The sequence below is a fragment of the Pygocentrus nattereri genome, chromosome 17 (genome assembly GCF_015220715.1).
Source record: "Pygocentrus nattereri isolate fPygNat1 chromosome 17, fPygNat1.pri, whole genome shotgun sequence".
NCBI classification, from domain to species: Eukaryota; Metazoa; Chordata; class Actinopteri; order Characiformes; family Serrasalmidae; genus Pygocentrus; species Pygocentrus nattereri.
Genome location: NC_051227.1, coordinates 31,220,584 through 31,364,762, shown reverse-complemented (window position 1 = coordinate 31,364,762; position 144,179 = coordinate 31,220,584). Strand labels below are relative to the sequence as shown.

Genomic DNA, 144,179 nt, shown 5'->3' with positions numbered 1-144,179 from the left:
GCCACTTATTTCTTCATGGGAACCGCCTGTGGAGCCTGCACCAGAACACCTTTAGAGGTCTGCGGGCTCTGGACCGGCTACTGCTGCACCACAACCAGTTGCAGTGGGTGGACCGTCTGGCCTTCCATGACCTAAAGCGCCTCACCACCCTTTATCTGTTTAACAACTCTCTAACAGAACTAGCTGGAGAGTGCTTGGCTCTGCTGGGTGCACTGGAGTACCTGCGTCTCAATGACAACCCCTGGGAGTGTGACTGCAAGGCCTTGTCTCTGTGGGACTGGCTCAAGAGGTTCCGTGGCTCCACATCATCAGTTGGCTGCGTGGCTCCAGTTGAGCTGGCAGGAAAGGACCTGAAGCAGCTGAGGAAAGAGGACTTCCCCAATTGCTCTGGATCTGAGTCTCTGCACCAGAGCAAGACCAAGTCATGGGCTGGAACGGACAAGGTCTCATTGAAGCAAGAGCCCCAACCTGCTCAACCTGCCCAGCCTCCCCAAACACACCCACATCAGCCCCACCTTACTGAACAATTCCCCTCCTCACCTTCACCTCTGCCCCAACCACCCCCTGCTATTAACGGGGTGCAGGCAGGCCCAGGAGGTTCCTCAGGTGTGGTGACTCCTCAGAGACCTGGTCGCTCCCGAAACTGTACGCGCCAGCGAAACAGGGACAGCAAAGGAAAAGGGCCCAACGAGGTGCACACCTCAAAGGAGATGGCAGACAAGGAATACTCCTCACCAGATTTCACTGGGAAATATGACCACACTTCCCCCGATAGTTCCACCACACGGAGAAAGCACAAATGTACCCCCCGGACCTCTGTGCGTCCCCCCAGTGGGGTCCAGCAAGCCACCAACAGAGGGAACGCCTATTGGCCCCTCTCCTTTTTCTCCAGTACTGTGGGACTTCTTGTGCTGCTAAGCACTGGATTCATCCTACGCTGAACTTGATGCTGATGCATTATAGCTATACAAAAACAATGCAGTCCTCAGATCCACTCTAGCTCCAGCCTTGCAAGGCCTCTTAACATGTGTCTCTGTGTGTGTGCAAGTGTGTGTGCGGGAGTGCAAGTCATTGTGTGTATGTCTGTAAAATACTATGTAAGGAGCTTTGCCATTTAGACTCTGAAATAGACACACATGGTTGAACATCATATTGCTAAAGACTCACAAATTGGGGTGAGCCGAAGGGTGGAAGATTTGAAAGAGAAGAATTAGGGCAAACTAAACATGCTTGCACTGCCACAGTTGCCATGACATTTTCATTTACATCTGGCTGAGTCTCTATCAGCTACATATTTGTGAAAGCTCACCAAATGACTTGTAATAGGGAATATGACATGAAACTAAAATCCAGGGCTGGAAAGGTCACTCCATTACAGATTAAAAGTTACCCGATTAAAAATATTTTAGTAATGTAATCTAAATTTAAATGATTAAACAAGCTTATTTATATATTCTCATGATTTCCTTTACATTTAAATTCTTGTATAATTAACTGACCATATATTGGGAAAAAAAACTGTTTATCCAAACTGTTTATGCTTGTATATCCAGACAATGAAGCTTTCCTGCCAGTGATCATGCTTCTCGTAGGTGTGCCCTGTCTTACATTTTGCCATTCTTTTTTTCATTTTCTTATGTTTGCATTGTATCTAGAGTTTGAAGAAAAAAATATTGCTTGAAATTTCTGTCCATCACAACATCTGAATGTAATTCTGCAAATAATCACCTCATTTTTAGAAAGCATCAAAACTTTCATTACTGTCTGTCCTTTGAAACTTACTCTCATTTCTCCATTCATTTGTCTGTAATGGTTTACAGGTTTTCCACCTTTAGGTTTTTATATTATATGCACTCTGCGACTCCCCAAACCCAGCGAGACATTCTGGAGATAACCCGGTAAAGGTCAGGTTGAGCAAAATGCCATTTATGCCACCCTATTTTATTACTTTTAGTAAAGATTGTGACATCAAGAGGTCAAATTGGGCATAGCAAACAGAAACAAATAGTTGTACTTTAAAATGTCATCTGCCAAATATATCTGTCTGAATAGTTGCTGCCATCAAAACCATGCCAGATGACAAATTATGTATGTACTATTATCTTTCACCAGGGAGGACCTTCTAATCAGGCTAGAACCTTTTTCAATGTTTTACAAGCAAACTGTTGAATACAGTGCACTCCTCCTGACTAGCCTCTCTAAAAGCACACTGGTTATCTTACCTCAAACTGTTGCCTAAACTCCGTACATTTTTAAAAGAGATGTTTTATACATCTTCATTCCATTTTCTTTTCTTACTACATAAAAAGCCTTTTTGTTGATTTCTATGTAAAATCAAGTTCACATCCTCAACAGGGAGCAAACTTAAATACGGCGTTTTTCAGCAAATTTAAGTGCGCATTTATGACACAGTTCTGTTCATTTTGTGTAACATACCGAAAAAAATGTGCCATAACGTCTGCATTTAGCATTTTTGTCCTAATATGTTGCAGTCAGTAAATAATAGACCTACAGTAACTGTGCATTAAAATATGCAGAAGTGTGTTTTCTGTAGAGGCTGTGTACTTAATGTCATGTAGAAAATCAACAAAACATGTCATTTGAAACTTTTGCATACAACTGTATCATTTGCCACTCGCCCTTCTATGTCTGGATTAGTGACAATACATTATGAAGCCTAACAATAACAAGCTGCTATTATTGTTTAAAGAAGCAAATGCTTCGAAAATTCTATGTGACCGTGTGTGTGTCTGTGTGTGAGGGAGAGAGCCCATGGGTGAGTGCATGTGCGTGTGTGTACATCTGTCCAAGATAAAAAGAAATGAAAAGTTGTGCGTGTTTCTTGTCTGTTGTGTTTGTTTGATTTGGCTGAGCTGGAAACTGGAGATGACCTGCTAACAGGGGCATAGAAATGGGAAGTGCCCCGGGGGACCCAGGTCAAACTGGGGTGAACTCCATTTTTGCTAACAGCCCTCTGTCTGAACCCTCCATCAAAAACACGGACACCCTTCTCTCTTAGCAGGCTGGGGAAACCACTGTTCAATGATAACCAGAGAAGATAAGGAAAAAAAAAACAATGTTCCTTCAACTGTCTTGTGATGAAGTATAACAGTGATTTTCAATTCACCTTGGCCAAAAATGACCTTTTGGAGCCATAGGACTGCTCGTTGGACATTTAATGACTGCTGTTTTCAAACAAGGCAAACTGGGGTCCTGGAGAAAGACAATCCCGTCTGTTTCAGACAGAGGCAGCACTGTGGACAGGGCATTGGGTCATCAGCAAGTGCTGAAGAACTGCTGGAGAATTGTGCCTCCTTTATTGAGATCGTCTTTGTATAAAAAATAACGAACTGTGAACTGAACTGTCAGGAGTAGATGGACTTGTAAGGGAGATATTAATCAGAATATGGCAAAAACCATGACTGAATGACATTTCTGATGACAACAGGGTTTCTGACTTCTCAAGCAGAGGGGTACCTTTCTGCCGTTTTTTTTTCCTTTCGATTTTCTTTTCATTTAGGTTTTTTTTTCTTACATGCTTTAGGCACCATTTTCAAAGAAAGTGCACAATCCAGTCCCCTTACTCTTCCACCGTGCCCTCTATTCTCCTGCGTCTCGCCAACCCAGTTATTTGATGGTTTGACAAGTTGTTCTCAGACGACTATACAAAAAATGTTTATAAAGATATTAAAATCTATATCTTCTTATGTTACACATGTTTGGAAGCATTTCTTTTGCAGTATGATGGCACTGATGAAGTGAGGAAAAAGGGGGAAGAGCAAGCCCCTCTCCCTCCATCTTATTATTTTAGAGTAAGAATACACTCTGTCAGCAAGTTTGTCTTATTCCTTTCTGGTTTTCTCCTCAGCCTATGCTCTACTTTACAATCTCTCCAGATCAGTCACTGGCAGCTATAGCAGAGCCTCTCCACAAATGGAATCACCCTGGTATCTGTGTAGCCCAAGGATTCACTCTTTTACACACACACACACACAGAAAAGTCTTAAGTACACAGTGGTTGATAGCGCTACCACCCACAAAACCTGGCAAATGCTATTAATTTAGCAGATTACAGCAATTTCACTTCATGGGAGATACTCAGCTATGTGTGTGTGTTCAGTCTCATACATAAACATACATAAAACTCACACATAGTGCTGTCATACATCATCACCGAATTGCCAGCGCTATTTATAAGCATGTCATTGAATACCTGTGGATATTCAATTTTATCATTACGATTATTAATGGAGCTTTACAGTATAAATTCAGTTTCCTCCTCTCCTCTCCTTTCCCACTGTGATGGGAATTGATCCCAGCGTTGATGTATACATTTTTCCAGTAAAATACGGGAAAGGCTGGTTTTCCGCATGGCGAAGGATGGAAACAGCAGTACCCATGAGTTGAGGCTGCAGTTGAAGGACCAGGGATAGGGAATCTAGGCACCACACTGTTTAATTCCAATTTGATTTCCGATTTCTATAGCCTGTTTTATCATTTTTCCCATATGTGCCCATTTTCACAAGTAGCAGCAGCTTAGCTAAAATCGAACTGAAGCCTGTACATGGCACACTTGTTACATTGATAGGCCTACATTTTTATGTTTCACCATCTAATAGGTTTAAACCGGGGCTGTAACTACAGGGGCTCAAGCCAGCCCACCTGATTTCTCACCATAAAAAGAATTGTCCACCAATACTGCAAAATGTAAGGTCATCATAGAAGTCATAAGGAGCTCAGGTCTTGCATCCACATAACTTTTCTCCACCATAAATAAATAGATAAAAGATACTGATAAAGCTCTCCTCAGATAACACAGATTTGATCACAGATGCTATCAGCATGACAACATATACATAGCTGCATGAAACCATCAGTTGCACAATACGATTTGGAAATATGTTTTGTTTTATGCAAACATGTAATCACAACATTAACTTCCACTGTTTCTCCTGATGCTGAGAACTTCCTGTAGGCTACTTACCTAGCTAGCCTTCCAAAAAAGCAAGAAGCAAGTACTACTAATTGAAGAAGTAGCAGTAGAAATAGAAGAAAACAAAGTTCAGCATTGTGAAAAAGTGACAAGAACATTGCTATCTTCAAGCATTGACCCCAAACATCTGTGCTTACTGCTGTAAAAGGTAGGTTAATTAGGCTTTACCCACTGTGGTACACTGTCAGCTGTTATAGTAACTAACATTAGGTAGTAAAATGTGAGGTAAACAATCGTGTTGTTTTTAAACCTGTTTTTTTCTCTATTGTTTTGGTAACGGTAGGGTAATTTTGTAATGATTTAGCTGTAATCCTCACTGTAGGGCCTTAATGCTTGGTGGCTCCCTCATCCTGTAACCAGGCCGCAAATAAAATTCTGGTTATGCTACTAGTTCAAACTAAACTAAAAGAATAGGTAAACATTGGTCTCATTGCAAGTTTGATGCCTGCTGATGCCACAGCCATCTGTGCCTGAGAGTCCAAGACAGCATAATCCCTAACCCCCCCCCCACATAACTCAGTGATGCTAGCCTTTGTGGGCATCAAGATAATGGCAATTAGTATTCTCCTCCAAGTGTGTTGAGCTGTCCGATGCCTCCCATGTCTCAGAGAAAATATATAAGCTGTCAGCTTTCAAGCTTTTCAGGTCATCAATTATCACTTTTTTGCACACCAGTACAGAATCTTTTAGGAGAGAATAACAATGCAATTATACTTTATTTGTATAGTCCACTTTAGATGCTTTGTAGATACTCAATTTTCTTTCAAGTTATATTCAATTAAATATATACTAGATTGACCCTAATTTTATTTAACCCTGGCTCTAATCCTAACCCTAACTTTAATGTCAACCTAAAACCTAAATCCAATCCTCACACTGGTCCTAGCTTTAACCCTGGACCAAATCCTAACCCTAACCCCACCACTGTTTAGAATCCGTTTCAACACATAGTTTGTTAACAATTTGAACATTTGTAGATAATCTATAGGGGACTACAGTGGACTATCCAAACAAAGTGAGACTCAATTAAGAATCATTTAATTCTCCCAGAGGGAATTTGAGGGTTTTTTGGAAGGGGAAGTGGGGCTCAAACATTTTCTTTGCACAAGATCTCGCCTTTTTCATGTGTTCAAATGCAAAGGACGTCAAACTGGCTTTGACTGCAGGAATTGAACTCGTTTTAAGTATTATCCATCATTTCAGAGGAAATTAAGCATGGTGTCTTGATGAGATGTGGGGGCTTTTCTAATAATACTGACAAAGCATCGCACAAATACTAAACGCACATTTGCTGTCTTGCTAAACAGATGGAGGGGAGCGAGAACAATATGATTTGTCAACTTGTATGAAAACATTCAGAGTGCTTACTGCTGAGACGTGAGTGGCACACGCTGCTAATGCTGCTAAAGCTGTGGGCTAAACCGCAATTGTGTCAGTGTTGTCATCTCCAGACTAAAAAAAATGAGCTCTGAAGGGGCTTTGCTTCTACCTCCGTGTATTAGCAGAATTTCTTTGTAAGGAAGGAGTTGCATCATCATTGCTAAAAATACCGTCTGCTAAACAGGGCCCTGTTCCACTTAACACATGTAAATGAAGAATTAGGAGGTGTGCGAGAATGAGAGGGCATGAAGAGGATGAGAGCGGTGGGCGAGAGAGGTAGAGATAGAGTTGGGACTCGGGGAGAAAGGGAGACTACAAGAGCAGACAGAGAACAGATGGTAGGTCAAGGGGAGGAGAGGGGGGAGGCCACAGGGGGCGCTGTAGTGCCTGGATAGTAACAGAATGTAAAAGCACCATGCTCCAGTAGACTTTTCTCTTTTGATTTGTGTTTATTTGTCATGCTGACTTTTTACAGTTTGTTTTTGGTTCATTTATATTTTTGCATTTTTTTTATTACTGCATTTAGTTCTGTTTTAAGTTTTCAGGCCATACCAAAATTGGAATTTGAAAAGTAAGTTAACAGAGCAAGAATCTGTGTTTTGTACCTTGTCAGTTTATTATTTGTTTATTCATTTTAAGGCAGTTCAAACACTAATCTTAAAACCCATTTTTGCACAAAATAATGTATGCTTAATAATAATAATAATAATAATAATTGTATAGCACCTGTAATACATATCATTTGAAGTTTAAAAATCAAAAAGAGATCAACATACGATCATAAAAGCAAAATAAGAGTTATGTAAAATGCATTATTATTGTTCTTGTTGTTTTGTTGTTATTATTATTATTACATGACAACAACAATAATAATAATACATTATTTTATTATTATTAGTAGTAGTAGTAGTAGTAGTAATTAATAATTAATTGCTAATAAGTGGTCATTTCTTTTTAGTTCAGTTTTAAGAAGGCTGACCGCATAATTTTTTACAGTGCAGAGGGGCAGAGGGACAGAGAGAGAGAGACAGAGAGAAAGAGACATAAAAAATCACATAGAGAGAGACAGAAAAACAGACAGAGAGAAAGAAAGAGAATGAGAGGAAGAGAGAGAGATAGTGAGTGAGAGACAGAGAGAGAGAGAAAAAAAGAGAATGAGAGGAAGAGAGAGAGAGATAGTGAGTGAGAGACAGAGAGAGAGTGAAAGAAAGAGAATGAGAGGAAGAGAGAGAGAAAGATAGTGAGTGAGAGACAGAGAGAGAGTGAAAGAAAGAGAATGAGAGGAAGAAAGAGAGAGAAAGATAGTGAGTGAGAGACAGAGAGAGAGAGAAAGAAAGAGAATGAGAGGAAGAGATGGAGAGAAAGATAGTGAGTGAGAGACAGAGAGAGAAAGAAAGAGAATGAGAGGAAGAGATGGAGAGAAAGATAGTGAGTGAGAGACAGAGAGAGAAAGAAAGAGAATGAGAGGAAGAGAGGGAGAGAAAGATAGTGAGTGAGAGACAGAGACAGAGACAGAGAGAGAGAGAGAGAGAGAGAGAGAGAGAGAGAGAGACAGACAGACAGAGAGAGAGAGAGAGAGACAGACAGACAGACAGACAGACAGACAGACAAACGTATGGTATACATGCATGCATATCTTGCCCACGGGGTCATTCTGGCTTCCATGAAAAGCAGCACTGAGCAGTAAATGCAAATGTGTTTAAAGTAAACACTGCTGCACTATGAGGCAGCAGAACGCTCTTAAAAATCCAGCAGGCACAGTGTGAGAAAGCTTATAAAGAAGGCTGAGGGTGTTGGGCATAATTTACTTCCTTTCACTGTTGTGTGAGTTTGATGTTTAATTAAAAGCAAGCATTTAGAAAATTAAAAAAGCAAGCAAGCAAGTGTGAAATAGCAAGAGAGACAGAGATAGACAGACAGACAGAGAGAGAGAGAGAGAAAGCACACAAGAGACAGAGAGAGGAGGAAGACAGAGAAGTGTGGGAGTGTGGGTGTAAGTGAGATTTGGGGAGAGAGAGATGTGCGTATGTGAGACAGAGAGAGAGAGAGAGAGAGAGGGAGATACAGAAGGAGTGTGTGAGAGAGAAAGAAGGGAGGATAGAGGAAGAAAGAAAAAGGAAGAGAGAAGGTGTGTGTGTGTGTGTGTGTGTGTTTGAGAGAGAGAGAGAGAGAGAGAGAGAGAGAGCGAGAAAGAGAGAGAGCGAGAAAGAGAGAGAGCCAAACGAGGCGAACATGATAATTAACAGCATTAAGAATAAATGACAAATGCCATAGCACCTGGCTCTTATGCAAGCTTCCCCTCCCTCCTTCTCTCACTCTCTTGCTCCTTCCCTAGGTCCCTCGTTCCCCAATCAATCACAAACTAATATCACCTCCCTATATAGAAGCCCTTCCCTCTCTCTGCAGTGCTTTTTATTCTGTTTATTTATTTAGGCTTGAAAATCCCATCAGACCTATCTGAACACCCTGCTCCCCTCAGCTAAAGCGGCTGCATATAAAACAGTGGGGGCCAGGCTCTATCTCCCCAACCCACCGCACCGCTTGACCAAAGGAGCCTGTAAAACTTTAGCTGCAGAAGTAAAACACTGAATAATGGCGGTGCAACGCAGAGTAAAAATAGAATCCTTCCTCCAAACTCCTTGACTTTTATTTGACGTAGTTTATTAGCGGCCAGGCCGTATCTTTTTCAGAGTTATGACCGAGGCCTCCTCTGCTTAAGTGAAAGCCCAGCTGTGTTAAAGTGGACTGTGATGTTTCCATCGGCCATGCTGAGATTTCTTGAGGAAGTTTATTATGGCTCCGTAAAGGTAGCGGCCTCTGGAAAGGCAACAGGCTTCTGTCAGGCCCATAGCTGATCAATGGCGGCAATTAACACAGCAGATCAATTCTGGTCAAGAGCAGGCCTCGAGCAGCCTGGCCCGTTGCCCCATCAGTCCTGCACAAATCCCACGCTGAGACAAGCCCCCGAGCAGTGCACCTAATGACACACACACACACACCACTTTCCCTGCTCCGATTAATCACACACACCCCAATTCTGACACAATACACACTCCAAAAACTCCACAGCACTTCCTCTTTTTATTTCTGCTCAGTAGAAAACCTGTGGCCATCTGCAGCCTCCGACACTTTCTCTGCTTCACACTCTCACACTTGCCTTTCCCCCACTTTTTCTGTCTCTCACATACGCGCTTTTTCACACACACAGGCAGAAACACACCTAAACTCACACACATTTTATACTTTGTCAAACGTGTATCTCATATGAATTCTATAGAGAATTTATGTATGTACTACCAACATATATGTACAGTACTGTTCATAGAGGTCCCTGACATTTATTTAACTTCCATTCAAAACAGCCATTAAGTACAAGTTCTTCTTTTCTCAGAGTAAGAAAAAAATCAGTAACCATATAATTACACAAATGCCTCCAGCACTAAGTGCAATATCAAATGTGTCCATTTTTAATTTGTCCACTTTCTACTTTTTGTGCTCTACTGTCACTTTAATATTAGGTTCCCTTTCAAAGAGACACTAACATTCATACAAGCTACTGTTCCTTGCAAACTTCTAAATCTATAATGGCTAAAGGAGATATTTCAGAAGAGATTTGATTTAAAACAATTCACTTACTTTAGGAAGGGAAAAATCCAAAAGAGAATATGTGAAGAAACAAGAGTTTTCAAAATATTTTAAAGATATATTTAAAAGAATATATACAGTTAATGGGACTCCTGACAAATGTGCAAGACCTGGTAAATACATAAATAAATAAATATTATTATAAATAAATATATTATTACATTGCCCTGCGATGGACTGGCGACCTGTCCAGGGTGTATCCTGCCTTTCGCCCGAAGACTGCTGGGATAGGCTCCAGCATCCCCCCGCGACCCTGACGGAGAAGCGGCTTAGAAAATGGATGGATGGATGGATATTTTTGTTTATAGAGCGCCTTTCATTTCAAATGGCACCTCAGAGTGCTTTACAGGCAGGGGATAAATCTCACCAGTAATAGAAGAAACTCTGAGTAATAATTTAAAATCATATAAGGCAATGTCAAATCAAATTAAAAAGATAAACACCAAAGATACATAAAACAATTAAATGCTAAGTTATAGATATACATTTATTTATAAGTTATAGATATACAAATGTTTCTTTAAAGTGTGCACTGAGCTTGACTGTCTAATAAAAGATGAACTGAGTTTGACAGTTTAGAAGCGTAATAACAGAAAGAGGCCTCTCTATGTTTTCTGTATTCACAATTATAGGTATTTCTTATATCTACGATTACATGTTGGAACATAGACAGACATTCTGTGATGTAAACAGGGGCTAGATAATTTAGAGCCTTAAAAAGTGCAGTTCTTTCAACACAGGACTGATATTATGAGGTCTTCTTTGTTTTTGTTAGGCTCTGTGCTGCTTTGTATGAGTTGTACCTACCTTCGTGACTGTGTTAACATGTGGGATAAAACAGCTCAGAATCTAAGACTGCATTCAAGTTTTGGATTTCAGGTTTGGAATACAAAGATAAAGAACCAAACTTGTCATGAAGCAGTTTATTACTTAGAATCAGTTTTTTCTTGATTCTGTTGTAGAAACTTTTGTGATGTCCACTGACAAATATATGAAAAATGAAATACCTATAATTGTGTTAGTATAATTGAAAATGTATATCGTTTCCTGATAACATCACCTAGAGGGAGCATATAGAAAGAGAAAAGCAAAGGCCCTAAAACTGAACCTTGTGGGACTCCACAAGAAATGTTACTTTTTTTGATGAATGATCTCCTGATGAAACCAAGAACTAAGATTTAAACCATTCTAAAACTGTCCTTGTGAGGCCTGCCCAGTATTCTAGATAGTTGATTACAATGTTGTGGTCAATGGTATCAAAAGCTGCACTACAATCCAACAAGATCAAAATAGAAGGATTTTGCGTATCAACCACCAAAGCTGTCCCCATCAGATAAACAGCACTTAAAGATTTCATCTTTGAGATTAGAAAAAATACACAGATGTTTCTGTCCATCCTTCCTTATTTCCGGTGCTATGGGTCTGAAAGGAAGTTTAGCTGTCAAAAAGCTGTTACTTAGAACAGGAAAAGGACAAAAGGAAGACAATTTGCACTAAAACACCAAAACTGGACATCTGTGGAATAAAAGGTGTTAGCCACTGTTTTAGTTTAGATGTTTAGTTTTCCATGTTTTGTTTACATAGTAGCATTTTCAATAGTGTGTTTTCACTAAATTTTGGGTTCTGATGTACTCGAGTGTGTATTTGTGGTCTTCAAATAAAACCTTTTATCAACATTTGGGTTATTCCACTGCTGTAACCAATGGCAAAAGTTGGGGAAATTTAACTTGAAAGAAGGTTCTGCTTACTACTTCTGCAACATTAACCTAACCCTAACCTGAATCTCAGCAAATAAAAAGAAACTGCTTTCCTCTTTCAGTCAACAAAAATAAAAAAGCCATTTTGCAAAGTTAAGACCCTTTTGCTGTTCCTGAAATGCTAGACTAACCCTGTTTTCTCTTTTCATTCTGAAAATGTATAAAAACAAACACCTACACATACAAAGTCCCAGATGGTGGGGGCTACTACACACCTCAAGAAAAACAAGTCTTATCTTTACTAAAATTAACAGCAGATTGCAGATTTAACATCCTCTTCTACTGGCACATCATAATTAACTCAATACCACAGTTACTGTGCATTAGCTCAGAATCTATGCCATTACGCCAGTAATAGTATCAGAGAAATGACATTACATCATAAACCTGTAATAGCAGTAGTCCACTCAATTTAGAACAGCTAAATCTGATACAGAATCCTCAGTCTTCCATGTCTCCCGGCTGAGTAACCAAACTCTACAATGAAGAGCCAATTAAACTGGAGCTGGAGGACATGCTGGGGATCACAGTGAGGCTAAGGCATGCAGGTGCTGGATGAGGGCCCTCTATTTCTGCTGATTACTGATGACTACAGCAGACAGTGAGGCAGATGCAGTAGGATAATCATAAAGATGTATCTTCTTACTTTACAAAATACAGTATATTCCAGTATGATCAAGACAGTGTGTTTTCTCATGACTCTATGCAGAATCCCAGCATGACCAACAACATGAATGAATATTTGTGCCTGTATATCATAAGTGTAGACCACCACATAAATGTAGTGTTGTAGTCAAGATCGTAAGAGCCAATTCGGAGACCTGGACACATCGAGGGCCAGTCAAGACCAAGAGGTGTCTACATACCATTGAACATCAGCAAACAAATAATACTCAGTTTAGCCATCATACAAAGATCAACTAGACATTGAACATTGAACAGATTAGATAGAATCTAGCCAGTCATCAGAGATTTCTGACCACATAGCCACTACTGGCTGGATAGTGTTCAACCAATTAATGACACTGATGCATGTAAAAGCAAGGGATGGGCATGATGAATCCACAAAACAAATATGCATTACAAAATGCTACTCAACACAAACATTTTTTACCATACCTGAGAAAAAAGTACAGGAGTTACAACTGAACCCATGGTGTGGAATTGTTGCCAGGCTACCTCATACCACCTGTGAGTCTGGTGGGTTTCATTATTCAACGTTGGCATGTGTACCAAGAAAGGGTCATTTGACTGGCAGGCAAAACGGCCGACAAGAAACTTTTTTTTACCTTTTATATAAAAGCTGGCGATTTGTTGTCTAAGAATTTACAGAATGCATAAGTCAGATATCTAGATATGAGATGTTTTTGCATTTTTAAAAAATGTGTTATCAATCAATGAACAATACAAAATGTCATAATTTAAAACAAAATCTAGGCTTTTATCAATTTATGTCTTAATTACTTCACTTTTTTAAGCAATGATAAAATGCCACATGGCAGTAAAATGGAAATGTGAAAATGACAAATATCCACAATCACAATGTGATTGTATTACATGATGACAGTTTGTGAATCACTTCTTACTAGTTAATAGCTGGCATTTTAAATGATACAGCAGGATTTTGTTTTTGTGCTTGACCACAAAATTACTCAAAACGTAAATTACTAGTAAAACCTCCAGCAATGCTACTACATCTAATACACTCTTATCAGTGTCTCATACACACTGTATCTAGCACATCGGTGATACTGCTGGTTGAAACTGGTTCCCCACTCAAATAATATCTACCACAAACTGGAAATGTACACCTTTAAAGTGCTAGAACCTCATTAAGTGGCCAGTGGGTAGAAGTTTAAGGTGAGTATGTGTAGATTCTCTAATGAGAAAACTGTAGTAATACAGTAAGAAACTGTTAGCGAGATGGGACCACACATTCAGCAGAAGGTTGTAGCATGACTAGAGATTATGATGGTAGAAGGGGAGAGAGAGCTCTGAGAACTTGTGCTAAAGTTCTGGATGGTTTCTGCTTTAAGCAGGAGGTCGGTGTAGGGTCCTCATTCCACTGTACTATTCTAAGAAGACCCTCTGGTGAATCTTGCACCAATTTGTTGTTTAACAGTTTAAACAGAATGCATTATTCTCAAGTCATATTATTTATAGTCTTTGCATTTTTTCAAAATAAAAAACATGTTATTAATCACATCAACACAAAAACGTATTATAAATTAAATTTAGGCCTCTAGCACTGTATTAATTATTCCACTTTGAATAAGCCATTTTAATAAGCAATGACAGAATGGCAAATAGTAAAATGGAAGTTAGAAATATACAAACCACGTAGTATGTAAAGATATTATGTAAATGAAGTAAATGTGGTTATTATTGCTATCATTATTAACATTATTAACAATAATATCAATAACAACTTAAACAACTTTCGTCCCCCTCTCTCTAAAACAAATATTAATCTTGCCACAACCCTCAGAATATATGTTTACCTACTTTCTACAACTTAATATAAATGCATAAACCATTAATGACCATTGACAAAACAAGTTTACAAGGGAATAAATCCCAAGGACGCATATATAAATAGCCATATAGCCATACAGAGAATAGCCGCTGGTGACACTTTATTTTGAGTGGTCCTTTTTGAATGACACAAACACTCAGTGGACTCTCAGTAACATGTCAAAAACATATGTAGGTTAGGGTTAGGTTTTGGGTTGGGGTTAAGTTTAGGGTTAGGTTTTGCGTAATGGAAGTAATATTTTAACAGTACATCTACTTCATGTAATGTATCAACAGAACATTTTCAAGATTTTTACTTCAGCGTATTGAGATGCTGCACTACTGATATGTTGTTAATGTGTTACTGATAAGAGTTTATTAATCAGTGACAAAGGACCACTCCAAATTAAGTGTTACGTAAGCATTCAGTAAGTGTGTTAAAATTATGAACCCATTATTAGATCGGGAAGGACAATAAGGGGGTTGGACATCTTACCCTGGGGGGAGTTTTCCTCCCAAGTTACCCTGTCCTGCAGCAAAGCTCAGCACTTGCCCCAAGAGTCTTAGAGGAATGCTATAGAAATCCTTGTAGCATAACTTTGGTTTCATAAGGGTCGTAAGTGCAAATGGATGGTGTGTGTACTGGTGTTCATAATAGTTTTGAGACTTAACCACAGCACCAGCAGTTTTCTGTCTCTGGAGCTTGTTGCATCACTTATCACTCATTGCTCCCTGTTCCAAAACACCACAGGAAGCACACTGGGAATACAGCAGTGTTTTTATTAGCATATAGCCCGACCCATCTCGCCTCAAACTCTGTGCTAGGCTGCACACAGTGTCATCCGCTCCCTGTGGAGAGGGATGCTACCTCTACCCCCCCGCAGCTCTTCCTAGATTGCAGCGCTGCATAAAGTTTTCTCTTGTATAACAAAAGAGGTGCACGCATGAAGAGCCCCTCTTTCTTTCTTTCTCTTTCTCTCTCTCTCTCCACCTCCTCACTCTCCCTCGCTGTGGGTAACTGCAGCACTTCTGAGGTAAAGTTCAGCCCCTCCTTTTCCATTTCTCTCCTTTACTCTCACTCCTTCTCTTCCCCCCCAATTTCTGCCTGCAGCAGCAGCCTCTCCATAAATAAACCCACACTGGCACAACAGACTGAACATCTCTCTCCACACATAAACACAATCGTACACACTGTCCGCCAGGCATTCTTTATGATTCGTTTTATTGTGTTATACAATAGGACTTCTCATTATAAATTAGGAGGTGAAATATGCTTTTGGCCACACAAACGAAAGCCATAGCCTGCGTGTTTGTGCGTTTAACAGTAATCACCCACTCAGTCACACTTTCCATGAGGGAAAAGCAGAAGACTGGACAATAAACATGCACAATAAATGTGAAAACACAAACTGGCTAGATAAACTTGGCTAAATAAAAGCAAACATAAACCAAACACAATAAGATAATAATGTATAAATAGATGTGATTACCATATGAGTATGTCCTCTAACAGGCCGTTTTTATGTAACAGTTAGCTCTGACAGCACAATCTTTTGAGAAGCCTGTGCTATCCACTTAGTACTAGTTCAGCAAACAAGATGAGCTGTAAAAAGATTTACAGTTGGGTTTCAACAAAATGACATTCAGGTTAATCCAGCAAGAATTGAAAAGGGCAGACAAACCCAATATTGCAATGCACCTGACACTCCAATGCTTTTTTAGCTCTATTCATAATGCAAGACTACTACTACTTTTTTGCACATTTGGTATAATGTTTTGGGTTTATTTGCTTTACTTTTCCTTTACTTTGCAGAACTGTAAAGAAGCTTCAGAGTGCTTGAGGATCATACCTTTATAGAAACAAGGAAATATATCGCTGTGTGCTGTAAGATCTTTTTTTATTTTTACATCATTTGAAAATACCAATTCCCCTAATGTTCTATCATCATTTCATGATGAACCAGCAGAAGAAGTATCCCAAATTACCTGGGAAAAGATATTCCACTAACTTTAACATTAAAATGTAAGAACCTTTTTCTCCCAATAAGTGACTGTTTTGAACAGAGATATGAGATTTGCCCAGACAGCCTGTAGGTTTGTAGGTTTACAGTTACTGAGTGTAGCCCATCTGTTGCCACACAATCTTTCAGCCGCCCACGACCCTGTACATCAGCAGAAAGGGACTACCACAGGACGACTGCTGACCAGATATTATCAGACTTCTCTGTTAAACTCCTGCTCATTCTCTGCCTGCTCTCTCCCCACACACTTACTTAATCATGTAGTTATTCTATTTTAATAATTTCACAAGCATGTATGTGAAATAATTTATTTGAGAGAGAAAGGACTACATGCCATTTGTGCGCTTTTGTTTCTGCGCCACAAGCTTATGCTAGCTAGATAATACAAGCTTACAATGTGAGCAATTATTAACTTCAGCCTCAGCTCAGCTTGCATTTTTATTAATATCATCAAATAAATATTTTAACTGAGGATCCTCAAAGTAGACTGAATTGACATTTTATAGCTCTGTGAAAAATGGTCAAAATGAAATATTCTCTGTGAATTAAATTTAATTGTACTACAACAGTTACTATCTCAAAGCTGCACTATGTAAGATTTGAGGATTTGGAGACCGCTGTTGGTGGACCTCTCTTCTGAGCAGATGAAAGTGATGTTCACAAGTATGTTGAAAGCATGTTCTAAGAGAGATCAGTCAAAACTTGGTGAAATACGTGTCTGCTGAGAATTTTTCACTGTTGCCATCATATCTTCCTCAGTATAATGTTTATTTTGCATTTGAGACCTAAATATCGAGCCAGATCTTTTATCTTTGTTCTGAGTCTGTGAGTGTGATATTATAATGTAAAGATATATGATCTGTAAAATGTAAGATGTAAGGCCTGGAACCTCTGACTATTACATTATTATATCAGGCTTTGGTGACTGGCAGCAGCACATGCGCATCATATTTAGCATGTTTTTTTTCCTGCTCACTCATCAATGCTACTTTTTAAAATTTTAATAAATAAATCTTACATAGTACAGTTTTTAAAAAATGGCTTTCATTTAGCCTTTAGCAGCCTAATATGCATTTTTTGGTACATGTAAAGCAACAAGTGGTTAACCTTAAGATAAACAGTAGCATTACTTTATCAGCATTGCTTATATCATATACAGGCATATACACTTTCTTGGTTTAGTTGGTTGGTTTAAAGTATGAGTTTTGTCATGCCCCTTGTTTTCTTGATTCCACCCCTGATTTGTTATACCTGTTTCCCACCTGTGTCGTGTTTTCTGTCATCATCCCTGTTTGTATTTGAGCCCTGTGTTTTCTCTAGTCTAGTGCTGGTCTTTGTTTGATGTTTGATTTGTTTGACGTGTATGTATTGTTTGATCCTGTGTTTCTTACGTTATGTCTGTTCCCCATTCTCTACGTGTTGGATCTATGACCCTGGACTGTCTCGACCCTGATTCTGGATTTGCCCTCAATAAATCTTGCTTTTCCCAGCACGTGTGTCCACCTCCTCATCGCTCCGCATTACATTTACATGTAAGTGAAAGTAAGTACACACCACAGAGAGAACATACTTCTAAACATTTTAATGCATAATTGCTACTTTTATTATTATTTTTCAGTTCATTTACTGAAATGGAAGCTTTGGCAAAAGTTCTGCCAGGAAGACTCTAATGCTATGACATTCATTCATTCATTAGTCTTGACCAATCATGGGCCTATACCTGCTTTTAAAATGATTCAACTTACATGCCTATTCTGCTGTTTTCAGGTGCCTATGTTTTGGCATCCCCTCCTTCCTCCCTACCATCACCAGTTGGGTCCTTGTCTGATTGTCTGGGGGGTGTTCCACCCCTGATGTTTCTAATTTCATTTTACTGGACATATTCAAACTTTCATATATGACGGTAGACATACAGTATAAATATTAGTTTTGATATGCTGTAAATACTTAGGTATGCCCATGCTCAGTACTGAGAACAGTTGGCATATTGTAGGAATTTGTTTTGTGCAGATAAAAGCAAATAGATTATAATAGAAAAATAAATGGCTTTTACCTCAGTACCTCAGGTAAATTATGCCTAGTGACAGCCCTGGTCAGCAGTGGTCCTATGGTGGTCTTTTTTCATTAAAGGGCAGAGGAGATAAGGGGCTGATAAATACATTTTGTAGGCCTAAACCTACACCTAACCTTAACCTCGGTAATTTAGGAGAAGCAGTTTTATCCTTCAGATTTGAATAAAACCTGTAGCTTTTCAAAAGCATTTTAGTCTGTTTGGTCCAGCAAAATAGTCCCAATAAGGAAGGTTTTTCCTACACTGAAAATGTACGAAAGCAAGCACACACACACACATCTTTTCACACATAAGCCTAAGCACAGTACGGTGTCTGATATATCCAAACAGTGCCTGAACCCCATGTACCAACAGGCCAAGCACAATCCGACAGTGTTTACAGAAAGCAAACCCAGGTGAATAACCCAATAGAGCATGTCTATCTGGTCCTGCTTCCACCCAGCCTCTCACAGCAGCTGACAGCTCTGCTCCAACACAAAGCAAATGTCAATCAGAAAAATTAGAGCTCTTCAAATAATAGGTGGTGGATAAATCACTTCTAATAGCTGAATTCATCTGGGGAGAATAAAGCAGGCGCCTATACTGTCAATAGCAATGTGCTTTATTTTCACAGCAGACCGACCACTCACATGAAACAAATGTCCTCAGCCTACTCAAAATCGCACCATGTCAAAAGAGAAGCAGAACAAGCAGGAGTTATAGGAGGCTGTATGCACAACATGGTGATAGAGGCTTTGTCTCCCTTTTTTACCTTTCTGCTCCTGCTGTCTATTATTTCTCAGGATAAAAATTAATCTGGAAAATAAACATGATACAAATGACATAGCGTGTCATTTAAACCATTTCCTATCACTTGGATCAGCTCACCGCAAGCAAACGGCAAACACTCAGCGCTGCGTTAACCCTAGCAATCAGGATGTCAACAATGTATCTTGAGTGTTTAAAGAGAAAAAAACTGTCACATACTACGACACGCCTCTGATAGCTTGAGTGTATTGTATAAATTCCAAAGATATTAATAGTCGTTGTCATAACATGGGTGTAATGTAATGATATTCCACAGTAGAAATGCCACTGCAGATTTCTATCAAGAGGTTTTCAGACAAAACAGAATGCATTATATAGTTTCTGTTAACTTGTACGAATCGCAATGTTTATTAACAAGGTGTCACTAAAAATGGACAATGCTACTTAAACAGTCGATGTGGGCAATGAGAAAAAAAGTGCTTATGACTGACTGAAATGTAAAAATAGCCAAGTATAGACATGGTGTTTGGAAGGCAGAGCAAGTTAACCTCGTCATCTATCATTCCGTGTTCAAGCTGTTGGACAAGCGTTTCAAGCACATGGTGCAGTGCAGGCTCAGGTGAGTCGCTTAGGCTCCATTACTGGACTGATGGAGGAGAAAGTGCTGTTTCTCCACTCTCTCAATGGGCCATCCCGAGGGGGCTTGGCTGCTGCTGCTGCTGCATTAACGCTCAGATCTGCATCGACTGTATGCCAGCATGGAACATGTGGCTCACACGGTGTGCAGAATGTAGGCCTGGAGTAACCAAATCTGTCCTTATACCACACATTCAGGACCACTTTCTACACTCTTAGGAAGAAGTGTTCTGTATACATTGTATATCTAAATGTTGCTCATCCAACTATAAATCATGCTAGGTTTCCTCATGCTTCATTGAACACACTGACATACACTATATGGCCAAAATGTGTGGACACCTGACCATTACACCTGTATTAGCTTGTTGGACGTCCCTTTCCAAAACCAAAAGTTGGCCCTCCCTTTGCAGCTATAACAGCCTCACCTTTTTGGGAAGGCTTTATACACAAGATTTTGGTTTGTGTCTCTGGGTATTTGTGCTCATTCTGTGAAGAGAGTACTTGTGAGGTCAGGCACTGATGTTGGATGGAAAGGCTTGGCTTGCATTTGACATTATAATTTATCCCAAAGGTGTTCATTGGGGCTGAAGTCAGAGCTCTGTGCAGGCTAGTGAAGCTCCTCCACACCAAACTAGTGAAACTCTTTATGGAACTCGCTTTGTATACAAAAGACAGTCATTTTAGGGCAGGAAAGGGTCTTCCTCAAACTGTTTCCACAAAGTTGGACTCATATAATTGTCTAAAATGTCTTTGTATGCTGCAGCATTAACATTCCCCTTTAATAGAACTGAGGGGCCTAACCTCTTCTTCTTCTTTCGGCTGCTCCCTTTAGGGGTCGCCACAGCGGATCATCTGCCTCCATCTTGCCCTATCCATTGCCTCCTCTACTTTCACACCAACCATCTCCATGTCCACCTTCACTACATCCATAAACCTTCTCTGAGGTCTACCTCTTCTCCTTCTACCCGGCAGCTCCATCTCCAACATTCTTTGACCAATATATCCACTATTCCTCCTCAACACATATCCAAACCATCTCAACCTGGCCTCTCTGGCTTTATCTCCAAACTGCTCCACCTTCACTGTCCCTCTGATCTGCTCATTTCTAATCTTGTCCAGCCTTGTCACTCCCAACAAAAATCTCAGCATCTTCATCTCCGCCACCTCCAGCTCAGCCTCCTGTCTTTTAGACAGAGCCACAGTCTCCAAACCATACATCATAGCAGGACGCACTGCTGTCTTGTTAACCTTCCCTTTCACTCTTGCTGCTATCCTTCTGTCACACATCAGCCCTGACACCCGACTCCACCCACTCCATCCTGCCTGCACCCTCTTCCTCACCTCTTTTCTACACTGTCCATTGCTCTGGATGGTTGACCCAAGATATTTGAAGTCATCCACCTTTACGACCTCTACTCCTTGTATCTTCACCTTTCCACCTGCCTCCCTCTCATTCACACACATGTAGTCCGTCTTATCTCTACTGACCTTCATTCCTCTTCTCTCCAGTGCAAACCTCCACCTCTCCAGATTCACTTCTACCTGCTCTCTACTCTCACAACAGATTACAATGTCATCTGCAAACATCATGGTCCATGGAGCCTCCTGCCTGACCTCATCTGTCAACCTGTCCATCACCATTGCAAACAAGAAGGGGCTCAAAGCTGATCCCTGATGTAACCCTGCTGATCCCTCATGTAACTGAGGGACCTAACCCAAACCCTGAAAAACAGCCCCAGACCATTAACCCTCCTCCATCAAACATAGCACTATGAATTCTTGTCGGTAGCGTATTCCTCGCATCCACCAAGCTCAGATTTTTACAACAGAATGCCAGATAATGAAGCATCATTCATCACTCCAGAGAGCATATTTCCACTGTTCCAGATTTCAGTGGTGCTGTGCCTCACATCATTCCAGCCAGTGCATGGCATTGCATATAGTGACCTTAAGTTCAGGTGCACTCACTTGGCCATGGAAACCCTTTTCATGAAGCTCTCAACACACAGTTCTTGTCCTTATGTTGCTTTCAGAGGCAGTTTGTAATTCTGTAGTGAGTGATGCAACAGAAGATGGGACATTTTTACACGGCATGCGCATTAGCACTTTGTGGCCCTGGGTATTTGTGTGGTTTACTGCTTCGGGGCTGAGCTGCTGTTGCTCCAAGACACAAAACATTCTATGACAGTGCCATGTTTAAAGTCACTAAGCTCTTTAGTAAGTCATTCTACTGTCAAGATTTATCTATGGAGACTACTGTAACCAACCATGGTTACCTGTGCAGTTTACCTGTGTATCCTCTAAGCAGAGTGTTACACTACATAGCTATGTGCTTAAATCAATACACATGTTAGCAATGGAAGTGACTGAACACTTATACTCTAACACTTATAACCTAACACTTATACGCAATAATTAGGAGGGATGTTCACATACTTTTAGCCAAATAGTGTAAAAAAATGAAATTACTACTTGTTGTATTTATGGTACTATTATGTATTTATGTATTTTTATGAGTGAATAAATGCCATACAACAATAATATTAAATTAGATTAATATAAATATAAAGTGAAATAAATGTATACATTATATATATATATATATATATATATATATATATATATATAAAAGAATCAATCATAATCAAATCCCAGTCAAATGTTACATAATGAGAATGGACATTACACATACAAAGGACCTTTTTCTGGACTGCAAAGAGCAATTTAAGTGTAGTATACATAGCAATTGTCTTTATTAAGGACCCTCTGAAAAACCTAATTTTTAAGAACGTATTCTTTTTTCAAATATGACCCAGTCAATATCCAAACAACAGGTCTTGGTATAGCTATAATTTTTCCTTTGCTTTTCCATCTCAGTATATCTGCATACTGCAGTCAGTAGCGTTGAAGGAGAAGACTGATCAGTGTTTCAGTGAGATCAAAACATGGCAAATTCAATACATATTTAAGCACAGGCGGTTTGTTTATGCAGAGCAAAAATAAATACTGCATAATTCTTGTCCTCCACTCATGTATCTAGTTTCAATTAGTGAAATATTTTTACGGCACCTCCTAACCCTTAATTTCTTCCAGTCAGCAATCTTTGATGAATAAAACTCACAGTAGTGTGCTGTGCACACACATATTTGTCTCTGTGCATTCAATAAAAACCTTCTCACTCAAATGACTTGAAACAAACCGTTTATGGAAAATGATTACTTTGACTTGTATTATCTACTAAGCTGTGCTACTTACTTACCTACATATGTTAGTTTTTTTTACTACAAACTGACAGATGAATCAAGAAAGAAACCTAAAAAAATTTTTTTGAATAAACTCAGAGATTATGTTTTATGGTCAGGCATGGTTGCATTGTTCTTTTGGCCTTAAATACACGATATGTCCAAAAATCTCCTTACTTTAAGGTGCACCCGTTGCTGACCAGGAATGATTTAATGAAGCCTAGGCCTCTTTTTTTAATGAGGTCTATTTATTTTCAAGATTATCAACAGGAATTAAGGGAGGAAGAATATTTATTAAGCTGACTAGGATAATGAAATATGGTTTTTCTGTAAGCCCTGTCACTGAATTATGGCCAATCATTTTATGCTGTCCACCAAGCCCCGCCTTCTTTCTCAGAACCATTGCTATTCACCATTGCCTCAAGCTCAGTTTGTTATCAGCACATCAATGTTTGAATATGCAGCTCCAGTTTCAGTTAAAAGATAAAACTGAGGATGGTTAAATGTCCCCTAGAACATGTAGTTTTCTACCATCATCGTTGACAGATTTCTGTGAATTTGGTCCTTACAATGCATATGTACTACAAAGGCTAAACTGGGCTTTGTGAAAGCGAACATCTCTTAAAGGTAAGACATCAATAAAAAATATATGCTTAGGTTTTTAAGTTTTATCTCAGTCATATCATCTTCTTTGGGTCTACGCATTTGGAAATTGCGTCTACCAAGTTATCCTACCCAAGTATTTATTTCTGCCTATGCCACTGAATCAAATGATAGACAAGCTTGTCATGGACCATGATGCTAAAGACAGCTTCTTGTTCAAATTGTCTAGTTCCACCTTAAATGTAATGTAACAGAGTTAGAATTTCGAACAAGAAGCTGGCAAATAAGATGCTCACTTCAGCCTTGTTGGTGAACCTTGGCTGTTTTATGATGTTGATGGTTTTACCAAGTTAACTGTACCTCACACTGGTAGAAAAATGTGGCGTGATAGATTGGACGGAGACAGCTAGCTAACTTGAAATGACCTCAAGTTGAATTCATTTCAAGTTCAGTGTAAATTTCAAGCCTTGAGCAACTTTTAATGATTTGGCTTTGGATTTAAGTTTGGTTAAAAGGCTTCCCATTTGCTAGCTTCTTATTCTAAATTCTTTCCAACTGGTGCAGCAGTCACAGGCGCCAGAATGCAACTGCAGCACCTTATAAGGTGGAATGGAAAATTTGAAAAATAATCTAGCAGAAGCTAACTCCAGCTTTGTTTAGGTATGTGCAGTTATGATTCTGAATGTCAGTACTGGAAGTCTCAAGTTATATTGTATCTAGACCCATAGGGCCCACGACCACTTGAAGCCCCAGGGCCCTCAAGCAGGTTAAAGCGTCTCTGTTGCTGACACAGTGCAGCTGGAACAAAGCAGATGGAGCAGCTGCATGAGTCCAAGGTCACCATGCCCAGTACCAAGCTGAATGCAATCAAATCTGTTCCGATATCTAGTGTAAAGCTTACAGAGTAGATGTTATTACTGTTGCAAAGAGAGAACAAACTCCCTATTAAGACCCCTGATTTCAGAAGAAATATTGGATGAGAGGGTATCTAGAACTCTTTCCGTTGTACATTTAAGGAAGAATGGACCAGTAGAAATGCTCCAAAATGATTTGGATTAATTGAGCGTATTACATTAATTTTTCAAGTGAAGAATGTTTTTCCTTCTCCTATTAAGCTACCATTTAATGACAGGGGCAGTGATGTGCAATAAGGAGATCACTGTTAGTTTTCTTCTTACCTTTGCTATTTATTTAAGTCTTTCAATAATAAATGTTGCCACTGGTATTGGCCAGCATACTCTGACGCAAGATAGGTGCTGTTAGATGATCAGAATCTTTTGGAGAAGGTTAACTAAGGTGCCTTTTGATGCCCTCATCCATCCTCTCCTCACTGCTGTAGAAAGTGTGAGCAGCTGGGAAAATGGGGCCTCTGAGTGCTCTCTACTGTCCATTACACTACATGTTAGAGCACAGAGAGAGGGAGATAGAGAGATGTTTATGTTGTACTCCAGTACCATCCACTACACCAGAATGCATGTATGTCTCAACACCAAGACACAATGTACACAACGTTGCTGTCATATCAAATCCTTGTAACTCAAGGCTTTTAAGTTTTTTTTGTCCACTATTTGACATTCCAGCTGCCTTTTTCATTGCTTAAACATTTCATGATGAAAGAGCTAAAAGAAAGCATTCAAACTTACTTTGAAAAATAAATCTTGTTACATTAATGTACATTACTTCAAATGTTTTTTCTCCTTTTTCTACAAAGTTTCCAATTTGGTGATACAAGGTTTTGTTATGACAGCAATGATGTTGTCTGTTCCAATGCTTTCACGATACAGATGTATATATTGTCACATCAGTAAAACATTGAACTGAGCTGACAGAGAAAGAGAAAGCCATATTAGATTCTAATGCAACACCTATGCACTCCACCAAAGAGAGAATGAGACAAATGGCATAGGCTCCTATACTTGTCTTTTTTCCTCCTTGTCTTTTTGTCCTCCACTTGTGCTGTTAGTCTCCATTTATTCACCAAAAACAGCCATGGTTCATTTTTACATGTCATTTTCCAACCTCTTTTCAGCCCTTACAATTAAATAGGCTGTTGCTACCGTGCCTTTAAGACTGATATCTGTAAATTACCTCTGTTCCGACCAGCTACTCCTTATTGTTCCTCATTCAAAAAGTCCAGGTAGCAACACTCCTTATAACTATAATGTGAATGAGTGACCTTATCATCTGTAGGCTGAATGGACAGATACAGTATTGTGTGAAAGTCTTAGGCACCCAAGACACATTTTAAAAATCTATTTATTTGTGTATGTAACGCCATGGAGTGAAGAGGTGGACGCATGTGTGGAGACAAGTGAGATTTATTATGGGCAAATCCATAATCAGGGTCAAGACAGTCCAGGTTCAAGTGACCAATACGTAGAGCAGGAAGGACAGACATAATGTAAATAAACAGGTACACAAACAACAGGGCCGGAAGGAAAACAACATACATCAAACAACAAACAACAGGGGATCAAAACAAAAAGCACATGGACCAGACCAAAACACAACATGAACACATGGACAAGACTGGGAGGGGCCAATCGTGACAGTGTAGTATTTGTCTATTTGCTGAGAAAACTGTTAATATTTGAATAAACAAAATGTATAGAATATTAATTAATAATGATTATATATATATCAGTGCTTCAGTAAATTGAGCTCATGATGTAACTGATCATATTAACGAGTCTCTGTGGCGGCTGTGAAGGTGTCAAGGAAAAATATGGACCCAAGAAATTCTTGTTACTTTTTCTTGTTTTTATGTTTATTTGAATTATGAATATGACTTTATTCTAATGTATATTGTGATAAACTAACTGCTGAGGTAAACTGTTTAAAAACTGTTTGCTTACATGCCTTAAAATTTTTACACAGTACTGTATATGTAAAAGCATTGAGTTTATGGCATCAAAAAAAATGATAAAATTCAAAAAAGGCTGTTTTTGGCAGCTTCATTTCCATATCGCAAACCTTGTATCTCCAAAATGGTAAATTTACAGGAGAAGGAAAAAACATTGACTCTTAACGTAAGTCAATGGAACCAGGCTTTTGTCCAAGTAATTTTGGGTCCATTCATCAGGAAACGTAGCCACAATGTAAAGTGCAACAGGCATTTTCAAATTATGTAAAAAAAAAAAGGAAAATGACAAAAATGATGATATGAGATATGAGGTTTTGTGCCAACAGCAGCGATATATGGACTGTATGAACTGTGAGTGAGGGTTATATTTTCAAACTTAATTTTTACATACTACATATTTGGGTTTTCTCTGGCTTCTAACTTAGCTGACCCAACTTATCAGCTCATTCACAATCCCCTCCAGACTTCCAGAGGGTGTGTTAGAGCATGAAAAATAGTAAAATGTGCAGAACAGAGGGCCCTCCAGGGTTGAACCTGTGAACGAGACCACTGGTCCTCCAGAAAGTCAGTCACAGTTGTTCCTTTTTAGAGTCCCTTTTCGCAAAGCTCCTGATGAGAATCACAGATAAAAAAAAATGTAGTTATAGAACTAAAGCTTGACAGGTGATGAGACATGAGTGACGAAATAAAAAAAGTAAAAGAAAAAGAGCCCATGCAGAAAATTGTGAGGAAGAAAGGTGCTAAGCAATGGGCTACTAGACAATGAAGTATGGCAGATATGAGGGATGGGGAGATTAAATGGAAAGATGGGAGAGGAAAAAGGAGAGAGGAATGCAAGAGAAGTCTTCGAAGGCTTATTTTTAATCTGGGAATAAAATGGTTTCAGCGCAGCTCCCATCTGCTGTAATGACTTGGAGAAAGGTTCGGAAAGGAAATGTAAAAATAAGTCTGAAGGCATGTCGCTCGTGCTCTCTCTCTCCCGGGCCGCTCCCCAGCGGCACACAAGGCTCCATGTCACAACCCCACAGCACTGACAGCCTGCAGGAACATAAGCCTGCGAGTGCCATTCTCTCACTGGAGAGCATACAGCACAGTTACACAAACACACACACACACACACACACACACTGTACCGGACAGCTAAAAATACAGCAGCCAGGAGTGGCAGAATCTATGCTCACTTCAGCTCCCACAGATTAGGGGCTCGGGGGGATGAACCCCATTCGCTGTGGTTTGTGTCTCTTCCACATGACGTACAAAAAAACCAAGAGTAAAAAGAAGTGTTTCAGAGAAAAGTGCACAAGCACAATAGTAATACAGACCATGTTTGTAAATTTGTACTACTGGTGTCAGGGCACTGAGGAGCTGTCCATGCTGTTGTCCATATCATTGACTGTGTTTACATGCACATAATAATGAGATCATAATCAGATTTCTATAAATATCTGATTATTCAAATGGTCATGTAAACAGCATACTCTGATTTCTTAGATCAAAGTAAAGTCTAGAAATCTGTTTCAGAATTCCAATAAGGAGAGCTGGATTTTAGCTCAGTCATCACATGTGTACTCTTACTCAGTTTGTGCATGTGTGAAAACAGACAGCAGTACCGGAAACAAGCAAGCAGCATTACCACGAGATGACAGCAAAACTTTTGGAGCAATGCTGAAACCAACTGCCTGCTTCATGTGTACTTGGAGTTTCCCCATTATCTGATTACTCAAACGTACATAAACACGATGATCTGATTACTGACAAAATCTGATTTTCTGCAGTTATCAGATTGTTAAGTGCATGTTGTTAACACACTCATTGTTTGGGCTGGTCTTGTGGTGTTTTGATGTTCAATGTGTAGCATTAACTACCTAATGACTACATCTAATTCAGTACACTGAAAAAAGGATGCATTAAATTTACTGTATTCAAATGTGTTCTTTAATTGTACATGAATACAATATACAAAAACAAAAAGTGCTAAAAGTAAGAAATATGAAATTGCTTTAATGTCATATTTTATATCTTTTATATGTAGAAATGATGGACACATCTGAGTGCAATTTTTAACTGCATGAAATATGTCTCATTTTAAATAAATATCTCTGTTATATTAGTCAAGACTACTTAAAACACAAACCTCAAGTCAAAAAAGCTAGGACAGTATGTGAAATGAAAATATTAATAGAAAGTTGTGATTTATAAATCCACTTTGACTTGTATTAAATGAAAACAGTACAAAGACAAGATATTTAGTGGTGTACCTTCTTGGCTTCATTATGTTTTGTAAATATACATTCACTCTGAAAGTAGCATGATCCAAAAAAGTTGGGACGGGGTCAGTTTAAGGTTAGGAACACTGTGAAATATTTAGAAAGATTTTAAACAGGTGATGCAGTCATTCTTGGGTATGAAGGAGGATCTAGGAGAATCCTTGTCCTGTACAGCGCTTTATATTATCAGAAGACCGAATCAGAAGCGAATCAGAAAAAGGACAAAAAGCCAAACACCACTCACTACCGATTACTGGGGCCTTTAATTCCTCAAATGGCACTGCTTTAAAAACCACCATGCTTGTGTAAAGCATATCACCACATGGGCTCAGGAACACTTTTACAAACCATTGTCCATAAACATTGTTCATTGCTGCAGCTACAAAATGAAGTTATGACTCTACTATGCCTTCTATCAGCAGCATCCAGAAATTCTGCTAACTTCTCTGAGCCCAAGTCATTTGAAATAGACTGAATCACAATGGAAACATGTATTATGGTCTGATAATTAACACTGAATATACACAAAGGCCTTTTCAGTTGGCAAGCTGCAGACTTGTGTAATGATATCTAACTTATGGAATAATGGCAAAAAAGTCAGCTTTCAAACTGGATCAGTTGCTTTCTTCATTTCCAAAATGATTATTAAGAGTTAGATTGTTTCTCAGCCCTGTTCATTGAGGCCACTGCCCTGCACATTTTAGTGCTTTTCCTGCCACGTTAACTCAATAATTTGCTGTTAATGAGCGGATTAACTGGATCAAGTGTTTTGGAGCAGAGAAAACATCAAAAAGTGCAGGGCAGTGGGCCTCCAGGAACAGGGCTGAGAAACACTGATTTAACAGGGGGTTTACATGCTCATCTCATTTTTTTGGAATGTTTTGCAGATATCACATTTGTAATGAGCGCATTTATTTACAAAGTAAATAAGCACATAACAATCAAATATAATACAGGTCATAGGCCAAAAATTAATACTTATCACTACTTTCTGTTTTACTAGCATTTCACATGCTGCTGGGACAATATGTGAAATGCGAATCAAAACAGAAAGCAGTGATTTATAAATGAGAAAAAGTGTAAAACTATAAATTTGTTTGTATTATCAATTATTTTGTTTCATATTTTATTTTGTACAGCCTTCTGCATTAAAAAGCATTTATTTATGTTTTAAAACCCCTTTATTTTAAATAAATGCCACAGCATGCTTACATGAATTTTGCACAAAAATGTCACATATACTATTTTTCATTGCAAGGGCTTGAGCAAAAAACGCACAAGGACAAAATATTAAAAAGTAACTCCATTGGTTCTTTGGGGTTTTTTTTGTTGCTATTTTTGTAAACATATGCTCATTTTGACTTTTTTGCCTGAAAAAAGTGGGGCTGGGGCAATTTAAGCCTCAGAGGAACATGCATGATGAAAGAGAGAGAACTGTGAAATGTTCAAAAACATCTGAAACAGGTGATGTTTGGGTATAAAAGGAGTATCCAGGTAAAGCTCAGTCCTTTATGAGCAAGGATAGGTTGAGGCTCACCACTCTGCTAAAAACGCATCAGCAAAAAATCCAGCAGTTTAGGAATAATCAGATATAATAATAAAATCAGATGAACCTCTGTGCGTAATGGGCAAGGCTGAAAACCACAACTGAATGATCATCACCTAAAATCCTCCAGATGGCACATTAAAAACTGAACTGCTTCTTTGATGTTTAACACCACATGACTTAAGGCATAGTTTGATAGACCACTATCAGTAAAAACCAATAGACGCTGCAACCAAAAATGCAACAGATGCTGACTTCTAGATGATGTCCTTTTCAGGAATGTCCATGCTTATTTCAACAAGACAACATTTTACATGTATTAAAATAGCATGGCTGCTAATCAGAGAGTGAGGGTGTCCCATCATGTCCAATCAGAGAGTCTCCCACTGAAAATGAGTGCAAAATACATGAATGAACGACAGGTACGGTTGCACAAGTGAAGACTTAATAAAAGAATGACAAATAATTCCACTTTCAAAACGGAATCAGTTTGTGTCTTCAGCTCCCCTTTAAGCGCTGTTAACTGAAAAGATGAAGTAACGCAGTTGTGAACATGCTCCTATCTCAACATTTTTGAGATTATTTGCAAGTATCAAATTTGGAATGAGCTGATATTTACAAAAAAACAAGTTTATAGTTTAAAAAATCTAATATTGTGTTTTGTACTATCCTGCTTTTCGCCCAGTGACAGCTGGGAAAGGCTCCAGCACTGCCTGCCTTCTTTCTGTTTTTCTCAATATTTCACATACTGTCCCAAAAGTTTTGTAACTGGGCCAGTATATAAGTAAGAGAAGTGTGAAACAGTAAGCTGTGTCTAGTGAAAATGTATATATTTTCTCTTGTAAGAACTGTATAGTACTACATGGATCTGGGCTCTAGATGGTAAAGAAATGCATAGAAATAAGCAAAAATCTGAAATGTTTATATTACATTAAAGGCCACATTAGCATCTAAACCATAGTGGCTAAGAGGGACAGACTGCTTTTACATCCAGATCATGTGAATTAGTTCAAACACTAGGTTTCAAATGCACATTACATTAACTGGCTATAAATGGGCTCTGGATTAAATAAATGATTGATGGAAGTAGGCTCTAACATCTAACCTTACACTGCTACTTTAGCACCTACATACCTTTGTGGTTTTAGGGTGACATGCCACTTTTTAAATATTATTTTTCAAAAAAGAATTCAATGTAAATAACAATATACAAACCCCTTCAATCTTACCCTTATTATTCAGTTATTAATGTTAGCAGTAACTGCTATAAATTACCCATTAACTATGATGAAACTAATATGTGTGGGCCCATCATAAAGGCCCTTAGGGTTTAGGGGCTTAATCTACTATAAATCATATTGAAATTGATGGAAGCAAGTCATCTAACATTTTTCTGCTACATTAGCACCTAAATAAATCCTTTGAGGCTCTGAGAGACATGCTGTTCTTGTATCCAGCTGGCCACGGAGAGGGCGAATGGGGCGAGGAGAAGCAGAAGGCGAGCTGCAGCCCTCCAGTGTTTCACCCGTGTCCTTCTCCCTCCGTCTGCATCTGCCCTCCTCAGCCCCAGCCCAGTCAATTAAATTCAGGCTTGTCAGATCAAACAGACTTCCATTTACTTTTGCACATATAACAACCCCCAGAAGAATGCAGAGAGGGTGGGGGCAGCATGTTGACTTTTATACTTGGCGAGGAGCGGATCAGGAGAAAAAAGCTGACATTTGAGGACAGGCCTAGAGATCCAGTGACGCATGCGCTGCCCAGTCCAGCCCTCGCAGCCGCTCCTGTTCAATTAGGAGAGTGCTCGCTGAAGGTGTTTGATGTGCTTTTAGAGCCAGAGAATAGGCCAGCACTCCATCTCCACTTAAGAGAAACACAGGCACGTACAGTTACACACCCACATACACGCACATTGCTAGCTGTGAAGGCTATTCCTGCTTGAATACTTGATTTATGTTTCGCAATTCTCTTGCTTGTTCATGCTCTTTCTCTCTTGTCTCTGGACATTGCAGGGTTGTCCTTGGCACTGCCCACATCATTGTTGGTGCTGATTATCGGTGCATACTGTTCTGTATGTGTGGAAAACACACACACGCATTTTAGCTAACTTCACATCCAATAGATGAAAAAATAACAGGATGCAATTGTAAGTGACCATTTGAATAAATCTCTTTTAAATCTCCGACTATCAGTTGCACCAGCTATTTAACACTCCAGAAACATAACGCCACTGTCATTTCAAAAGTTCATAACTCCATTTCCACCCACTGTCCCTGATGTTTTCACACCATTGGAAAACACCAGATGCACTTTTTACGACAAATGAATCAATAGTAATGATCCAAAATGACTTTCTCGATTCATTAAAGCAGCATTCTGGCCTAAGACTAGTGTTTATCGGTCATGTTATGTAATGTTTTTCAACACAAAATTGCAGCCTTCAGCCTCATCAGTAAGATAGAATTCACAGTTCCACTCCCTTTATGCATTTTCATCAGTCACTGTTCTCTCACTACAACACCCAGCATGCACTGCACAAATATGACATGCAACCACTCGGAATCTTCCTCACAACCTAAAGAAGCTATGAAATACAGCTGGGCTTCTTAGCATTAACATTTCAAACAGTCTGCCCTCTTGTATCCGCCCCAAAGTGCCTGTACTTTTTCAAACATTCCTCCTACCTTTGAGATACATCATCTGAAGGGGGGTTCTTCTAGTCTTTAAAGTAGAAAATCTCACCATTGAGACCATTCTGCTAGTGCTGTAGGAGGTGAGTAGGCATGTTATAAGAGATCTAGTGATGGATATATTTTATTTATCCTATAAAGAGGTTGTGTTACAGCAGTGGAAATGAGTGCAAGAAGCAAATGGTTATAAGTTTATCTACATGAGAGTTTACATCTTAAATGCTTTATTGCACAAAGCTTGCTTTGGTTTTGTATGGAATTTGTATAGAAAGGTATTTGGCCAATAATAACTGTGAATTGAATTTCTGTGGTAAAAGCTTCTAAAAATGTCTGTTTTCCATATCATATATCCTGGAATACTTGAAATAAGAGGCTCTGATATAAAGTAACAAGTTCTTAGACAAAGGTTCTTAGCTCTGGCTGAGTGACAAGGTGAAACCAATCCTTACAGCACTTTACTGAATTACTGCCTAATGCTTGGGAAAGGCAGAAAATGAGAAAGCATGCTGGAGGAGATTGTGCAAAAATCAACAATTCCCACTTGATAGAAACAATTCAAACACCCTTTGTGTTGTAATATCCAGCTGAGGGCAGGACAGCTAGTCAAGAGAGAGAGCGAGAGAGAGAGAGAGGAGTTGGGGGGGAGCCAGGGAGCCAGAGAGAGAGGGAGGGGCGCAATCAGCTTCAACAGAAGATGTCCTTAAAGCTAGTTTAAGACTAAGAAAGAGGTTGTGATTTGTTCGCCTTTGTGATATTCAAATGAAAGTCGTCATCGCTGCACTTCTCTTCTCCGCACAGAGATTTGAAATTCTTCATGCGGCTCTCCGACTGCAGCTGCAAGCCCCCCCCCCCCCCCCCCCCCCCCCTCAGTTAATCAAGTTAAGTCTGCACAATCCAATAATATTTAAGCTCTCACAAATTCTAACAGAATGAAAACAATGGGCGGATTCTGTAGGAATTCACCATGACAAAGCGCTGACAAAGCTCTGCTTCAAGTCTTAGTCTGTACTGCTCGAGTCAGTTTGCCTTTGACTGTTATGTTTGTCACTTCCTGGGACTTGGAGCTGCACATCACTAAGCCAACCCAATTTGAACAAGGCTATGAAGGCTATGTTTCCATCATCTGCAATCATTCAAGGTTCTCCCCAGAAATTATACCTCTAAAATTGTGGTAAAAGCATTGAAATTGATGGCAGCTCTCCACGCGCAAGATGATCACACAAAAGACTTCTTCCATTACAGAGGCTTTTGTTAAACCGCACGCCATATCAAAATCTAATTAGGAACTTCATAACTTTGAGATCTGAAATTATACTAATACTGTGGCAGCATTTATTATACAATATCCTAATTAGCATCAAAAGTGATAAAGGCGCACATAATGACTCCCATTACACAGATGAGAAGGGGGAATTTAGGTTCCTTTCAATTGCTCATTGTAATGAGAACGATGCAGCCATGATGACGACTAAAGATGAGGCTGGTCCAATTAACTCAGGATAACATGCAGAAATGCACCAAAACAGACACTGGTCACATTTGTGTTGGAGAAAAAAAACAAAGAATGCACATTATCTGCATTCCTATTTTGAGAATCAAAAGCAGCACGAGCAAAGGGACAGAAAGCTGGAGGAAGACCCTGAATAAATAAGAGGCGTCTCCATGCACAGGGTATGTGAGGGTCCAGTTTGCTGAGATGTCCTGCGTCTTCTTTGACCCCATCATGCAGAAGGCTGACGAGCATGCCAACACCAGGGGATGTCTCATTTCAGGGAAATGATCATCAAAACGCTGACAGGGATCAGGTCAAGCGTCTCCCTTGCGCTCACACTTTCTACTCTGCGTAGCATTCTGTCAGCATGTCAGAGCAACACGCATTAAGCGTGTCAGAGGGGCCGACGTTTACACAGGACCCCCGACCACAAAGGTGAAAGGTTGCTCTGATGTCACTGACAATCTCGTCTTATTCACTGAAATGGCGCATCAGTGCAGACATAGGCAGGTCACGCAGGTCTGTGATGTGCTTAAGACGGGACATAATCGGATGACATGCCATGGCCAATGACTCTCGCCCACCTCACCAGGGTGAGACACACCAGGTTCTAACAGGGGGTGTCAGAGAGTAACACTTCTGACATTGAAAAGCACTAAGAGCATTACCATCAGCACCCTGACAAAGAAGCAAGAGCAATTTCAAGATAATAAATGAGAGTGGATTTAATGTGACTCTGACAGAGTGTAGAACAGCCACCAGCTGTCAGACTTTGGAGAGGCTCTGTGAACTCAAGAAGACAAAACGAGGTTGTGTGTTAGGTTAAAGTGACTATCCCTCAGTTGACCTTTGGAGTTTCTCCAGCAGGATGATGGCAGAGTGGGAAGTACTGCTTCTCCCCTTTTTAAAGGAGCTAGTATCTCCTGAACTCCACCAGGAGGATGGTGTTGGCATGAGAAGAAGTGCTATTTATTGCTTCTCCTAGTGTTAAAGACATTAACATCTCCTTGAACCTTGTGAGCTCCTCCAGCATTACATTGTTGGCATTAGAAGAAATGCTGTTCACTGGTTTATCCTTGTTTTTTAGTCACACATCTTGGACCTTGTCAGCTCCTCCAGCAGGTTGATGTCAGAGTGGGAAGAACTGTTTCTCCACACTTTTAAGGGGAAAGCACTTTTGAGCTCCGGCAGGAGGATGATGTTGGCATGTTGGCAGAAGAAGTGATATTCGTCTTTATTTCAAGGTGCTAGCATCTTGTGGATCTTCTGCACCTCTGAGCTGGCGCCACCTCTTTTGTTCGAATAAATTGTCAAATAAATTTTATCCAACTTTCAAAGGAGCTTTTTGATTCTGTTGCACATCTGATCTCTTTCTAATCGTTCCCCTCTTCGCTCAGCTCAAGCTGCGAATCTGTGATGCACCCAGACATCTCAGCAGCAACAACAAAGGCATCTGGAATTGAGACTCCTCAGTGCTCAATGGCTCTTCCCATTCTTACTTCTCTTATTTCATGCGCTTCTGACTTCATGAGCACAGGGATTAAGTTCGGTGTGCCAAGGGGCTGAGGGATTATTGAGAATAAATAAACACACACGACGATTGACTTTCTGTTCTAATATAATACCAACAATGAGGAGATAATAACCACATGTCGGAAAGTCTATGCTGATCCATTAATCACGGATTTAACACTCGATGACTCTTAGATAAGAAAGAGAAAAATGCAAGGACATGAAATGTAAACATAACTTGGAATGCCTGCAAGATGCCCTTTGGCTTTATTGTGGCAGCCCCTTGATAGTATTGTATAATCAGTGCTCTTTCTGTTCTTTTCTCTCCGTTACCTCTGTTGCTTCATTGAGCCCACAACCAGAAAAAATGGCAGGAATACATGTACACTCATACCCTCAATTGCACTGCCGCTTATAGGAAAATCAGCCAGTCAATACAGGCAGTAAACAGGCACACTAGAGCTCTGACAGGCCATTTCTAATGCAGGCCATAAATGCCTACAGTTAATGAGGGGGCATTTACAACTACGGCCCAAACACAGAACAGCGCTAGTGACAAGCTGCTGCCAATAGACACAACCCGAGCCACATTAACACATTGATCAGCCTGAGTGGCTGAGGTGATGCACATGCTCCATAACGGCTCTGGCACTGGGTTAAATATACATCAGCTCACTGAAATGTGGGCCAGAGTGGAGGTGGAGTTGAATGAGTATGATTGCTATCTGGTATCACTGCTGGGAAGCAAACAGGTAGAGTGAAGAAAAGAGACTATTGTAGCAGACAGTTATGGGCCATTTAAGAAACGGATTCTCTGAAAACAAGAGGTTGCGGTGTTAGGAGATTAATTTGATGTCATGTCAGATTGTGTGCGTGGATCCTCTGACCTAGCAGCAGAACCTCAGAGCAAACACTGCTATGTGATTATCTGCAAACAGCCCATTACTCTCGCTATCTGACCCCATCCTTGCTCACCTTCACAATTCTTTTATCTATCCCACACCATCTCCTGCTCCTATATCTGCCCAACAGAGCTTTCGGTCTCCATCGTCTCCCAATCATACTGTCTTTACTTAGGCCACAGTCCATTGAAAAGCCATCTAAAGCCATAATCAATTACAGCTGAATCAATAACACTCGGCTGGGGAGAGCAAGGGCTGACAGAGTGCTCATTGAGTTGTCAATCAGGCACTTACTCTTATCACCCGGTCCATTCTGTCCTGCTGTTAGACGCCTTAGATCCTTTTTCCAGGGCGGGGCTAAGATGAGCCTCATATTTATGAATAGGAAAGTACAAAATAAATAACATTGAAGATTCCAAATCAAAACATAAAATAAGAGTTAAATGCCATGTTTTTTTTTATGATTCTGAGTAACTTTATGTGTACATGCTTATGAGGGGAGAGCCAGAACACTTGACCAGTCATGAAAGTTTAAAAAAATAAAATAATAAATTTTAAACACACATTTTCTAAAACACTAATCCTTCTGGGTCATGGTGGGGTGCTGGACCCTATCCCACGCTCTGGACAAGTTTCTGGTGCTCTGCAGGGCAGACACACAGACATATTTCATTCACACACATTTAAATTTTATGGCTTGTCGTTACACATTCTCAAGATATACAAGACCCATGAGATGTCTAAACTCTATACTTCAACAGAGGGAAGTGAAGAGCCTACAACTTATGTTTTGGTCAGTTGCTTATCTACTTACTCCAAAGAAAGAAGAAAAGTCTATTAAAGCCAGCTAAAGGCCACTGTACACCGAATGAGAACCTCTGCTCCGAACAATCAAAGGTTCTCTAGCACCAGGCAGCAGACAGTACAAAGCATATAGACTTAACGGAATAAAACTTTCAATATCATTTTGTGAATTTATCACATTTGGCAATAGCGAACTTGCTTTTTACAAACTCTGTGTTTTCAGGTTAAAAGACATTAGGTGAAATATGATGTGGCTTAAAAATTAGAATTTGACAAAGTCAACTAGAAAGCCCATCACTAATGTATATGATGAATTGTCTGTTCAGTTTTTACCATTTAATAGGAACAGTGTAAGCTCATACTGTACCTGTACAAAAAGGTGAAGTCAGAACGCTAAGAAATATTATAGCCTTAACAGGGACAGATCTCTATCTCAGATCACCTACGCCAGCCTGATAACAAAGATGTCGGACTCATCCGCCAGTGCACTCCATCAAACACACAGTAATTGAAGACTGCTCCATCGGAATGTAGGATTTATTGCTGTGTGTATGTTTACGAAGCTGGGCTTCAGAGAAATGACAAATGATGAGAGGGTAAAAAGTGATTTATGGCCCTAAGCACAAGCTCAGAAAGAGATTTCAGCACACACTAATATAATTGCCCACTGTCTTTCAGGTGCCTGTGTGGCAGGCAGCACTCTGTGTGATAATACAGTCAGCTAGAGAAGCGTTTGGAAAATGGCATTTTCTTTGTTGTTTTAGCTCAGTGTTGCAGCGCTAACTGTCAGCTTTTATTTAGGGACTTTTTATCCATACCAGATGAACCACTTACACACTGTAGCACATCCCATGACATCTGCATGACACTCAGAAACAACGCATTCAGATTCAGAGTGCTACAGATTGGTACAAAATTAGTTCTTTGTAAGAGTTAGTTGACTAGGTAAGTATTTAACAAAGGAGGATTCTTCAGTCAGTCAGTTAATTTATGCCCAAAGTCAAAACTGACCAATAGGAAGAGAAGTAAGAGATGTATGTTCCTACTGAACAGTCCCAAGAACCCTGGCTGGCACCTGTATTTTTTTGTGAACTCTTTTAAATTTGTGTTGTACAGATCAGACAAGGAAAAATAATGAATGATGCCTCAGCATTGCCCTCAGACTAATAAATCCTCTCTCTATATCTGAGGGACTCAGGATGGCCCTATCAGACCTGCAGCCCACAGCTGCATGAGTATCTGAAGAGCTGGAAAAGGAGCCAGCCCTGGGAGGCATGAAAGGCACAAGTTTTAGAATGCCACTCACCCGCCGTTATGAGCATCTTTGAAGCCATGAGTTGGGCCTGCCGTCACACTGCCCACAGCACCGCTCACCACCTACGCTCAACATATCAAAAGGGACATATGTCCAGCATGTTGAAGCAGCCCTGTCACATCCCAAAGAGGCTGATGGCAGCCTGATGGCTGGACAGGCTGAGCTGATGACCCTAAAAATGTGCATTAATGACATCAAAATCCCACCAGAAGATGCTGCAGGTCACCAACTGTCCAATATAGGACAGATCTGAGGTGTTAACTTGGGCTACTACACACCACTGCACAGCATGGAGCCTGTAGCTCTAGAGGATAGGCCTTGCCTACTCATTGTCTTATCTACTTCTTTGCAGACCTCTTTGAATTGCTCAAAGCTCCTCTAAAGGATACTTAAGGCACCAATTGCCTTTCTGGTAATTATATGTTTTGTTAGTTGTGCCACGGCGCCACCTTCATTTTTCCTCTTCAATGCTCGTCACAAAGGCACCCTCCTGCTTTTCTTACAATGCTGCAGTCTGTTGGCTCATTTCGCAAACATTACCCATGGTGCTCTGTAAATAACACTCCACATCAAGCAAAATATCAATGCCAAAATTAACACCATTTGTTTGAATACATTTACATTGCTAATTAAAAAGGTATCTGGAAGAATGGAGTTGCCTCCTGGCTTTCTGTAGAGAAAAAGACTATCATTTGGAAATGCCTAATGGGCCACAAATGCCCTCAAAGCATGAAGGAAGATCCAAGATCTTTGCTGAGATAAAAGCAATGTTTGAGCCTTCGCAGAAGAAAGGACCGCTGAGGATTCTTTCATTGAACCCTCGTACCTTCACTTATCACCTGTCTGCCTTTTCTCTGCCCACCATTCGCTCATGAGTGGCTTCAGACATTCTCTAGGGTGTGATTGGGCTTCGAAGGCCTACACTGGAGTGTCAGAATCTCTAGAGTTATTCTGCTGTACACCAGAATGTGACTTCTATCAGGTAGTCTATCTTGTCTATAACTGGAAACACGTTTCTCCCTCCATTGCAGGCAGACCTCAGCTAACTAAATGATTCAGCTGCTCTTAAAGAGAATGTGGGGGTGGCCAAGACTGTGTGGGACAGAGACTGCAGAAAGTGGAAACATTCCTTCAGGGAAAACTATCAATTTCAGCACTGGGAAAATCAATGCCGGACAACCATCCATGGAGTCCGTGAGTCTGGTTTGGACTAGTCTTCGTCAGAGTCTGGCAGGTTTTGTCACTCAATGTGGCCACCTACTTTGATAGAAAGAGGCCATTTGATTGACATGCAAAATTACCAACTACAACAAAAACAGACCCACACGAAACAAAGTTGTATGGTCATCAGCCAAAATGCGAGGACACAAACTTGCTACCAACTTTTTATTTCAAATAAAACTTTGAATACATTTTAAATATCAGTGTCTATATCTTCTGCGATGGACTGGCGACCTGTCCAGGGTGTATCCTGCCTTTCGCCCAATGACAGCTGGGATAGGCTCCAGCACCCCCATGACCCAGAAGGAGAAGCAACTTAGAAGATGTGTGTGTGTGTGCGTGTGTGTGTGTGTGTGCCTATATCTTGCCCTGAAAGGCTCACTATTGACACAGCAGGTAGAGCAGGCTGCTTGCTGCTGATGACAAACTAGTATTCAGCTTGATAAATGTGTGAATATCCGATCAGATTGTAACAGGCACAATTCAGATAGCAATGACTAAAAAAAATAGGAAGATGCTTCCAGATACTGCATGATACAATTAAGCAATTGACATACCACCATACTCTGTGGCATGTATAAAACTGCTAAGCTATTAATCTCAATTTTGGATCAAGAGGGAAAGAGGAAAAAGCGATTTTGTAAGAGGGTTCATTATTAAGGGCATGGATGAATGAATTTAGTATACATATACAACCCCAATTCCAATGAAGTTGGGACATTAGGTAAAACATAAATAAAAACAGAATACGATGATTTGCAAATCCTTTTCAACCTATATTCAACTGAATACACTACAAAGACAAGATATTTAATGTTCAAACAAATAAACTTTATTGTTTTTTTTTGCAAAAATTCACTCATTTTGAATTTGATGCCTGCAACACATTCCAAAGAAGTTGGGACAGGGGCAACAAAAGACTGGGAAAGTTGAGAAATGCTTGAAAAACACTTGTTTGGAACATTCAACAGGTGAACAGGTTAATTGGAAACAGGTGAGTGTCATGATTGGGTATAAGGGAGCATCCCTCAAAGGCTCAGACGTTCACAAGCAAGGATGGACTGCATTAAAAACCGACATCATTCTGTAACGGATATTACCACATGGGCTCAGGAGCATTTCAGAAAACCATTGTCAGTGAACACAGTTCGTCGCTCCATGTGCAAGTTAAAACTCTGTCAGGCAAAGTGAAAGCTTCTCTGGGCCCGAGCTCATCTGAGATGGACTGACGCAAAGTGGAAAAGTGTCCTGTGGTCTGATGAGTCGACATTTCAAACTGTTTTTGGAAATCATGAACGTCGTGTCCTCCGGGCCAAAGAGGAAAAGGCCTGTCTGGACTGTTATCAGAGCAAAGTTCAAAAGCCAGCATCTCTGATGGGGGGGGTGTGTTAGTGCCCACTGGATGGGTAACTTGTACATCTGTGAAGGCACCATTAATGCTGAAAGGTACATACAGGTTTTGGAGCAACATATGCTGCCATCCAAGCAACGTCTTTTTCAGGGACGTCCCTGCTTATTTCAGCAAGACGATGCCAAGCCACATTCTGCATGTGTTACAACAGCGTGGCTTCATAGTAAAAGAGTGTAGGTACTAGACTGGCCTGCCTGCAGTCCAGACCTGTCTCCCATTGAAAATGTGTGGCGCATTATGAAGCACAAAATATGACAACGGAGACCCCGGACTGCTGAGCAACTGAAGTTGTACATCAAGCAAGAATGAAAAAGAATTCCACCTCCAAAGCTTCAACAATTAGTGTCCTCAGTTCCCAAACGCTTATTGAGTGTTGTTAAAAGGAAAGGTGATGTAACACAGTGGTAATCATGCCCCTGTCCCAACTTCTTTGGAACGTGTTGCAGGCATCAAATTCAAAATGAGTGAATATTTGCAAAAAACAAAGTTTATCTGTTTGAACATTAAATATCTTGTCTTTGTAGTGTAGTCAATTGAATATAGGTTAAAAAGGATTTGCAAATCATCATATTCTGTTTTTATTTATGTTTTACACAACATCCCAATTTCATTGGAATTGGGGTTGTATATAATTATACACATACTCAGGATGCACCTACCAGCCCACAGCTGCATGGTGGAACAGTATCTTCCAAAAGATATTCCTCCAATACTTCCAAGAGGTATATCTCTTAGGATATACAGCAATTTTATCAGTCTAAGTCTGAGGGTAGGACTGTTTGAAACAGAAAAAGAATTTGCACAGGACAAAGCCATGGACAGAGCATGCAACACAGACATTACTGTGCCAGACTTATGCAAATCAAAAAACAAGACAGAGTCTCATACCAAAATTCCAAATGAGCACTCGCCGCATGTTTGCGCTTGCTACTCTCTCTACTCTCTCTCTCTGGCTCTAAAGCATACATTGAACACAGGCTCGCTGATCGTCTTCGATCTCCCAGGACCAGTTCAGACCTCTTATCAAGAACAACATTGGAAAAAGCTTTGAAAAAGAAAGAAAAAGAAAAAAGCCTGGGTGCTCAAAGGAAAAGTGCAGTGTGAGAGGGGTGTAAGTTGCAAAAGCGGACACTGCACTGATCTAAAGTGAGGCTTTCCCTGCTCAGCAGTTGCTGCAGCTCATCCCCCCCAAAGGCCTCAAGGCCCAGGCCTAGGCCTTCTCCGCCAGACAATTAAACTGCAGCATAGTGCGGACAAAGGGGGAGCGAGAGAGGGGGGCAGCAGCAGCATCAGCACGAGAGCAGCGCACAGTTACGTAACCAAACAGCCTGTGGAGAGAGCTGGCCAGAGAGACCTGTTAAAAAGCACTGTTTATAGAAGGCGAGAAGACAGAGATGGTGCAATCTCTGCAGCAGACAGACTGAGAGACCAGGACGAAGCCAGGAAAGAGAAAAATGAGGCTGAAAATAGACTCCTCCCACAGACTTGCACCACCAAGGGTTTCAATTAAACCTGATAAAAGCGGAGGTCGCTATCACACACATGCAAAAGGTGCAGCCTTTTTTGGGTGCTAATTTGATCTTCCCCCATACTGTAAGCACAGAAGCTCAATGGAGCTGGAAGACTGAAGCAGAGTGGTGGGTGTGTGGCTTCTGTTTCTGTGTTCAACGACTTTGATACTGTGCTACTGACAGTTACACTGTTGATACTTTAGTAAATTCTGGATCTCACCTTTTGTAAGTCATTTAAGGGGAAAAGAAATCCTTCCATTAAACAATTCCAGCTGTCCAATTAAAGCAACACGCAGACAAGGTCAACTGCTCCTGCAAAATACAAAGAAACACCACAAATTCTCAACGGACATCTACGGAGATTCTCAAAAGGGGAGCATGCAACTTCAAAGTTTTGTTTTAAAGAGAATGTTATCAGAGGTAGTATTGTCAGTGATGTGACAGACCTTTGATGTTCTTCCTTTGTATTATGTTCCTTTTATGATGTACAGTGCATCATCCAGAAAATCCCAAACCCTTCACTTGTTCCTTTTTGCTATCTTCTTCTCTCCATCTCCTTCACGTGCACATACCTGGAAGAAAATTAATTTTATTCAATTTAGTCTCATTGTTGCCAAGAATAATAAGGAAACACGCTTTTCCATATAAATAGGCCTCTCGTTTGTGCACTCTTTATCCAGCAAGCCTCTGCCTAGAACCTTTTAGGAGAAGCTCAGATACACCTGATTAAACTAAATAAGGCTCTCTTGCCAATGAACACCACCGAATTTTTTTTTTTTTGCATTTAATAGCTGAAATAATGTGGTAAAAATGTGCATCATCACTGTGGGTGAAAGTCCAACGTTACCTGATAGCACATGCTGAATGAAGGCCTTATTAATTTAAATTGGCTTCAAGAAACAGATACAAGCTGTGTAAAAAGATATTCTTCTGCTCTGGGAAACGAAAATGAATACTTTCGCTTGACAGATATAGAAGCAGCACATGAAATAACAAGACACACTCCCATTGCTGCTGGGATGTTTTATTTATTGGCATGAAGGAAGACATCTCTGTAATCCACTCTGTGACAATAACAAACAAATAAACCATCTACAATCTAATCCAATTACAGAGTCGAATAGGAGAGGAGTCACAAACTCATTTGTACCTACAAATTCAATTTCAGCCACTTTTCAGCAAATACAAAGCCCCATTTCTTCTTTATCATAACACTTATGAATACCTGAAGTTTCGCACCCGCCAACCACGATTGTCACAGCAATTTCCCAGTTCTAATTTGAGGGGCTGGGCCACAGGGGCTGAGCTACTGACATTCTTCCAGACTCAATAGAAGGAGAATAAGAAGGTAGAAGCAGGTAGTGCCTGCACAGGCAGTGTGCGGCTCTGATTAGAGCTTATTGATGCCCTGCAGAGAGATCCGGTGAGAGTGAACTATAGAGAGAGGCTCATAATCTCTCTCACTCCACCTCAGGTGTCCATGTCTACTACCAAGCCTGTGAATTTTTAAGAGAGATACATGTACCGTGCTTCCTTCCATCCATTACAATTACAGCCACACTCCTGAGGGCTTTTGGGCCCATCTGTCTCCATAGCATTGACAACGCCAGGGCACCACATAAGTCATCATCAGGTGTGCATGAAAAACCTCCAAAAGCAACATTGCCACAAACACAACCTACGAACTTGTTTCACATGACAAAAGGCCTTCTCGGGGGCCATTCAGTCCGGTGACGTGTCCATGAATTGCGGTGTTGCTTAAGGCTTTGCAATTCCACTGCAGGAATTATTGTAGTAACTGAGCATTTTTTGTTTTTGAATTATTCAGGAGGCCTGCAAAAGACCCAACACACTAAAACACATCCTTAAGCAATGGCTTGATCTTGCCAGCAAATGCACATTTATCATCATGACCCCAACAGGGACACAAATGCATCTTCCAAATGTGAACAAATTTTTTATCCAAACAACTTCTGTTCTACAGTGTTTGCACTGTGCAACTCCATCCATACACTTTGCCTGGAGAGCTAGGGGCACTTTACATGCCATCCTCTTCTCAGCGAATGTCACAGTGAGCAGAAGTGCACATGCCTGCGAGAAAATTCTGAGCTGCTCCCCAGAGCCAAATCACCGTCAGAGGACTTAATCAGGTTAGAAGGCCAAGCTATGGGGAAGCAAGCAGGCAACCAGCAGCATCATTACTGCACAGAGTCGCCTTTATTGGCAGCTCTGAAAGCTGCCAAGAGGCTCTGCGTTGAGCAGCTAATAGAAGAGGGAGCAACTCTCTCTGAGGCAAGCGTCTGAAATAATCCTTCCTCTTCTCTGCAATCTCTTCCCTGTTTATTTCTGAGTTCTTATCACGGCAGGGATTCGTTACACACATTTCACTGGGTTTAGATATCGTTAACTCCATTTGACAACTCTTTATCAGGGAGTGTCCATCAAGGAAAAAAGGCCTTATATAAAGGGCCACAAGTGCCACATCACAGCCAGTTTTCAGTTAAAAACAAAAAAAAGTTAATGCACAAAATCCCATGTGTATGTAGTCATAATTTCCATGGACTTCCCAATGTATGATAATCGTATGCACTGAGCAATGAGGCACTGATTAATTTCCATTTGAGAGAGCATGTTGTGACAGCAATAAAACCAACACCATCTCCACTCTTTCAGGATGTGTGAAAATCCCCCAAGGGTTTCTACTGGACTGGATCTTCAATCCGCAAATCAAACATAAATGCAAGGAGGCACATACTAAATGCCAATATTTGTATGACTAGATCACATATGCTCAACCAATAAGGAAACCCTCAGATTTTACTGGTGCTCCAGATACCCAGAGGCAGAAAACTACAGGCATAGTCCAGAGCCAAGTGGGCCATCCTCCATCTCATAGCCTGACATGCCCTCGGTCTTAAACAAATACAGATCACTCATTATGTCCCCTCGGCTTCAAAGAAAAAGGGGAATATTACCAACAACATGCAAAAGAATGGCAGTCAACATCAGAATCTGAATATTAGGGTCTTCGTCAGGCTCCACAATACCCCTTACAGAAGTTTCAGGCCATTCCCATGACACGTGACTGATGAGAACCACAGGAACATCAATGAAAAATTTCCATTTGAGGGGGAAAAAAAACATGAAGGGCAATGAAAAAGACTTCATATCCAAGAGTGGTCCTCAGACATACTGACGGACAGAGAAATATTACAAAAGGTGTTTGTCATTGGCAGAGGGAATTAAAGGGTATTATTGGGAGCTACTGAGGGAAAAGGATTTACATTTCTGAGACAGCTTAGAAGATGAGAGATGTGCAGCTCCGAACAGGCTTTTTTGCAGGGGGTGTTACATCTGGCTTTAGTGATGTTCTCTAAATGCAGTATAAAGAGAGAAATAGAAAGCAGACTGGCATATTTGGAAACAGCGCCCCAAGACAAACACATCACCTTTTAGCTTAAGGTACAGAAGCAATCTGTTAAAAGTAGCAAAAAAGGTCAGCAACATGTTAGTGCATGAAGTGTTAATGAAGAAAAACACTCATCAGGTCTTTCAAAATCTTTATTTCTCGTTTTGTCAAAATGTATTTGTCCAGAAAAGAAAAGAAAATATCTACATAAATAGAGTGCCTCTGTCTCTGGGAAGTCCAATTGACTAAGTGTGTGCATGATGGTGTGGGTGTGTGTGTGTGTGTACACAAAAGCTTATCAGTGCTGCGCAGGTCCATGCCAGGCATGCTCTGAGACAGAAGCCTAGTGACTGGGCTGCTGCACCAAAATGCTAGCAAAGGGCAGCCAATTCCCTCCTACCACCAGCCAACTTAAAGCATGCGTGCACAAACTGACCTGTACATCTTCCCCACTCTCCTCATCCTACCCACTTTCATCTTAAAAAAAAAAATCCTTCGCTCAAACCCTCTTATCCACTACCAAAATGTCAGCAGCGCTCCTTGTAATCTACTAACACATAAGGACAACTGCAGGTCCTGAACCCCACTGCTGCTGCACTCTTGAGTACAACATAAGCATCTGTGAGTGCTTCAAAAACAACAAAAAGAGAGATCCATTTGTTTGGTAAATCAGTATTGGCAGATCACAAGACAAAGTAAAACAAAACAAACTAAATAATACAAAGACAAGAATTACTGAAGAGCACACTTATACGTCAGGACACAAAATGAAAAGCTGATCCGAGTGCTGGACAGCATTCTTGGTGTAGGCGGCAGTGCTCTACTGTGCTGCAGTCTTCCTGATGTTCATGATGAGCCTCTTGCTGTATTCTTTATGATCCACAGGTTTAGCCTCTACCACGGTCACCTTAATGCGGGATTCATCCTAGAGAGAAAAGAAAACGCATCATTCCAAAATTTCAGGAACAGGAATCATCCAAAACTACCAGTACCACTTCTCCAAGTTCAACTGCTGCTGTGTTAGTAACATGTGCTTGAAACGGGACGCTGAATCTCAGCTCCAAAGCAACATAGCACAATCAGCAAAATGGCGCAAAAGCCCTGGTTCTCAATGACTGAAAACTGGCGTGCAGACTGCAGGTCATATAGCACCGCAGTCTGACCAAGCTAGCAGCTAATGAAAAGGCAAAGAGAAAGATTTAAGACGGACATCTGGAGATGAATGGACATTTATAAGCAGCGCAGTTGGTTTCCTGGAATGTTAAACCTTCAATGAGACTGTCAATTACTAAAAAGTTGCGAAGATGAAGTCAACTGCTCATTCGAATTCTCCCATTCCAAGTTCTGCCTTTTGCATTCCGTTAACATTACATTATAAAATAAAATTCAGAAAACTGATTTACATTTGTGAATCGATTCAGAATCGTCCACATCTGCATCGTGATGGATCGAAGAATCTATTTACTAATTAACTGGGCAACAATGGTGACAATCTAGAAAAGTTGTGCCCCCCCGCCCCCCCACTACACATCACTGTCCTCTTTCTTAGTACTTTTCTTCCTGTAAAATCAGCCCCCTTCAAAACTTAACTGCTTACACCTGAAAATGTCCCTTTAAAAATGACTTGAAATCAATATAGGCTACCAACGTTTCAATAAGCAGGCTATGAATGTTTGATATACCATTTTCACAGAGCTCAGTTTAGTCACCTTCAAATTTGATGAGAAAGGTTTGTGGCCCGATTCCATTATATCATGTAATTTAACAATCCTTCTCCAACTACTCTATGGCAGGAATGTGCCACTAAAGAAGAGTGCAAATTTCCCTCAAGGATAATATAAACCTTATTAGACAGAGCCTGTCTGCTGCCTTGCCTTACAGCTAAACTGATAAAAGATTAAACAAACAAAACTAAGCTTTTCCTTATCTTTCACTCAGAGGCAGGATACCATTTTGACTTGTAATAATACCTTTTACAGAGGTAGAACCACAGTGATAGCTGAAGTTGCAGCTATCCACCTCTCTCTTCTAAAGACACAGAATATGTGCTCAAGAAAGACATCCGGATGGGACATGTGCTCAGTTTAAACTCCTCAGAGTCCTCTTTGGAACACAGGGTTAACAGCATCCTTTTAGTCTCCACAGCCTTCACAATGCAGCAATTCAAACTAATCTGCCCCCAAACGCCAAACTAATGCCCCTGCAATTCAAACTAATCTGCCCTATTCACACAGCTTCAAGTGAATGAGCCTGTGTTGAGAGTGAGCAAGTTACTTCCACAGCACCATCTGTGCAAACCTAGGCATGGATGCAGAAATAGTTACAGAGCAATGGAGGCAATTTTTGTATTTTTCTGCGGCACAATAAACAGTGCACAACAGACTAGTACTGGTTTTGTTCAGTTCTGAGCCAAAAATGATGCCTTCTTCAACTCCGTCTTTTGGGCTTGAATTAAGTGACAAATAAGACAGGGCTGCACACAATGGGGCAGAGGCTTTGTGGAAGTTGCAACTTCATGTCTCTGATTAAGCGATATGCACCAAAAAAAAAAAAAGACCCTATTAAGGCTGTGCTTACGTTGTAGGTCTCCAACTTCACTCGATTGCGGAAGACGAAAGTGTTGAAGTTGGCATGCTGGAAGATCTCGTCAAATGCAGCCTCATTCTGTTCAAGAATATAAAAGAAGACAAAATAGAAAAATGAGCTAGTCAGTGCTGAAGCTAAACTAATACAGATAGTCAACCTGGCAAACACACCTGGTTTATGTCTCAACACCACAGACACAATCAAAATTCAGTGACAATGTGCTGCTCCATGAGGCTTTCAACTGCACTGGCCATTCCCTGAGGCCACACTTTCATGTACCAGAAAAAGAGAAAGAAACAGAAACAGAGGGGAAAAGAAACTCACAGAGTCCTTGAGTTGGCCAATATAATCTGCTTTCTGGCCCAAGAGGGTTTCAGCACTGTCTTGAAAGCATGTCACCCATTGGTTGTCGCTAAAATCTGCAATATTTGCCTGGAAAGTGAGAGAGCATGATAAGTTTAGTAAGCAAAGACAGCAACAAAAAAATTCAATCCAAATTTCAATGTTCTGATGAACCATTTTTGTGACACCTCCTCTAAATATAGGTACTGTTGAAAAAGATTTGGCAGAGAGGCTCATGCAAAGTAAACAGTGCCAACACACATTTATGTCGTGCTTGGTGTAAACATATGCTTTTACTACAATGTTATGGAGAACCTCGATGTGCTGACCAGCAAGGGACGCAAAACAAAAAGGAAAATTGGCTTATTTCGCATGTCTGGCTGCAAGAGCTGGGCCTCCTGACTAAATGAGTTTTAATATTTTAATGCTCCTATTTTTAAAATCATTTTGCAGACTAGCAGTAGAGAATGGGGGGGGATTGACATAAGGATTTTCAATAGGCCAATTTTTAAGTACAAAAAAATAAGTAAATAATAAATCAATTGCAATTGTTCAAACACTGAGAATGTTGTGAACCCATAAATTCATATTTAAATTTCAGACTTATTTTTGCATTTTTTTCATCTAGATGAAATGGCTGTGGCCTTTAAAAAAAAAAAAAAAAAAAAAAAAAAAGTCATGTGGTGCGACTATGGTTTCTCAAAGTTACCAGCACAGAATTGGCCACCAAAAGAAAATAAGATAGCTTTCCACAAAAGGTAACTATGAAATTAATAAATCAAAATATATATTTGTAGAAATAATTTCATATTCATTATTTTTAGGTAAAATAAAAATGAACAGATTTAGAGTAATTTCAAAACAGCAGAAAGTTTTCAAAACAACAGGTGATCGCACCACATGATATTTTGACCCTTGAAGTAACAGGAAAATTACAATTAACTAATCATTTTTAAAAGTTAAAGTGAGTAGATATGTGGGAGAAGTACTATATATATATATATATATATATATATATATATATATATATATATATATATATATATATATATATATATATATATATATATATATATATATAGTACCTTTTTATGCATTTAACCCTTTTTTAAACTGAAAAAAAATGGTCTGACAAACTTCAGGAGTCACGTCGCTGACCCACATATCTGCAAAATAAGCAGTAGCATCGAGGAAAAAGAGCAATTAACCAAAAACAATATAAACAGAACAAGAATAAAAAGTAAAAGAATACTACACTATTTTTGAAATGACTATTTTAGGGGCAAAAAGGGATAACTGAGGCAATGCCAGAACAGAAGGATCAAGCTGAGATCGGGGAGAAAGGAGCTGAGAAAAGGAAAGGAGGGATAAAAGTACACAACAGAGCATGACCAAGAAAAGAGTGCCACTCCATTCTAAGGAAGCTTTAGGAGAAGGGGAGACAAGGACAACTGAAATCTGCTGTTTAAGAAAGGGCAACAGAAATAGATGGGTGAGAGGGAGAGCGAGAGAAAAAGACTCACAGAGAGCATGAGACGATATTTGAAGTCAGGAAACTCTTTGTCGCACTTCTCACAGCGGTACATGCCATTCTGCTGGTCCACCACCTTCTTGTTGCAGTCTTTGCTAGAACAGGCCTGGTACAGACAGTTCTCCTTCCTCATATATACAATGGTGCCAACGCAAGTGAAGTAATCAGCCTAAAGGGAGAAGACTTACATCAATGAACAGGGAACACATCAAATAATGCACAAGCCTAACAGTTTTAATCATAGTGGAAGACATCCTATTTTCTGTAACATCAAAAACACTGCATTTTTATTTGTATTGTGTCAAACTTACTTCATTAGTCATCTAAAAAAAAAAAAAAAAAAAAAAAAAAAAAAAAAAAAAAAAAAAAAAAGTAGTATCCATAGCAAAAATAAATAAATTTTGGTAAGCACCATAAATCTACTTAAAGAATGGTATTTAAAGAGCAGAGCATGCATGAACAAACATCTTTGGAATTAGACTGGAGGCAAGGTGGAACGCAGAGAGGAACGCAAGGTGGAAGCACCTGGCGGATGCTTTTTGGGGGCTCAGAGATAAACGTATACAAAAGAACTCTGGCACATGACAAGGAAAAAACATCAAAAGGGCTGCAGATGACAACCGTAATGCGAAATTAATGCTGCTTGTTCAGTGTTCTAACTAGAAGTGACTCTGGAATAAATGAAGACAGGGATGGAGGGGGGGGGGGGGGGTGGGGGGTGGGGGGGGGGGGGTGTGGAGACAGAACGACTAAACCCAGGAGCAACAAAGGCCATGGAGGAGGAGAGTCAGCCAAGGACATCATGCTGTTTTAAACTGCACATGTAACAGCTTGCTCACTCAGCAAGTCTCAGAAGAGGAGAGCCTTTTCTATAGTGAGAGAGGTGGGCGACTAGGCCAGAACAACTCAGCAATGACCACTGCTCTTTAAAAGAGAAAAATAAGCAGCTCAGTACTCTAAAGAAGAGCAAACAAAAACAAAGCCCATACACACTCCAGCTGAATTTGGATTCACCCCAGGGATACATGGTAGACTGCACATGGTATTTTGCTCCTCAAAAGGATTATAAAGCCCTCTTTCATAATCAGAAAGTCTTGACTCATATTTATAGTGTAAAATTGATTCTCTAATAAAAGCCAGGGAGGAAGAGTACATTTTGCCTTTCAGAACACTGCATTCTTCATGCCAACGGGACTTTCATCCCTGTTTAGACCACAATCTACATAGAGGCCTCTGGCAAAGTCTTAACCCTGCGTTTTCTAAGGAAATGAGCAAAGAAAACAAAAACAAAAGCGACTATAATTGATTTCTCTCATAACAGGTTTACTGCTGACCATTCTGTTGCTACGCTTAGGGAATTTGACCCCAATTAACTTCTAGAAGGGGTGGAATTGATATTCTGTGTCACTTCAAATAAATGTAAAGCCTCCAGGGAGTGGCGAGTGACAATGGCAGAAATCAAGAGGGGAAAACGCTTGCTACTCAATAAACAGAACCTCCCTGTAAATTACTGTCATTTCATTTGGAAAAAAAAAAATCTGCCTAAACATTTTAGCCTCTCCAAAAAAGCAGTAATTAATCAAGTGAACCCCAGTATAATTATCTTTTCATTCACTTTACTGCAAAATGAGGCCAGAGGATGGAAAGCCGTTGACTGTTATAATGGCTGCCCTTTCATGGCAAACCAGCACCATCCACAGCTACATTTATCTTAACTTATGATGGTTATGAGTACAGGTGGGCAGAAGTAGAGCAGCATTAAAAGGTAAACCTTACCCAGTGCTGAGTGTCAGTAGACCAATATGGACTTGTTGGAATGGGAGACCAGTATAAAGACTGTGACAAAAACAATTAATTACAGCAGCGCAGTTGAGCATTTTGGGTGGCTTGACTATTTGTCATAACTGAGCACAACAGCGCAAAAGGTATGCTAAGATCTTTGTTTGAGAGAGTGATGGTGTGTTACTGAGAGAATAAGAGAGGAAGGGAAAAAAAAGGAGTCAAAAAGGGTTTCTAAGTCAGCTTGGACCACAAATCATAACTGGGTTCTCTCCACCTCCAGCATCCCCATCTCAACAGGAGCTGAATGAGTTGACTACGGACTGCTATGACAGGACCATAAATTAATTTAGGGGCAAACAGGCCTGCGATACAAACAGCAAAAGCTCCCAAACCTGCAGAAAACACTTACAGAGGAGAGAGAAAACAGACTTGTAGCATCTCCCTTATGCACAATCAGCTTTGTGTGCCACAAATGCTACAAAAATTGTTTGCACTGAAAACCTATACAAGTGTTTTCTTCTCTATAAATGCTCCAGTATACAAACGGAGGATGCTTAAACAGCCTATATGTTAGTCACAGCAAAATGTCACAAACGAACACTACAAAGCAGTGTGTGAAGTGTTTTATAAGGAGATCATGATGCAAAATTTCTAACTCCTTATTTTGAAATTTGTGATGACCAGGATAAAATAAATAAATAAAAAGCAGGAGGCTTAAGTAGTATAAAGCCCAATCCCATTTCAAGCCTTGCCCCTAACACTACTCCTCTGTTTTGCACGTTCATGTCTAGGGGTAGAGCTGTCCCGATTGTTGTTGAGATGGAGAGGTAGGGTGAAATGTTAGGTTACATGGCCCTTCAATTGGAGATTTTTCAGAGGCACACTCCAAATGGAGTGTTATGAGAAAATTCCCAGAATGCCCTGCAAATCATCAGCAAGGTAGCTGCACAAGTGACCTAAGAGACACATAAATGTAAGTATTTACTCTGTAAACAGCTGCTGTATTGTAATAGAACCAATGCAATAGCGTTTTATGGTCATTTCCTTCATAACACGCATAAAAATCGTTAGTAATACACTAATGTCTCAGTCACTACCTAGCGAATTTTCCCATTCCACCTTATATGGTGCAGCAGTTACGTTCTGGTACCTGAGGTTGATGCACCATTTAAGGTGGAATGGGAAAATTTGATCATGAAGCTGGCAACTAAAAAAAAAGCTAAGTTCAGCTTCTTAGAAGAATTCTTGGTGGCGATAATAAATAATTGCCCCCTCTTTGAAGGCGCATGATGCTCTAAAATGTATTTAAGCAGTGAGGAGCTGAACTTTCCCCTCCCTCTGCTGTCACTGGAGACTGACAGGGTTGCCTACAGTTTTTTTTTTTGTTTGTGCCTTTTTTTTATTATTCGGTGACTCATTTGATTGATTGATGCGTAAAAATGAAGTTGTGAATGAATCGCGAGTGCCCTGCTTTTCAGTCTCCTTCGTATAAATGGAAAATGTCAGTGTGATATACCATTATTGCTATAGCATGGAGACACAGCAGGAAAACACGTCCTGATTATTTTTTCCAGGCTATTTTAAATGTTTCACCTGTCTTGACATGTGACACACAAGTGAGATCACCACAGCTGGAGGCGACATATTGGAAATGGCCGGAAAACTGTTTACTGTTTAAGTCGCTGACGACAACTGATGATGTTTCCGGTTCGTGAAGGGTTGCCCCATTTCATAGGGGGAAGATTTGAGGGTTACACTCAAAAACAAGGGGTAAGGGTAAAAGTAAGAAATGGCATTGGCCCAAATCTCAATTCAGAGCAGATAGTAGTTTATAAATATACACTCAACAACCACAACCACAAACGGTATGTAGAATCCTCATCCTCAGTGATGACTATTTACGACCAGGTCCGAAATCACAATAATGACAAAGCACATAACATTTGGTAGAAACCACCACAAATGTAATGAGAGACTGTGTGGTGCAGCCAAGGTAAACTTGAGCAGAGCTTTCCCTCTAAAATCTTTATGAGTGAGGGTGGCAGGAGGGAGTCTACAAGGTAACTTGCACGACCACTACTAGCACTACTCTAGCATACACAACCTATGTGTGTATTGCTGCTGCAATAGGACCATAAACTGAAATAGGCCATAGCTGCTTTGATCGTGTCTACAATGCACAATGTAGCATGGAAATCAGCATCTTATGTTTCTACTTAGAAACTACTGGAATGCTGCTAGCATACATCAAGGAGCAAAAAAATAAATATACTAGAAGAGCAGAACTGTGCTTTGTGCTAGACTTCACGCTTTGGCTAGAACATACATTAACACTTGAGTATGGCAACAGCAGAGGTTCTGACTGACCTGGCAGTGAGTGATTATAGAAAGCCAGAATAAAAGCGGTTTCACAGTAAACAAGCAAACACCAATCAGTTTCTTGATGTAGTGCTTGCAAAGTCTATTCTGTTGGTTGTGGAATAGAAAAATTGGACTACTGGATAATTACTTTCTACGGTAAAGGAGAGACTGGTGGATAATGATAATGCTGGATCTCTAGTATGGCTAGGGAATATATCTTGAGATGCTCACATATTGAGATGAAAACAGGAGGCAGAAGTTCTAATCAAGCAATAACTAGTTAACCCCTTGTAAGAGCAGTTGGATAAAGCAGCAAAATGGTTTTCCTTCTGATGTAACAAAAAAAAACCTAACAAGGTGAAGGGCAGAGTCTCCATTCTTACCCTGTCGCTGGTGCAATACAGTGAAATATCCATAGTTGGAGAGTATTTAAAAAAAAAATACGGAAAAATTGTATGTGTAACATAATCAAGGGGTTCTTCGCCTTTTTTTAGCAACCCTTTTTTGGGGTAAAAATATTTCACTACCACTGCTTTGCAAACCTGATGACATCCAGGGTAAATAATACGTACAATGGAATCTGGAAATGTTGTGATGCTATTGTTACCAGCCTGCCATGTAAAACGTGTAAAAAGTAATGAAAGAGGAACTTCACAAAGACAAAGAACAATCTAAAGTCCAATCATCCGGACTGCTATTTTAATTTGGAAGAATAAGCAAATTCAAAAATAAATCAGTTGCAAACAAATTTGGTATCTGCTGCCATGGTTTTGTGTACTCATTGCCATGACTACAAATCCAGTAGACGAGCAGATTTATTACGCAGCTTATCTGAAGCATAATCTCTTAATTATCAAGCTCAATAAATTGAGTCCCACTAATCTGTCCTCTTCATCTCAGCGATAAATGTGAGTAATTCTTAAGTGTATACCTTGGGAAGGCCAGGTGGGAAGGGCATTACTGTCTGATTAATGAGCAGAAATAGATCAGACTGCAGCTCAGTGCCAACTCACTTTTAACAAAATTCCTAGTTTAGCAAAATTTCACATTTTACTACCAGTCAACATAAGATTTCCTCCAGGATTATAACTAGTTCGATAAGACAAGCATAAATGGCTATAAAAAAAAAAATTTTAAAAAAGTCTTCCGGAACTTTTCAGTGGTAATCCATAACTTCCTGTTTCACTGGTGTATAAGGGTATAAATCTGGGGGCACAACAGCAGCCAAGCATCCTTAACCATCCATTAACATGGAACTAATCATAGAATACATAGAATACAATAAATGAATACAAAAAGCAGGCTGTTGCATTCTAGTCATGCAGAGAAGGGCATAACGCTCATTGTGAAGTAAGGTTCTGGGAATCTTGGCTGCCTATAACACTATGTCAAAGCCTGGTATTCCTGAAGGACACTGACCTATAGTGTACTCTGAAATAATGGATCACTGACCATATAATCAGGCTTTCAAAGTGTCCATTCCAGTTTCCAGAATCAAACTAAGACCTAAAAATGTTTTCACAATTTGCATTGATTTTTGCCAATAATTCTGAATGACAAGCAGTTAATGCTACAGAATTTGCTTTTACATTAGATTTCTTTTGAATTTTCAGTGCAGCATCAAAGTGCCAGACACAAACCTTTCTGTTTTTTGCTTTTTTTTTTTCACTGATTTTTGCTGGAGGTCCTACAGAATTTGCATTTACAAGGGTTGGAACATTGTTTTAACATTGTTTTAACCTTCAAAATACTATGTCCAAACTTTCAAATAAGATTTAAAGAAAGGGCCATGTTAACTCATTTTAATTAATTATCTTAAGAGTATAACACAGTGGGAAGCCTTAATGAGAATCACTGCAGCACACAAGTTGTCCTTCTCTTATGCATGTTCAGATAATTCCGTTTAAAACAGTTAATTTATACACATTAAGGCCCAATCCCATTTCACCCCTTGCCCCTACCACTTAGTCCTTAGTCCTCCTTTTTGTGTATTTCACACCTAGGAGCAGGGTGTCCTGATTTTGTTGAGAAAAAGGGGTAGGGCGAAGTGTCAGGGCTGCATGGCCCTCCAAATGGAGGTTAAAAATAATGATAATCATCAAATTGTTCAATGTTGTTTTAATGTATGTCATTTTCTTGATAAACCATTAATAAATAAATAAAAATCGCTAACTATATGCTAATGTCTCAGTAGCTAGCTAGCTGAACTTGCATCTTAAATAGATCAGCAGTACTGACACTTGGTGTGCCAGAATGTAAATATTGCAGCACTTAAGGTTTAACGAGAAAACCTGAAATGGGATTGGGCCTAAAATCAATGAATAGTCAAATTATTTTGTATCTGCTGCAAATTTATACTAAAGCTTCTTGAATAGAATAAAACTATTCAGAAATCTGTTTACCTTGTCTCCATGGCCCAGGTGTTCATTTTTGACATCTGCCAGGGTCTTCCAGTTGGTGGGACCGCTGCCTCCACCCCCCCTCATCTCAGTCATGGACTGTCCATCAAGGGCATGGCCCTCTTTATCATACCTGTCATCACAGAAAAAGAAACATTCCAGACTGTGGTCAGAAATGCCATAATTTGAATCCTAAAAAATAATAATAAAAAATTCTTAAAAGGTACTGGCTTATCCAATCATTCAGCTGAATTAATTGCATCTTAACTCTGCAACTAGGGAGATAACAAAAAAGCTGAACTACAGCTGTAGGTGGGAAGAAGACTAAAAACAGCAGCAGCAACACTATGTGTGAAATGAATCAACAGCACAGGGACAGTTGAGTGAGAGGGGGTCAGGGTTGTGATGGTGAAATCAGAAACCCATTTTCACTGAGCACTTGGGGTGCTCCAGAGTGGCTATGAGGAGGGATGGGAGGGAGATTGTGAGGGAGAAACAAAGCCCATTCAGGTTGGAACGGAGTGTGAGAGATCAATACAGCATTCTAATCTATAAGCTGGAGGGCTGGGGTGCTACGGGTGAGGCGAGATGGTAAATACAGGGGTTCAGGGCTTGTTATGGGAGGCATGACTAATTGAAAATATCCCCATTAACGAGGAAGCGTGTGGCCCTGGCATCCAGGGTCCTGCCAATTTTAGCTCCCTCTGAAAAATGGGTTTAATTCTCCAGCATGGCACATGGTCTTGCAGCTCTACTCTTTCTTCTGTTTTGTTATACAGCTTTGCCTGTGTATGAGTAATGAACTAAATATAGTGCCCATAATGAAATGAAAATTAATCAGAAGTAGGTTGATTAAAAGAGCACTATTTGTCATTTCCATTAAAGAAAAGCAACAAAAAAACAGGAAATGATGGTTAAGAATGCTTTCAGGAGAAGTTATTTGGATTACAATTACAAAGACCACCGAGGGAAAGCCATAAAGCAGGACCCAAATGGCAGACAGGAAATAGCTGACTGAGCTGTATACGTAGAAGAACAAGCATGGCCATAGGACAAAGGAGGGAGGATGGCAAGAGGATAGTTCAGGGACAAATTGGAGCTGGCGTGCACTTTCGAGGGCTGAACTGACAGGGAAGGACTCAGTGCAGCATGTCTGAAGAGAACTGAACAGACTGTAGAAGAAAAGAGGGAGAGAGAGATTGGGTGAGGAACCGACTGTTGTATGTCAAAGGGAAACACACAAAAAAGGACAGAAATACTGTTATGACAGAGCACATGACAGAACCAACACTAGAAGGAGGGGAAACACACAGCACATCCATGATAGCAAAGCATTAAAAAAGTAGGGCAAATGACACACCCACACTATGTATGAGAGGCATCTTATCACTGGGATTCAGTGGGATCCCAATTGTAAAAGGTTGTAGGCATATGTATGGTTATGATGCAGGGCTGAGTGATTAGCATTTAAAGAATGTGAGGAGAACCTCAACTATGCTTATTTGCAAAAAGACTGTGGCAGACTTTACACTTGAAAGCAGTTATCATTCAGAAATGGCTGCAGTGCTGACATGCACCAGACAGACACTATAGTGGAGGTGGGGTGGGGGTGTGGGTGCATAAAGGTTTATTGATGTCATTACAGCTTCTCTTCTGAAAATGGCAACTCATTGAGCTGCTCTAAAATTCAGACCACAAACTAAGAGTACAGTGAAAAAAACATTTACAGTACAGTACAATATGACTATCATTTGAATTCGGTAGTTTAAATACTTACTAACCCACACATGCTTATGTACACAGCAGAGACAGGGACAGACTGATGAATGGACAGAGCAACTGAGGCACGACGATGGAGAACAGAAGCCATGACTGACACTGCCAAGAGAGTAGGACACAAGTCCACCAAACCTATAATGCCATCTAATGGACAACCATGGTCTCACAATAGCACCATGTTATTCAACACTTCATTTTCAGGATAATCATTAATTCTAAGCTATAATACTAGCTGACCAATCAAACTGAAAATTCCCCACCTGCAAGACAGAATATTGATGTACTGAGATCAACCCTATGTATTTATCACATCTGAGCAACATTTTTTGATATTGTTTGATATCTCAGTATGCAAGCAGAAAACTGCAGGCTCTGAAAGATACTGCAAATAGAGTAATAGATGCAGCATAAGGCAAATCTTTTCCTCCCTTGGATAAGGGAGTTAATTAATGAGCACTGACAAAGGCTGGAGCAACTATAAAACATTAAACACATAAAGAATATTTTAATCAATCAATCTCACAAAATGAATCACTGTTTTTAATTATTAAATACTTGGTTAAAGCACAGATATTACAGTTGCACCACAGAGCTCATATTTAATGCTCAGAGCAAAGTCAAATTTTATGCAAATCCTCTTTCATTTAAAGAGCTTGAAACAGTATTCCATGTGTTCACAGTGCTACATCAGAGTGAGACTGAGAATTTTACAGTAAGAATATCTAAGGGGCATAAATCTGTACACTAAACTGTTAAAAAAAACAAATGTCATCTATATGATTAATGACAGTGATTAAAGGAAAATTTTGCCTTTCAGATCAGCAAAGAGAAAGAGTGCTACAGCCTATCCTTACTGTGTGGACTTAAAAGGGAGTTTGTTGTTGAATAAATCCCGCAGGTCTCCTGATTATCTGATCAAAGCATTCACTTTCATTAAAAAGCATATTCTTATACAGGTGAATGGAATACACACTTACTGCTGATGCACAAATTTGAGAATAGCATAAACTGGGAAGCTGGACATTGTGATTATCTACAAGAAAAGTTTCAGCTTTGGACAACAAGGCAATGCACCGAATATAGAAATCAAAAGATGAGCTATTGATCAGCAGCAGGCCTCAGTAAAGTTTCTAGCTGCTGAGGTTAACACTCCATCCATTACTCCTGCACTGCTAATTGATGGGGGTCTAAAGTAGGCCTCTGAGCCTTCAGGAGACAGGCCAGCCAGCCATGTGCTGTGCAACTGGCCAACATTTAATAGCTCATTATCCCTGCCCCCCCATGTGAAGCGAGGACAGTAGAAAGGACAACACTTCTTCCTCTCTACCACAGGATGAACGCCTAACCCCTTCACTTAAGCACCAAAATTGTAATTAAAAACACTGACCATTCATTGTAGCTCTTGGTGTAAAATGGCCACACCTTTGGAAAGCTTTGTAAGAAGACTACAGAGCTACCGAGGAGTGCTTTTTCAGCTCACTTATGTTAGGTTGCCTCCCAATTTCAATCTGATGAGTCACATTTCACTGCCCTTATTACACAAATGAAATTGTCAGATCCCCCTAAAAATAATTACCCAGAAAATATAGCCACAGGCAGCAATCTGTAGGGCCCAAGTAGCAATCAGCTCAATGAAGTCTAATGTCAGACTGGGGTCTTTTCTAGAGGATGAATGATAAGTCAGACTTCAGCAAAAGGCCTTCATATGTTATGATTCTTGATCAAATTTAGTATAGGAATACCTTTTCAATATTGGTATTCTAAGCTACAGACTTCGAACAAATAAGTAAAAATGCTAGACAAGCATTTCAATTTCTGACAGAATTTACAATTGTAAAGATGTTCAGCTCATAAAACTGAATCACTGGAGCACTTATTTTTCTGTAGGAAAAGGAAAATATTAGCAATAGCGACTTTTAATTATTTTATTCCTCAGTGTGCACCGAGACAAGCCTTGAACGCCAGTCTGGGTCAAATTTTAACCTGTCTCAATTGAATCTCAATTCATAGATTTTGAGATGAGACTAACAATTTCAAGTTTTAGTAATTCAATTCAGAAGTGCCAAGGACGCAATGACCGTGGGGGGCAAAAATGTCAACATTTTTTTTCCCTGTACCATTTACCTACAGATGCCAGAGCTTATCTTAAGACCCATTTTGAAATGATCAGACTAAATATCTTAAGATTAGTTGAAATGGGTTGTTTTAAATGATTTCTAACAGATAAAACACAATACATTACTTGTAATAGCAAAGTTATTAGGCTCACTAAACTGCATTATTTGAATCCATTTTCATGTCCTGAAGTGAAATGATGCATGAGGTATACTTAAATAGACTGTTCGACGACGACGACGACGACGACGACGACGACAACAACAAAATATTACGCCTGTCAAATGCCTGCTGAAAGCTGACAGTTGCCAAGATCAAAAGGTGCAGCATGCAAAATCTTAGCTTGGAAGGATGCAAAAAAATGGCTACTTAGCTTTTAGAACTCCCCACTAAAGACTTACAATCGCCAAAATTGAGGTCAAGTTAACAAAATGTAATTATATTATATAAGTAGAAAAGTGCACATCCTGAAGGAAACGCAGAATGGTTGCACAGCAGTTACTATGGTAATCTATAGGAGGAATGAGGGATGAAAAAAACGACACAGAGGGGTGCAGGTCAGTGTGGCTGTGGATTAGAGCTTAGGGATCTACCCTGAATGAGTACTTGAATTTTGGTGGCTGTTGGAAAAAAGAAAAAAAGGGCTACAGTCTGGACGAAAATAAATGGGAGTCTATGGGAGTAACGAGGGATTTATTAAAAAAAAAAAAAAAAAAAAAAAAACACATGACAGAGGAGTGTGGACTAATATGGCTGTGGATTAGATCTTAAGAACCTGTTCAGAAAGAGTACATGCATTTTGGTGTTTGTTGCACAATGGAATAAACGGTTATGGTTTGGCCGGAAATAAATGGGACTCTGTAGGAGCATCGAGGGATGAAAAACAAGAAACAGAGGAGTGCGGGTCAGTATGGCTATGGATTAGAGCTTGGGGGTGTGCCCTGAGTGAGTAGATGCATTTCACCGGCTGTCGGGCAAAGAAGTAGAGTTTGAGTGGTGGCGAAAATGAATGAGACTCCATGTTAGAAACAAGGGATGGAATAAAATGAGTGCGTGTCAGAAGAACAGTGAATTCGCGCTTGGGGGCCTGCCCTGAGATAGTGTATGTGAAACGGTGTTGTTCTGAAGTAGATTGGCATACATTTTTTATCCTATTCATTTTCTATGGGAAATTTTTTTGCAAAATTCCATTGCTATACGGAATCTGCACATCCGATCCAAAAGCTATATACAAGCACGCCTCACACAATCAGTCCGGACAATATGGAATTGGAACGGTGTTGATCTCGAAAACTGCGGGACGAGTTACATGGCAAAGAAACGGCATCTCACAGAATTATATCTAATACCATACCATTCTAATTAAAAGCATATTACAATGGTAATATACTGTGTGTGTGTGTGTGTGTGTGTGTGTGTGTGTGTGTGTGTGTGTGTGTGTGTGTGTGTGTGTGTGTGTGTAGAGAGAAGGCTATAGGCTGGCACACATTTTGACCAGTTTAAAGTAATATGCATGAATAATGAACGCCTTGATCAAGAAAATACCTTCAGAAACTCAACGGAATCACCTGAAGTGTATATATATATATATTAGTTCACATAAAAACCCTCATGGCACGCACACACACACACACACACAACAAAATGAGAGTAATTTATAAGAGGGTATATTTTGTATTGCAGCCATTCACAATAAACTCCAAAGACCAACATCATGGTTATGATTATGAAAGAATATATTGTGCAGTCCTGGCAAACACAAAATGCTGACATCTTAAATCTTTGCCTCTCCCAGAGGTGGGGTTTTAGAGCAAGTGATTTATTTTAATTATTAAATGTTTAAACACTAAATGGTTATAACCCCTACTTTCAGCTGCTTACATCATCTATATAGCAAATAAGCTCTCTCACAGCTTTGTGAGAAGACTAGACACCTCCATAAGATGAAATACCAAGCATTCACACCCCACACATACAAGCTGTTTATTTCTGGATATGGTAAACACTATGTACCATAATTTGAGTAATAAATAACTGAATTGGCAGGAGAAAGCATGGGGGGGATGAAACATGAGTTACAATTACTTTCCAATTCCTTCTTAGAAACAGCCAATAAAGAGGAATAAGAAGGCCCCTGTACCCATATGACAGAGGCAGCCTTGAGCATGTGGCTCAGCCCAGTTCTGCTCCCTGTTTATGTTACACAGATACGCTCATATTTTCTCCCCATTACACTTTCACTTGCTGCCTGATCGAGCTCTACTGCTTCAAATCTACAATAAAGAGTACATTGCTGTCCTTGAGAGACAAGTGCTATTTACATGCAAGTCACAAGGGAAACAGCAAATCTTAGTGTGGGATTAATGATGATTTGCTTTCTTCTATCAGCACTGATTGAGGAGCCCAGCGCATCCTCTCAGACGAAGCTAATCTTGGTATCAAAGTCATGAGCATGATCCCCTTTGCCGTTTTCTGGAACATGCATTTTAGTGCCTTATCTTTGCATGTCCCAATTCTCACAAGTAGTACAATACAAAATGGGCCTCTAGCATATGTTCTTTGAGGAATGTGTGGATCTCTATCTTGTTAATTGTGGTGGTATAAGAGATCCACTGCAAAGTTAGATGGTGCAAAATCTAGTATCAGGGTGCTAAATAAAAAATATATAAAATATTATAAAAATAAACAATAAAAAAAATTTAGCTGTCATTATCATAATAAGAGTAGCACACTACTACAGAATATAATAGTCAAAAGCGCTGACTGAATAGGAAAAATAGGAAAAGCACTTCTTGCTGCCCCCTGTACTATCAGAAAGCTACATCTCCTCCATATTACAAACTTTTTTCCGGTTGGGTTGAATAATGATATCAGCACCAATTAAGGCTCAGAAGCTTCACTCACCAGCCTCGCAGCTTGTATGCCTCCGGCATGTCAGGGTTAATCATCAGTGTACTGCTGTAGAGTGTAGAGAGAGATCGTCCTCCAAAGTCAGAAAGCCTGGCACCCTTTATGGCCAAGATGGGTTGCCCAGTGCCATCAAATGTCTCTGCCTAGATAGACAGACAGGTTAAAAAAGATCAGCGCTTGCAATGATAGCTCTGCATCAGAAATAGTTTCTAAAACACAGTACTGTGCAAAACTGGTAATTAAGAACAAACTATTTTTTTTTTTACTCCAGAACAAGGCAGAAACTATTTTTAATAGAAATGTACAAAGAATCCTCAACAACTAAATATAGTATCTAATTTTTCAGTCTTTACTGTGCGATACTATGCATCGCATTTATTCCTACTGTAACTGTTGTTTATGCGGCAGAACATCTAGCTTTCCACAGAAAATCCCTATAGACAAAGACTATCTGCTGGGCAAACAAAAAGCCAGTGCCATGCTGCCCAATATCAGAGGTTAAGTTAACCTCAGTGTGTTTTGTTATGTGACACTACACAACAAACTAGATAGAAAGCTTTATCACACATTTAAGCAGGGGAGAGGACCATAGGACAGACGCTCTACACCCTACCACCTATATACAGGGTTTTATACTAAAGAAATAATGCTTATCTATTTTCAGGATGCATTACATGAGGAACATGTATGTATTTAAAAGGACAAAGTAAGACTTGGGAAACAAGTAAGTGTCAAAGTAACAAAGTACTGAAGGGCAGTATCTGTTAGCAGATCAATGCAACTCGTCTTCAGTGACAGTGCACAACTGTGTTTGCCAATTACTAAACCAGAGTCAAGAGTGAATTTATTCGAGGCCTAATTTACCTGTGTAGAAACCCATTTCCAAAAAGGTTGGGACAGTACATGAAACACTAATAATAAAGCAGTTATTAGAAAATGCTGTTTGACCTGTATCAAATTGAAAATTGGTAAAACAATATCTGATATTTTACATTTTTTTGGTAAATATACACCAATTTAAAATCTGATGACTGCAACACATTCCAAAAAGCTGGAAAGAGAGCATGTTTACCACTTTGTTACATCACTTTCTTTTAACACTTAATTTGGAGACTAAAAAGCACCAACTGAAAATGTATGTTTTTGCCATTCTTCTGTTATACAAGTCTTCAGCTGTGCAACCATATAGTGCCTTTGTTGTCATATTTTCAGCTTAATAAAACATTTTCATGTAGGAGTCAGTTTAGCATGCACAACCATGTTTTCTAACATGAGCAGAATTTGGATTGGTGTTTTCATGTTCACATAACATGAGTGTCACTGAAAAAGACTAAATGTTGACATATGTTGCTTCAAAATGTCTTCAGCGTTAATGGTGCTTTCACAGATGTGCAGGTTTCTCATAAACCCCTCCTCACCCCAACAAAAGTTTTCTAAGTATTCTTCAGCCCATCGATGATACCTATAAAAAGATGCCAGTTTTTAATAATTAATTTGTGGTTTTGAGCCTTTTCCTTTATGCACAGACATTTCTCTGGCTTCCCTGAATCTTTTGGTATTAGGCACAAAAACCAAACAACAATGAATGAACAAATCTGAAAAGGTAAAATTAAGGAAAAGTACATCAATATCTTGTCTTGTACTCTTTGTTCAAATACAGGTGAAAGTAAAACTTATAAATCACTGCTTTCTGTTTTATTTGCATTTTACCTACTGTTCCAACTTTTTTGAAAGATTTGCAGATCTTACCTCTTTTCCCCACATGGTGACCTGGATAGTTTTGCCAGACATGTCCATCAGCTGGATGTTCCGCTTGGACACCTCACGACTGTTCTTAGTTGTGATACGAGTCACATCCTCCACACTCTTACAAACACCAATCACATCTGAAGATATTAAAAACAAATTGTTTACCCAGACATGCTTCATATTAGTTTCCTATTTGGCATGCTGGCTGGCAGTGCTTGTTACCCGTTTGTCTACTTGCCACTTCAGTAATCCCTCACATACTTCAGATGACTTTGACACATCTACCTGTGTCTATCAGCATGATATTGGCCACTGTCATTCATTCTGAGTGTAATCCAATAACATGTCACAGCTTCATTACAGCGAGCTCCCACACTCCTCAGAGCTGCCATCATAATCCGCTTATCTAACGCCGTTGAGTCATCGGAGCACCATTAAGAATATTTCACAAATCACTGCCAACACCTGACTCAAAGCCTGCAAGAGAAACATTCCTGCTGCACCTTACCATGCTCCCGCTGCCATTACCCTAATTACTACTGTGCTTATTACTTCCTTATTCAAACAGCGACAGCATCGTCTCCCTCTGCTCTCCAAAAGGGACACAAAGTCAATCTGCGCCACAGGCTATTACTGTCACCAGTATTATTAATATTGCGTTTATCAACATTATTATAATTACCGCAGCCTCCTGGGCCAGTGACGCATCCATCTCAGGGAGCCACAGACTTGCTCTGTCCGCTCCGCTGCAGCTAATTATCAAAATGTCTGTTATTAATGATGGCTATCGCACAACCAGCAAACTCACCCACGATGGCATCCTTGTCCCGAGCCTCCAGGTCAGCAATGAAGACAAAGTCACACTGCACCATGGGAACGTCCTGGCTGTCGTCACAGGGGATGATGCTGGAGTCACCGTTCAGGGTCATCTCGTAGTCATTCTTCAAGGATGTAAACTGTTTGTTAGCAATCTTCAGGCTGCCCTTGGAGATGTAATATACCTGCCGAGCAGAGAAAAATACAAACCTGAGACTGAGCAAGCATAAGAACAGCATGTAAGACGATTTAGACTCCGATAAACAACACAACACATATACTATGCAATACTTCCTGCAAGTGAATATTTGGGTGAGAACTCCATGGATTTCATAAGAGCCACATTTGTAGAACTAAAATACAATCCCAATTCCAATGAAGTTAGGATGTTGTGTAAAACAAATAAAAACAGAATACGATGATTTGCAAATCCTTTTCAACCTACTGAAAAGACTACAAAGATCACTGTGTTACATCACCTTTCCTTTTAACAACACTCAATAAGCGTTTGTGAACTGAGGACACCCATTGTGGAAGCTTTGTAGGTGGAATTCTTTCCCATTCTTGCTTGATGTACAACTTCAGTTGCTCAACAGTCCGAGCTCTACATTGTCACATTTTGTGCTTCATAATGCGCCACACATTTTCAATGGGAGACAGGTCTGGACTGCAGGCAGGCCAGTCTAGTACCCGCACTCTTACTACGAAGCCATGCTGTTGTAACGTGCAGAATGTGGCTTGGCGTTGTCTTGCTGAAATAAGCAGGGACGTCCCTGAAAAAGATGCTGCTTGGATGGCAGCATATGTTGCTCCAAAACCTGTATGTACCTTTCAGCATTAATGATGCCTTCACAGATGTGCAAGTTACCCAACCATCAGAGATGCTGGCTTTTGAACTTTGCGCTGATAACAATCTGGACAGTCCTTTTCCTCTTTGGCCCGGAGGACACGACGTCCATGATTTCCAAAAACAATTTGAAATGTTGACTCATCAGACCACAGGACACTTTTTCACTTTGCATCAATCCATCTCAGACGAGCTCAGGCCCAGAGAAGGCAGCGGCGTTTCTGGGTGTTGTTGATATATGGCTTTTGCTTTGCATGGCAGAGTTTTAACTTGCACTTGTAGATGGAGCAACGAACTGTGTTCACTGAGAGTGGTTTTCTGAAGTGTTCCTAAGCCCATGTGGTAATATCCATTACAGAATTATGTCAGTTTTTAATGCAGTGCCGCCTGAGGGTTCGAAGGTCACGGGCATTCAATGTTGGTTTTCTGCCTTGCCACTTATTTGCAGAGCTTTATCTAGATTCTCTGAATCTTTTGATGATATTATGGACTGTAGATGATGAAATCCCTAAACTCCTAGCAATTGCATGTTGAGAAACAGTGTTCTTAAACTGTTGGACGCAGTTATGCAAAGTGGTGAACCTCGCCCCATCCTTGCTTGTGAACGACTGAGCCTTTCAGGGATGGTCCCTTTAAACCCAATCATGACACTCACCTGTTTCCAGTTAACCTGCTCACCTGTGGAATGTTTCAAACAGCTGTTTTTTGAGCATTCCTCAACTTTCCCAGTCTTTTGTTGCCCCTGTCCCAACTTCTTTAGAACGTGTTGCAGGCATCAAATTCAAAATGAGTGAATATTTGCAAAAAAACAAAGTTTATGTTTGAACATTAAATATCTTGTCTTTGTAGTGTATTCAGTTGAATATAAGTTGAAAAGCATTTGCAAATCATCGTATTCTGTTTTTATTTATGTTTTACACAATGTACCAACTTCACTGGAATTGGGGTTGTAAAGTCAGCTAATTTAAAAAGAAATGTCAATAAAGATGAATGCTGGTTAGTGAATATTTAAGACCTATTTAGATCTAGTAACAATGAGAAGTCTGAAACTGAAGCCTGAACTTGCAAACCTGAAGCCTGACCTGATCAGGCTCGAATGATACTGCCAAGTTTGAGGCAAGTCATACACTTGCAACTTTTTCAGCCCCAGTATTACATGCTAGGCCTGAGTAAACAGCACAATGTAATCTGATATCATTGATGATGGATAATTAACTCACTGGCAATGTGTAAAAGGCAATAATCTGCATTTTGGGAAAAGAAAAGCAAATTAGAGAGGTCTAATGTACTGTTAAACAGCTTAAATACATTGAAACGTTGTGTGGCCATGAGCCCCCAATAGTCATCTTTAGTAATCATGATTTTTTTATATGAAAATTTATATGAAACTCAAAAATTTGATGTAACAGCATTTATTATTGCTGCTCGTACCTGGCAGAAAACAGGGCCCACTCTTCACTTGTACATTACAAGCTTCTCAACTTACTGCTGCTGCTGCTTTAATACTCAAAAACTCAGAGCTAAAGCAATTCTAAATGCACAAATGGCACTGTGAGGTATGCATGTGCAAGAGAGACTGCAGAAGTGAAAAGGGGGGAGTGCAAAAAATGACCAGTGTGAACAGAATGTTACCTTACCTTCCCCTGTTCGATGAGGGAGTAGAATTTGTCCACCTCTTGATTAAATCCAGTAACCCTAATCTCTCCCTGCAAGTAACAAAAAACTAGTGAGCAGACAAATGTTAAAAATGATGCTTAGAAACTGCTAAGATATTTGATACTTACGCTCTCATCTACAATCTCCATGGAAAAAAGCTTTCCATCTCCGCGAGAATTGCTCCAAGTGCGAATGGCACTCTTGTTGGTTACACGTGCTCGAACTGTCCATCTAAGGATAAAAGTCTCAATTAACGAACAGCACTACACATTTGTATGGGAGCAGAAGCTACAAAGTAAAACAGTTCATCCAGATAGATATTCAAACTAACTTTGACTGGTAGGGGTTAAGGCTGGCAATGGGCACAACTTTTGAGGTGCCTGATGGTGTGTTGGGCGCACTCATGGGCTTCTTCCCAAAGTCACGACTGGGGCCTCTGTTCATAGGGCCTAATGAGAACAGAGCCAAAAGAAAAACCACTGAAGTGTGCAAAGAGCTAAACCTGAATGAGACAGCTAGAGTTAATTAACTATCCACTACACTGTACAGAGTTCAAACTGTAAAAACAACCCCAATGTAACTGGCTAAAGAAAAAGATTTACTTATAATGCACTCTTTGATGAGATACTGTCAGAAGAAAAATACAATGGCTGGTATCTCTTACATCTTCATACAGTATTTTATCATGATGTTTTAACATTATAGGATGTCACACTTAATTGTGCGCTGTTAAATATCCGTTCCGTTGCCAACATACCAGAAGGAAAATTAGACTGCATTCCATACACCTGAAGATAATGAGCTCTCAAAAGCTAGAAAAATGTGTCAAACTGTCAAATTAAAAAAATCCACTGCACCCCTTTAAAAGCTATGCCCAATTAAAATGTTTTGAACACAACTAACAAATGCATTATACCAGCCGCGGCATTTTGTATTCTAAACTCTGTGTAAAGCATTCTGCCACCTGCTGGAAAATTATGGGACGGCACAAGGTGACCTACATTACACAACCACACTACATATTGGTATTGCCTTGAAATATGCACCCAAAAACTATACAACAAAAAAAGAAGACTGCATTACTATTACGCTTTACCATAAGCAATCAACAGGTGTAACATGTGAATAACTCATGTAAATAACCATCTAAGATTTCAAGCAAGTGCTCTTTACCATCACCTCCATTCTGAGGCTGCAGTGGACGTGCAGCAGAAGGAGCAGGTGCTGCAGGCTGTGGAGCCTTAGATTGACCTGCATGAACAGACAATGCAATGCTCAGTAATGTTAAACATTAGGAGGCTTGATGTAGCTCTTTGAAGGAGCAAATATTAATGCATCAAATCTGTCAGAAGCAAACATACAGCCAAATAATCCCTTTTGCAGTACAGTACAGTACTTGCTCACCTTCCACATAAGGAGTTGGATCTCCTATTTTTCCTCCCACCTGATCAGCAGGCTTGACCACCTCCATGTCCAGTATAATTACCACAGGCCTGTCTCACACAAACAATTACAACATAAATTTTGAGTATAATTTAATTTTGGAATTATACAGATTTCTGCATGAATGCCTTCCTTTTGATAGGAGTCCGACTGATATTCAACTAATACAGAATAATTTATAATGCTATGAATATTTTTCTTAAACAATGAAGATCATTGATGTAGTATGGTCTCAGATGTTGATGCTCACAGACTAGAAATGGTGACAAGAATTTCTAAAGAGACTCTGTGAGCTCCTAGTCAGACCGATAAAAAAAAATTCAGCATGACTGCTACATCAGGAGTGGGTGTCCAGATCAATGCAAGGGCTTGCCATACAATCAAAACAAAAGGGGGCAACGGCGCAGTGTTCATGAGTGCTATTCATGGGAGGGTACAAGAGAGGAAACCAGTACCCTTGAAAAACACACATCATATATTCCACATTTTAGAGCAGTCAAGTCAGAGTTCCAATCTTAATCTGAGACATGAATAAGAATGACTCAGGTTTTGCATAGAAGGATAGGTCTAAATCACTTCAAAAGACTACACAGGACTGGTCAGCTTCAGACTCATTATAATGTTAATGTTGACACTAATATCATTCCAAAAGATTGTTTATGGTAATAGCCTGTAAATGTTAGAACACTAGTTTCAAAGGAAAGGATGAGCCCTTACCTTCCATCCTTAAGGACGTTTGTGACACTACGCTTCACCAAACACACACAGTTTGGAGCTACCTCATTTTGTTCAGCCAGGTAGTTTAGCTGTGTGGAGAGCATGAAGGCTGCACACAGGAGAAAGAAATCAGACAAGCAACTTAAAAACATAACACACAAGCATAAACACCTAAACACAGCCATTTCTGTATGCAAGTATGAAAACTAGTAACACTTTTAGCTCATATCTACAACCTGGTAATGCCTGTGAGAACAGGTTATTAGAATTCACCACAACAGTGCTTCTTAATGTGCAATGAAATTGCCCTATAACTTATTCATGAGCTTGCATGTCATCAACACTTTTATATTCCACTAAATTAAAAGAGGGAAGGGGTGCATTCATGGCCCCCACCCACCCTGCTCTTTGATCACTTTAAACTCAATCCCTCCAGTCCCCCATCTACATCCTATTGCTTTGCTCTTATCACCTCGGTGCACAAAACATGTCAGTGTGCTTAATTATGTCTATTTCTCTTCCTTTTGTTTACTCCATATACTCCTATATATTTGTGGAGAAAGGTATCTTAAGCTCACTGTTACTGTCCAAGTAAAGGAAGGAAAGATATTCACGGTAAAGCAATTCTCCACAAAAAGGATAAGGGACACACATTTTACATAAATAAATCACAGCAGATAATAAGCAAGGCAGATTTCTTTTTATTTACCATTTTCCACTTTATTTTAACTTATTTTACTTATAAGATACACATTGCTCCCTTAACACATACTCATATGATGGAACTCCCTATACAAAAACAAAGAGTAAGCAAACAAAAGGTATTCGAGACACAAATTACACAACTTACAGGACATGGTATGAAGGCCGTCGCTCATCATGAGTCGAAAACGCACCGGTCCACTACCTCCATCAATCTTCCGAATATTCTACAGACGACAGGCAAATTTATCATACACTTCAGAAGAATGCAAAAAAATAATATCTTCTGATCTCTGATCCATTCAGTGCAATCATGCCTAGCTAATCATTATTATTATTATTTTTAATAAAGATTTTTAAACACTTTAATCAGTCAAAACACAGACATCCAGACATAAACTGGAGGATAAACATTAAATATTGTAACAAACCAAACAGAACAGGGGTGGGACAATTAAGAAAAAACTTAATAATAAAATTATCAATAAATATCTACTTCATCATTTAAACCCTCATATTTCAGTTACATATTCAGTTTCCATTAGTGCCAGAGGGGGCGCAATAAGGCGTTTTCACTAACCAAGAAACATGTTAATAACATGGATCCAGGACACAATTTAAATAGCCAATGACCAACCTAGATTTTGGAACAAGCACACTCATAGGCTCACAGATGCAAATAAGACTACATTGGTATCAAAATGTGGTGCTAAATGCCATTTTGAACACTATACTCAGTAGGATCAAAGGAATTCAGTCATAAAAGTATTGAATTTTGATACCCAGCCCTTTATAGGAGTCCAATGCGCTCAATGATCAGACATGGGGTCGTATGCCCAACTGAGTCTGGCTGCAGACTCAACCATATGCACTCTCAGCCCCAGAAATGTCATGTGCACATGCGCACTCTGCCACAATGGCAAAAGCAGCCCAATGGAATGGTCATTTTTGGCGGCTGCTGCTTGGCGATATTGTTACTTAATCCATTTTTCATCCATAACTTGACTCTGACAAGATCTAATAATACAATAAGATTATAAATAGATCCATAAATAGATTTGTTTTTTTTAACTTGGCTTAACCAACACCAATTACAGAATTCACACAAAGGTTACCTTTACACTGCAATGACACTATGATATACGTCATAATGTATGTACATTATGTACTTGTTCAGAGTCCAAATATAAAAAAACTAATCACTTATTGATTATAATTTCTTAATAAGTTATTTAACATCAATAACACCTTCTTTGAGTTCATTATAAAATTTTACAGCCTTTTCTGACATTTAAGGAATCACCTACAGCACTGTTCAGAATTTTAGACAGACCTAACATTGTTCCCCCAAATTTTAACATGAATTAGCTGAAAATTGTATAAACTAAAAGTAGTGGCATCATCACATAATAATTTAACATGTGTATGTATATTTTGTGATTGTGATATTAAACTCTGAACTTTAACGCAAGCACTGAGTGACTTATAAAAACGGCAGTGGAACTTCTACCACAAGGCGAAGGGGATACTTACAATCAACTGAAGAATCGGGTTTGAAACATTGCTACCTTTGGTCAGGGCCTGAAACGAAAGAACACATCTGTAGTACATATCTGTGAAGTAAAAACGAGACAATAACAAATGAAGGACATGCATGCCTACACAAAAACTGGTGCATCATCTTTCTGACACAGGCCTCCTATTGATGTGAGCAACAAACTTGTGAGGGAGACCTGGACTGCTCTGAATTCATAAGACTCTAGTATGGTTTTATGGTTACCAAACATCATATTTTAACCCGGTGTTGCTGAACTCTATTGACACAGTCGGGCGACTCCCCTGAGCAAAAACCTGCTAAGATAGCTTAATTAACAAGAGTAAATTCGTGTGTTCAAGGAGGGAAAACTACGGCGCACTTCAGTACAAGAGACACCCTCACTCTTCTAACTCGACCAACACCAGCTTACAGAAGCAAACATACTTTCACACAACTGTAACGTTATGCTCTCTGGACAAAATTAAATTCTAGCATGAATAACTGTCGTTAATATATAGCTTAGCTACACCAAATGTTCAAAAACCGCCCATATTAACAGCAACTAAACAAACGGCTAACTTGTATAACGTTAGCTAACCTAGCAAGTTCATAACACGCTGAGAGAGGAGACCTAAAAGCTCATACCGTAGGACACGTCTTAACTGTACATACAGTTGCATTCTGACAGCAGTTTATATTTATTGAGTCACGTATTTCTCTCATGTGCTACAGGTAATCCGGGTAGCATTCTAGCTAACCAGCTAAGCTAACACTGCTGAGCTGCTCTGCCCGGCTCAGCTGTTCGGCCTCGAGTCAAACAACCCACACTCTTCACTTATATCCATTTTATGCACCCCATTAAAGCCACGAACCTCAATCGCGCCCTCTGACAGCTTAACGCTCATGTCTGTTCAGACTGTGCGCTTGTTTGAGAGAAGCTCTTTCTTTAATGTGAAGTCACGGCTCGTCCTGCAGCTCCACTCCGAATCCGCGCTGTTGTCAACAGTCGTGGCGCCAACTTTCAGTGGAAGCGCGCGCTCCTGTCTCTTACATCACTTCCGGTAAGTAATAAAAGTCGTCCCGCCGGCGCGGACACGGCAGCGCGTTAATGTCCGCGTTTCCATTCTACTCTGCAATGTTAACGTGTTCCTTATTTATTTACAGGATTCATTCATGTCCACAATAACTCCGCCACTTTTATTTTGTAGTATTTAAAGAAGTCCGAGGATAGTAACGTGAAACTTCCTGCTTTAATTAAATTTATTCGCGTTTATTTGGTTATTTGCTTAGCGTTTTAAGCCTCCATCTCACGTTTCCTTACGTTAATAAATAAATACAAATAGGTTTATAAATAATAAATCAATAAATAAATAATTTATAAATAAATAAATACAATTAAGGTTTCTGCTCACATCATTTTGAAGATTTGTTTTAATATATAAATGCTAAAAAGGGAGACACATTGGTTAAGGGTTTTTGTTCAAGGTTTCTATCCTCTGTGTCTCTTTGGAATGTTTTCTCTCATTATGGCAAGTGGACCTCTGAAGTGCAAAGCTGAACTGCATTCCATTTCTTGATCTACAGTTGAAATACAAAGGTTTTCACACCCTGGTCAAATGAAGTATTTTGGTAATATTCTGAGTGAAAGTAAGTACACATCCTGTACAGAAAACACACTTTTTAATGCACACTTGGCTTACTTCTTGCTGAATTTAACATATCTGGGGGGAAAAAATCTAATGAAATGTGGCAGAAGTGATAGCACATTTAATATTTTATTTTTCATACTGTTTCCAACATGTTAAACCCAGCAAATAAATAGAAATGCACCAAAATGCCAAATTTAAGTTTCTTCCCTGTAGAGGATGTGTTAACTTAATTTTAAGTTAGAAACATGTCATTTGACTGGGGGTATTCAAACATTTGCATAAGCTTGTATATAATGTCATAAAGTTATTTGTTCAATGTAAAGTTTGCAAGTTTGCTACTTTTCACAGGTAGTCTCATGACCTTTTAACAGAGGTCATCATAACAGATTTCACAACTGATATGTCAAAATTACAAGAGTTACTTCTTTTCAGTGTGTGATCAGCAATATTACCAGTCATATTGTTGCGTCATATCAGCCAATGAATGACCAATGCTATATGTACATGAATTAAATTGTAATCAGCCCAGTAACTCACAACTGTGTTGTAAACAGCAGCACTGTTTTTTTTTTCATGAACAGTGCTGCACTTTCAAGCAATGTCATGTAAACTTAAACTGGCTTGAAGCAAATTACTAGCTCAGTGTACCTAATAGAGATGAGTAGAGTTGCTTGACCATACTCAAGAAAACATATTTTTACAGTGGTGACTAAAACAACCCCAAATTTAAATGAAAAAGGCATCAGGTCAAAAGATTACCTAAATACTGAGTTCCCTGTAGAATCACTGTGTAATGTCTTAGAACATCTAGCATATATTAGAAAAGGACTTTCTTTTTGGGAGGCACACAATTGCACCAAAAATAGGAAACAATTACACCCAGTTTTCTTTAGGCTATAAACTATTCAACTGCCAAATAGAGTATCATATTAGCCTTGCAACCTTGAAAGAAATACACTAAGAACACACTTCATTTTTTTAAATATAATTTTAATCATTAACTATCATGCTTTGAAAACAGCACTGACACGTAGTATTCAAAGTCGACTGCTGCCAATATGAGCTTGATCTTAAACTGAACAATAATTTGTCCAGACAGTGAAAAGAATCATTTAAATTGATCAAATTTATAAAAATTTCACTCCTTATTTGATGCATGTCCATTAAACATGTTTTACACAATAGAATTGCTGTGCCTGGATTTGTTGCAGGTCTTCATTTGCCTCTGTGTGGCAGCCCTGTGCAGCTCAACATCAGTTGTAGCCTCCTTTTGCTGAAAAACCTTCATTTGGGTGAAAGGGCAAAAGACGGTACATCATCCTTGTCAGAAATGAACCCTGTCTTATCTGAATCGCTTATGTCAGATATCATGGCAGATCCATTAGGGTTAGGGTTGGAAATAACCCCCAGAAAAAGTGGTGTTTGAGAGGAATCATCCATGAGGGCCAAGAAAAAAGGCTGGTTAACTGTAAAGGAGGGGTTGGAGCGGGAGATCACTACACTGGTCGCAGCAGCAGCTTCTGCACCCTCTTCATTTATCTCCATGCTGGATTTGTGCTGCACACTGGAGACCTGCAGGGGGCCGTCTGAGATACCAGCCAGGTTGGGACTTGTAAACAGCTCCCCTAGACCTGCATAGAAGGAAAATCCAATAGTCATTAAAGTGGAATTACACTGATTATTTCTGCATAAGTTCTGCATACTTCAAATGTAAACAAAAGTCTTGATGTGAAATGGTTCATCATAAAGACATTTCTAGACTTTCTTTACATGGTGGTGATAGGAACCATTGCATGTCCAAAATGCAAAAATAGGCATTTTGTTTACTATCCAAAATGGTCAATGAACCTGCACATGCCTTCTGAGTTTTTGTATGTAATGTTAATAATGGTAAAACAGTGGTTAATGTGAAAAAAATGACTTGTGCACTGTTTTGCCATCCAGAGCTCTACATGTACCTCTGCACAATAAATGCATTTAAAAATATGTTTCAGGCCAAAGATTTATCTCAAAGCTATCGTAAAACAATGTCTCAGGCATTAGACAGCCTAGTCTATTCATAACCATTTCATGTAGTAGCTTTCTGTGATGTTGCTTTCAGAGACATTAAATGCTTCAGATGTCTAGTACCAATCACCACCACTGTGAATTCTGACTTGGTAAAATTCTTTATAACAGATAATTACACATCAGCTCACTCTGAATGACTTTGTTTACACCTAACCATTTAATTACGCAGAACATCTGGCAAATTTGTGGAATTCCCCTTTAATAGATTGAGTGGTAATCACATTTACACAATTTTCCCTTTACCATAAATGTAGTCAATCAGCCGAGATATGTTTGGTGTCTTAAGTCTTGCACTGAGGCTATGAGGCTAATATAACAGAAGTCTGTATCACCTAGAAAGACTATAGACTTCCATTACTTTTTAGCCACAGTAGCCTCAAAATTCTAGTGCAAAACCAAAGCAAACTTCAGACACTGAAAATTTGCACAGGGAAAGTTGTCTAAATTGGATTTTCCATTAATTATCACATTGGGATTTGACTATCACCTTTGATATTCTCCAATGGGACAGGAAATGTAGTATTTATTGTTTAGTTTTTTTTTTAATATGTGCTGTTTGAACAAAATCCAGTGTGCTTTCTTACCCATGCTCGTTAGGGCTTCATTAAGTTCCTGAGAGAAATCTAATTTAAACTTGGGGAGTTTGACCTGCATGTTTCTCTCTCGTGGGAAGCGGCTATAAAGGTTTGAGATATTGAGATTGGCCGCAATCGCTGTCACATTGACATTCCCAGTCATAGGCATTACAATTACCAGGCTCATATTCCCTTTGAATGGAAAACGTGCAACCTGTGGAACAGAAAGAAGGAAAAGTCAAGCAACAAAATAGATCAAGTGGTCTTTTTTGATTCTATTAGGGGGATTCTATTTCTGGTTACTCACGTTTGTGAGTGTCAGTGTTTATCACTGAGAATATAGCACATATTGCAACCAAAAGGTCAACAAAAATGAGAAAAGAACATGAAATGATGTACCTGAGCATCAAGTTCATTGTGAGTGAAAACGCTGAGCGGGTATTTCGGGCCCAGCATCATGTCAACATTTACCATCAGGTTTTCATCAATGTAGAAGGGTTCAGTGGCAGTAAAGCGAGGGTCAAAGCGGGTGAGCCATTCCCCTAAAGGAAAGGAAAGGGAATATAAAATCATTCCAAGAGATAAGATGCATATTTATTAAGAGGGTATGTTCCCTCAAAAAGGATTGTGCTTTGGAATATGTTTCCTTGTCAATAAAGGTAGACTAGCTCTCACAATACTGCTTCCCAGTGGAGTCCAGTGTCCTTATCATATGTCCTAGCTGTGATTTTTGAAACAGGGGATTAGTGCTGCTTTACCACATAAAAAACAACATATATCTCTGCCAAAAGTGTTGATACCCCTGGTGTATATGATCAAAGAAAGTAAAAATAGTTGATTAGCAGCTTAATCTATGTCATTAAGAGTAAAATATTACAATATCTTCTCATATGTACAGTTGTGTGAAACAGTTTGAACACTGTCGGTCATGTTATGTATTTTGTATATTTTCTAAGTGAAAACAAGTGAGCACATCATCCACATGGAATAAAGTTAAATATGGCACTTTCCTGCAAATGTCAGTGCACAATGTACATTTATTTCAGTTCAAAATTCTAGAAATCAAATAAAACAAAATACAGAATGTGCCATAACTTTTAAATAGGCCACATTTTGTGCTTTATTTTGTCTCCAGTATGTTAAATTCTGGACAGGAATCTTGGAAGGCTTGCTAGAAGGAAACCCCAACTCCTATTAAGCCACTATAATGTAAGCACAGAGTTTGCTAAACATCATTAGTGTTTGGATCCAGACTCTCTGGTGAAATGAGACCAAAATAAAGATTTTTGACCATGAGGTTGTCAAATAATGAAGTAGCATTCTGTTTTTTTTCCTTATTTAGATACATGGCATTACAAACTCTATCAAAGCCCATGATATTTAGGGCAAAATGTGATTACATCAGTATTGGATATTACAGCAGTGTAATGAGCCAAAGTGTATTTCCAGATGAATACAGAAATAACTCACAGATCACAATATCAAGCTGAGGATATTGACACAAAGCCTGAAATTCGAGCAAACAAGTAAATATGACACGGAGCCAGTAACTATTAATCCCAATTATCAGTTCTCGTTCATTTTTCCTCCTTTGTACTGATGCAGTGTCGATGGGCAGCTTCTAGTCGGGGTAACACAAATGCTGGTATGAGCTTGAGGAAAGGGGATTCCATAGGATATCTCTATTTACGTTTCACACTATCAAATGAATCAGATGACATGTCTTCTTACAGAAAAAGCTGCTGTAGTGCATTACCTTTATAGTGCACAGCATTGATGAGCATCATGACAAGGTTAGGAGGAAGACTGCTCAGGAAGTCTGTGACATAACCATTTGTGGACTTCTCGACCCACTCGTTGACCTCCTCCAGATCCGTCAAAATCACAGGCTCTGAATCATATATCTTCATAGACTCTTGAATAAACTCCTGTTTTGGCTGAAATCCTTAGGAAGAAAATGCATCAATTTTGTCAACAGATTTATCAAATGTTGCCTTCAAAGTCTAACACTGGAAATAAAGAGTAGTACGGCTATTCTTCACTTAGACAAGAAGTTTTAGGCAATTGGACAGCCTACACTCATGTACTCATGTCCATGGCACAATACATATACACCAGACAAAATGATATTTCATACAACTACACACACACACACACACACATTTTCTAAGCCACTTATCCTTCTGGATTGTGGGGTCTTATGCAACTGAATAAAATAAAACAAATTGAACGACTGGCAGGTGAAAACATCTCTGATCTGGTCACTGTATCTACTATTTCTCATTGTAAGATGGTTGTAAGAATATTATACTACTGGCAGACAGAGGGTCAAGAAATAATGCCTTAAACAGAACAGCTAATTTTAATAAATATAATGACTTACAAAAACTATTCTTATAAGAAATTCACAATGAGATATAGCATATGACCAAGAGTATGTGGGCACCTGATCAATCTATATGAGCTTATTGGGCATCCTGTTCCAAAACCATGGGCATTAATATGGAGTCAGCCTGCACTTTGCAGCTATAACAGCCCCTATTCTTTTGGGCAGGTTTTCCACAAAATTTTTAAAATGTGTCTGTCAGAATTTCTGCCCATTCATTCAAAAAAGCATTGGTGATGTCAGGCACTAATACTGGACGAGAAGGCCTGGCTCACAATCGCTCTACAATTCATCGCATTAACGTGAAAGGGCTTTCCCCAAAGTGTTGCCACAAATTTGGAAGCATATAATTGTTTACAATGTATGCTGTAGCATTAAAATTTCCATTCACTGGAACTAAGGGACCTAACCCAAACCCTGAAAAACTGCACCAGACCATTATCCCTCCTCCACCAAACTTTGCTGTATGCACTATGCATTCTGGTAGGTATGTTCTCCTGGCATCCTCCAAACTAGATTAGTCCATCAGACGGCCAGATAGTGAAGTGTGATTCATTACTTTAGAGAACACGTTTCTACTGTTCCAGAGTCCAGGGGTAGCATGCTTTATACCACAGCACTGCGCATAGTGATCTTCGGCCTGTGTGCAGTTGTTACTCACCAATTTCCAGAATGAAAGTAAATGCTATATTATTGCTGTACAAAAATATATCAGTATGTCGAAAATAGTAACTTTAAAAAGAGATGGCAAAATGGTTCTTAACTTATAGTGTAAGTCAATATAAAGAGATTTAATTCTTTTTAAATTTTTAACTTAATTAATTTTGGAACATTCACACAATATAAAGGGCAGCTGCTGTGCCCAAATGATATAGAAAAAGAAAAAAATGCACTACAGCTTTGAAAAAAACAACAAATGCCAAAGGGCCTAACACCAATTTCCTTTGACAAGTATTTGTATCAGTACATGTCAGATTCCTCCTTGCTTAGTAATTTCTTCATGAAAAAAATTGGACATGAAAACCCATTTCATGAAGCTCCTGACACACAGCTCCTGTGCTGATGTTAGACAGTTTTAACTCTGTAGCGAGAGATGCAATAAGTCATTTTTTTACATAATATGCAATTTAGCATTTAGTGGCCCACTCTGCGAGTTTGCACAGTCTACCACTCCAGGGCTGAGCTGTTATTGGTCCTACATGCTTCTATTTCACAATCACTTACAGTTGACTGAAGCAGACCTAGCAGGGCAGAAATTTCACAAACTGACTTGTGGGAAAGGCGGCATCCTATGACAGTGCCATGTTTAAAGCCACTGAGCTCTTCAGTACAATCTATTCTACAGCCAGTGTTGTCTCTTGAAATTGCAGGGCTGCATACTTTTTTCTGTGTATTTTTTACACATTTACAGTGAGTGTGACTGTAACACTTGAACACAATAATTAGGAGGAGTGTCCACATGCATTTGAAGATATAGTGTGCACAGACTAGATTTAAAATGATTTCACTTTCCAAGATATATTTTGTGCAGTACGTCTAATGTCGTGTGATTGCCTTTTCCTCACTCACCAGAGCCAAGGTAGATGCGGCTGGCAATTTGCAGGGCCTTCCTGCGGACACGGTGGAGGAGGCTTTTCACTGCTTTGTAGTAGCATGGCACCACATCAGCATGCAGGCGTTGAACAAGGACCTCCTCTGTTTCGTTCCTTGCACCTGATATTCAGATACAGCAATCTTTATTATCTTCATTATCATGATACTATTATCTTTCTTCACACTCTTAGAAAAAAAGGTACTGAACTGTCACTGGGGTGGTACCTTCAAAGGTAAGGCTTCAGTTCCTTTAGTTATGGAACATAATTGTACCATAATGTACTGAAGATGTGTTTTTCGAGTTCTATTGACTCCACACACTCTGACTCATCTTCAGCTGTTTTAATGTATCGTTCTGTTTTAAAGCATTAGGTTATGAAAAGGTAGAAATATGTATTTTTCCTTTGGGAAAATTTTATTTAAGGTACACAAATCACCCTTAAAATTACTGTTTTACCTTTGAGGGTACATTTACATTGTACCTTGATGAATGCAAAATGTAGTGTGAAGCACAGTCTACTATAGCAGTTTTGCAAGGATATTTGATTTTGCATTAAGTTACTCAATATAGTGTTAAGAACAGATGAACACAAGCAGGCCACCCTGCTATCAGTTGCTCAGAAAACCTCACCACTGAGCTACATGCAACAAAGTATCATCCTATAAAGCATCACATGCCAGGGACATACCCAGAGCCAGCTGAGAGAGAGCTAAGGACACACTGAGGGGCGAGATAATGACGTTAGGCTGTTCTGAGTTTGCCTTCAGGTTCTCCAACAGCTGTAGACCGAACTTCATAATACCACTGCCAATGGCCTGCCTAATCTCTGGGGAACTCAAATGCTTTCCACAGAGCCCATCCAGTTCTTCCTCTGATGAGTTCTCGCCATTCTCAGCAGTAGGGCTAGAGGTCGCTCCATGAGAAATGTCTAAATCCTGTAAGAAATACAAAGAGTGAAGTCTCAAGAATCAGATTGCAGGCCTTTGGAGATTATATCAGTGAACAAGGTGAGTTCTTACTGATTTTGGTTTGCTGGGTATCAAAGGTTCGAGGGGAATCACAGGAGCCTCGCTGTCCTCTGTGACTGCTACATCTTCCTGCTGAAAAGTGCAAGGCAACACATTTAGCTTCATCGTGGAAAATGGGTTAGATAAGTAAGGTGAGAAGAGCAATAATAGACTAATAGCTTTACCATCCAGCTTTGTTTGCAGCAACAGAGGATGAGGAGTGCAAATAATCTTAAATCCATGTTCTTCAAGCCAATCTAGAGTTTAAAAAAGACAGTTGTTATTCACCAATGTCCAGAACGAAAGTGAATGCTACATCATTGCTGTACAAAAATATATCAGTATGTCCAAAATAGTAACTTAAAAAAGATGGGAAAATGGTACTTAACTTTTAATGCAAGTCAATGTAAAAAGATTTTAATTCTAAGTAATTTTAGAACATTTCCATTGGTCCATTCACTGTGAAATTTTCACACAATATAAAGGGCAGCTGCTGTGCCCAAATGATGTAGAAAAAGAAAAAAAAATGCACTATGTGCTACAGCTGGGTATAAAGCTTTGAAAAAATAGCAATTGCCAAAGGGCCTAACACCAATTTCCTTTGACAAGTAATTGTAACAGTACATGTCAGATTCCCCCTTGCTTAATCATTTTTTTTCCCCACAGATTGAAGTCCCTCTTTTAAAGATAACATGAAATGATGAAAGCACAGTGCAGAACACTGCCATACAAGATGAAAAGAAGAGTGTATGTAGGATCTCTTACCTTAGAGCAGTTATTCTGACAAATTCAGGTGATGTTAGCTCAAAAGATGTGAAGATAATTGTTGCTGTACTCTCTCTCTTATCTTGCAATTCCTTGATCCAGCTAGCAGTATCTAAAGAGTATGTAACAGTTTCCTAAATGAATAATCCAGTGCTCACTACAGTACATTGCTCTGGAAAACTTCAATTGTCTTCCATTGTGTATGTGTCACATTATGTTCAGTAGGCTGTTTGTTAAGGCTGAATGATCAATGAAGGGTCAAAAAGCCTGAGGTCTTGTAACTATCGATCAATTTCAGTGGAAGAAGAGAACACAAGTTTGAGTTACGAATGAAAAGTAGGCCAAATTATATGAGAGATAAAACATTTTTATCCGTGCAAATATGGAAAAATGAACAGCATAGGTCATTTTATTTTTCTCCGCACAGCACTGCACAGTTACTCTCAGCAATCTAGACTTTTGACCACCTTTAGCACTTATTAGTAGACACTAAACCTTCTTATTTATTAAGCTTCTTGATCAAGTTGTGCATAAATGTTCGACAAACTAAACAGGCTCAACCTATTTTATTAAGCCTTTTATACAACACATAATCTAGCCAAACTATTAGAAGTCGTGGACTGTAATAGTTTGGACAGATGTACAAAACATTATGTGAAAATGGACAAAAAAATAAGAGGAACCTACCTTAATTTTTTTTTTTTTTTTGAGATGACCCTGCTATTCAGTCCCAAATTGAGAGAAAGACACAGCAAATGGGCAATAGAAAAAGCGTCCTCTGTTAAAGTTTGGCAGCCACTGAGCAGGCGGTTACAGTTCAACTTTCATTGATCTGTGCCGCATATAACTCACTACCTGTTAATATATGTAAATATTGAGACAGATCTTGAGGACACAAACACGAAGCGTAAGAGGTATTGAGAGCATAGGAATATGCAAATCTGTGATTATGTCAAACTGAATGGACAAAGAGCTTTTAATAAGGGGTTGTGAGTAAGGCAAACATAGTTACTGGAAGCACTGTGTGCAGTTAGTGGACGAGAATCAAAGTCATTTACGAGAAGCACTTCGGTCAGCTGACCGAAGCTGGGAGATGAAACCAAAGAGCTGCTGTGTCTATTTGAAGATGGACGTTATTTGAATGAATGCTGCTGGAAATGAATATGATCCATTATCCAGCACTGGCCTGCAGAAGCAGCCACAAAGGCCTGTAACCTTATGCTGAGAAGCATTAAATGGCAAACACTCGAACAGGACTTTGCCCTATTGGTCCAGTAACGGCTGGCAGAGTTCTACCTTGTGAACTTCCAAAGGAACAAGCACATAAACTGATTATCTCCCTCTTATTCACATGGGTATGCTAATGCTTCATTCGCATTGTAGCTAATCCCTTACTCTTCCCCATTTAATACAACAAATCTTGGTATAAACAAGTTTAAAATGTACAAATATTGCAACAACTAACATTTGTGATCAGTTCATTTTACTTCAAATCACTGAAAATGTCCACTTTTGACAATTTGAGCATACAGGGAGAAAAAAAAATGACAAAGTTTGAAAATAAAAAAAGAAATAAATTGCAAGAGAGCAATGACATTGACTGAGCTAAACAATTCAGTGCAGCTGCTATTCCAGACATATGTTTGTAGATTTAGAATGAACATGGTAATACATGGTAATGCGCACAAAGTGAATTAATACAATTAGGAGGAGAGGCAGAATTAGCTTATTTCTACTTGTCTAAATATCTCTGACCCTATGGGCTTCTTGAGTAGGCCAACTTGCAGTTGTATAAGCAAAATATATTGTGATCAAATAAATGTAGTTTCTGTCTACACAAATGATGGATCTGAAATTAGAAACTGTATTCTTTGTGTCAACTTCAAAGCACAATTATAGCCGATACGTTAATCAAAAGTAACTCCAGGAGAGTTTCTTTCATCTCTTCTATTATCTCATTACAACCCATGGGCGATTTTACTGGTCTTATACTTAGTAATATTTATTCAGTCTTGGTGAAGCTGTTACACTATCTATATGTATCAAATGGTGCAAACTTGGAGGGTTACATGTAAATCAAATTACTGTTTTACTAGAAAGTCCAGTGTGTATATAGATGGCATTCCAATAATTTATAACAATTTAAATGGGTTAGTTTGTAGGTTATATAAGGATATAATCACAAATATAAAAGTATTACTACAGGTATACATAAGAGGTTAAATTATTATAATTACAAGGATAGAATAGCTTTGGAAACAAGTTAACATAATGCTTCAATTCACTGTTTCAATAAAATGTAAATCCCATCAGGGTTGGGATAACTGACCTATTATTTAAACCCTGCTCATAGACAATCTATGAGTGGGCAATTTCACATAGCGCTCACATTTGGTAGCAACACCTTTAACCAACGTGCAGTGACAGATCAAGTCATCCTGGAACCAAACATACATAGCACTTCAGATCATTAAGGTCCACTTACATGATCACGAGTAGAGTTACTCATGACTTACAAAGTTTTGACAATGTACGATAAAAAAATAAGGGCTTATGGAAAACATATAATAATAAAATGAACATCCATGAATACTGCATAGTAATTGAGTGCATCTTGTATGGTGACATGATAGCATTGAGAAGCTCTGATCTGTGATCCTCACAGTGTTGTTCTTTTGTTGTGTTTTTTTTTTTTAGGTGATTTTGTACATCTATTTTCCAAAGTGTAAACACTTCACCAGAACCATGCTTGGCTCAACATTCCTGAGCAGTTCTTCTTATCCTCTCACCTAAAGAAACCAATCATTTGTCCAGGATAAGAATTTACATCCTTGATTTTTCTATACATAAACATCAGCTAGTGCAGTCATGAGTTCCATACATAAATTGTAAAAACTGTAAAAATTATAAACTGTTCTGTGAAGCTGATCATTTCATTCTAATTTCTGATTGAGTGAGAATTATTTGCAATATGTTGTTAAAGTTTACTAAAGATTGAGGCACTAAGTCCTCCATAAATTACTTGGAGTCACATCAGCTTCCCCCAAACAACTAGAAAGGACATATAAACCTTTTTTTTTTTTTTGCCTTGATCAGAGGCAAAATTTGTTTCATTTTGAGGAGGAGGAGGAAGAGGAGCCAGAAGTGGCACAGAGAACAAACATATCTGTAAGAGACACTCAGTATCAGAACTGTTTGTGCTGGTATTGATCATTTTCTTAAGCCAGTAGCCTGATGGCACCATTCTCAGAGCCCAGGAGAAGGAGCCTCTTGGTGGGCAACACAGCCAGGCTGGTGAGTGTTCCCCGGAAGTTCTCAGAGCTGAGCTTGGTGCTGCTCACTGGGCTGGCAGAAATGTCCAACATAGAGTATACCCCAATCTTGTTAGCTACAGTGCCTGCCACAATCTCAGCACCACAGAGGTCAAAGGCATGGATGGGGTCGGAAGGAGTTCTGTACTGGTGAAGAGGCTTGTGCTCCAGATCTTTCCACACCGTCAAAGTGTGATCAGTGGATGAGCTAATCAGCAAATTCCCTTCTGCTGCCTGTAAGACAGACAAACGCACACATAAACAGTTTAAGAAACAATGAAACATGCAAAAGTCAGAGAGCCTTTTGTTTTTCAAAGTTCAGTGTCTGAAATATACATTTAAATTATACTCAGTATAATATCAAATCTATCAGTATTTTATTTGTCCACTCTTTACTTTTGTGCACTCTACTGCCACTTTAACTCTCCCATCCTTCCAATCTTAAAAGCAAAGTATATATATGTGAAATCAAACTGTCCACTTAGGAAGCAACACTGATTGACAATCAATTTCACAGCTGTTGTGCAAATGAAATAGACAACAGGTGGAAATTATTGGCAATTAGCAAGACACACTCAATAAAGGAGTGGTTCTGCAGGTGGGGACCACAGACCACTTTCTCAGTACCTATGGTTTCTGACTGATGTTTTGGTCACTTTTGAATGTTGGTGGTGCTTTCACACTCGTGGTAGCATGAGACGGACTCTACAACCCACGCAAGTGGCTCAGGTAGTGCAGCTCAGCGTAGTGTCCAGAGGCTGGAGGCGCTACCAGGAGACAGGCCAGTACACCAGGAGACGTGGAGGAGGCCGTAGGAGGGCAACAACCCAGCAGCAGGACAGCTACCTCCGCCTTTGTGCAAGGAGGAACAGGAGGAGCACAGCTAGAGTCCTGCAAAATGACCTCCAGCAGGCCACAAATGTGCATGTGTCTGCACAAACGGTTAGAAACCGACTCCATGAGGATGGTATGAGGGCCCGACGTCCACAGATGGGGGTTGTGCTCACAGCCCAACACCGTGCAGGACGCTTGGCATTTGCCAGAGAACACCAGGATCGGCAAATTCGCCACTGGCGCCCTGTGCTCTTCACAGATGAAAGCAGGTTCACACTGAGCACATGTGACAGACGTTACAGAGTCTGGAGACGCCGTGGAGAGCGATCTGCTGCCTGCAACATCCTTCAGCCTGACCGGTTTGGCAGTGGGTCAGTAATGGTGTGGGGTGGCATTTCTTTGGGGGGCCGCACAGCCCTCCATGTGCTCGCCAGAGGTAGCCTGACTGCCATTAGGTACCGAGATGAGATCCTCAGACCCCTTGTGAGACCATATGCTGGTGCGGTTGGCCCTGGGTTCCTCCTAATGCAGGACAATGCTAGACCTCATGTGGCTAGAGTGTTTCAGCAGTTCCTGCAAGATGAAGGCATTGAAGCTATGGACTGGCCCGCCCGTTCCCCAGACCTGAATCCGACTGAGCACATCTGGGACATCATGTCTCACTCCATCCACCAACGCCCGTTGCATCCACCACCTCATCAGGAGCATGCCCAGGTGTTGTAGGGAGGTCATACAGACACATGGAGGCCACACACAATACTGAGCCTCATTTTGACTTGTTTTAAGGACATTACATCAAAGTTGGATCAGCCTGTCGTGTGTTTTTCCACTTTAATCCAGACTACAAACTCCAAATCCAGGCCTCCATTGGTTAATAAATTAGATTTTTGTATGACTTTGTTGTCAGCACATTCAACTTTGTACAGAACAAAGTATTCAATGAGAATATTTCATTCATTCAGATCTAGGATGTGTTATTTGAGTGTTCCCTTTATTTTTTTGAGCAGTGTATATTTAACAACACATGCAATTGGTTATTTGTTTTTGAAAGCATCACAAATGCCAATAAGCACAATCAAATCCTAATAAATAATGCAACACACTCTGGAAAAAATCTGATTGGGGAAAAAAAATGTTCAACAGCAGGATAATGACCCAAAGCATACTGCTGAGAGTTACTCATTAAACAAAGAAGCTGCTGGTGTGATCAGAACAATGGACTGGCCACCACAGAGCCTAGACTTCAACATCAATTAATACATCTGGGATTATCTGGACTGTGAGAAGCAGAAAATATGACCAACTTCAAAGACTGAACTTTGGAGCTGTTTACAAGAAGCCTGACTGAAAGCATGTCTTCCAAAAGAAACAGAGGCTATAATAAAGTCAAAGAGCGGACAAACCGTTTTTATGCTTTTTTTTCCTGAAAATGAAAATTAAACAACCTCTATTTCTTGGCCATTTTGAATGAAAATTAAATAAATGAAAGTACTGTACAAAGCTGTATATACTGTATCGGATTCCAGAACAACATGAAACATGTTAAGCTAGCATTAAATTACAACTTCAAAATAATAATGCAATATGGCTAGTGTACAATGATCAGAATGGTTCACAAAAGTGTTCCTAATGAGTAACCCATGTCCATATTTGCCCAAATGCGGGGCTGCAAAATCAAAGACAGAATCCTTGACCCCGATAATCAAGGTTAAATAAAGTTTGTTTTGCTGTAGCCTTGTTGGCTTGTTGACTGCTTCTGAACAAATCAACAGGGTACAGCACCCTGTAGAAAGCTCAGCACTAAGCCACGAATTCATGAACTGAACAGAGTAATGAAGGAGGGACTTATTTATTAACTTTCAGCTTTCTGAGGTCCTCCCACCAAAAAAAAAAAAAACAAAACATGAAAGAACTAACAATGAGTGACAAAGAATCATTCCCAACTTGAAATGGTTTGTTTACATTAGCTTTATCTGTACATCATGGTATAAATCCTTCTACTCAGCCGCTTCTGGAGCAGAATAGTTCCAGTTAGTAAACAAAGCATTTAAAGCAGTTTGATGTTGCATAATCTGTAGAACTTGTAAACAACTCAGATTGTCAAATGTCTCACTAGGGTTTCAAAAGACACAACTTCTGGTAAATACTGAGCAACATGCCTGTCCTTGACTTCCTCTTACTCACTTCTATTAAGACAACCAACTTCTGTTAAGACATTAAATCTACAGACCACTATTACTCATGGGAAGTCACAGAAGACAGATACAGGTGTATTTGACTCACCATGACTGTACATGGCATGATGTTCTGAACTGACTCGTGATCTGTGTTGACCTCATTAGGTAATGCGTAAATGCTCAGATCAGTGCTTTCCAACCCTGCCCCCTGTAGTTCCTCTGTTCTGCACATTTTAGTGCTTTCCTTGCTCCAGTACACACATTTCAACTCAGAAAGAGGTTGTTCAAGACCTGATTAGTTGGATCAGGTGTAGGGATGCACCAATACCATTTTTTCCTTTCTGATACTGATACCGGACCCTTAAGTATCAGTTGAACCTAAGCACCAATACTGGTACTAACTTTATGTAACCTATCAAGCTAATAAATCCTGACATTTGTAGCATAATTATTATTATATACTAATATAATAAGTATGTACAACAATATGATCAATAATATGGTAAACAATATGATTAGTAATATTCGTAAACATACTCAACAGAGCTAAATTGAAAATATTTGTATTGCACAGAATAGTTAAAAGCAGAACTGAACAGCAAAGACAAACTAAACTGGTAAACCTGTAGTAAGCAAATTCTCTGGCTCCACAAAACAGTGTTGATTCTGCACTTGTTTCACATCCGAATTTCTCAAGTCATTTGTCTCATATGTGCATCCCACACACTCGCACCTACGAGCATCAGACTCTGTTGGAGTTCAGTAAATATTAGTCATTCATGCTATCAACAGCAGCAAGTGATCCATGGAGTTCTTGGCTTGACTGAAGCAAAAAGCCACAATGCTGCAATACTGCTGTATGATGCAGCTGACAATGATGCCCTGCACCTAGCGGACTGCTTTGCTAAAGGCTAAAACAAGGCCAAAGTCTTAACTTAGGTTAAGAGAATAGTAGGTCCTTCCATATATTTCTCTAATGTTGGCTCCCTCAATAACAACGTGGATTAACATTAACTAAGACTGGAAGTGGCAACAAAGCAGGACATGATAGATAGATTAATGAAAGATGCCACACTCAGCCATTCATGTCAGGGGCTCAGATCAGCGTATTTTACACTGTATGCAAGTTGTGTTGTCTTGTGCATTCGTACTAGTGACCTGAATATCTTAGAAAGAATTCCAACTGGTGTATCACCTACTACTATTGCGTTCCCACAAAATACTGCTGCTCCAGATTTTGCCATGGGCATTTTTACTGCTGCTCATTAACCCACACTGCTGATGCGCATACACATCACTCAGTATACATGTACAATCAGAAACTGATTAGTAGCATTGGTAGCCCCATCATCAATAACAGCAGTATTGGCAAAGATGTGGATACAGTAACGGTGTCGGTGCAACATTAATTAAGTGTGTTGGGTGCAGGGAAAACACTAAAATGTGCAGAGCTGTGGGCTCCAGGGGCCTTTCTCACAAAGCATGATTTCTTGCTTAGCCAGCTAACTTTGAATGAAACAATGGAAATGTTTAGCTGAACAAAAACAATGTTTTATGACAGTTAAAATCCCCAAAAACACTTCTCCATATTTTACAGTGTAATAACACAGAGCTCATGAACCGGCAGCATGGCACACTACATTCCATATTCAAATCTCAAACCTAAAAAAATGGATGTGCTGATCATCTTGGGAAAAAAGAAAGGCCTTTAGCTTAAAGAAAAAATGAACTCGCAACATTGGTAAATATTTCCCAAACCATTATGTCCTAAGCGACAGTGTTGCTTTTTTCATTTATCTAAATGCTTTAATTACTACAAACTTGCATAGCAGGTTCTTTTCTCTTTTTTGAAAAATAAGCCAGTCAACTCTTCTACACGTATCCCGTGATTGGCTGCTCATCATAATAAACACCATACTTTCAAATGCACTTGCATAAGGATTAATCACAGCTTGAGTAAACCTGGTTTGATGGGGAAAGTTGACAAGCTGCTAAACTGTAAAAAGTGTTAACCGTAACTGTATTTTTTAGGCTGTTTTGTGAGGGTGAAACTTAGTCTACAATCCTAGCTAAGCTGAATGTTCTCCAGGTCCAGAGTGGGGAAACACTGGCTTAGATAAACATAGAACATATACAAACCTTTCACTGATATGCATCAGAAGGTGTACACTAAAAAACATTCCAGTTAGTGGTCCCTTATGTCAATACTCACATTTATTTGAGTCATGTCTTCACATTAACAAAGTACAAAGGATATTCATACTCACCTTCATTTGCAGTATATCACCCTCATGAGCAGGCCAGCCTCGCAGAATAAGTCCAGTCCGTGCATCCAGCAGGACTATGAAGCCAGAGGAGAAGCCGGCTGCCACTGTTCGTCCCCCAGGACTTACGGCCAGGCAGCGAATCAGGCCTGCACTCATGTTGTTATAGGCCAGACGGAATTCATGCTAGAAGCAGAAGAACAGTACAGTATAGCTCAATGATAACCATCAGTATTATAGACCAAAGCACTGCACAGTCTGCCCACTCTGCTGCATTATTAAATCAAACTCAATCAATAATCTCTGTTCAGCTACTCTGAGTAAGAGAATATTGACCTCAGCTTACTGAGACAGGGATGGTCAGTTAGTCATGATAAGTATACCTGTAAGCCTGGCTTGCGTGGGTCTATAAAACGAAGGACGGAGTCAGCGCTGGCAAATACTACACTGCAGTGAGGGGCTGGCATGGCGGTGACAGCAGTGATGGGATTTTTCCCATCCAGAGCTTCATAAGAACGAATCTGCTTGCCTTGATGCAAAGAGAAGAGGAAAGATAACGCAATGTTCTGTACTGCGCTTAAGTGATAATGTCAAATATACTGGTTAATCAAAATGTATTGTTTGTTGTTTCTAATGCTATTATGTACACTGCGATTGTTTAATAACGATGTACTTTTAGGTTTGTTCTTTTTCTAGATGTAGAAACAGTGCAAGATAACTGCTGGAACCTCAACAAGGTCCCTCAGTTAGTTCACTGAATTATAGGGGACATCCATCGATTTCTCTAAATGTCTGCCTTTGAAGATTGTTAAAATGTAAATGAAGTCAGCCAGAGTGGTTTAATGTGAAATGCCCCATTTCAGTGAAACTTATTGAGCCAGAATTATTCACGATAGAGGCGACAGGAACCAGATGTATGAATGTTTAACACCTCTGAAAGCTACCTCTCAGAAAATTATTACAACAAATGGCTATGGGGTTATATTATGTTAATGCCCAAGACAATGTTTTACAATAAATTATGTTTTGCCTTAAAATATATATTTAAAAAAAAACCTATCAATCAGAGTTGGTAAGTTCCTCTACAAATAACCATTTTACATCAAACCACTTTGAATGACTTTGTTTACATCTCAAGGGTCTAATTATGAAATAAATTTGAACACTCTGAGTCTCTCACCAGTAAACTGGTCCCAGAGGTGCACAGTGCCATCACAGCTCACCACATTCTGTAAGGCCTCTAGCTGTGCAACCGAAAACACAGATTTACGGTGGTCTGAGTATGTCAGCCGGGGCTCCACGTCTCGAGTTCCATCCCCATGATTATACAGTGGCCACAGTTTGACCGTTTTGTCTTTGCTCCCAGACAGAAAGTAGTCCTCGCCTGCTAGAGGTGCCAGACACTTAGCTGTGCCCGAGTGACCAATGAAGCTCTGCAGGCGGATCTGGTGGAAATGGAAATGTGAGTCCTGCTGGTTAAGGCCGATCTCATATTGCCAGTAAGCGAGCCAGTTCCCCTGCAGAGAGCGGCTAGTGCGTGGAAGCTCCTGCTTCAGTGCACTGTCCTCTGGGGTGTGGCCCAACACCCAAGAGGACGAAGAGAGAGAGAAAATGGGGCCTGCTGTTGTAGTGGTAGCTTGTGGAGTGTAGCTGAGATGAGGTCGTCCCCAAGTATCCAGAGATGACAGATTTGGGCTCCCCCCTGGCTCAGTGTCCCGTGCTACTTGGATCCGGTTTCCCACTAAGTGGCTGCCAAAGGTTCCAGACTCAGGCAGAGCATCTCCTGTGAGAGGAGTGGAGGTAGAAGAGGGGGCAGGGAAGGGACTCCGTCCTATCTGGTGGCTCAGGCTTGGAGAGAGGCCCATGGAAGAAGCAGAAAGCTCTGCTCTTTGACCACTAGCTAGGTCAGACTCTGGGCTTCCTGGACTTGCTCTAACATGGTAGGACTGAGCCAGACCCCAAACTAATTCATGGTTTGGAACCAGTCTCCGAATAGCTGTGTCACCTAAAAATGATACAAAAAACAAGAGACAAAGTTAATAAAATAAATCAATGAAGTAATTAAACAAGTAATTTTTTAAACAAGAGCTTGTAGTAGCGTTTCTGACTCTTTTAGCAAGGCGGCTCATTCTGACCTATTGGAAAAAAGCATATCCTCCCTCTCACACACACTGGATAAAAGACGCGCTGTATTTCATGAAACTAGAAAAAATGAACTACACCCTTAAAGGATCTATAGGTAATTACTACAAAGCATGGGGACCCTTCTTAACACATATAGATGATGTGGAGCTCTGGGATCATCAAGATTCCAATCAGTTAGATTCAAAAAGTGACTGCCTCCAATTTTGTCTTGGGCCATTGCCTCCTGCCTCCTTTTGTGTCTCTGTTTGTATGATTAAGATGCTATCAACCGCTGATTTGTGGTGTTCAAATATTTCACTTTTAATGCAACTCTGTTTTTTGCCTATTTAGTTTTTTTCATTATTATTTTTTGTTTTATTATTTGTTTCTTTGTCTGTGTAGGTGTGCAAGTGTATGTTTTTGATGCATATCTTAAACCAACAAATAAAACAATGATAAAAAAAAACAAGAGCTTGTAGACAGCCTTACCAACAAAGAGCATTTTCAACGTTTTTGCTATTCAAATTAGGGACAAAAAATAAATAAAGAAATAAAGAAAGAAATGGACCAAAATTAGCACAGAACTGTAGCCATACTTTTTAGCGTACTGTTCACAGCACTCTTCTGTGTAGAGTAATGGAGGCTAACTAGCAAGCCTAGTTTAAAACATGTGCTGGAGCTGACTGTACTGCCTTCTCTGTCCTTAAAGGGCAATTCTACTCATTTCTGAAAATTTCTGTGTAATTTCATCTTTGAGATGTTGAAGTCATTCAGAGGGAGTCTGACGTGAAATGACATATTCCCCCCCAAAAAAACAAAAAACAGATCAGGTCAGTTTTGCTTTACAATCGTCGATAATGTTGATGATGGTAAACTTGTAGCAAATCTGAAAAATAACCATTTCACCTAATTCTTCAGGTTACTTTCTGTGGCATTAGACACTTCAGATATCTGGTTCCTATTACCACTATTGTGAAGAACTCTGACTTTGTATGTTTTGATAAAACAGAACATTTCACATCAAATTATTCTGAATGGCTTTATTTACTGACTGAATTATGCAGATGTTTTAAAAAACTGGTGGAATACCCCTTTATCCAAGTTACCCTGGTAGTGCACTCGAGTTCAGGCACTTTGTGGTAGCAAAGTGACACATACACAAATATGACTAGAACTGTCACATTTTGAAGTCCTGTTTAAACATAAAATCACTTGTTTGCCTGTACATTTCGTCTGTCCTCCTGTGATGAAACACAATGAATGCCCAAACAGTGATTCCAGTATTCAAATACTGCCACCGCAGTTAGTCGAATACTCGAATACCCATTCACATATCGATATATTTAAACAAATAGTATTTAATACATCACACCAATCAATTGTGTTACTTCAAAACACTCAAGAACTTACTTACAATTACAAGATAATGCAGGATTTATTCCTTTTTATAAACATAACTATACATCCTTACTTGGATACCCGATTATGTAAACAAATGTAATTTAATAACTGTACCTATTTCTACATACCAATGAGACAGTAGAAAGGGATGTAGGATGCATATGCCATCTCAGGGTTAAAGACAGCCTGTAGTTCTTCCAGAACCCCAAGTTCACATGTGACCTCTGATCCTTCTGGAGTGCAGACATCAAGGTATGTGTACTCTCCAACCTCTCTTCGTGGAGCACTCTCCATCTACACAGAAGAAAGAAATCAATAATCATTAAACTAGCAACACAGTAAATTATTAAAACAAAGCTAACATAGAAGATATCAAAGAAGCACAGAACTAATTGAACCATATCGACTCAGTATACTAGACAGTCATCAGCTACATTGTTTTAAATGTGCCAACTTTCTAATACCTGGTTCTGCAAACTGTGCAGCAAGGAGAAAACCTGGAAGAACTGGCAGAGAGTGTCTGCCATGTGCTGCTGCACCATCTCCCTCCCTATGCGCAGACAGATCAGTGCCATGAGGCTCAGCGTCTTCAGACACAGCGCGGAACGTGTTTGCACTCCGCTGGGAAAGCTGTGCACAGAGAACAGCCAAATCAACAGAGATAATAAAATAATATTTTAAGCTTATTGCACAGAAAGGTTGTTGGCCTGTATTTGATACAAGTCACATGAAAACAAGAAAAGTTTTATAAGAACAGCTCTATTGTGTGAGACTTTACCCCATTTTGGGAGAGGTGAGCAGTTCAAGCAGGGGCAGTAGCACATCCTGATTTATCTTCATCAGCATGTCCATTAGAGTTGTGTCTGACAGGAATACTATAATCTTCTGAGTCAGCACTACTGCACCAAGAAGGCCTGCCTCCTTACGAGTGTTCAGGCGGCAGGAGGATGGGGGAGAGACCTGGAGAGGGGTTAAAAAAAATGTTCTTGTCAAAGGTTGCAAACTGAGATATTAAATTATGGTTGGCTAACTCCACAAGAAAATAGTGCCAGGGCTACAAATATGCTCAAGTAATAACACAAGGACAACACATATACATGTGTGATCATAGCAGCAACCATTATTGTCTACACAATCAAGAATCATGGTCATGCCTGTCTACAAAGGTAGAGACATTGGTTCTCTAACAGAATACCCATTCTCTAACAGAACCAATGTTGTTTTTGCATGGCACATGCTTACAAAACACACAGCAATCACAGAGAACAGGACATTTGCGAGCTAGCAGTCATACAGTCAACAATTAAAAGCCATATGAAGTATTTTAAAATCAGTTATAGTTCTGTTGATAGCAAAACAATCACACAGTAAGCCAAAGAATAACTAATCACTGCACTTAAGATGAATTTGGTCTACTAGATAGCTATTAGCTATATGTTTAATAAACTCTAACCTGCCTCTCTGTATTAGAGTGTAGGTCTACTGACAGAGTTGACAAAATTCAATTGAAAGGAAATATATTTAAAAATAAATTCTAGCCTCATTATCTCTGAATGTGTTCACCTGCATGTAAACCACTGAATTATGCTGAATTAAAAATCAGTAAACCCCCCCTTTAACATATTAGGCTGATAACTTTATCAGTATTTATCATATGATTTAAATAAATGGGTGCTGACAGAAATCTTACCAGGTAGCCAATGTAAGGCAAGTACTGATAGGTCAGAACAGGTTCTCCATATAAATGGGCTATGTAAATGAGACAATCAAGAACTGGCTTCGCTGTCTTGTCACCAACAACTGGTTTCTTCTCATACACGCTTCCTACGCTGTCAAGACTACTCTCCTCATTTGCAGATGGCACAAACTGATGTTTGTCAGGGCCTTCAGGAAAAAAAAAAAAATTAATTCACTTATGGAAAAAAATGTTATATACATATGCAATCTGCATAAAAGGACCAGAAATGGTGACTGAAATAAAGTCAGGTTTTACCTATATAGCAAGAAGTAAGCAGCCGTAGCAGATTTCGAGCCACATATCGAGAGGTTACTGTGGGCCCCAATTTAGCAACCAGCCACCTTACAGTCTTACAAACAGTATCTGATTGAGAGAAGTGCAAAAAATTACCTGCATCATGCTAACCTTGTATGTCCAGTAACAATATTTCTGAATGATCTTTGTTTAATTTTGCACTTTTATCAAATACTTTTATCAAGTATTTTTCCCAAATACTTTTTCCACTTACCCAACAATATCTTGTGTTCTTTTTCCTCTGAATCCTCTAAGGGGTCATGCTCCTCTTCCTCCTCCACTATGCTTTTCTCTGCTTCTGCTTGTATCATCCCATTCATGAAATCACCCTCTTGAGTACCCACTGTAACTTCAGAATCCTCTGTGCAGCCAGACAGTGTCAGTTCAAGACTGGGAACCTTCTGTACTGTGCCCTCTTTGTCCTCCACTGTCTCATCGTCATCCTCCAGTTCTCCGCCATCTTCTCCATCACTGGGCTGCTTCAGGTCCTGACTGCTGTCAGCAGACTTTAAACTTACATGATCCTTGGTCGAGTCTCCATCTCCAATAGACACCTCACTTGCACTGCTCTTGTCACTTAGTTTCCCCACACTGAGAGATTCTTGGTCTTGGTCCTTGTTTGTGGAGTTCTGGCTTTGCTGTTTTGTAGAAACTCCAGCTGCTGGTACAGACGAGCCATTATTGACATAAAAGCCATTCTGGAAGTCCTCACCCTCAGCAAGGAATACCTGGTCATTAAGACTGATCCCTGAAGAGTAGTCTACAAGACCTGGTTCTCCAACACCACCCACTCCTCCACCACCTCCACCGCCTCCTCCCACTTTGCCAGCTGAAGCAGCTGATGATGGCCTGCCATCTTCACACTCATAGTCTTCCTCTTCTTCTCCCAAGCCACCCACAGCACCCCTTAAGACTTTTAGTCTATCCCATTCATTCCCACCACCTGTGGTGCAGCTTTCAAATCCAGTGATAACTTGCAGGACATGAGGTAGGAGGTTGGAGAGGAAAGCCTGTAAGCCAATGCGCACAATAAGCTGTAGCACAAAACAGTCGTTGTAGAGGTAGAAACGACCACGAAGGCAGCAGGGGTTCTCATAAACACTTATCAGTGGCTTTATTAAGTACTTTGAGGCATTGCGAGGCCCAAGGACCCTGGAGACTGGTTCAAATAAGTACCAGGCAGCATACACAGCTGTAGATTCCTCAGTCATTAAAGCAAGCACAAAAGGTAAGAGGATCTCCAGTCCCTCTGCAGTGATATCACCTTGTAGAAGAGTCTGCAGCTGCTGCCATAAGTTGAACACAATGTCCCGGCCCTGAATGCTGTTGATGGATTCCATCTTGGAATGGTAAGAAAAAATGAATTGATGCAGTGCTGGGAAATATTTTGGAAAAGGTAATGGAGAGAGCACTGGACTAAGCAGCTGCCAAGGGTTCGGAGGTGGAAGACCCTCATATATTGGGTCATACTTGAAAAGAAATGGGGGGCCTGTAGAGTGCAAGTTCAATAAAGTCTCAGACAAGTGCTGGCGAATTTGCAGAAGGCTCTCAAGTGCATGATGAAGTGGGAGTGGAACATCTCGAAGACTTGCAGAGCAAAGCTTCATTACTGCCTGGTAACGTCCAGCCAGCAGTGTGCCTGGCTTTACACTGCGCAGTTTTGAAGTACAAAATATTTCTGCAATGAAGACACCTAAGGCTTGCATGTCTCTGTGAAAGAGGTCTGTAAAAGACAGGGGAGCTTTTGATACAGTGCTTGATTCTATTCTGTCCACATTGAATGCATTCTGGACTTGTGAATGCAACCCTTTAACCAGGAAGATACTGAGCTTCTCTAACTCTTCTAAAGGCTGTAAAGGTTTGAATCCTTCAGGCAAAGTTATTTTGAAATCATCTGCATTAGTAGCAGTCAGTCCTTCCTGTTTCTTCACTGTAGCATTTCCTCTCTGAAGAATGGTACTTCTGATGGTAGATCCCACAGTATTTGTGGCATTGCTTGATGTTTCCCCTGGAAAGGAACTATGAGAGGGCGACACTGCCAAAGCTGTGTGCTCTCCAGTCATCTTTCCTCCAGCAGAACTCCCTGCAGGCACTGGTATAGTGGAGGTGCCAGGGACGGAAGCACTTAAAGAATCAAGTGCCTCTGTTCCTTGTTCAAGATCTTCATCCCTATCAACCATCGTCCAACCACTAGATTCACATCCTGTTGCCTCTGGGACCATTCCATCTACACCATCCATTGTGGCCTCGAGGGGTGGGATTTGCCAAGCTGACGCACTGACAGGGCCGAAATGGGGAGGTTCTGCTGGTGAATACTGGTAAGGTGCAAGACGGGGTGGGTGAGGCTGGTCAAACAACTGAACAACTCCATAGCTAGTCAGATGGGTGTGGTTGTCCACTAAATGTAAGCATACATTCTTAGCTTTTACAGCTTCTTTGCCTGACAGCTTGTAGCCAAATGTCAGGTCAATCCAATGGTGTAGCTGCTGAGATACTTCACGGCTCTCCAAGAGGCGCCTGTGCACTGCAATAAATTCCTCATAGGAATTGCACCATGGGGGTACATCGAGGTCTGGCATATCTGGATGAATAGAACGGAATATGGAAGGATCTGTGTAGAATTCCGGTATGCATTCATCTGGAGTCCAACTCTGAATACGTTCCATGCTAGCTGGGTATTCATTGGGCTCCCACTGAGAACGAACATGGCTACAAAGTACAGATTTGGGCGTTCGCCTAGCTTTGTAGACGTAGTAGGTGATATCTGATAGAACATCTGAGATATGATGGGGTACATGGAGATGGTCTGACTGCCCTGAACCACTAGGACCTACTGATGCAAAATCAGCATGAAAAACACTTCCACCACCACCGTTAGCTACTGCCGCTGCAAGGGCCTCTTTGGTCATTTCATAGGTGAAATCCAGTTGTTTGTCACCTTTATTTAGACGAAATTTTGACCTCCTGAGATCACGAAATCTTCCATATGGCACAGTGAAGTCTACCACCCAGGGTAAAACTGGGTGATAGTTGGGGTCACCTTCCCGCCTTCCAGCTAGCCGGTTCAGTTCCATCAAATAGGAGAAGTTGCTGACTCTACCATGAACCCAGTCTAAAACCAAAGACTTAAGCTCATCCAGGCAGTCTTGGCAGTGCTGTTCATTGATGTCACTTCTTACACTCACAGTGCCTATTCCTTTTATATTTCTTGGCACCCGTGTTCCTGCTGCATACTCAAGCGTATCCCTGTCCTCTCCCAATTCTTCATAATGTGCTAGAGAGATCTTGAGGCGACTGCACAGTTGCTCATCGATGGCTATGTCCTGCAAGGAGAGCTCTCCGCACGACAGTCCTGATGCATGACATTCACGCATCGCTATGAGAACTTGGTACAAAATAAACAGCACTTTAGCATTGCTGTTGGCAAGCTTGGCTGGGCTGTAGGTCACAATGTCATGAAGGGAGTATTGTGTATATGGAAAAATGATGTACAACACCTCTGCAGACTCAAGCAAGCATTCAGCTTGGAGCACATTTGGACACAAAGTGTCAGTATTTTGCTTGGGAACTGCAGAGTTGGATGATGAAGGATACTCCTTCTCTTTCTCTCTAGCTGGAGAGAGGGATGGTGACACTCGGTCAGTGGAGAGAAAAGAACAGCCAAACAGTTTCTGCAAAGCTTGGTGAACTGCATCAACAGCCAGCACTTGTGTTTGCTCTGTATATCCTGCATATGGTTGCACATAGTTCATGTATGCCTCCCGCCACAGATTTCTATAAACAGATATAGTGAAGTTCAGCACAAACAATTTTTACTGTCATATCTGCAGATGTTCAAAAATATAAGCCACATCAGTTATAGAAAAATTACACAAGGCAACATTACACATTTACATTATAACCATTAAATGTTCTGTTTATGTAAATTAATTCTGAGGCTGCGCTGATGTGGATTTCTCTTATCTTTTAACACTACAAGAACAAAGTTTAGGCCAAATCTGGGCTCCATTTGACATAATGGTCATTCAATGACCATAAGACAAAAACACATGCTGTGCAAGCAGGACAGAACAGAACAGCGCAATATTTATTTTAGCCAACAATACCTGATGTTGCACTGTGATACTTCTTGCATCTGTCGCATGAAAGACTCTTGGGAAAGCCCCTCCCACTGGTAGCCTGGCTCCTTAGCAAGTTTGTATCCCAACCTGCTTTTTCTTAGGCCTTGTACGCAAACACGAGTCCAGCCAGGCGGGAGCTTCACTTGCGAGCGCTGGAGAAGAGTGCGGATATCTCCATCACCCACACACTCATAACGAGCACAGCGAGTGACTCGTCTTTCTCTCAGTCCCATCACCCAGCGGGTCGGAACAAGGGCCACCAATTCATGGGGTCGGGGCCCAGGTCCAATCTGCCGCTGGTCAACTCCCAGGTCCCTCTCAAAAGCTGAAGCCAGCCACTCCATGACAGCCTAAGTTTTAACCAGAGAAAAATGCAATCTTGCTGTCTATCTTTTACTCTGCTCCTCTAGAAGAGGAACATTCAGACCCTCCTCCTATTCCCCATGTGAAGCTTAGAAATAGATGGACCAGTTGCTTCAGTGAATGATTAATTTCTGCAGAGTGAAAACACAAAAGGTACATATAACAAGAGATATATGACTATCAAGCATTACTTAACAGTGTACATCACAAAAATATTAAAAATACCTAGTAATAAACCTTAATCTTAAATAAAGCTTATTCTCTTACTGCTTAAACGCCAGACTGGGGAATGACTACAGGCTTCATCAGGACGAAGATAGAAGGAAAAAAAACGTAATGCATTAGTTACATTACGAACTCAAGGAAGTTACGAATCCAACTATGAGACCAACATTACAGGAATAACTTAGACAGCGTACTAACACATAACTTTGGATTTAAGTGTTTAACAGGAAAGTGATCTAATCTGATGTGCTCGGTTTCAGCTAAAACGACAGCACAGCTCCTAGCTAGTCTCCTAGTCTCAAATTGTTTACTTGTTTAACTAAATGATAAACTAATTAACAGCAACATTTGGCATGTTAGCATTTTCCGACACAATGACTCGTTAAAACAAACCGCCCCAAACGTACAACTAGTCGTTAAATAAAGTAAGCGACCTCACCTGCAACACAACTAGACACTGAAAACAGCCTGTTATTTACTTGAGCTACCTGGCTAGCTAACTGAGCTAGCCAGCAGCCCCCTTACCTCTGCACTGTAGTCAGCTGCTCAGAAACTGTAATGTGTGACAGTTGCTGTCATGATATCAGGTCCCATGTTTTTTTTGGCGTGCAAATGTATCTTAAACATTCCAGAGAGGCCTGTTTTGAGACCCAGCGAAACTCTTTGACAGACGACTTTAGTTCCTGGCCAGTCGACAATATTTTGTTCCTTCTGTAATGATAGAAGCCATGATGTTGATGTCGGAGAAACACGTGACTCTCTGCGCCAGCAGCGCGGCTCTATTCGATCTTAAGCTCATGTGGGTTTACTGCCCTGAGTGGCTACAACAGCTTACCCAACGCGATGATCTGTAGATTTATGCATTAGTAACCGGCGCAAGCTCCCCAAATCCACTCATGTGACTGTCTGTCTACTGGTGTTGAACATTTTCCGTTGCTATTTTCACGAAGCTTCAACCACAAATTCGGAGAAGTAGTGGACAAGTTTAAGCCAGAGACATTGACCAATATCCTGATTTGAAAACCACTTATTAGACAGATTTATGTGCACTTTTTAACGCAGGTTTTGGTATATAAACTCACTCTACATTTAAAATGACACACCTTCAAATTATATTACAGTATACTGAACATGTCTTAAATATCTTTGTACATATATATTTTTAACGTTCCTTTCAAAGGATATGCTTACTCGCTCTGTGCTTTACACTCCCTCTACGACCACAAGCAACATGTTCATCAGCACATCATTCGGTTCAAATGTTTCCATCGACGATTAAACACAACCACCCATATACTGCCTATTTCTGTCTTGCAGTACCGCAAACTGCACAGATGCTTGTGTGACGGCTGCCCATTGCAGCCATCGCTGCAAATGAAAGGGAACTTATGGCAGAGCGATGGCATTGCTATTCCGCAAAGGGGCGCTGTAAGGTAACCCAAATTAAAAACTCAACCTACTGGCCCGAGACATTAGTAAACCTGTTACTACAAGTAAATTGGTAGCTCTTAGCGTGTGAAAAGTAAAGCAATAATTCGACATAACGTACATTTTATTTTTAAAGGTTTAAGTACACGACATGCCCATTTACAGGTAAATAGTTGTTTGGAAAGTGTTCACGTGCTTTCATCTATGACCATTCTCTCTCTCTCTCTCTCTCTCTCTCTCTCTCTCTCTCTCTCTCTCTCTCTCTCTCTCTCTCTCTCTCTCTCTCTCTGCCTGCCTGTCTTCAAGTTTAAAAGAGAGGGTCCGTGTACAACTTCACTGTATTGGATCCCTCTTCAGTTTTGGAGATGTCACCTTTACTGAAGTCCGTCTGGACCAACAAGAATGGCTTGATACTTTTCTTTACTCCTTTGATCCTTCTTCCTCTTCCACTTGTTGTCGGTACAAGGGTATGTTATCTTGTTTTAACTGGTTTGATTTGCTCTTGTTTTGTGCAGTGACACTTCTTGGGCTCCACTACTCGTCTCACGTGTGGACTGCATCACTTAGTGCACATCCAGTGCAGCACCATAACCTTTCTGCCTTTTATGTTTCGATTCACCTGTTTGCTGCCTGTGTGTCCTGAGATAACCATGATAACCTCACACATATTTCAACCATGTGGACTTTTGGGTCCCCAAGCTTAGGACGTCTAGACGCTTTGTCCTCCTAATATTTCTTCACAATGCTTCATAATGAGTGAAGAGTTCAGGCTGTTGACCATCCAGTATTAGTCCTCTATTAAGTTTGAAACAGCTTTTTTTTGTGGACACATTGAATGTGTATAACACTTTTCTGATGTCTGCATCAAGAACTATTGCATATGCCTGTTATCACTATGAACTGTTACAGTTTCTATGTAGTGCATGTCTGAGATGCTCTGAGATGTGGTGCTGAAAGGGTATATGTATGCTCCAGGAGGCCAGCTGTGCCTTTGTGATCCTGATGATGGCGGTCTACTGGTGCACCGAGGCTCTCCCGCTGGCCGTCACCGCTCTGCTTCCTGCTCTCCTCTTCCCGTTGTTTGGCATCATGCAATCCAAACAGGTAGACAGTGCTCAGCTCAGCCTTCTAAACTTTATCCTACTGTCTGAGAAAACATTTGTCAACACTTTGGAATTATGGCTTTTCTGCATTTCTACATTGATGGCTCCTAAAATGTGATCTGGTCTTTGTAGTAATACACAGACACAATCTTATATAACAAACAGCACATAAAGCATTTTACACTGTGTCTTTATGAATCCTCTGCTGTGAAATTAACAGTAATCTCCATTGTAAAGCTTATTATTCAGTAATTACACCTCAATGTGCCAAGAAGCATTCTTTAGATGGACATCATGCTTGGTTCCTTGGGTTTCAGTTTGCTTTGATTGGGCTTTGATCCATTTTTTTTATAGAACAGAACCCCTTTTGATTCCCTAGAGAACCTTTTCATAGATGATTCTTAGAGGAAGTATATTTGTAAATGATGTGAATGTAAAGAACCTCTGTAAAGTTTAAAGAACAACCTATAACCTTTACATTATGTGAGTATAGAACCAATATGTTATAATGTTCTTTAAACATGTTAAAGGTTATTCACACTCACAAATGTTTTTTTCGAATATGGCCCTTTAGAATATGCCTTTTAAGAGCAAAGATGAAGATCAATTGGTCACATTTTTGGAGCCATTTATGCAGAAATTGTATCCTAAGCAGTTTAAGAAAGGTTTTTATATAATATAATAACCTGAAGAGGTTGTATTCACTTGGATTAAGAGAAAGTGCACTAAATATAAGTGGTCAACGTAATTGCAATGTTTATTCTGGTGTCATTCTCCAGGTGTGCATGCAGTATCTAAAGGACACTAATATGTTATTTGTGGGTGGCCTGATGGTGGCAGTGGCTGTGGAGCACTGGAACCTGCACAAGCGCATTGCTCTGCGAGTGCTGCTGATAGTAGGAGTGCGTCCAGCACTGTGAGTGACTTCTGATACAGCATAAACACAGTTACAGTTTGGGCTGCATGATATGGGCAATATGTCACATTGCAATTACATTTGCCTTGAATTATAGCATGTATGTAAAGCACATTAATCAATCCTTGAAGGGGTTAAAGGAGTTCTTCAGTTTTTTTCAACTTTTTCTCTGTGTGCCTCATCTCTATCATATGTTGAGTGCAATGGACAATCATTTCCACAAATTGGCCCAAAACCACTGTAAGGTTGGCCCAAATAATCTGAATGCTCACATATTTGTTTATTATGTTGGTATTAATTTCTTTATTTAGTACACAGTTAATCTCAACACAGTTAATCACCAAAGGTTGTAGATAGACAATTATTATTAATATATGGAAATTGTTCAAAATAAATAAATGATAGTTAATTTAGTTTATGCCAGACATCCACTTCACCTTGCCTCAGAGCACAACAAACTGCTCCACTCTACATGTGACAGTTATTAAGTATACATATACAGGTAATACAAGTAAGAATAGAAAAGAGGTTATGTTGTAAATGGGACAATGCCAGTAAGTGCATGGTGTGTATGCATGTGTGTACTTGGAAGGTAGCTAAGCCTTGAGTTTGTCTTTAAGGGCCATTAATGTAGTGAAAAAATCTTTCCCATTCCAAGTGATACCATTCTAATCTGGCCAGCAGAGATAAGGATACCCGTTCATATGCTGCCACCCTGGCAAACAGATTATGGCAGTCCATGATTGATGAGACTGCTTTCCAGTGTTGGATGAGAGGTCTCCTTCCCAGCATTATAGCGGTCTGAACCCATTTAGTATCGATAGATAAATTGTGTCTTTTAGGATGGACGGTTCCCCCCTGCAGAAATAGATGAATGCAGAAGGGTGTTTGGCCAACAGTTCTCTGAATATAATCATGGGCAGATGTCCCATACTTTGGGACAGCACCATAGGATGTGAGTTTACTTGCCCTCACCAGGGCACTTCCAACACCCAGGATCGCTTTCGAGGTTAACCTTATACAGTCTGCAGGGCAACCAGTAGGTTGTGTTAATAATCTTAAATTTAATTATCCTTATGTCACATGACCTGCTCTTTGAATTATGTCAAATGTTGACTCGTTCTTTTTCTGTAAACATGATTCCAAAATCTGTTTGCCACACAGTTTTAGGGAACTTATAGTGCTGTATTTCTGTAAAACCAATGAGTAAAGTGATCTTTCATGTCCCCTACCATTGCTTGAGATAATAAAAGAGGGGGTCTCTGCATTATGGGAAGCCACAGGGGTTTTAAATGTTGATTTCAGCAAACTATGAATTTGCATATGCTACCAGTATTGCTGTTTGTTTGACCTGAATTCAGCTTGTAAATCATTGAAGGATTTGAGGACTGGCTTTATGTAAAGGTCACCAAGCCCCTCTACACCTATTCTTTCCAATAAAAAGAGGACTTTCCAATATGGAGGACTGTACCTGTTACTAAAGATTGTGTTCAGCAAAGGGATCGAAATTAAGGATCTTTGCCATTTTCTTCCAAACTACCTTAAGCCATAACAGTAATGGATAAGACTGAGCACTGGGGGGGAAAGAGGCGGAAAGACAGGCACCAAGGGAAGAGGAGGACAAGCATTTGCTTCAGCAGTGAACCACGGAGGTGCCCACTTTGGACCAGAAACCACTGTGCCAAGTGCCATAGGCAAAAGGCACAATGGTAGAGAAGTAGGTTCACTATCCCTAATCCTCCCTGATCTACCCTATTTTGCATCTTTTTAAGGAGCACCATAACTCATTTACCATTCCCAAGGAAAAGTCTACACAGCTGATTAAACCTGTGGAAAGACTTTGCCGAGATTGTAGCCAGAACAGGCTACAAAATGTGGTTAAACTTAGTGACTATATTCATCTTTAATACATTAGTCTTTGTCCACAGAGAGATGGAGAGGTGCCCATGTTCTATATTTACCTTGATGATGTCAGGCAGGTTGGGTGTCAGACAGGTTGGATGGGACCTGCTTCAACCATCTAGTTGTCTGGTTGGAATATGTAGCATATTGTGCAGCCCTAGCTATAGTATATACAGTATATTGCCAAATGTGTTCATTCACCCATCCAAATCATTGAATTCAGGCAAGGTGAATTCAACACAGGTGTATAAAACCAAGCACCTAGGCATGCAGACTGCTATACACAAACATTTATGAAAGAATGGGTCGCTCTCAGGAGCTCTGTGAATTCCAGTCCAGTCGTGAAATTTCCTCGCTAATAAATATTCCACAGTCCACTGTCAGTAGTATTATAACAAAGTGGAAGCGATTGGGAACAACAGCAACTCGGCCATGTAAAATGACAGAGCAGGGTCAGCGGATGCTGACCTACATCATGTGGCCTTCAGATTAGCTCAAGAACAGCATAGAGAGCTTCATGGAAGGGGTTTCCATGGCTGAGCAGCTGCATCCAAGCCTTACATCACTAAGCGCAATGCAAAGCCTCGAATGCAGAGGTGTAAAGCGCCACTCAACTATAGAGCAGCGGAGACGTGTTCTCTAAAGTGACGAATGACACTTCTCCATCTGGCAATCCGATGGACGAGTCTGGGTCTGGGTTTGGCGGTTGCCAGGAGAACGGGACTTGTCTGACTGCATTGTACCAAGTGTAAAGTTTGGTGGAGGATGATTATGGTGTGGTGTTGTTTTTCAGAAGTTGGGCTTGGCCCCTTAGTTCCAGTGAAAGGAACTCTTAATGCTTCAGCAGACCAAGAGATTTTGGACAACTTCATTCTCCCAACTTTGTGGGAACAGTTTGGGGATGGCCCCTTCCTGTTCCAGTATGACTGCGCACCAGTCCACAAAGCAAGGTCTGTAAAGATATGGTTGAGCAAGTTTGGTGTGGAAGAACTTGACTGCCCTGCACAGAGTCCTGACTTCAACCTGTCAAAGAACACCTTTGGGATGAATTAGAGCAGAGACTGTGAGCCAGGCCTTCTCGTCCAACATCAGTGTCTGACCTCACAAATGTGCTTGTGGAAGAATGGTCAAAAATTCCCACAAACACAATCCTGAACCTTGTGGAAACCCATGCCAGAAGAGTTGAAGCTGTTATAGGATGGGCCAACATCATATTAAACCCTATGAATTAAGAATGGGATGTCACTCAAGTTCATATGTGTGTGAAAGCAGACAAACGAATACCTTTGGCAATATAGTGTACTTCCAACTGATGTCTTAGGACGTTACCAACTTTCATTTAATTTGTTGTTTAAACAGAGTGTCTCTCGCTCTCACCCTCTCTCTTGCTTTCTCTCTCATCTTAGGCTGATGCTGGGCTTCATGGGTGTGACGTCCTTTCTCTCCATGTGGATCAGTAACACAGCCACCACAGCCATGATGGTGCCCATAGTGCAGGCTGTGCTGGAACAACTGAATATCCAGGAGAGCGAGCCAGCACAGATCACCTGCAGTGAAGAGGAAAGCCTGGCTCCAGATGCACAGTGCAGCAAACCAGCCAAGTTCAAAGGTGGACAAGGTCAGACTGTTTGTCATATTTATGAACACCTGAATACTCTCAGCTGAACAAATGAATCCCATGGCACTTATTATGTATCATAAAGAGTTCTACTTTATTACATTGATTCCAAATTGTTCACCAGTACATGTTGAGATATGAGATACATTTTAGTGTGCTTTATTGTATTTGTTTTCCAGCAGTTGTAGTGAGCGGTCTGGAAGTGTCAGCGGAGGCCGGAAGGTTCCAGGAGTCAGCAGAGAGAAGAAGGATATGTAAAGGCATGACACTGTGTGTGTGCTATGCTGCCAGCATCGGGGGAACAGCCACCCTCACAGGCACAGGCCCCAACCTCGTGCTCAAGGGTCAAATGAACCAGTGGGCATTACATCCAGTTACTAGTTTTTTAAAGCATGCTTCTCTGAACTTATTGAGTTGGAGGGCTTCCCTTCTGCCCCTTAATTCTGCTTACTGTTGCTTATTTTCTCTCTCCATCTAAGACAAATGAAGTGACTTGTCACTTTCTTTCACCTCAGGTTGTTTCCTCAGAATGGTGACGTTATCAATTTTGCTTCCTGGTTCGGCTTTGCTTTTCCGAACATGATCCTCATGCTGACTTTAGCCTGGCTGTGGCTGCAGTTTCTTTTCATGGGGTTCAAGTAAGTGTCATTTAGTTGTAATCATCTTTTAAAGGGATATTGCCATAAAAAACAATTCCGATTTTCCCAAGACAAGCTTGTTGTTCAAAGTCTGGTTTTTTAGGTTTGCACTGCAGCTAGGAGGTTAATGTAGCTATAAAGTAATAGAAGCTTATACTTTGACAATTAGTGCTGTGCCAACCACAGTCCTAAATCATCAAAGATTTGCCTTAAACCACATTGAGTTAATTGCTTATCATTACTGCAATTTTTGTAACTCCTTTCCTTTTCTTTATATTTTTTAGAATAGTTGAAAATGACAGCTGCTCAAGATGAATGACCTGGTAGAAAAACTTGGAATATAACTTTGCTAAAGTAAATGTAAACCAGGTTAAGGAAGGGTATTTTTGTTGGCCTACCTATATTTTTTCATTTCCAGAAAGAATGAATAAATAAATACATACATACATACAAACATACATACTTACAGTAATTTCTTGATGAGTCCTAACACTGAGTCCTGGTACACTGGTCCTGAACACTGTAATATTGTGGTCCAGTAAAAGTTGTGACTGTAATTTTAACACATTGTAAAGGGCAGCAGGCATTTTTTTAAATTATGAGATACTGTAAGATTTTGTTCTGACTGTGACAATACTGTCATCATATTTTGGCCACAAAACTGTAATTAATCCTGTAAGAAAGAAGGGAATTGTAATTATCATACCATCTGTGACCACTGAGCCTGATGTTCAGTTGTACGAGAGCTGAGACAAGACAGTGTTTTATCTAATGTCTGTAACCTGATGCTGTGGTCTTAGAAGGTCCTAAAACTTCCATCACTACCACAGGTCAATAACCACATTTTTAGAACAACCTCACCTGTGTTAGGTATAATAAAGTTGGCAGTGATATAGGACTATATCACTTAGCCTGTTTTCGTGTATACTGACTGACAGGTGGTAATCGTAGTGTCTTGCAATGGTTTGCATATAAAATATAATAAGTTAACTTTTTTAATAGACAGTAAATGCATTTTTACTGTCATTAAGGGCTGTTACCATGGTAACTTGGTTAACCTCCACAGGCACAGGCCTAGCATACATCAAAATTGAGGACATTTTGAAGTTTGGATGTTCTGATACAACAATCTCATTATTTGTTTTCTGACACTCATGTCCAGACATGTCTTGGCTGAGCCATTTCATTGGGATTAGGATTGAAATTGCACAAAATTCGGATTCTGCCACACATCCCTTTAATCAATACAATGATCCTTAATTTTCATTCAATGTCCTTCTCTGCCCAGCTTTAGGAAGACATGGGGCTGCGGGGCGGTGAAGACGGAGAAGGAGATTGCCGCATACAACGTGATCCGAGAGGAGCACCGGCAGCTGGGGCCCATGACGTATGGAGAGTTCAACGTGCTGGCTCTTTTCTGCCTGCTCGTAGTGCTGTGGTTCACCAGGGATCCTGGCTTTGTGGCTGGCTGGGCCACACACATATTCAATTCAGACGCAGAGTATGGGTTACTCCTTACAGCTTCCAGTAGCAAAGCTCTCATTCACGTTTTCTCTAAATAATAACTGTGGCATGTGGACATAATATATGTTAATTGCAGTACTCAGAAAAGAACACAGTTAAAGTAAACTTGGATGAGTGGACAATGTCACTGTTTAAACTTTCAGGTACGTGACCGATGCCACAGTGGCAGTGCTCATCGCTGTGCTTCTTTTCATTTTGCCGTCAAAGCCACCACAGTTCTGTTACAGGCAACCTGCTGGATCCAGCCAAGGTAGGAGACACTTTCTATATAAATAGAGTGAAACCATGAGTAACAACTCTTTTACCTCTGTCAACACTCTATATTTTTAATCGTTTTAATATTTACATAGTAGGCCTACTGTATGTCACTGCTTTATACTCACATGAAATGGTGCTCATTACATGTCAAGTGCTTGCACTTGAATAAAATGTGTTACATCAACACAATTCTTGCCAGAAAACTTGCCAAAAACTGACAGACAGTGAGTGCGTTCATATATTTTAATTCATGTGTAATTGATTGTCACATTTGATTAATGTAAATTTAAACCACAGGTTTTTCAATTATGTCTAGCATTGCACTGTATGTACTGCTTTACCCTCTCCAGTACATCAGAAATATAGCACAGCACTGAGTTGTAGCTTTTTAGTGACTTGTGTTTTCTTCCACAGCACAGTCCACTGCCTCCCCTACACCACCTCTGCTCACATGGAAGGTAGCCCAGAAGAAGCTGCCCTGGAATATAGTGCTCCTTCTGGGGGGTGGGTTTGCACTGGCCAAAGGGAGCGAGGTAATGCCTAGTCATATACCTTCTATGTACCTCCTGTCTAAATGTGTACATTTGCATGCTGTTAATTTACATAGAAGGTAGGGTTCTCCTGATGCTAAAAACTTATCAAAATCACACACTCCATTGAATGCTACATTCTAGAGAAACATACTGAGTCTTTATTGTACACAGCAATGGTGATTTGGAACCAGACATGTAAAGCAAATTATTACATGGAATAGTCACAAATACATTTCCTGGGACATTGACATTGTACTATAGGTTTGGAATAAGGTTTTGGCCTGAAATATGTGGATAAAATGCATTCATAGTTGAGACATTGTAAGGAATATAGTATCCCAGGATGTTTTTTCACATTTACCACTTTTTTTACTATTATCAACATTACATATGCAAGTGCAGAAGACATGTGTAGGTTCACTGGTGGTTATGGATAGCAAATAAAATGGCCATGTTTCAGCTGTAGATAGTGCAACCCCTGGTTCCTATCACTGCCACTGAAAATACAGTGTCCCCTTTAACTGTGAGGCGAGGATGTTCAGTGTAGCCTAGCATTCATCCCACTGTTTAAACAAGTTCAAAATGGATAATACTTCATGTTGATTGCTTCCAGGATCATGAGGTTTCATTAACTGAATAAAACTCTTCATCAGTATATGCTCATAGACCCACCTTTACCCATTTGATCAAAGCTAGCATGTGCAGTTTGATGTGCCTGTAGGTACAGCACAGCAGAAACATAGAGTTGTCCTATTGACATATTCTTGCTGTCACATATTGCCTTTAACATGTAGCTTATTGTTTGTTTTGGGTCTATACCCTGTGTTTCTGTTGCTATAGGATTCAGGCCTGTCCAGGTGGATGGGTAATCAGTTAACCCCCCTGCACAATATCCCACCATGGGCTATTGTCATTGTTCTGTGCCTCCTGATTGCCACTTTCACTGAGTGCACCAGCAATGTGGCAACAGCTACCCTCTTCCTTCCTGTTTTGGCATCTATGGTAAGAATTAAAGGGAAAACTAAGTAACAAAGAAGTTCACCTGAAGTAAATTATTGATGTAAGAGTGTATGCCATGTGAGTAAGTGCCAAAGGAAGATAGGCACTAAAGCACCACGCTGGCCTAGATTCTCACGCTCTATTGTCCTTTCAAACACACTGAATTACTTCAACCCCTTTTAGTGGCCCCACTAGCAGCCAGCCAAGTTCTCAAACAGCCCATTTTTGCTGCTGCTCGTGAGTACATCCTCTACCCTCTCGAACTGGACCCCATTCAGAATTTTACACACATTTGTTTTGGTTGTTTTGGATAATATTGAGGTCACTATAACATGCAATTTTATAATCTTAAAAAAACTTCCCTCTGTTTTAGGGCACTAACCTAACATAAGCATACCCATAGTAGTGCGAGAAGTACTGAAAGTTGTTGTGAAATGGATTACGGGAAAACTTACTTCCCACATGAACTTTGATATTTCCTAGAGGTTTGCACTGCTCTGGTCAAATTGACCTCACATATAAAGGTTTGTGGGTTAATTGGAAGATAACCTGAGGGTTAAACAAAGAGAGAAGGACAAACAGCAGTGAAAGGGGTTAGAAAAGTAGGACAAGGCAGGGCTTGATTTGAAGGGGGTGCAAGTCAAGCCCATGCCCTGATTTGAAAAAAAAGAAAAGAAGAATGCTAGTAAAATTGCCATCCAATCATTTCCATTTCATTTTGTATACAATTCAAAAGTCTGTATTACACAAAACTACAAGAATTACAAAAAGCCTTTATGTTGTATAGAAACACTACACATCCACTTTGTCTTGATAAAAGTACAAAGACAGGGTATTTAATGTTTTACTTTATCAACTTCATTGTATTTTGTAAGCTCATTCTAAAACTGATGCTGGCATCAGCAAGGAGATGTTGGAATGGGGGACATTTAAGACAAGGACCAGAGTGAAATGTTCAAAAACATCTAAACAGATGACGCAACCATGTGTAGTTATATAAGGAACATCCAGAGAAGCCTAGGCCTAAACTGTTATTTATTTATTTTAATTTTTTGATTTTCATGGGCCAACATTCCTTGGCCACCCCCCCCCCCCTTTCCAGGGGACTTTTTTTTTCTTTGAGACAACTTTTAAGAACAATATTACTCAACAAGCAATTCCAAAGATTTTAGGTGTTTTACCCTCTGCGGTGCTTAATATCATCAAAAGATCCAGGGAAACCAGAGAAACCTCTGCACGTTAGGGGCAGGGCCAAAAAAGCATAACTGATGTAACACAATGCTAACATGCTCCTGACACAATTTTCTGGCAACATGTTATAAACATCAAAATTGGAATAAGTGCATATTTACTTTAAAAAAAAAGTTAATAAGCTTTCTGTTTTTATTAGCATTTTGTTTATTTTGGAATTGAGGTCAGTATGAAAAAGGTTTTGTCCTGCACAAAAGAAAAAAATAATTATAGCTACAGTTCATGACCCCCAAAATGAAATTTGAGTGCTGGGACTAAGTGTAGTGTTTTTCTGCATCCATATTTGTTTATAGCTTTTTCTGTATCCATATTCTTTATGGTAAGAGCGTTTAAGGAAAGACTGGTTCTGCTTTTCTCCTGTCTTTTAATCAAGGCTGTACTTGTTTAAGCTCAGTTCATGCACGTGTTCATGTCTGCTTTAGAAAGAACATGTCTCTCTCTCACAAACACACACACACATGCACACACACACACAGATGCATACACAAAACCGGGACCTTCTTTATTCTTTTACACCCAAAAAAGATCTAAGCCATGTCTCAAAAGCCTAAATTACCATGTGTCAGCTGTTATGGTTTTGGGTCCTCAGCTGTGCAATGCTTCTGACGAGCGGCTGCTTTCTTCCAGACATGAGTCAGTCTGGATATATCATCCTGAAGAATCACAGCTTAATTACACACACTAAATGAAGGTCCATGGTAAAAGAAAACCACCACTTAAAGCAAAGATCTGAGTCAGACACACAATAGAATTATAGTACAGCACTTGTCATTTTCATTTAAGCCAAATTTCAGCTGCATGATGTTTTATTTCTGCTTTATTTTTATTTATTTGTTCCAGTCCCAGTCCATCGGAATGAACCCCCTGTATGTCATGGTGCCCTGTACGCTCAGTGCCTCTTTTGCTTTCATGTTGCCCGTGGCAACACCCCCCAATGCTATCGTGTTCTCCTATGGCTACCTCAAGGTTTCAGACATGGTAAGAATTTAAATGTGGCTTCTGTGCATTTCATAGCTGAGAAACCTCGTGCGTAATGTTAGGAATGTTCTGACTGGGTAGCAATTACAGTCTAATTTTGACTTAAATTAAGTTCAGTAGTGGCTGAAAATGTGTAGATGCATTTAGTGCTTGGATCCTAGATTTCACTTGAGTGTTCATAAGTGTCATTTATTCGTACATTTTAAAAGCAGATTACAGTACAAAATGGCTTTAAACATCAAATGACATCAAATCTACATTTCTGTTTTTATTTATTTATTTTTTTTACACCATTTGTACATGCCAGCTGCTATTCACATTGTGTGAACATTTCATGATTGATGGACCAATAGAAATGGTCCAAAATTACAAGTTAAGTTAAATGTGGATGCACTGATTTCTTCTCAATTTCTTTACAGTCATTTTGGCTGATGGCCACTTTCCTGGACGACTTTTATTAGCTTTATACTGTCTGGGCTAAATGAACACATGAAACACACTAGCATGTGTTCACATTTCCAGTTTTCCAGTACTAGTGACATTTGTTATATAAGTAATAAGTAATAAATAACATTTTATGTTTTTCAAAGGGCCAGACCAGCATTTAACATTTTAGAATGAAAAATCTGTTTCCTATTTAAATAACATTAATCAAATAAAGTGCAACATCAAATGTTAGAAGCAACTGGCTCTTTAGCACAATGAGTCAGGCATAATTATGCCTACAACATTTTGGTACAGGTATAACAGCAGCATTCAAATACAGCTTAAGTGCACTTAACTGACTCATGTTATTTACTTTATAAAACTACAGTACAGATCTGCCAAAAATCTAAATGCTAAACTGGCCGATAGCGGGTTTCGAGCAAAAAGTTTGACCAAATCCAGCCTGCAGATTCTGATCATACATCCCTGTTGTTACATTAATTTGCATTAACTCATTTTTTGTTTCCATATCTGAAATTTTAAATGTCCTTGTTCTCTGAGCTTGCCTGACCACAACTCTAAAGAGTTTTTTTAAACAGTTTTTCTCACTTATCTTATTAAATCTAGCCTTGTTAATCAGGTGGGACTGCTAATTTTAAAGAAATTTCACTGTGGATAAGAGTGTAAAAACTCCAACAGTATATAACTGAATATATAACTGAATTACTTGAGAGCAATCTAAAGTAATTCAGTTTATATATAAAGTAAAAATCAGTTTAGAATAAATATCTAAAGTAAATCTATTTATATATATATATATATATATATATATATATATATATATATATATATATATATATATATTACATTAATGGGTTAAAGTTAAGAATGTTTTTTTACTTCTCCTATTTTAGAGATATGAAGTTTTGTTACAATGGTGACAAGATTATTAGTACTTGTGCTTGACCTTAATTCCATGTATTTATAGATAATCTGAAATTATGATTTTGTGCTTTCTTTGTTTTTGTGCCATCACATGGTTATTTCCATCTATTCAAGGCAAAAGCGGGCATGATGATGAACATCATAGGGATCTTTTGCATCACCCTGGCCATCAACACATGGGGCAAAGCCATGTTCCATGTGGACTCTTTCCCAACATGGGCCAACACAACAGGCTTGTAAAGGCCAGCACCAGACCTGAGTAAAAACTGCACAGCAAACTGCTTATCCTCCTAAACACCCTTTTATACCTCGCGGGCTGCAGCAAAGGAGCTGTTCTTTTAGACTGGTGTGCTTTCAGAGCTGCTATCAACTGACACAAAAGGCCCTTTTAACAAAGTAGTATTTATACCTGCTGTCATGTCTATGAGAAAGTGTCTCTCTCTCTCTCTCTCTCTCTCCCTCTCTCTCTTTCTCTCTATATATATGTATATATCCAAAGGGAAAGTTCAAGTCCTGAAGTCAGGGTTTGATTTGTTTTTGTATAAGTATAATGTATATTTAAGGTAGATATTATATATAGAAAAAATAGGTGGATGGAAAATAATCATTAAATCTAGCCCTGTGTGTCATCAGAGGACTGTAATTGTAATTATGAATGGGTGAATCTGGTGTTTACTGTCTGAGTGAAGATACTGTTTACAAACAAAGTTCATGTGCCATCCCACATCACCCATCCTGCATTTTCATAGCAGTGTTCCAGACTGCTCCGATATGCTCGCCTCTGAGAAATTCTTTTTAGTATCAATATTTTTTGCATAGTACAGTAAAATACAGTTATTCATAAATACAGTCAGATACATAAGTATTTGGACAGTGACACAATTTTTGTAATTTTGCCTCTGTACGCAACACTAGACTTAAGTAATCAGGATGTGGATTTTCAGCTTTAATTCATTGGGTTTAACAATGGGTTTATCTGTTCATGACGTACAGTCATTTTGTACTTAGTTCCTCCATGTTCACAGTCTGTAAAGTATTTGGACAAACAAACATAAGAAACAGATTATTTTTAATACTTCAATGCAAATCCTTTGCAGTCAGTGACTGCCAGAACCCATCAACATCACAATCCTGAATTTCCTCCCTTGAGATGGCTTGCCAGGCTTTAACTGCCATCACCTTCAGTAGCTGCTTATTTGTGGTTGTTTCTGTCGTTTTGTCTTCTTTAAGTGATAAGTATGGGTTGAGATCAGGTGACTGACTTGGCCATTTGAGAACATCCCATTTCTTTGCCTTAAGGAGCTCTTGGGGTGTTTTTGGTCATTGTCCATCTGTACTGTGAAGCATATCAGATTTGCAGCATTTGACTGAATCTAAGCAGAAAGTATAGTTCTATACACTTAAGAATTAATCCTGCTACTCCTATAAGCAGTTACATCAATAAACACCACTGTTTCAGTGGCAGCCATACATGCCCATGTCATAACACTACTTCCACCATGTTTGACAGATGATGTGTTTGTTTCAGATCATGAGCCCTTCCTTTCTTTTTCCATACTCTTATCTTCCCATTAAAGGGGTATGATTTAATCTTGGTTTCATCTGTCCAAAGAATCTTGCTCCAGCACTGGGAATGCTTTTTCAGATGTTTTCTAGTTCTTGAGTCTTACCAGTGGTTTGACTCTTTGGGTAAACCCTCTGTTTATACATTCATAAAGACATTTCTTGATTGTAGACTTTGACAGTGATGCACCAACCTCCTCTAGTATCCTGATGACTTGACTAGATGTTGTGAAGTGCTTTTTCCTCACCATGGAAAGAATTCCACAATAATTCCCTTTTGTTTACTTTTGTGGTCTGCCAGGCCAGAAACGTACCAAATTGTTGATTTGAATTTTTACAACCTAATAATGGCCCTCTTCACTTGTTTCAACACATCTTTTTGAGTTTCCCTGAACAGCTACTAAATGCATTTTCAACATTTGGAATCACTCTAGACCTTTTATCTCCTTAGAGCATGCCAGCCTGACCATGAGCCTGTGAAAATGGAGGAACTGTAAAAAAAATTTAAAAACATATTTTTGTTAAACCCCTTCTACTCTTCACTTACATCTTGATTGCTTCATTTCTAATTTAATTTCCAAATTACAAAAAGTGTCACTGTCCAAATACTTATGAACCTCACTTTTATACTAACTCTGTGTTTCACTGCAGACATTCCAGCAATACTTGTGTCACTGAATACAATGTGTTTTTGTACTGTATGTAATCGCATACTGTTTGTACAAGTAAAATCTGTAGTGTTTTTATTTTTGCATAATAGAATGTCAACAGAGTATGCTTACTTGAAGCCTGGTTTATATGCTTCGAGAATTTTTTTATACAAAAAAAAGTTTTGTTTGTTATTTTTTCATTGTTTGTTTACTAAAGCCCCATTTAGGAATATCCAAACAGCCACTCCAGGATTAGTTTACTAGCCGAAGGTGTGGTAGTACATTGTATAATTTAGTAAGAGCTTTGCTATTATATATTATCTTTGTTACAGTAGAAAAAACTGGCCTATTTTAAATTCTCAGCAGCCTCGTTTTACCTTAATGCAACTTTGCAGACTGTTGGCATTCTCTGAAGCATTCATACAGGGAATTTCATTATTTATATTTGTCTTACATCAAAATTCTTTACAATTATGAAAAGTATGCTTTCTATCATCGGATGTTACCAAACCTTTGCCCATGTCACGGATTCTCCTTTTGTCCCTCTGAGTATGTCTGTTTCTTCCCCTCTGTTGTAGCCATGTGCCTTTGTGTTTTCATGTACCATGTGCTTTTGTTGTTGTTCTGTATCTCTTCCCTGGTCCTGCCCCCTTGTTATCAGTTCCACCTGTCTGTGCTCCGCCTCTCATTAGTCCCAGGTGTATCTCGTTTCCCCTCTGTGTAGTTATACCCCTGTGTGTGTCTCTGTCTGGCAGTGTGAATGTAGCTGTGGATGTTACTCTGTTGGTGTTACCTTGTCTCTTGTTTTCATACATTTTGTAGTTTGTTTTTGTTTTTGTCATGGACTTCTCTGTTCTTCAAACCTCTGCTGCTCTGGACTCTACCTCTAAATTCAATAAAAGCAACTTGCATTTGCATCCCGCCTCCTCGCCTCAACCGATACAACCCACTGCTCTATTATTTCTGTTCTATTGTTTCTGATTGTGGTTCCATTAAAAGATAAAAAGCATAGGTGGATAACTAACAACTAGTTTGTGAATTACTCAGTTACTTTACTCTAAAACTGATTGATTTGTAATCTAAATTTATTACTTTTACTCCTATGCTAGTATATCAGTAAGAAAAATTTTGTAAAATTTTATTTTATATTTTAGAGGTTTATTTTGTTTTAGACTCATAGAACATTAAAAAGAGAGGAATAGCTGTTCTTATTAAGTGCGTATAAGTACTTATTCTCTGTTCTTAATGGGCCCATTTCCCTCAGTTTTATTTAAATAAAGTTAAATTAAGTTAAACTCTTAAATTAAGTTAAAAGTAGTGTATGAACATAGCAATGCATAAGTGGCAGTAGTTTGTGATATTTCTGCCCTGCTAGATGTGCCCTGGTCAACTGTAAGTGCTATAATTAGAGTGCTTGAAAAAGCAGTCTATTGTTATCTCTTATACTTCTTCTTATTCTTCTTCCACCTTTTCTGTGATTAATACAGCCCAAACCACTTAACATACAGACTGCATTCAAACTGCATTTCAAAGGTCTCAGTGCTGTGACTTGTGCTATGTAATTTTGGAGTCGATCGGATTGGTAGTTTTTAATAAAATTAAGTTTAAATATTAAAAACCTCCCATGATGGAATGTTCAGAACTTCAAATTCTAACTGACATCAATGATGTAACAGCAGGCCATTCAGTCTCACAGACACAGCTGTCACGCAGGGAATCTGCTTTAAAATCCTTACACTTTCACCTAGAAACTCCATTTCAGTTTTAAATTGTAGAGAAACTTGACGTTTCTGAAACCTCAAAATATCTAATCATTTTATCAATTCGCTTTAGAGTTATGAGCATTTGTTTGGCACTAGGCACATAACTGTCCCATTCACTCCCATGTAAATTTCTCAAAATCAGAATCTGCTTATTTCAAGATTTTCTCTGTGTTTAACTTGTCATAACTCAGACATTTTCTTCTCAATACACACAACATTACACCAAAATAATCGTCAAGGGGTCTTATCTCACACCATCTATCTGGTTAAGTGATAGAGTAAACATTTCCCGAGTTATGACTGTTTGTTCAGAGGGTGCAAATCAGACTCAAACAAGGCTTCTCCACTAAGAGCTGCATAATAACAGATCGACAGTTAATTTGAATGACTCTCCCCCCTTCCCCCCTCAAACAAATACATCTCTCCCTCTCACACACACCACACAGACACACACGCACACACACACAAACAGACACATACCTAAGGAGGTGTTGTTCACCTACACAGAAACACTCACAAGCACACACACACTTGCAGCTCTTTTCAAGCACTCTTGCAGTTCCTTCAGGAAATGCACATCTAGTTATAATTATAATAGAAACATCTTATAACAATAGCCTATCCTCTGTTGCCTCCCTCACTACAGAGTTCCCAACTGTCTTTGGAAGCAACATTAACACAAGAACTTTGCATCAGGAGCTTCTTGAAAGGGATTTTCATGGCTGAGCTGCTGCACACAAGCCAAAGTTTGCTACACACCAAGCGTCAGCTGGTGTGAAATATAAAACATGCCACCACTGGACTCTGGAGCAAAATCACTATCTTGTAGTCTGTTGGACAAATCTGGGTTTGGCAAACGCCAAGACACTGCTACCTACCTGAATGTGTAATGCCGAGTTTGGCAGAGGAAGGATAATAGTCAGGGGCTGGTTTTCAAGGTTTGGGATAGGTTCCTTACTTCCAGTATAGGGGAATGTTAATGCTACAGCATACAAAGACACTTTAGACAACTAAATGCTTCCAACTTTGTGGCAACAATTCAGGAAGGCCCTTTCCTGTTCCAGGTTGACTGTCCCCTGTGCACAAAGCAAGGTCCATAAAGGCATTTTAGAGACTTGGTATGGATGAACTTCACACAACCCCGAACTCCACCCCACTGAGCACCTTTGGGATGAACTGGAACACAGAGTGCTAGCCAGGCCCTCTCATTCAACATCTGTGCCTGACCTCACAAAAGCTATTTTTGACTGAAGGGGCACTAATTCCCACAGAGACACTCCAAAATGTTGTGGAAAACCTTGAGTGGAGGCCACAGAGTGGGTCAGGATAGGGAGAGGCGACCCCATACTTTCCACATACGGTCCACATACTTTTGGCCATATAGTGTATTTCCACCTATTCAGCCTACAGCAGTTTAGCTCCATTTAGTTTAGCAGATTAGCTTCAAAAGTGTTTAAGCCTGGACTGCTTTTTGAATGAGGCACAATACAGGGAAGCCATTCAAAACAGAGCTCATTTGCATATCTCAGTCTTAAAGGCACAGTGCCAAACCAGCCTGTGTAAAGAGATTACTAGGAGTTGGAAAATGGCCATGCAAAGACAAATTGTGACTGTTTTTGGTACTTAAAACTACACAAATATTATAACCCTATGATCCCAGAATAAAAAAAAAACTCTTTGTATTTTCACATGAACAAAGGCAAACATTTGCTTGGTGTGCTGTATCTGTGTTTTGATAATGAAAGACACAGAAAGACTCAGAATGTTCTCTCCTTATTCACTGTAGTTCATTTGGTTTCTCAACTCTTTTTCTGGACATTTTAAGGACAACTGCAACAACAGAATGTTAGTGTTTGTTTGGGTTTGTCTGGTCTATACACTCTTGGTTTGAGAATCTTCTCTAGTTATTAACTAGGGACATGAAATATTGCAATATAAATGATGATTCAAACGATAGTAAAGTTTTGTGGAAGCAACTGCAGCGCAAGACATTCTACATGCCTGACCTTATGTCCTCCTCACTTGTGATTTGTTCTTGATTAGATTGATTGATTCTCAGCAGAGAATATTTCACCAAAGTAACAATACATTTGTGGGAGTGTAGTTTAGCCCAGGGTTTCTCAACCACTGAGCCACAAACCACAAGTGGACCATGAAGCACCCTTTGGTGGGCTTTTGTCCCACACTGAGGCAGGCCAGTGGTCTGTGGTCTGGTCCAGTAATGGCAATTTGTTATAAAAATCAGTGAAGAAATTATTTTAAAAATTTGGAAGGTAAATAATATTAATACAAATCCTGCATCATCAACACTGAAAAGCAGCTTCATCAGTTTTTTGTTTCTTACCTCTAGAAACAAAATATCTCCCCTAGATAATGTTATAGTTATGTTAGTTATTATCAACTATATTTGAAATAAGAACTTCTGTCCTAGAGCACAGGGAAGGTTCAGTCACCAGACGATGATGTTCCCAGACATCTTGCTCCAAAGGAACTCATAAAAATGGAGAACAGTAGAAACAAACTAGAATAAAAACAGCGTATTATGTAATTTAACTTTGTAGAGTAGCACTGCTCTTTAGCCAGAAGACTTTTTTTAAGATGTTTTATTAACTTCAAAGGGTTTCTGCTCAAATGATAATAACTAAAATTTGAAGTCATGCTGGAGTTGGGATTACAGCATAGGCACAAGAGACACTGGTCAAGAATACCAACAATATGGAGAGCACAATGTGACCTATAAACACTACCTAGCAACTCACAGTATTTTATGTGGATTCAGTCATGCATTTTCTTGCCCTTTGCGTCTCTCTTTAACTAGAGTACAGTCTGTAATATAGACACAAAGCAAACATTTCTCAGGGTTACTTTATTGGCAGTGTCACACCAATAATTCAAATTAATTCACAAAAGCAGAAACTCTCTGTGCCTGGTTCAACTCTGGCACCACACGAAGTATAAAAATGTGGCAATTCAGTTAAATAGCTACAGAAATTATACTGGCCGTTAAAATGGCCTTACGTAAACAATGAAGTCAGCATGGGTTTCTGGAGGGCGTGTGGGAATGTTCTGCTCTTACACAGGAATATGATGTACGTCTGTGTCCAGAGGTGGGAAGTAACTAAGTATAAAGACTTGTGTTACTGTACCTACATATGATTTTCAAGCTTGTATATTTGAGTTTTTTCTCTTTAGACTTGACTTTCTCTCACAGCATTTCAGAAAAAAATATATGTACTATCCTTTCATTATATTTCAAATTCAACTTTATGATACATTTACTTGATAATCAGAAGGTGATTTTTGCATCACACTGTTTCCAGCAGTTGAATAGGTCTAAAATCAGATGCAACAACAAGAGCAGAGTAATCTTGTAATAGAATTATTTTCAAATTTCTCTGTTTCACCCAGAGTTTCACCTACATGCAAGTACAAAGTCTTACACCGCACAGGAGGGAAAGGGCCAAGAGAAATGTTAGAGTAAAGTTGCTTTCTTTACAAACGGGATATTCAAAAGTTCTTAATATTTGGAACCAAGACAGGCCAAAGTTCCATCTGAATGCTTAAACTGTTTTGGTTAAATGGTTCTTCTCTATAATTGAAGAAAGTTTTGAATGTATTATTTTTGTGATGTCATGAAAAGCCAACTTATATACATTTACCTACATATCCAGCCTGCCCACATTTGGCTCCACCCATTCACACTAAAGTTATAAGGGGTGTTTCAGCCTGGAATGCTTTTTGAATGAAGCACAATACATCACAGGCAATCAGAACAGAGATTCCTTACCTGAAGTAGTTATAAAGCCACAGTAAGAAAACCAGCCTGCTCAATTCTAAGGGATAAAGAGAGGATAGAAAATGCTCATGTAAAAATGACTTTGGACTGTTTTTTTGTGCATACAACCACACATTTTTCACTTATGTGGACCTCAGGGGGGAAATAATTTGCAAGAAAAATGTAGGATGTAAGACAGTTCAAATTATGAAATACTCAAGAAAGTAATTTGCTAACATGCACCTCTGGTGCTGAACACAGTAAAAAATAGTGGAACCCTGGTACTACAAAGAACATTTTACATAAAGTCGTTTAAATAAATCTATACAGCAGTTTTAGCAGCTTAGTTTCCATATAAGAGCTGCAAGGACTGTGGAGTGAATAGTATGTATTCAAACAATGCTTACATGCTACATTAACATCTTCTATCCAAAACAGTAAAAAAAAGGACTGGTACAATTTGGTTTCATACAAAAATGACAGAATAAAATATATTTAAAAAACATTAAGTATCTTAGATATTCATAAGGATAATGTTATGCTCTATTAAAATTTTGCCATTATTTTAGTTAGTAATGAGGTAAATATACACAAAATCATCATTTATAGGGTTCTTTCTTTTAGGAGGTGTCTGTCTCAACCCATAACCCCCACATTTCAACAATTAATTCCTAAAAAATTGAGACTTAACTAGACATAACTTTAATTTTTAAATATAAAAAAAACTTTATTTAATGTGTCATCCTATGGTTTCATGTCTGAAAATCAGTGTGAAACCTTAATAATTATCACTCCTGAAACTACAATTTACTGCAATTATGTGAACATTTTTTGTTTTATAATGAAAATTGTGATGATTTTCTATGTGTTCAGTTTTTAAGTACTGCTCAAAAGTAGCTAAAATTGTCACTACCGAAACAGCCACTACCAAAGCATTTGTTAATGGTTATGATTGTTAATCACACACACACACCCACCCACACCCACCCACACACCCACACCCACACTTTTTAAGCCGCCTCTCCCTCAGGGTCACGGGGGGGGGGTCACAAAAAGTTTAATCATTTATTTCTATAAAATAAACTAAATTAAGGAGTCATTCAAAGAATAGGATTTAAGCCTAAACTCCAATAAGGTAAAAAGTAATGGAGTGATCCATATAGAGCCTTTTTGTTAGGACTGTAGTTATGGAAGTAATTAGGAAGTTCGACTTGAAGTGAACTCTCCATGAATTTTAAACATTTGCACTTTTACTTGTGTGAAAAGTATGTATTTCTGCCACTTTCACCTGCGTCTAACATCAAAGCCAAACAGGAGTTTCAAACTCAGGAAGAGCCAAATGATAAGCCAGAAAGTGACATATCAGTCTTTTAGGAAAACACTTGTTGCTATTTTCATTGAGGTTGTTGTTGTTGTTGTCAAAGGCTTAAGTAAACATATCCACCCACTATGAGGCAGAGCTGTGCATCACTGCAATTACATGTGATGACCTCATGAACATGGAAAGGTCAGAGGCGTTGGAATAATAACAGCTCACGGATCTTGTACAGACAAAAGATGAAATTTCACAACCGCATATTTATAATTTCCTACTGTGTGGCCACACCACGGCTGCCAGTCCCTAACAATCTGCAACACCTTCAGTCTGGACAGGTTGAAACCAGGTGAGAATTTGTCACAGTTTTAGTCTAATCCAGGAGGCTCTGTCACCTTTCTTCATCGGGAATTAGTTATGCTGAGTCAGAGCGAGCCAGCGTTGAGAGCAGGGCGGTGATGCGTGTCTCTCTGCACCACATGTACATTCCACACTGAAATACACACAGCTGGCTCTCGCAGAAAGTGATTTTCAGAAAAGCCCTGCCCTTGACTGCAGAATCTCATTTTCCTATTGAGGCAATTAAAAGGTCAGATGCTTAACGAGTAAGCAGTTAACGAGCGGTTGGCTGTGCAGTGGCATTCAGATCACTATGATCATGAGTCTCTGGGGACAGAGGCAGATATAATTACAGTTCCTTTCTCTCATTTTCTGTTTCTCAAACACCCATTCATTATCCAGCTGAAACAAGAACATGTATGCCCATGTACCCATTTGGGCTATATATACATAAAAGTCTGTCTTCAAATGAAAGTAAGCGTGGAATTTGCTTTGGTGAGTTGGCATAAAATAGAATAATTCCAGTCCTTCTGATGACTGGCTCGACCATTAACCATTTGCTGGCATCAACGAATCCAAAAGTACTTTTATTTGAGTCTTTCCTTTACTGAAGTAACAACACTTTTACTCCAGTATGAGTTTAAGCCACTCTACCCACTTCTGGTACCATATGGAGTTTGCCAAAGAAGTGATTAGGAAACTTTGTTTTGTGGTGACATGGCCTTGAATAAAGCAATATGAATAATAAATAATACCAAAGCAAGCAACTAATGAACATGCAATTAAATTAAATAGGTATTTTGATTTGTATGAGCATTATTAAATGGGTCCTGATTCACTCACTACTGTCCACACTACACTTTACAGGAGGATTAAGTATTAGTTAAGTGATACTTTTTTAATCAATTAGCTACTTCTGTTGACCTCCATTAAACTGACAATATGCTCATTCCAAGTTTGAAGCCTGTAACACATTCCAAAAATGTTGGGAGCATGTTCACCACTGTGTTACAACACCTTTTTTTAACAACACATAATAATCATTTGCGGACTGAAGACACCATCTGATCCAGTTTTTATATTCTCCCATTAGACATATTTTCAGCTGCGCATACATTCAGGCCTTCATTGTTGTATTGTGCATTTTATCCTTTCAATATGGACTGCAGGTAGGTAAGTCTGGCGCTCACATCGCCCAGTTATGCAGCCATGCTGTTGTAACAAGTGTAGGACAGACCTGGTGTAATGTTGATGCAAGTTGAAATAAGCATGGGTGCCCCTGAAAAAGATGTAGTCTAGAAGGCAGCATATGTCGCTCAAAAATATGTATATATCCTCCACAACTGTGCAGCTTGCCCATGTACATTATTACACCCTGATTGGATGACAGACCCTGGTTTTGAAAATTTACATTGGTTACAGTCTGGATGGTCCTTTTCTTCTTTGGTAACACAACGTTCATTATTTCCAGAAACAACCTGAAAGTTTGACTCTATAGACTACAATACATGCTTCTACTGTGCATCAGTACATTTCGGATGAACTCAAGCCCAGAGAAGATGTCAGCATTTCTAAATGTTTGTTGACAAAAAGTTTCTTCTGTATATAATACAGTCTTAATTTGTATTTGTTGATGCAACAAGGAATGTGTCGTAGTTTGCCAATATATCCCTGTGCCCATATGGCGATATCCATCACAGAAGCAGTTTTTAATGCAGGACTATATGAGGGATCTACGGCCACAAGCATTCATTTGTGGTTGTCAGCCTTGCCCTTTACACTCAGTGATTGCTCTGGATTGCCAGAATCTTTTAACGATGTTATGCACTGTAGAAGGTGAAATACCCCAAATCCTTGCAATCCCTCATTGAGGAATGTTGCTCTTAAACTGCTGGATTATTCACTGACACATTGTTTGGCAAAGTGGCGAGCCTGGACCTGTTCTTACTCATCAAAATCTAGTCTTTTCCTGGGTGCACCTGTTTAAGATGTTTTTTGACCATTTCACAATGTTCCTAGTATTTAATTACCTCTGTCTCAACGTTTCTGGAATGTGTACACCTTTAAGATATCTACTTCAATATATTCAGATACTGCACAACTGCTACTTCACTGATATGTTACTGTTATTCTGTTAAGAGTTTATTAATCATCTACAAAAAGCCACTCAAATGAAAGTGTTACCAAAATGATCAACCATAGATATTCTTAGGAACAAAATCATGTTCATGTATATTCCAAGAGTCTCTTGAACAGCTCTTAAATGACCATTTATGAGACAAAAGTCTGTTGCCCCTCAGAAATGCCCATCACATAACAGGAGTTGTGATGAACCTGCATGAAAGTCTCAAGCACAGTGCGAAGAAGGAGCACAGTTAGATGCATAGTTAGACAACTGCAGGATTTGGCTGCATTCTGGAGTCACAGACTCTCCAAAACTACAGTTGGACACCACTTCCATCCCTCCAAATCATTTGGAAGGCGTCCCACAAGAAAACGTATGTGTTCGTCAACCACAAACAACCATGTGGATTTCACTAAATGTTGCTGGAACTGGGTTCTGTGGTCAGATGAGACAAAAATAGAGCTTTTTGGCAGCAAATACCAGAGGTGGATTTGGTGAAAACAAAGTCAAGGTCATGCAGCAAAGAACCTAATGCTCACTGTGAAGTATGGTGGTGGATCTCTATGGCGTAGGGCATGTTTATCCTCTAAAGGGCTTGAGGATCTTGCTAGGTTGCATGACTCCAGCAAATAGCAAAATATTTTAGATCCAAATCTGGTTGTGTCCGTGAGGAGGCTAAGACTTAAATCCACAAAGAAAGAGTTAGCTGACCAGTAAATGCATGCAAAAGGCTCTGCAGTGGTTATCCCAGTCCTCTGAGCTAAACTCCATTTTACAATAGCTAGTTTTGACTAAGCAATCTGATTGGTTAAAAAAATATCATACAACAGCATGTTTTTACACTATACCTGTACCACTCTGCCGACCACTGGCTGCTAAGTGAAGGTTTCAACACGCCACTTGTGGTGGAACTATTTTACTGACAGGTGTGATTTTATGGCAGGTATGAGCCAAAAGTGAGTCCATCAGTGAGCATTAAGGTTTAGAAAGATTTTGTTTATAGAAATGGTTTAAGGTCCAGATTCAGGTTTTTATGTCTTCCATAAGCGAATATTCAATGCTGTTATCTGCACAGAGGAGAAGGCTACACAAAGTGATAAATCCATTGCGACACATGCTATTTTCAAAAATCTGTTGTTTTTTTTCTTCAAATACACTTTTAACAGTTTTCCTCTCAAATTTTCAGTCTCAGATCAAGAGTGTGGAACACACAGGAGGAAGAACAAAAATATTAGTGCACAATTTCTATTCATTTGAGTTTGAGTTTAACATATTGAAAAAAAAAATAAAACATACAATTAAAACATTGTATATTTAATGTGTTTAATTTAATTTCATTTTTTCTAATATGTTAAATCCAGCAATTAAACAATAACTGGGCATTAAAATATATAGAAGTGTGTTTTTTGAAGTACTTATTTTCACTTACAAAATCAAAAAAATGTGTTATTTCACCAGAGGTGTCCAAACTTTTGAATAAAAATAAATGCATAATTCAATAATTGAAGTGTAAACAAATCTATTGAGAGTGGTGATGTGAAATGTACATAGAGAAATCTACCAATTTATTTACAGTAGCGGTGACAGGAACCATAGGTTGTGATATTTATATGTAATGTTGACAATGGTAAAGCATAATGATCTGAAAGAAATCTGGAAGGCCAAAACCTTTACACAAAAGCATTGTAAAACAACAACTCATACATCAGACAAAGTATTTACAACTAGTATATATAGCAAGTTTCTGTGAAGTAACTATAAGAAGACTTGTTATGTCTGGTTTCTATTAACACCCCTGTGGAAAAATAGACTACTTTTAAAAATAGACTAATTCAAAGTACTTCAACCACCTTGAATGGCTTTGTTTACAGCTTAACAATTTAATTATATGCAAAAATTCAAATCCACTCCTGTGGGATAATGACCAGACCAGACCACAGTCACAAGCTACCGTTCTTGAGGAAATAGCTCCATCATCTGGACATATAACAGAAGGACAGATGGTTAGGAGTCTTAACAAGAGTTTAAGATGCCATTATTTGGTGGACAATAACTTTTTTCAGGGATCATGAATACTGTTGAAGTAGAAATGATTTTGCCCTGAAAACTCAAACACATTATGCAAGGAAATACATCTTCCTGGTTTTTCGCAGTCTCTGTTTCACTGTATCTAAGAACACTCTATATGCTTTTCAGCAAATTCAATTGGTGCCAGCACTGCAGTGTAAGAGAAAGTGGTACAGTGTGGCACCTTCAGTGGTCCTACTGATGTTTCATTTTTCATCTATCCTGCTTAAAGTGATACTAAAAGTGGTATTTATCCTAAGTGCTATTTATGACCATAGCAAAAAAATTATGGCTTAAAAAACAAGGGCTGTTTGAATATATATTGCTGTGTTTCCTAACATCCATCCATCCATGTTCCAAGCCGCTTCTCCGTCAGGGTCGCGGGGGGGTGCTGGAGCCTATCCCAGCAGTCTTCGGGGGAAGTTTCCTAACATAACTGACTAATTGATATAACATCAGTGGAGCGCACACACACACACACATTCTAAGCAGCTTCTCCCTCAGGGTCAAGGTAATTGATATAACATCAATAGAGCATTTTTTAAAAAAATATTAGTAATCAACATTAATCATAAATGTTGATTTCCACATTTCAGAATAATAATGAAGACATCAAAACTATGAAATGGTTTATATGGAATTGTTCCCAGGTGGCACGGTGGCGTGGTGGGTAGCGCTGTCGCCTCAAAGCGAGGAGGGCCTGGGTTCGATTCCCCAGCCGGGTGACCGGGGTCCTCTCTGTGTTTGCATGTTCTCCCGGTGTCTGCGTGGGTTTCCTCTGGTTTCCTCGCACAGTCCAAAGACATGCAGTCAGGCCTATTGGATATGCTAAATTGCCCCTAGGTGTGAGTGACCTGTCCAGGGTGTATCCTGCCTTCCGCCCGAAGACTGCTGGGATAGGCTCCAGCACCCCCCCGCGACCCTGACGGAGAAGCGGCTTAGAAAATGGATGGATGGAATTGTTCCCATCAGAAACAATGGCCTTTTAACAAATAGTGATATTTAGACCCCATCTTTCATCCTTACAACACAACTGACAGGCTGAAATTCATTAATGAGAAGAGACATTCCACAAATTATCTCTGACATTTTCCTACTTGTTTCAAAGCACTTTTGGTTGGGCATAAATTAATGCATAGGCATCAGTGAAATTTGAATATTGAAAAACATACAATCAACTGTGCACAAATGTTTGACTAGTGTAAAGGGCTTTCAGGAACAGGAACAAACTGTTAAAAAGGAACAAACTGGTTCAGGAACAGGACAAACTGTCAAAAAGACATTATGTTCATAGCCTGAAAAACATCACTTATTAATGCAATGATATATCACTATTAAACTACAGACTACACCCAGTCAATGATTAACTGCATGTAAGTAGAGTTGGGTAGTAACAATAGTTTCTATAACCAATCGGGTAAGAGTATCCACCTCTGCATGCAAGTGCTTGAATATACTGATGTTAGGTAGATTACATACGCTGACCAACTGCCTAGATTATAGTGTGGGTGAGGTGTGTATATTTGTGTGCATGTGCCCAGGGAAGGTGCTAGTGGACATATGGAGTTTGAGGCCCATAAGCCCACTTCTGGTGCCACCGATGCCAAACTAATTACAACTAATTCTGACTCAACCTCTACGGCACATTAAAGAAGTCAGTATATCCTAATTTGATAAAAAAACTTATGTGTTTTAAAGCATACATTAACACCAACCACAAATGATATGCATTGACCATCCCTAACACTCCTAACAGTTTGCAAAGTCTCCCTAGACAAGTTTTAAAAATTGAAGGTTTTGCATGTACAGAACTCCCCCTTCTCCTGTCTCTGTAATTTCTGCCTGGCTTGTGATTCTGCCCATAAAATTGCACTGCATTGTTATTACAAGCTAAAACAGAAAGCAACTGGGTAGGTAAAAACGCACTGCACTCACACTGAACTGTGTCAGGGTGCAGCATCACTTAGTGAAGCCTAACAGCTAACTTCACCAGCTTTTATTTGCATTAACAATATGGAATTACTGTATATCTACACTATGAAGTGTCCACATACACGAGGATATGAAATACAGAGGGTCCTGGAGGATACCCTCATTAACCTCTTTGACCCCTTGAATGTCTCAAAATCCTAATTCCAGAGGGCCCATGAAAACCAACTCATGAGGTTATGCTGTCTGTTAAGGAGAATAGAAAAATAGAAAAAAAGTTTATTGTTTACACCCACAGTCAGGGAGATGCTGCCTTTATTATTCTTAACTAACTAGAGATGCAGCCCTGGTCTGCCTCAGGATGGGGTGTAACAAACTGGTTCACCCACTTGGTGCTTTATACCCAAGAGTTTGGTGGAAAGAGTGAATTGATATTAATCTCTCAAATCGAAGACAAAAATGTCTAAAATCTCAACTACTGTAAACACCGCATTACCAGAGAAGAGTATTTTCAAATCTAGAAGCATTAAACCAACCATTATTGCCACTGAAGACAGCATCACCACCACTACAGCAAATATTAAAAACCAGCCAACATGGGACAGCCTGCACACCAGGGGGCATTTTGCACATTGACATACAAAAGTATATGGACACTTCATACCTGTTTGAGCTTGTTGGACATTATTTCAAAAACCATCCATTAATATGGCAAAATTTTGGAGAGCAATTCTCAGGTCAGACACTGATGTTGGATGGGAAGGTTTGGGTTGCAATCAATGTTCCAGTTCTTCCCAAAGGTGTTAAGGGGGGTGAGGTTAAGGCTCTGTGCAGGTCACTGGACTTCTTCGACACCAAACTCATAAAACCATCTCTTCTGCATATTTTATTTACTTAGTTTTATGAATGAAATCTGTAACTTTTATGTGATGCTAGTTGAGATGGTATATCAGTAGCATAACACAACAGCAGAAAATGGCAGATGGGATAAATAAACATTGTGTGATGTGACCGTGTTAGCTGTGCTTTTCCACCTGTGGGCCGCAGATTGTTTTGAGTATGGTGGCCTACTTTTAGATGCTCATTTTAACTGAAGTGATTAAATGAAAATAGCTCATTTTAAAGCTTAGTAGTCTTGTAAAGGTGGAATGTCAGATTAATATCAGTGTCAACTAATGACATATGTTCCAATATTGGGAAAATGTGATGTCATATCGTCTCTAGGTGCTAGAGATGTTGCCCCCCCCACTCCCCCAAACTTCTGAGACCAAACTTGCCCCACTGTCTCTCTGCCTCTGCATTTCATTTGTCTTATCTTTCTGTGCCTTGTTCTCTGCTTTCCTCGATGCTGCTTCACTTGCTTGCCTACACTCGTGCCCTAGGAAACTACAGCTTATTTTGTGATGGCTGAATTCCTTTCAGAAACGCAGTAATAGCCGGGCCGGTTTATGAGGAGCCTGGCACTTCCTATTCCCCCCGTTATATATAACAAAAACAGGACTGCTAATCAGCAGAGGGCGCTCGCGAGTGAGTCCTCAATGAATGGGAGTAAATGGAGCCCAAAAAAAGAAAAGTTTAAATAGTTTCTAATCACTCACCTAGAACGTTTTTTAATTTTAGAAAGTAGAAGGATGTATTTCACTACAGCAAACAGGTTTTGAGCAGTATGAGGCGGACATTACTGCTAGAGAGCAGAGCAGCTCATTGGCTGTTCGCACTCACTGATGTCATGGACCTACAGGAGGCGCTGTTTTAAACTCCTGTAACTCGAGTTTAAAAGCTCTTAAAATATATAACAGCGGTGTTGAAATGTTTTATTATGTTAATTATTCAGGAAATTATCGTATTCTTTTACATTAAAAATGTTTAAACATTTATTAACTATGATTTTACTCAAATGCCCCATATCAGTTCATTCATTTTGGATTCACTCGGGAGCGCCGTCTAGCGTTTGAGAAAACCGGAAGACATTACAGAGTGGCAATTCTCCTGTCTACAAGTTCTCTGGGAATAGTAAGAAACTGTACAATTTCTGCAGTGTTGCACTGTTGTCATGACTGGCCCCTCCCAGTCCTGTCCATGTGCTCGTGTTGTGTTTACTTCCCAGTCCTGTCTGTGTTTTCTGGTTGTGTTTACTTCCCAGTCCTGTCCATGTGCTCAGGTGGTGTTTACTTCCCAGTCCTGTCCGTGTGCTCAGGTTGTGTTTACTTCCCAGTCCTGTCCGTGTGCTCAGGTTGTGTTTACTTCCCAGTCCTGTCCGTGTGCTCAGGTTGTGTTTACTTCCCAGTCCTGTCCATGTGCTCAGGTTGTGTTTACTTCCCAGTCCTGTCCATGTGCTCAGGTTGTGTTTACTTCCCAGTCCTGTCCGTGTGCTCAGGTTGTGTTTACTTCCCAGTCCTGTCCATGTGCTCGTGTTGTGTTTACTTCCCAGTCTTGTCCATGTGCTTCTTTTTTTGGTTTTCAGTCCTGCCCTCTTGTTTTGTGACTCATCCCCTGATTGTCTCCACCTGTGTTTTCCGCCTGTCCCTCGTTATCTTTGCTTTGTATTTAAGCCCTGTGTTTGCCCCTTGTGTTTGTTGGTCTTTGTTTGCTGGATGTTTTGTTTGTTTGATGTTTGACTTTCTAGTCTTTGATTGTATCCTGTGCTCTGTTCGTCATGTCTGTCTCGCGATCTCTCCGTGTTGGCTGTTTGAACCTGGACTGTTATGACCACGACCCTGGATTTGCCCTCAATAAAAGTCATGTCTCCTCGCTCCCCAGAGTTACAACTGTACAGTTCTACTGTAACAAGCTAAGCTCTTCCTTATAGCAAACTCTGATTGAAAAAATATTGATTGTGTGTCAGGCAAAACTATTAATTTATGTAGATCTCAGATGTTGATTTTCATTGATTGTCTTAAGGTCAAGCATGATGGCACAATGAGTAACACAGTCACCCTGCATGCAGACGATTGGATGTTTAATTCCCATCTAGGCAGCACTGCAATGTAGGAATTAAAGTTATTGAGTAAATCTCCAAAAGTGGCACCTGCTTTGAATTAGAGTGTCTGCTCAGTGCTTAAAATGTAAGCATTGTGTTATATTTTGTAAATACTAAACTGAATGTACTATACTTTCTGTGTTGAATCAGCACTGCACATTCAAACACATGGAGTGTTTCAACATTAAATCAATACTAAATACTGACTTTAGACCAACAGCTATTCAAGCATTAGCCAGAGCTGTTGAATCAACATTTGAATAATGGATTCACCATGGTGGATTTTCCATTGTCAACGGCCAATATGAGCAAAATCAATGCAAATGCAACACCAGAGATCTATGTCGTCTTAATCCCTTCTTCAATTCAACATGGTTCCAAATAAAGCTTGTTATCTGGGTACTTCAAATATATGTCTTATTCTAAAGTTGCACATGCCAGAAAAACACTTTGCTTTGGGTCTGACACTGGAAACACATTTTTTTCCAGGTGTGGAAAATAAATTCTTGTGATTTTTAAAATAATTCTACATTCAATTGTTGAGATGAAACCAAAGTCATTCAAAGTGGTTGGATGTGAAATGGTGCATAGTAGGTCAATGATGATGCATTCTTTACAGTGGTGGTGATACAAACCAGGGGTTATGATGTCTTCAACATAAATATACCTATTTTATCCACTATCTAAAACAATCAGTGAATCTGTATTCTAACTTTTAATTTGTAATGATAATAATAAAATATTGGTAAATCAGAAAAAGATTTTCTTCTACAACTCCAATTCCAAAAAAGTTGGGATGCTGTGTAAAATGTAAATAAATGCAAATAAAAACATCATGCAATGATCTGCAAATCTCAGACCCATATTTTATTCACAATAGAATATAAAACACATATCAGATGTTGGAAGTGTGACATTTTATAATTTCATGAAAAATATTAACACATTTAAGACTTGATGGCAGCAACGCATCTCAAAAAAGTTGGGACAGGGCCATGTCCATCATTGTGTAGCATCCCTTCTTCTTTCAGCAACAGCCTGTAAACACCTGGAGAGGAATGTTGTCTTGTTATTATCTGATGTAGGATTCTAGCTGCTCCACAGTCCTGGGTCTTGTTTGCCGGAGTTTTTGTTACATGATGTGCCAAATTCCTGAGCCCATGCAGTGATTTCCGGTACAGAGTCATGCCTGTTTTTAATGCAGTGCTGCCTGAGGGCCCAAAGATTACGAGCATCCAGATGGTGTGATATCCAATTTTACATTGAGGAACACTTTTTTTGAATTGTTCCACAATTTTTAGATGCAGTTTTTCACAGATGGGTGAACTTCTGCCCATCCTTGCTTCTGACAGACTCTGCCTCTTTAAAGTGCTTTTTATACCCTGTTATGTGAATTAGTTGCAAATGCTCCTCCAGTTGTTTTGCATTAGTATTACTGACTTTTCCAGGATTTTGTTACCCTGTCCCAACTTTTTTGAGATGCATTGCTGCCATCAAGTTCTAAATGAGTTAAATTTCTATTAATGAGATGGTAAAATGTCTCACTTTTAACATCTGAAATGTGTTCTATGTTCTACTGTGAATAAAATATGGGTCTATGAGATTTGCAAATCATTGTATTCTGCTTTTATTTACATTTTACATAACATCCAAACTTTTTGGAATTGGGGTTGTATTTTGCCTTGTAATGCCTTGCATGTATCTCTCCAACATGAACTTAAATATGTATGTTTTAGCTGAAAAACCTTTTCACAGCTATCGTAAAACAATGTCTTAGGCATCAAGCAGTGTATTTGTAACCATTTTGGATGAGCTAGCTTTAAGACACCTTATACGCTCTGCACATCTGGTTATTATAACAACCAGTGTGAAGTTTACTTCTTCAGTTTTTCCCTAGAGCAGAGCATTTCACAGATAACCACTCTGAATGCCTTTGTTTATATCTTAACCATTTAATTGTGCAGAAAACTTTGAACAATCAGCAGAATTCCCTGTTAAACATCCAACCAGTTTAACATCAATGTAAATTGAAACTACCTACAACTATGCTAGTTGTCAGTTATTTAGCTTATCACACACCAAAAAACTTTTAATTTGTTTGTTAATGTATGTATTTGAGTATGTTTAAATGTATATGTTATTACTTTCACTCTAGTATATTTTTTCTCCATATATCCATTTTTATTAAGTAAGATTTTGACATACTTTCACTGAAGTACACTTTCTTTGTTCTTTTTCCTTCTTTATCAAACACCTAATAATACTAAGGGGCTGTATGAAGGGAAGCGTTTAAACAACATGTGTCAGGCTCCAGTCCTTGTGGGTCAAAACACTTCAGACTTCAGCACACTGCCTCATTAAACACACCTGATTCAGCTCTTCAGCTAATTAGCAAGGCCTTTGTGAACTGAATTCAGGGTGTTATGTGAGGGTAAACACTAATCTCCCCAGCACTTTGGCCCAGAAGCTCTCTAGTTTGACATCCCTGGTTTAAATTTTAATGCAGTGGTCACTAATCCTCCTCCTTGAGATCTACTTTCCTGTATAGTTTAGTTCCTACCTGCATCAAACATGCTGAACCATCTCACCTACCACTAATGCATGTGATGTAGGCAAACAAAGGCTTCTGCAAAGGTTAGTTAACAGGAGCAGGAGTGTCAGATTGTAGTTGAAACTAGACTCTGAAGGAAGGTAGAACAGTAGAACAAGTTAGTGCAGTAAGTTAGAAGCAGCTCTAAAGGATGCATCATAACATGCTTATGAACCACTGAAGAAAAACAGATTAACTGTATTTTTAAACAGTGAGAGGCTTAAAGGGGAACCCCACTGATTTTTCAGTGGTTTGGATGCAGACAAAGTCATTCAGTGGTTTAGTCAGATATGTTCTGTTCTAGAGAAATTTACCAGGTCAGTATTGCTTACCATTGTGGTGACAGGAACCAGACGTCTAAAGAATTTAATGCCTCTGAAAGTTCCCTCCCAAAAAGTTAGTAGATAAAATAGTTAGATATATGCTGCCTGACGTCTGACATGTTGCTTTATGATAGTTTTGTGCTATTATTGTGGCTTAAACTGCATTTAAATCCATTCATTTTAATCAATTCATGGTGGAGGGGTCACAATACAACTGCAGGGTGTTGTAAGGCAAAGTAGTCCCTGAAGAAAACGTATTCTTTCAGCTTTCTGACTAATTCACCACTGTTAACATCTAAAAACTCAGAAAACACGGGGAGGTTCACTGGTGGGCTAGGACAGTACATAAAATGGCTACATTTGTGTTGTAGACGTCGTGACTCTTGGGTCCCATCATCACCACTATAAAGAAATCTGAGTCAAGTTTCTCTACAGTGAACCATTTCACGTCAAACCACTCTGACTTTGTTTACATCCAAAGGAATGGATTATTCAGAAATGTTTAAAACTCGGTGGTATTCCCCTTTAAGTCGGCAGTTACCACTCTTCCTCCCGGAGATCGACTTTCCTGCAGAGTTCGGTTTAGACCTGCGTCGCGTCAGGCGAGGACTTCTCAATATGCTACTTACCTGAAGCAGGAGTGGCATATTTGTAGTTGAAGTACCTTCAGTCGAACTCCAGAAGGAGGGCTGGTGACCGCACGCTTAGGCCCACCCCTGTCGCCGCCCAGCGATGTGTCCAGCCCATGTGATAACTCCACTCCAGTCGCTCGCAGCAGTCGCCAGTGAACTTTATTGGCGGCACTCGTGAACACAGCTAACTGAAACATGGCTGAAAACGCTCTCATTCCGTACAGTTCAAACAACCACCGGAAACAATATCGCTGTTTATTCCCCGACGAAGTAAAAAGAGAAGTTAGAGAGTTATCAGCGCTAGCCTTGCCTGTGGTGAGTAGACTGTGAAGGTCTCTCTCTCTCTCTCTCTCTCTCTCTCTCTCTCTCTCTCACGTGTGTTGCTACATGCCAGCCGTTCCTAGCTTTGTAGCTACTGTCACTACGGCTTAAGAGAGTAATTAAATAGATAAAGGGAATATTTAAGATGCAATCTTTTTCCAGTACCTCTGCCATTTTTTCCCTTTTTAATGACGTAACAGGTTGTTTCTGACGTGTTCTGTACTGTAAAATAAAGGACAGTTAAACGCTGATTATTCACCGTAACTAACTGTCGTCACACTGACCGTTGACCGGGCTCGTCTCGAACTGTGGGGCCAGCAATTGAAGCTTCATAGCGACTGTGCACACTGGAAGCTGTGCACTGAACACATTGGTGGGGGGGCACATATGCACATTTACATCAAGTAAACTTAGTGCGTCATTCGTTCCAGTGTAGGTTCATCACCTTGATTTGACTTCTTCTTCTCCTTTGAAGTAATTCCTTGAAGACTGTTCCCCTCAGATCCATCCATAGCAAACTCAGATAAATAAAAATGAACTTGAAGCAAATTCTGAAAGTGCTCAATTTTGGACTGGCCAGCGCTCCTAGTTAATCTTCTTATTTAAATCCCACCAAATAGGCTGGGAATCACTTGAGTGAGCTCTATCTGATGTCAAACCATTTCAAATGAGCACCATTTGTAGATGGTGATATCAATGCATAGGAAGCTGGGAAAATACAACCAGGCTATATCATAGCGCTTATCTCTGTATTTATCAGATTATACTCGCTTAAAAATAGATAAAAAGATACTTTCTGTAGATTGACAAAGCACTTCTTGTAAGTCGCTCTGGATAAGAGCGTCTGCTAAATGCTGTAAATATAAATGTAAATAAAAACACTATGCTAACCTTAAAAGAGAGACATGAGAGAAAGTAGTAGCTAAATGTTATTATCTAAAATGTAACTGTATGGAAAGCAAAGCCCCTTCTGCAGAAGTACACTTGAGTAGCAATAAAAGTATTGCCCCTTAAAAATAGCCTGGAAATTACACAATTGAAACAAGCTTACTGGAGTATCTTTATAGCCTTGTCTAAAATATATTTAAAGAATAATATAATAATATCTAAATATATATTACACAAAAATATGTTTGTTGAATTTAAATCATAAGAACTCAGACATTGCTAAGTGATGATTTCTATATTTTTGTCCCATGTTTGTTTCTCATTTTTAATCCCCACTGTTTGAGGAGTAATGATATTTTTTACTCTTAGAGTTTTAAACCCAGTACAGGCTGTAAACATGCTGTGTCACTTTGTTTATGGTACTAATGATCTTTCTGTTTTATTTCGATAGCTTTTGTCATATATTATGGTCTATTTAATAAGTTTTGTCAGTACTGTGTTCTGTGGACATCTGGGGAGTACAGAGCTTGACGGAGTGGCTCTGGCCATAGCTGTGAGTAGATTAAGCATTTTTCCAGCTTGATTTGTTTGTTTTATGTTTGGCTGTAGAAAGAAATATTGACTGTGAGTGATTAATAGGGTTCTTTCAAACTCCTTGTTTGTGTCTGTAATCTTCTCTGTGCTCATATTAACAGATTATCAATGTGTCGAGTGTTGCAGTCGGCTACGGTTTGGCATCAGCCTGTGACACGTTAATATCTCAGGTAGGAGTTTCATTTTTCTCCGTTACACACACACACACACACACACACACACACACACACAGCATTTTCAAAGGAATACTTCAACATTTTTCTCTTAAAGTGCTCATGTCCTAAATATGTCTTTGAATATTATTGTTTTCTGTCGGGTCCACCCTTTGTGTGGTTTTATGCACCAAAAACAGTCATATTTCTTTATTATTAATTTATTATTTATCATATTTATTTATTATTATTCAGTAACTACAGAGACTTCAGTGACAACTAGCTGAGCTATTCCTAGGTTATAAAAGTGTATATTAAACTTGGAACCCACCGGTGGGCCCTTGCCGTTGAAGGAGTAAAGAACAGTTTTGCATTCTCCTGTGAAGTTGCCATTTTGGAGATAGCAACCTAATAATATTCTCCAAAAATGTATTACAATAATATATTGACCACTCAACAGATGATGCAGTAAACCTGAGTTTACATTATGTCCTCAAACATCTTGACACTCCAGGCTTTGATGCCAGAATCATTTGTAGACTTTGGTTCTGCTTTAATACAGTTTTGCTGGAGCGTCTCTATGGTAAGCTTTTACAACTGCATGTGGACGCCTCCATCTGCCATTGGATTATTAACTTTCTGTCAGAGAAGAGAACAGTTTGTCTGCCTGGGACCTTACCTGCCAGAACCCCAAACCATCAGCACTGGGGCACCTCAGGGGTCCGTGCTCTCACCTCTCATCTATTTCATCTACTGACTATCGTAGACCTCATTACCAGCAATGAGGAGTCCTACAGGAGATTGGTGGCCCATCTGGCTACATGGTGTACCTAAAAAAAACCTGGAGCTTGAGAACAGTAGACAGGGTCATAGATTTTTGTAAGAACTCACCTCTCCATCCTCTTTGGTTATTAATGACAAGTCATTCAAATGTCTAGGTGCCACCATCTCAAATGGAAGATCTCAAATGGGTGACAAACACAGCATTCATTATCAAGAAAGATCATCAAAGAATGTTCTTTCTTCTGAAGCTGTGGAAGCTTATCATCTCTCCACTGGTTCTGTTCCAGTTCTACAAATCCACCACTGACAGCATGTTAACCTTCTTCATATCTGTGTGATTCAGCTTATCCTCTTCCTTCTCAAAAGACAGGCTACAGCAAATTGTATGCACTGCTGAAGGGCTTACTGGATAGCAGCAGCCCTCAATTCAGGAGCTGCATGACACCTGCGTCAGGAAGAGAGAGAACTGAAAAAACTTTTTCAGAGAACTGAAAAAGTTAGCATAAACCCCACACACCCAGGAAATGTGTTCCAGAAATTCTCTTCAGGAAAATCATTAAAACAAGAACCAAATGCCACCTGAACAGCTTTTCCCAATAGCAGTTATTCTTCTCAATAAGGCAACAAATAATAAGCATGTTTTATCTTTGCCTGGACTTTGTATGGTGTGTGGATTTGTATTTGCATTCTATTTATTGAATGTTCTTGCACTTTTGGTAACTTGGTACATCCTGTATGCTCCTTTGCTGGCCTATCAAGTTGAATTCCCGTCTACTTTGTTCATTTGACTAATAAGGTGATTCAAAGTAACAGTTAAAATACCACAAGGTTTACATAATACAGTGCATTTCACAAAAAGGGCATTTTGAAGAAAATATGTTGGATTATTGATTTAAATGATTTATGTTTTTAGCAAGTCCTAATATTTTTGTTCAGATTAATAGAAGTGTAGTTCCCTGATTCTTGTCATTTATCTTGGTTCCCTGATTCTTGTCTGTCATTAACAGACTTTTGGGAGTGGTAACCTCCAGCGAGTTGGTGTTATTGTGCAGAGAGGAGTTATCATCTTGCTGTTAGCATGTTTTCCATGCTGGGCCATTTTAATCAACACAGAGTCCATACTACTGATGGTGAAACAAAACCCAGAAGTGGCCAGGTAGGTATAAAACAGGCAAATGCTAATATTTTGAACTTGATTATATTATATAAAACCTATTTTTTTGGACATCTGAGTCTGTTGCACTAGCAAAATGTATGCGTGGCTGTAAGCTAAGCTAAGTTGGTGCTAAAGTTCTGGGTGTAAATTTAAAATCATTGCAACAACTGTATTTTGACCATGGCCAGGGGGGAAATTTTGCATCTAGCTGGAATGGTCAGTACTTTGAACATAAGTATTTCATTACAATGCTGAACTTGTATACTGAGTTTACAAAGACCAGAATTTTAGATGAGAGACTAATTAGAGTTTGAAGCAGTTTAATGACTGTGTGATGTACATGTGTAAGACTGTAATGATGTATAGTGACTGTGACACTATAAATAGACACATGCATTTTTCTTCACAAGTTCTTCTTCACTTACTTTCTGTTTTTCCTGTCGTCTACAGCTGTCATTTGTCCTCTTGAATCGACATTAATTAATAGCATCTGTTGTTGTTTTCCATTTGGTTATTTTTTAATAGATATGTAATACACTGTTGTGTGTAACCATCACTGTGGCTTTATGCAAACTATACAAATTCATCAAAGTTATCTATCCAGAAGTAGGTAGGCTCATAGTAACATATCCAAAGCATAGTTTTGCTTAAGCTGTTTACCAAATGTTACAGATACCTGTTCTCACACTAGCACATCTTCAGTAATGTGTAAGCAAAAGAAAATCTTTGTCTATTTGGAAGACCATCTTGTTTAAACCTATGCATGTTTTTTGGTTAAAAGAAAGCAGTAGTGTACTCCACAGAATTCACAGAAAAAAAACATTCAAATATGGTGTCTGGGCCCTGCTACAGGTCACCCTGTAAAACCTGAAATAGTAACTTAAAATTCAGTCTGACTTTGAAGGCCAAGCTCCATTTTTAGGTTTCAAATGCAAATCAACGTTATACTTATATATAATAATAATAAGATGACAGTTGTAGATAGTTCAC

General features: G+C 39.5%; 6 protein-coding genes across 12 annotated transcripts in view; 3 read left to right on the top strand and 3 right to left on the bottom strand.

The window, feature by feature from the left end:
* rtn4rl1b (reticulon 4 receptor-like 1b) overlaps positions 1-3,712 on the top strand; it is a 198,867-nt gene extending 195,155 nt beyond the window's left edge. Inside the window, exon 3 of the mRNA XM_017694914.2 lies at positions 1-3,712. This exon is cut by the window's left edge and continues 55 nt beyond it. Coding sequence (XP_017550403.1) covers positions 1-941 — 941 coding nt within the window. The 3' untranslated portion in view covers positions 942-3,712.
* A 42,977-nt stretch (positions 3,713-46,689) lies between these two features.
* Positions 46,690-74,864, bottom strand: rpa1 (replication protein A1). Of its 2 annotated transcripts, none has more exons than XM_037546863.1 (17): positions 74,700-74,864; positions 73,824-73,871; positions 72,439-72,517; positions 71,589-71,697; positions 70,833-70,921; positions 70,602-70,679; positions 69,760-69,877; positions 69,557-69,659; positions 69,410-69,478; positions 66,918-67,110; positions 66,110-66,246; positions 64,355-64,503; positions 57,560-57,689; positions 51,007-51,183; positions 49,466-49,573; positions 49,133-49,219; positions 46,690-47,480 (listed from the first exon to the last, which is right to left on the bottom strand). In XM_037546863.1, exons 1-17 carry the CDS (start codon positions 74,730-74,732, stop codon positions 47,376-47,378), a joined length of 1,812 nt encoding a protein of 603 aa, XP_037402760.1. In that variant the 5' UTR covers positions 74,733-74,864; the 3' UTR covers positions 46,690-47,375. The 2 variants fall into 2 exon arrangements, with proteins under 2 accessions (XP_037402760.1, XP_037402761.1); XM_037546864.1 differs by having other exon boundaries at positions 70,608-70,679.
* Positions 74,865-76,445: 1,581 nt separating this feature from the next.
* Positions 76,446-84,693, bottom strand: serpinf2b (serpin peptidase inhibitor, clade F (alpha-2 antiplasmin, pigment epithelium derived factor), member 2b). Of its 2 annotated transcripts, none has more exons than XM_017694915.2 (10): positions 84,561-84,693; positions 83,874-83,985; positions 83,294-83,365; positions 83,121-83,201; positions 82,790-83,036; positions 82,077-82,220; positions 79,878-80,066; positions 78,521-78,663; positions 78,131-78,335; positions 76,446-77,107 (listed from the first exon to the last, which is right to left on the bottom strand). In XM_017694915.2, exons 3-10 carry the CDS (start codon positions 83,348-83,350, stop codon positions 76,761-76,763), a joined length of 1,413 nt encoding a protein of 470 aa, XP_017550404.1. In that variant the 5' UTR covers positions 83,351-83,365; positions 83,874-83,985; positions 84,561-84,693; the 3' UTR covers positions 76,446-76,760. The 2 variants fall into 2 exon arrangements, with proteins under 2 accessions (XP_017550404.1, XP_017550405.1); XM_017694916.2 differs by having other exon boundaries at positions 83,121-83,198.
* A 641-nt stretch (positions 84,694-85,334) lies between these two features.
* wdr81 (WD repeat domain 81) lies at positions 85,335-104,030 on the bottom strand. 4 transcript variants are annotated; one of them, XM_017694917.2, is made up of 13 exons: positions 103,251-103,467; positions 102,768-102,800; positions 102,123-102,631; positions 98,231-101,790; positions 97,978-98,085; positions 97,675-97,868; positions 96,763-96,944; positions 96,449-96,614; positions 96,113-96,278; positions 93,640-94,464; positions 92,843-92,988; positions 92,463-92,645; positions 85,335-87,418 (listed from the first exon to the last, which is right to left on the bottom strand). In XM_017694917.2, the coding sequence occupies exons 3-13, from the start codon at positions 102,479-102,481 to the stop codon at positions 87,092-87,094; spliced, it is 6,216 nt and encodes a 2,071-aa protein (XP_017550406.2). In that variant the 5' UTR covers positions 102,482-102,631; positions 102,768-102,800; positions 103,251-103,467; the 3' UTR covers positions 85,335-87,091. The 4 variants fall into 4 exon arrangements, with proteins under 4 accessions (XP_017550406.2, XP_017550408.2, XP_017550407.2 ...); XM_017694919.2 differs by lacking the exons at positions 102,768-102,800; positions 103,251-103,467 and adding an exon at positions 103,917-104,030; XM_017694918.2 differs by lacking the exon at positions 102,768-102,800.
* A 485-nt stretch (positions 104,031-104,515) lies between these two features.
* Positions 104,516-117,698, top strand: slc13a5b (solute carrier family 13 member 5b). Of its 2 annotated transcripts, none has more exons than XM_037546500.1 (12): positions 104,516-104,620; positions 105,129-105,257; positions 106,036-106,172; positions 109,481-109,692; positions 109,872-110,049; positions 110,208-110,330; positions 111,619-111,831; positions 111,998-112,104; positions 112,527-112,645; positions 113,486-113,647; positions 115,736-115,873; positions 117,359-117,698. In XM_037546500.1, the coding sequence occupies exons 1-12, from the start codon at positions 104,519-104,521 to the stop codon at positions 117,482-117,484; spliced, it is 1,746 nt and encodes a 581-aa protein (XP_037402397.1). In that variant the 5' UTR covers positions 104,516-104,518; the 3' UTR covers positions 117,485-117,698. The 2 variants fall into 2 exon arrangements, with proteins under 2 accessions (XP_037402397.1, XP_037402398.1); XM_037546501.1 differs by having other exon boundaries at positions 104,519-104,620; positions 109,875-110,049.
* Positions 117,699-139,418: 21,720 nt separating this feature from the next.
* Positions 139,419-144,179, top strand: part of slc47a3 (solute carrier family 47 member 3) — an 11,159-nt gene continuing 6,398 nt past the window's right edge. Inside the window, exons 1-4 of the mRNA XM_017694921.2 lie at positions 139,419-139,610; positions 140,956-141,057; positions 141,200-141,268; positions 143,041-143,189. Of these exons, the coding sequence (XP_017550410.1) occupies positions 139,491-139,610; positions 140,956-141,057; positions 141,200-141,268; positions 143,041-143,189 (440 nt within the window). The 5' untranslated portion in view covers positions 139,419-139,490. The remainder of the gene's footprint in view (positions 139,611-140,955; positions 141,058-141,199; positions 141,269-143,040; positions 143,190-144,179) is intronic.

Excerpts from the sequence above, each read along its gene's own strand:
- rpa1 (XM_037546863.1), bottom strand. The coding sequence starts at position 74,732 with ATGAGCGTTAAGCTGTCAGAGGGCGCGATTGAG. Across the intron at positions 72,518-73,823 it reads ACCCGATTCTTCAGTTGATT|AATATTCGGAAGATTGATGG; the intron begins GTAAGTATCCCC and ends TGTCGTCTGTAG. Across the intron at positions 69,479-69,556 it reads TGGAGATTGTAGATGAGAGC|GGAGAGATTAGGGTTACTGG; the intron begins GTAAGTATCAAA and ends TGTTACTTGCAG.
- serpinf2b (XM_017694915.2), bottom strand. The coding sequence starts at position 83,350 with ATGGATTTAAGATTATTTGCACTCCTCATCCTCTGTTGCTGCAAACAA. Across the intron at positions 80,067-82,076 it reads CCGCATCTACCTTGGCTCTG|GATTTCAGCCAAAACAGGAG; the intron begins GTGAGTGAGGAA and ends TTTCTTCCTAAG. Across the intron at positions 77,108-78,130 it reads TGAAGCCCTAACGAGCATGG|GTCTAGGGGAGCTGTTTACA; the intron begins GTAAGAAAGCAC and ends CCTTCTATGCAG.
- wdr81 (XM_017694919.2), bottom strand. The coding sequence starts at position 102,481 with ATGGAGTGGCTGGCTTCAGCTTTTGAGAGGGACCTGGGAGTTGACCAG. Across the intron at positions 101,791-102,122 it reads GTATCACAGTGCAACATCAG|AAATCTGTGGCGGGAGGCAT; the intron begins GTATTGTTGGCT and ends ATCTGTTTATAG. Across the intron at positions 96,615-96,762 it reads CTCACCTCTCCCAAAATGGG|CTTTCCCAGCGGAGTGCAAA; the intron begins GTAAAGTCTCAC and ends CTCTGTGCACAG.
- slc13a5b (XM_037546500.1), top strand. The coding sequence starts at position 104,519 with ATGTCACCTTTACTGAAGTCCGTCTGGACCAACAAGAATGGCTTGATA. Across the intron at positions 104,621-105,128 it reads CACTTGTTGTCGGTACAAGG|GAGGCCAGCTGTGCCTTTGT; the intron begins GTATGTTATCTT and ends TGTATGCTCCAG. Across the intron at positions 106,173-109,480 it reads GTAGGAGTGCGTCCAGCACT|GCTGATGCTGGGCTTCATGG; the intron begins GTGAGTGACTTC and ends CTCTCATCTTAG.